A 144,179-nucleotide genomic window follows, 5' to 3' on the forward strand; every position below is an offset into this window, starting at 1 on the left:
CTGTCAGGGGATAGTCATTCCCCCCAGGGTAAGGATTAGTCCTGGGTATTGGACCTATTGACTGACTAGCTGACGTTTTGGTCTGGAGACCTTGTAGCCTTGTTTGGCTGGGAAATTTAAGGTCTGCGTAACATGTAGTTATGCTAGTTCTTGGGTGGGGGAGCAAATGAGTAATCACCTACATACTGGATAAGCGGATAGTCAGTATGCCACTTAAGAGATAGTCAGGCTAGGTCCCTAGCCAAAGCCTGACCAAAGAGGTGTGAGCTGTCCCCAAACCCTTGTGGGAGGACAGTCCAAGTAAGCTGCTGATGATGCCCAACACTGTCCTACTCAAAGGCAAATAAAAATTGAGAGGAAGGATAGAAGGGTATGCAAAAGATGACACCTTTTAAATCTAAGACTGAAAACCATTCTATCTCTGGGGGTATTTCCCCAAGAATTGTATACAGGGTGGAGGGGAATTTCTGTCTCATTAATGATCCTTAGATCTTGGACTAATCTATATTCCCTGGAACTTTTCTTTAAGGGAGGATTGGGGTATTGCAGGGAGATGAGCCTGGTTTTAACACACCATACTTGAGAACTTAGTTAATAAGTGGCCAAAGGCCCTCTTTGGCTTCAGGTTTCCGTGGATATTGTCACTGGTGGGGGTAATGGGAGGGACCTTTGAGTTGAATTTTAACTGGGGTGGAATATTTGGCTCATCCTGGGATTTCTGTTGCCCAAACTTCTGGATTTACTAAGTCTAACCAATTGGGTTTCTCCGAGATAGAGGTCTCTTTGTCAGAGAGCAATATAATTATATTAGGGACAGGATTTCCAAATATTAGATGTGCCCCTACTTTTTGGAGAATAATCCTGCCCAGAAGGGGGCTGGAGCATTCTAGCATAATGATCAATGAGTGAGAGTCTCTCCCCACGAACAGCATAGAGAAGGGGTAAACCTCCAGGTTATGGGCTGCCCCTTGATTAAAGTGACCAGGCATCTTAAGATGCTTAACCATAGAGCTGGCAGGACCATGGGTGGAGCTGGGCCCCTTGTTAATTCTCTGGTCTTGATTTCCTGTTGAACTTTGTGGTAACTTCAAAGGGAGGAGTGCGAATAAAGGGGGAAGTCATATTGGTCTAGGGGCTTTTTTCCATGTGGGCAGCCAGTTGGGACTGGCTGTCAAATGTGCGTATACACACGCCTTGATGGCTTTGTTCCTTTTTCTTTTCCTGAATAAACCACTTTCGGTGGATTTTTTGGACAGTTTTTTTTTTTTTTTTCCAGCCGACACCCGCTACCCCAACTATTTGGCAGGAGTTCAGAGTGAGCACCGAGAGTACCAGAGAAAGAGTTTAGCACAGAATAAACAGCTCCCATATCAAGTAGAAAATTTATGGTCCTAACAGCCATGTCCAAGGTTGCCCTGGGCTCTATCCCCTTGATGACAATTCCAGGAGTCAGAGGGAGCTTCGGGCCCCTTCAGCTCAAGGTCATAAAGGGTTGGGGGTCCAATGGGGAGGGGACCTTTGGCCCTCTGGGAAGTCTTTTCCCCAGTGGCCAAACTTCTTTTTTGGGGCATGGCTTTCTCTCTTCTGAGCATTTGCGTTGCCAGTGTCCAGTCTTCCCAGTTGTAGCACTTTCTTGGACTGTCCTGTGCAACCTGGAGTTGGCTGCCGGACTTGTAAATCAGCCAATAGTTGAGCCTGTCTCTTATTCCTTTGCTTTTGCTATTCCTATTCTTTCTCCAGGTCCTTTCCTTCTCCTCTTGGTCCTGACTGTAAAAGACCAAGTCAGCCATCTTAAGGAGCTCCCCCAGGTGAGTGCTGGGCCCCAGTGCTAGTTTCTGTAACTTCCTCCTGATATCTGGGGCAGACTGAGTAATGAACCGGTCTTTGAGCATTAACTCCCCTTCAGGAGAATCAGGATCTATATTTGTATATTTGGTGACAGCCTCTCTCAGTTGCTCCAGAAAACCCGTAGGGTTCTCAGAGGAACTCTGGTCAATAATAGCCAGCTTGTAGTAATTAGTTGGCCTAATCTCACGTTGTCTCATGCCTTTGGTTAAACAAAGGGATAAATGATTTCACAGCCAAGTGCCTTCTGGGGAGTTACAGTCCCAACTGAGGTCAGTGCTGGGTACAACCGTGGCCCTTATTGGATAATTAGGGTTAGTCACATAGAGACCATCTGCATGGTGAATGGTAGCCTCCATAATTGTCTACCTTTCTGTTTTAGAGAAAGTTTGTCCCATGAAGACATGAACATCCAGGAGAGTTCAGAAGTAAGAGCAAGCCTCTGAAACCCGCTGATGTATTTCTCAGGGTCATCTGAGCAGTTCCCTAAGTCTCTCTTTATTTGGAGATGGTCCTGCATAGGGAAAGGGACCTGCATTCTCCCAGAGCTACCTGTTAAGCCTCAGCTTATGTCCTGGAGGGGGCAGCACTTTGGGGCACAAGGGGGCCTTGGGTATAGAAATGAAGACCCTTGTGAGTTTGAGGAGGGGCAGCTAGGAGGGGTGACTCCGCTGGTCCCTTAGGGAGAGGGGCTTAGAGGATGTCTGCTGGGCTGTCCTTGAGATCAGGACCCCTGGGTGGATGACTTCATAGATCTAAAACTGAAGCGTCTATCTTATAGGAGTGACAGAGGTCTGAGTCTTCTCTGCGAGCCATAAAGACCTGGACATATGGTACTTCTATCCATTTTTCTAGCCTGTGACAGAGAAGTCTAACTGTAGGATGGTATTACAGTTTAAACTGCCATTTTTTAGGCCAGCTTTTTCCATTTCCTAATTTATATTGAGGCCAAGTTGTGTTGCAGGGAAGATGAGCTTCTTCTTTAGCATTTCAGAGTCAAACGTGTTTCCAATTTAGTAGAATACAGCTGAATGGCAATTCCCGAAGGATGGAGTTCTAGTTACCCATCTATAAGAAAAGACAAAGTGGGAGAAGGGGGAGTGGGGCATCCCCTCTCCATCCCCTGTCTCCAAAATACCTTCCAAGGCAGAGCAGCCCTTGCCTCAGACTTTGCAACAGCCTTGTACCTCTCCCTGAAGCTTGTCACGTCCCCCAAGCTTTGAATTCAATGTGCCTTAAGGTGCACCTTACTGCGTGCTTGCTGGGAGAGACCCCTCTGTCTTCCCCCTCACCTTTGTAGTCTGGAGAGACGTGTCTTTGTCCTTTTCTCTTTAAGTGTTCCCTGCCTGCTACCTGACACATCCAGCTTCCAAAGCTGCTGTTACTCTGAACTCGGGGATAAATCCTATATCTTCTGGCTAGTTTGTAGCTATCCCACCATTGGCAATCTGTCCAGATTTCTGAGAAGATCCTATCCATAATGACCCTAAGAGCCCATCCCTGAAAGGACTTTTCGAATTGATTAGTCTGATCTATTAGGAGGAAATAGAGATTTCTCCTTGTCATTTATCTCCATCACAATTATATTCCTAGGCCACATTACTCTGGCTTCTGAGGAGTTAAACCGAGCCTGGGGAGACAGACAAGATAGGCAGTGGCACAGGAAGCAGAAACCCATACCCATACCGAGTGGGCTATAGCCTGGGCTGAGGTGCTTCTGCCAAAGCCAGTTAAAGGGAGCCAGCTCCAGTCAGTGGGGGCTTGTGCAAACACAACAGGAGAACCTGCCCGAGTGGCAAAAAGAGCGGCTAGTTGTAGACATAAATCTAACTTCCTCAGCCCCCAGAGGTGCTGGAGAAGATCCCGGAAATAAAGAACGCTGTTTTGTGAGGACAGAAGAAGGAAAGTTTGGCCTAAGGGGCTGAGAATGAGATCAAGGAAGGCTAATCGATCACAAAGTTCCTTAAAGCTGTCCCTGTCTGTCACTATGGGCCATAATGTGGCAGAGTATGAGGGCAAGAGAAAAAGAAAGTAACAGAGAGACAGAGAGAGTGAGCAAGCCTGCAGCAGGCCAGAGGCCTTGGCTGGGAGGGGTGGAGGCGGTATCTAAGCAAGCTAGAGGCAGCCCCCACTCAAGCGAGTGGGTGGTGCTCAGCATAGGTAGCTGAGAGAGAGAGAAAGAGATCTTTACATATTCTCACAAAGGCAAGGCAGCAAAAGGGCACCCATCATGGGGCTGAAATAAAAAAGTGCCAACTCCCAGGAGGCTGTACTATTCCTATTGTGGGGGAATCGCTGTGGGGATTGGACAGTGTATGTTTGCATAACAGTGTGCCTGCACATTGCTGGGATTTTTTCTTCCCATCGGCAGGATACTTATTGCCTCTTTCCTGATCTATGGCCCAATTCATCCTATCATGGGAGTCTTCAAGTCGTGGGTGCTCTAACAGCGTTTAAGAGCCCGACCCATGCCCACAATGCGGTTAGGCCTTCCCGGGGTGGTGGAGGGAACAGGTGAAAAGAGCAGTCTCCGAAAGAAAGCAGACTGCGAAGTCAGCTTACGGCTTTCCTAAGGGAAAAGGGAAAGCCAAGAGCCAAGTGAGAGAGAAAAAGAGAGCTGAGCTACCTAGTGATTATCTACTTAGGGTCCCTGTGGGGAGTGGACTTAAATGCTTGTGGCCAGAATCTTACACGTTGCATGGGTCTTTTCCTCTGCCCAGTGGGACTTAAGCCTACTGTGCCAACCTGCATCTGGGTCATCCTATCACAGAAACCTTCTTAAAGGTAGTGGATGCCCTAAAGGCTTTTAAAGGTAGTCCCATGCCCATCAAATTGTGTGGCAGAGGGTAACTTGGCCATAGAAAAGAGTTACGGAAAATGAGAGAGAGAGAGAGAGAGAGAGAGAGAGAGAGAGAGAGAGAGAGAGAGAGAGAGAAAGAGAGACAGAGAGACAGAGACAGAGAGACAGACAGAGAGACAGAGAGAGAATATATACGTGAGTCCTGTGAATCCAAGTCATGGTACCAGAAGGATGTTATGGGGAAAGTGAAGTTGAACCTTGGCTCTTGTCTTTTTGAAGGAAAGACTTCAATCAAGAGACAGAAATTTTGTGCAGCATGAACAGCAGAAGTTTATTAGTAAAAGAGAGGACACTCTGAAACATAGAGCGGGCTGACCTAAGAGAGGGAAACAGCCTAGAACAGCAAGTTTATTAGAAAATGTGAGTATATTCCAAGATGTGGAGCTAGACTTGGAGCGGGCTGACCCCACGGAGAGAAAAAGCCTCACCTTACATTGCATGAATGCTTTTATTTCTATGGATAGAAATGCCTCCCCCTCTCCCTTCTCTTATCTCTCTTTCTTCCCCTGAGGTGCCTAGTCCTCTGGCATTTAGCAATGCATTACTTTGATTTAGGGGCATGTGTAAACACATCCCCTTGGGTTTGGAGGATGTGTTTACACATTGTGTTATGTGAAAACCTGGAGTCCTGTTGGGCTATTAAGGTATTAGTGACAAACAGGATGGGCTCCCCCCTTCTCTGACTTTTAACAACACATCTCTTTGATTTTGAGGTATGTGTAAGCCTGGAGTCCTGCTGGGCAAATGCCAGGCATCTTGACCCAAGTAAGAGATGCAGCAAGGGGCTTTCTCACCGGGGCTAACTTTCCCCTTCTCCTGCTCATTTCTGTCTACCTCCCTCCATATCATCCTGTCCATCAGGGATCCACTGAGACAAGGCTGGAAAGACCTTGTTCCTTCGCTTCCCAAGAACATCAGGAGCTATACCAGCTTTCTTCTTGAAATGAGGCATAAGATGAACTTGAAACTACTTTGGAAAAAAACTTCCTAATGTAAATGTAGATGTAATTTAGATCCTGTTGACCAGCAAAAAATAACTCTCCATAAAATCCACCAAAAGAACGGTTTATTCAGGAAAAGAAAAAAGAAACAAAGCCATCAAGGAGTGGTATACACATACTCGCCAGCCGGTCCCAACCAGCTGCCCACGTGGGAAAAAGTCCCCAGACCAACATGGCTTCTTCCCCTTTTATTCGCACCCCCCCCCGGAAGTCACCATAAAGTTCAACAGGAAGTCAAGACTAGAGAGTTAACAAGGAGCCATGCTCCACCCATAGTCCTCCCAGCTCTATGGTTAAGTATCTTAGGGTGCCAGTTTACTTTTATCAATCCTGACATGAAGACATCTCCTCTCCTAGCTGAGTCACCCTTGGTTAGAGCCAAGGCCCACTCCCTGCCTGCACTCTGCCACCATCTTGCAATGGCTTTATAATTACTGTTTCATTGTCATCTCCCAGTTCAGAAAGGAAGGTGACCCAGGTAATCACTGATTAGCATGAAGTGTATAAGATGACCTTATTCCCAGAACATTGTCTTTTAACAGGATCAAGTGGGAGCATAAAGGATAAAGTTTTCAACCTGAATCTCCTTCTTTAGGCTGAAGATGACCTATTTCACTTTCTAAGGATGGTGGCATATGTGTGAGTGAGCATGTGTATGTGTGTTTGCATGAAGTCCTGTGCATGTGGGCTTAGCCAAGGCAACTTGATCCCTCCCATCCCACCACAGGTGTCCCACTACCCACCCCCAAACACCCCTCCAACCAACCCCAATCCGAAGCACACAAAGCTGGCAACATTTCTATTGCATTTTTACTTTTCAGAATTTCAGATCTTGGGCCTTTTATAGGGCAAGGAAAAGAATAGGTCAATAAAGGGAACTAAACATAACATCAACAGACAGGCTGCTACCATGTTTCCCTGAAAATAAGACCTAGTCAGACAATCAGTTCTAATGCATCTTTTGGAGCAAAAGTTAATATAAGACCTGGTCTTATTTTGCCATAACATAAGACCTGGTTTTTAATAATATATAATATAATGTAATGTAATGTAATGTAATGTAATAAAATAAAATAAATACCAGGTCTTACATTAATTTTTGCTCCAAAAGATGCATTAGAGCTGATTGTCCAGCTAGGTCTTATTTTCAGGGAAACAGGGTAGTATTCAGTACAGTTGTGAACTTCAGTACAGCATAGGGATGCAGCAGCGCCACCCACCACGAGGAAAACGCGGCCAGCACATTAGAGACCACAAGGGTTATATTCTGATGCCCACCACCTTCTCAACCAGGAGCAATTCTGTGAAACCTATCTGTGTGGTCAGACCAGGGAGCAGTTTCAAAATGAAGGTCTAGTGGGAGTTGTGTTTGTGGGCGCCCCTCAAAGTTCACTGTCCCACAGACTACAACAAGGACCATCTTCTAGCCATCCATTTATGGGTGCTTCATGGGCTGGCAGTGGACTGTGCTGACATGGAATCAGTTGGAAAGCAGTGAGCTGAAAAACTTAACCAGGGCCTTCTGCCTGGAGACAGGGCTTCCATCCCACATCAATGTGGCCTCGGCCATCTCCGGCAGGGCCAACTGGTCCCTCTGCTCATCCACGCTGGTGCAGTAAACATTGACAATCTCGGTCGTGGCCTTGCACACTGGCTTGTGGCATTTCTTGAAATACAATGAAGAGATCACAATCTTGGGTGCTGGACAAGGAAACCTCAGAAAAGTTTCTCTCTTGAGAAAGGTTTCCTTCTTGGGTATCAGAAGCTGCAAGCCTGGAAGGAGCACAAGATTGCAATCTGCAAAGTCCAACCCCTATTTCCAGATGCACTCTAGAGACCTTCTAGCGCAATGTTACCCTGGACCATCACTTGGGCACTTGGATTCTTGTGCTCCACCACTGATCAGACAAGCTGTCCATGATGGTTCTGATGCTCACCACTGATTTAGTGGAATATCCCTCCTTTTCTCTCACTGGGAAACTATGATCTGTTGGAGAAATGTGAAGGTTAAAAAATGGTCACTCCAGAGACATGAACTGGGCTCAAACTTCAGCTGCTGCTTAGCATCTGCGAGCCTCAGTTTCCTCATCTGCACAATGGGATAGTATTTATACTTGGCATAAGCGCATGCAGTGTTCTTAGGACAGAGCCTGCTACATGGATCATGGTCAACAAATATAAGCAGGATGGGTGTGCGTGTACCTCCTGAGCTTGCAACAGACCACGTTCAGAAGCTTCTTGATTTCCTGGCATTTCCTGAATATCTAACCTGAATTAAAATGGTCCACCAGAGCCCTGTCAGCTTTGCTCACTGTCATTTCACTCCCCATCCCCCATTTCACTTCTACCAGAATGCTCCAAGTCACTCTCTCTTTCACCTCCTCCCAGCTCCTGTCCCTCCCATCTTTGCCCTGTTAGAGCCTCACCACTCCTCTTTCAGACCACTCACCACTTCTTTCTGCTCCCTCTGCCCACCCCTCTGCTCTGCCACTGTGGCCTTCATCAAACCAAAACCAAAGCTACAGAAAGAAACCAATAGACCTTGCTCTGTCACAGCCTCCCAGCTGCAGTGTCACTCCAGAGCTGACCTGCCTCTGGGACATGGAAGTAGCCATAAGCAGGAGACAGTGAAACACAGAGAAAGTGTAATCCTTCCCCTTCCTCCCTTCTCCTCCTCTCCCCATAAGGCTTGTGGATTTAGGCCAGAATAAAAAAGAACCTACACAGGGATTAACAGCACTCCTCAGCACAATTAATTTTTTAAACTTTAGTATTAGAATAATTTTAAATTTACAAAAAGTTGCAAAAATAAGAAAAATAATAACCTCTCCACTTAGATTTGCCTTACAATTAATTTTCTAAACCAGATTTATAAATTCATGTTCCCTTTCATCTGTTTTTATAAGGGTGACACTGTATCTTCTATTTTGAAATTTAAACCTCTAGTGTAATTCAATTCAACAGTGCAGTTTAGCTTAGGACTTTTTGAAAGTTTTTTCCTTTTCTTCTCTCTCCTCCCCTCCTGCCAAATCTTAATGACTCTGTCTGTACTATGCATTTACTATATATACCAGTTTCAATGATTCTGTTTACTCTAGACAGTTTCAATGATTCTGTTTACTCCAGGCCAACCAAGACCACCTCCCCTCTCCCCTTTTTCCCTCTGTTCTGCCTCTTCTTACATGCCTATAAAACCTTTGGAGGTGAGGATGGGGATGGCCATTGGACAGGAGTCCACCATCCTCCCAGAATGACGGCATTTTAAATAAACCTGCTTTTCTTTCCACCAACCTCATCTCTCAAATTTTGGCTTTTGTGTGGCAAGCAGGCAGACCTTTAGCATGGTAACATTTTCACAGCCTGCAAATATAAATGTTTTGGACAGCATTTGTTTCCAAGTTCTATTGCTGGGATGAAGACAACAGTCCCAAGTCAGAGTTGCAGCAAAGGGCTTTCTGGCCAGGACTAAATTTTTCCTTCTCCTGCTCATTTCTATCTACCTACCTACCTTATCAGTCCGAAGTGGGCGATCAGCATATAAATACAGAGGGAAGAGGACTGCACAGGCGTCTGCAGTGTTCTGTGTGAGTTAACTATGGCTTCAATAATGCTGGGTAACAAACATTCCTTAAACCTCAGCAACATACAGAAAATGCTTTTATTTAGTTTATGCAACATAAGGCTGAGGCTTGGCTGATCTCATTGGAGTTTACAAGTTGTTCAAGGAATCTTCTAGCCTGAGCTGAGCTGGTTCACCTTGGCTGGTAAATCTCTGCTCCACGTGCTGTCATCTTCTTCCTGGGAGCAGTGGCTTTCCTGGAGATGGTCTCATGGTGATGGTGAGGTGCAAGAGAGCAAGCAGCAGTGGGACTCATCTGGTAAGGCCAACTCTTGAAACTGGCACGCTGTCACTTCTGCACATTACATTGAGCCAGTCAAGTCACATGGCTGAGTTTAGGGTTAATAAACATGGAAATAGATGCTGTCTGTTACAGGAGCTGAAACAGATGGGAAAGAGGATGGATACATGTGGGGTGAGAAATGGAGATCATCAATCAATACAATCTACCCAACCCCTAAAACATCCAGTGCAAGATGGGATAGGCTTTCTTTAGGAGTCTGACCCTGCAGCTGAGACCTAATAGGACAACAGGACTAGAGAATCCTTAACTCCCCCAAATCACTTGAAGATGAGTTTACTCTCAGATTAAGAAGAAGAGACTGGTAGAGGATGTTTTTAGAGCATATAGCCCTGGGGTCTTTGGGAAAGATCAGAGATTAGACGTTGCTTGATTGACCTTAAACATCAGCCCTGCCTCCCCCACAACCTTGCTTAACTGAGACAATCTCTCCTTTGTAAAGAGCAAACTGAAAACTACAGAATGTTGCTTTGTCCTTTAGACACAGGGCATTGGCTGTGTGAGACCACGGGATGACAAATGTGCAAAATTTAAGGAGGTGCTCCTTTCAGGGCTGTACCACTGCAAGGCCAGCACTTGACCAAGTCTGAGGGCAAGCACTTCCTTTCATTGTGTGCCTTAGGCACCCACTTGCCTCACCCTAGTCTCAGCCCAGTTTAGACAACCAACAGAAACAATCTCTTGGCCAGCTTTTCTACTGCTATTTCCAAATGATGGGCCAGGGGTCAGGTTGGGGGTGGGAGTGGTAGTTGAGGGGAGCTTGTGAAGAGATGTTCATAGCATCTTGAAGGATGCCAGTAAATTGGGGAAAATAGTTATTACACAAGACAAAGATAATTTACTATATAGTTTCTATAAATCAGTAAGGCTTAGCAAGGTAGAAAATTTGGAAAAGGACTCATGCATGCAAATCACAGAAATACAGATGGCTTCTTGATATCCAACAAGGTGCTCATCCAATTTCAATTTTTAAATGCACATTCTAAATGAGGACTATAGTGACTGTTGTGGCAATTTCCACTTTGTAACAAATTTTCAGGGGACTGAACCCCTGCTCCTCTCTGAATAGACATCCTAATGAGTCTCAGGCAGAGCAATCCTACTGTCCTTACAAGTATGACAGGTTCAGGAACCTGGGCCCAGCAAAGAACTGAAGAGTAGAAGGGAAAAGGAAATTAGGTTCTTGGTAGCTTTGATCCACTATGGGACTAATCCAACCCCAAAGCCCATGTACTCTACTTTCATACCTTTTGGGAGTCAGTAAATCCCTTTTAACATGTTAAGACAGTTTGATGAGCCTTTCTGCAATTTGCAGTCAAAGCTGTTGTCCGACCAATGCAAATCATCACTTTTCATTTATTATAGGGATAATGGACCAAAACATTTTGCTGTACCCTATGATGGCCAGGCACCAGGAAAAGGAGCACTCCTGCTCAGTTGTTGGGGGTGTTAATTGGTGCAAGCTCTTCTGAGGGCAAGTGATATTTAAAACTCACCCTCCCATCCCTGTAGTTCCATTCCTATGTATATGTATTTTGCAAATGCAATTGTCCAACTTTGTATACTTAATCGTAGTAGTCTTTGTGGTAATAGTGAAAGTGCCCTGAATGTCCACCAATAAGAAATTAAATCGGTTATAATGTTTCTACAGAATGGATTGTTGTATAGCCTTGAAAAGATATGAATGATATGAAACAATCTTTAAGATTTGTTACAATATGAAACAATCTTTAATATTAGTCCTCACAAAAGCAAAGTTTAATCTCTTTAGAATATTAACAGCCTAGTAAGAACATCCTAAGAACTGTTCCAGGTATTCTACACTATTTTCAACTATGCTTTACAGACGAGGGAATTGATTTATGTTTTAGAAAGGGGAAGGGATGAGATTGCTTATGGCATAGGCTTGCTCTGTATCCATGGACTTTCTGGAAAAATTGGCCAAAACTTAATGATGTCTGTCCTTAGGGATTGGACTCTAGGGTTTTAATGTGGGGACAAGGCATTTGCTGCTGTTCTGTCCTCTTAGACTCTTCATCTTTTATACAGTGTGCACGTCTTGCTTTTTAAGTTAAAATATCATTTAAGAATTAGGAATGTGTTTTCACAGCCAGAAGTAAATGAAATTCAAGTTGTGGGTATATATGCGAGGAGTGGCCTCACTTTTCCCCACAGAACAGCCCAACCTGAGCCTGACCTGAGCAATTAAGTCTCCAAAGATGTTTCACTGAAACATATTGGGGGCGAAGGGGGGGGGGGGTGTCTCTCAAAAATATATATACTAAATATTTAAAAATCACCAACTAACCTTGTGAGACATAACTTAAAGTTCTGATAATCTGCCCAAATTTAACGCAAGTTAAGACGTGCTAAAACTCAAATAAGATCTTGATTGACCCCCAAACTTCCGTGAATATGCTTAATTTCGTCTACTGGAAAGTAACCTTATTTGTATCACCCACTAGGCGGCGACGTCTTTCCTCCACTAGAGCCCACACTGCGCCTGGGCTCCAGATCTCCACGGCCCTGGCCTCGAGCAGGGCTACTTGCCCCTCGCGGATGCGCATTAGCTACCCACAACCCGGACGCCGCGCCTGTAGTGGCCCTCTGACCCAAAGAGCCGCGACGACGGCCCCCAGCATCTCCACCTAGAGGACTGAGGGAGGGTAGGGCTGCCTGGCGAACAGGGAAAATCGGAGCACTGAGGGTAGCTCTGCAGGGGAGAACGCTGGACTAGAACCCCTGGCCATAATTCCAAGGTTGGGACACAAGTTTTTCAGCCCACACCCAGCTACTTAGCAAGGATGACAGCTTACGTCATCATCCTGAGAGTCCCCGTGCCCGACCTCTTGGAAAATTACCTGACAGCCAACGGGCAGCGTGTGCCGCCGAGCCAGAGCCGCCGGCCCCGCCCCTCCGCTCTTGCGAGCCCACGAGGGGCGTGTACCGGCCTGCCGGCCCAATGGTGGCGCAGTAAGAGTGGTGGGGCGGAGCCGCGGTGGGCGGAGCGGGCTCAGGTAGGCGGGGCGTTGAAGCTGCGTTTTAAGTTTTTTCGGCACTGGCCTCACTGCAGTTTAGAATTTGATAGTTCTTTCCGGTCTAGTTCTATAGGTTTTTAAATTTGATCATTCCCTATGTAAAATAGTGTAGCCTTTACTCATTATATGATGAGCATTTTCCCAAATCAGTAAAATTTTTTCCAGCTTTATTGAAGTATAATTGACAAGTTAATGGTGTATCTTTAAATATCAACGGGATGATTTGATAAACATTATGAAATGATTAGTGCAAGTTCCACTGAACATTTTCTAAACGTTGTTTTAGTGAACGCATAATAAATCAGAGCATGGATGTATCTTAGTCAGTGGTCTCCTTGTGGGTGAATATGTTGTTTCCAAATTTTCACTAGCATTAAGTGCACGGCCTTACATGAAAATTGTTCACGATGGCTTAAGGGAAGGGATAATTACTACACACAAACACACACACACACACACACACACACACACGAATTTTCCCCCCAAATTGACCAAGCTTGCATTTCCCATGAAAACTTCTGCTGCATCAAATCTGTTTAACTTTGGGTCAATCTGTCACATTCACTGGTTTATCTTATCAGGTAAGGCATACCTCGTCTTACTGCGCTTCACTTTATTGTGCTCCACAAATGTGTGTGTGTTGTTGTTTTTTTACAAATTGAAGGCAAAGACACTCCAATGGCAAAAAGATTATGATTTGCTTTACTGCAATACTTGATTTATTTCAGTAGTCTAGAACACTAACAAACCCACAGTATCTCTGATGTATGTCTGTATTCTACTCCTAATGTCTCTGCCATATGTACTTATGTGAATTGTCTATTTGTGTTCTTTGCTAGTTTTGTATAGGGCTTTTGGTGTTTTATCCTTATTGATTTCTAAAGGGTTTTTGAATAAGCTTGATGTAATTCCCACCTTGGTACCTGATCATGTAACATTTCTAATGGAAACTGGATATAAAATTTATAATAATCATATCTGGTTTCTTCACTTGGCAAGGCACTAAAGCTGTTATGACACCCAACTAAAGAAGTCCTTTCAGCACTGAATACTAACTTGGTCAGAACACATTATCCTAGCTGCTGTTCTCCATGTATCTTACTTTTATGTCTACTTAGACTTATAACACATTCTAAATACTTTATGTGCTCTTTTAAACACTTAGATAGGATCCTTGATGATGACAAAGACTGCAGTAATGTTGCAACAAGGTTTTATTTGAAATTGTTCTATAAAATCTGGTGCATCACCTGTTTTGACATGCTGTGTTGAAGCAAAGTTGATTTAAAAGCATTTGTACCTGGATTAAATTTATTCAATTGTGATGCTCATGATGAGAGGATATATATATTTTTAAGTTTTAATGGAATCTGTACTCTTTCCAAAATAAGGTGTCATTTGTGTTTTCCATCTTTTATAATGAATTGTCTTATAGGCTTTTCTTGAAGACATTTATTTGAGCTCAATTGCTGAAGGCTGAGGACTATTTTTTTTAAACTACTGAAAGTTTTGATAAACATAATATCAATCTGAAGACAGTATGTATATGTAAAAATCCCTTGCTTAAAAATTGTTCAGTCCATTGGCGAGGATGTGGAGAAAGTGGAACCCTTGTGCAGTGAGAATGTAAAATGGTGCAGCCGCTGTGGAAAATAGTTTGGAGGTTCCTCAAAATCTTAAGCATAGAATTAGCATACGATCCAACAATTCTACTTCTAGATATATGCCCAAAAGAAGTAAGAGAAGGGACTCAGATACTTGTACACAGTATTCATAGCAGCATTAATAGCAAAAAGATGGAAACAACCCAAATGTTCACCAACAGATAAGTGGATAAAAAAGATGTGGTATACAAGGTGTGATCAAAAAATACGGTGAATGTCTAAATTTAAAAAAAAAAAAAAAATTTATTACAGTAAAAAGCACATTGCCATTAATCCCCTTCAAAATACTCCCCCTCACTTCAAACACACTTATCCCATCATTCTTGCCATTATCTGAAGCAGTTCTAGAAGTTCTCTTTCATGGGTGTCTTTAGCTACACTGTTGTGGCTGCATCAATGTCCTGAATCGATTCAACACATTTTCCTTTCATGGTCATTTTGATCTTAGGCAAGAGCCAGAAGTCTCACAGTGCCAGATCCAGTGAATAAGATGGATGAGAACACACCATATTTTTATTTGACAGAAATGGCCACAGTACCAGAAGCGATGTCTGACAGAGTATTGTCAGGATGGAATAGGAAGTAAAGACACTCAAGAAAGAGGACTTTCAGAACTGCTTCAGAAAGTGGCAAGAATGATGGGATACATGTGTTCGAAGTGAAGGGGAGTATTTCGATGGGGATTAATGGCAATGTGTCTTTTACTGTAATACATTTTTTTAAACATTCACCGTATCTTTTGATCACACTTACAAGATAATGAAATTCTGATACTTGCTACAACATGGATGAACCTTGAAAACATTATGCTAAGTAAGTTAGAAACAAAAGGCTACAGTGTGGGGACAGAACCCCAAAAAGCAGTTTCCAGGCTCTCGGCCTCACATAGAAAGGTGTTGGCTCAGGTAGTAAATGGCCATCAACTGTGATTGGATGGCCATCAGCTGTGGCTAGTTGGCCGTCAGCTGTAACCAGTGAGCCATTAGCCACTAATATAACTGATGTGGCTGGCAAGCAGAGATTGCTAGAAAAATGGGGGCTAGCAAGAAGATGGTGGCTGGCAAGAGCGGATTGCAGAGAGGCGGATTCCGCCAGTGAGAGTATAGTGGTTTGACTCCCCTACCTATGGCTCCATGGGCGTTCCTTTTTGGCCTCACCATGTTCTGCATTCTTGTGTGGGGAGTGGGAGCAGAGACCCCGCAGGTCGCCTGCAGACAAATGGCGCAGCGAGCAGGGTCTCCCGCACGGCACATGGCGTAGTCGGCAGGATATGGTGCTGGCCAAAGCTCTCCAAAGGACGGTGGGGCAGTTTGTGTGTATGAACACTCAGTCTCAGGAAGACCAGGAGGAGCAGCTGCCGGAGAGCTGGACCCCCGTGGAGAGGTGGAAAGATGTGAACGGTTCCCCAACCAGCACAGGCCGGAGAAAGGAAAGGTCGTTGCGGTTCTGTGGGCCGGGAAGTTTCTGCTCAGGCAGCCCGGATGCGGGACTTGTCCCAGGAGGATAGGTTTGCTGAGTCCTCCATGGGAGATGAGGGTGAGGTCCAGGTCGTCCCTCACCCCCAGGACAGCCCTGGTGAATGACTATGGACTATGGGGAATTGCCTTCCGTCCCTAATTTAATGGACAGCTTGACTGTTTGTTTGGGAACATACCACCATGTAGTGGAACTGGGGGATGTTTGCTTTTGTGTCTTGGCTGGCCACCATTGAGAATATGTAAGCACCTTGACTGTGAGTCGCTGTTGTTCCAGCAGGCTACCCTGAGAGGCCCAAAGAGAAAGAGAGTGGCAGTGCCCTGAGAGCCCTGGCTGAGTCCAGGAAGTCTGGCTGTGCCCAGAGAGAGTGGCAGTGCCCTGAGAGACCTGGCTGAGTCCAGGAAGTCTGGCTGAGCCCTGAGATGCCCTGGCTGTGCCCAGGAAGTCGGGCTGTTCCCAGAGAGAGTGGCAGTGCCCTGAGAACCCTGGCTGAGTCCAGGAAGTCTGGCTGTGTCCACAGAGAGTGGCAGTGCCCTGAGAGGCCCTGGCTGTGTCCAGGAAGTCGGGCTGTTCCCAGAGAGAGTGGCAGTGACCTGAGAAACCCTGGCTGTGTCCGGGGAAACTAGTGGTACCCTAAGAAACCCAGGAAGTCTGGCTGTGCCCAGAAGTACTGGTGGTGCCCTGAGAAACCCTGGCTGTGTCCGGGGAGACTGGTGGTACCCTAAGAAGCCCAGGAAGTCTGGCTGTGCCCAGAAGCACTGGTGGTGCCCTGAGAAACCCTGGCTGTGTCCGGGGAGACTGGTGGTACCCTAAGAAGCCCAGGAAGTCTGGCTGTGCCCAGAAGCACTGGTGGTGCCCTGAGAAACCCTGGCTGTGTCCGGGGAGACTGGTGGTACCCTAAGAAGCCCAGGAAGTCTGGCTGTGCCCAGAAGCACTGGTGGTGCCCTGAGAAACCCTACCTATGTCCGGGAAAACTAGTTGTACGCTAAGAAGCCCAGGAAGTCTGGCTGTGCCCAGAAGCACTGGTGGTGCCCTGAAAAACCCTGGCTGCGCCCAGAGAGCCTGGCTGTGTCTAGGATATTGCATTCACCGCCAGGCTCCTCGCACAGGGCCCTTCGCGGAAGATGCTTGTCACGTAGATTGTGAGGCGAGAGCCTGTAGGGGTGGAGTGTGGGGACAGAACCCCAAAAAGCAGTTTCCAGGCTCTCGGCCTCACATAGAAAGGTGTTGGCTCAGGTAGTAAATGGCCATCAACTGTGATTGCATGGCCATCAGCTGTGGCTAGTTGGCCGTCAGCTGTAACCAGTGAACCATTAGCCACTAATATAACTGTTGTGGCTGGCAAGCAGAGATTGCTAGAAAAATGGGGGCTAGCAAGAAGATGGTGGCTGGCAAGAGCGGATTGCAGAGGCAGATTCCGCCAGTGAGAGTATAGTGGTATGACTCCCCTACCTATGGCTCCATGGGTGTTCCTTTTTGGCCTCACCATGTTCTGCGTTCTTGTGTGGGGAACGGGAGCAGAGACCCCGCAGGTCACCTGCACGACAAATGGCACAGCGAGCAGGGTCTCCTGCATGACACACAGTTTGTGTAATTCCACTTAAGTGATGTAACTAGAGTAGTCAAATTCATAGAAACAGAAAGTGTAATGGTGGTTGCCAGGGGCTAGGGGTAGGAGGGAATAGGATGTTATTGTTTAACGGGGCAGTTTCTATTTGGGATGATGAAGAAGTTCTGGAGATGCATAGTTGTGAAGGTTGTAGAACATGTGAATGTACTTAATGACACTGAATTATATAATTAAAAGTGGCTAAATTAGTATACTTTATGTTATTTTTATTTTATCACAATGAAAAACATATAATCTAGAACTATTGTCAGATAATTTAGGAAAATCATTAAGAACAGTGTCTGCAGTTTTAAAACACTTTTTGAAAGGCAAATGATTGTGGGGACAGAGCCAGGAGTGCAGTTTCCAGGCTGTCGGCCTCACGTGGAAAGGTGCTCACTCGGGTAGTAAATGGCCATCAACTGTGATTGGATGGCCATCAGCTGTGGCTAGTTGGCCATTAGCTGTAACCAGTGAGCCATTGTCCAATAATATAACTGCTGTGGCTATGCTAGCAGAAAATGGGAGCTAGCAAGATGGTGGCTGAGCTAGCAAGAGCGGATTGCAGAGAGGCGGATGCCGCCAGTGAGAATATAATGATATGACTCCCCTATCTATGGCTCCGTGGGTGTTCCTGTTTGGCCTCACCATGTCCTGTGTTCTTATGTGGGGAGCCGGAGCTGAGACCCCGCAGGCCGCCCCCCCTGACAAATGGCGCAGCGAGCAGGCCAAAAGGTGCCGGCCAAAGTTCTCCGAAAGGCGGTGGAGCAGTTTGTAAATAAATATGAACACTCAGTCTCAGGAAGACCAGGAGGAGCAGCTGCTAGAGAGCTGGACCCCCGTGGAGGGGTGGGAAGACATGGATGGTTCTCCAATCAGCAAAGGCCAGAGAAAGTGAAGGTTGTTGCTGCCTGGTGGGCTGGGAAGTGCTTGCTGAGGCGCCCAGATGCGGGACTTGTAGTCCCAGTAGGAAACGCTTGCTGAGTCCTCCATGGGAGATGCAAATGAGGTCAAGGTCGTCCCTCACCCCCAGGACAGCCCTTGTGAATGACTGTGGACTATGGGGAATTGCCTTCCATCCCTAATTTAATGGACCTTTTGACTGTTTGCTTGGGAACGTAACACCATGTAGTGGAACTGGCGGATGTTTGCTTTTGTGTCTCTACCAGCCACCATGGAGAATATGTGAGTGTGGGGACAGAGCCCCAGAGAGTAGTTTACAGGCTCTCGGCCTCATGTAGAAAGGTGCTGGCTCAGGTAGTAAATGGCCATCAACTGTGATTGGATGGCCATCAGCTGTGGCTAGTTGGCCGTCAGCTGTAACCAGTGAGCCATTGGCCACTAATATAACTGCCGTGGCTATGCTAGCAGAAAATGGGGCTAGCAAGAAGATGGTGGCTGAGCTAGCAAGAGCGGATTGCAGAGAGGCGGATGCCACCAGCGAGAATATAATGGTATGTCTCCCCTATCTATGGCTCCGTGGGTGTTCCTGTTTGGCCTCACCATGTCCTGTGTTCTGTTTGGCCTCACCATGTCCTCACCATGTGGGGAGTGGGAGCTGAGACCCCACAGGCTGCCTCGCATGACAATGATCTTTTCTCAAGTCCTTCATCTTTAGTGATTGGACAGAACTTCTGTCACCAACTTCCTAAATGCCTCTAGTTACCTGGAAGTCTTGCAGCTATTGAGGGGAAAACTGAGCTTATGCTATGGGACTCTGTCCTGGTCAGGGATCTGGGGTTGACTTTTTTGGGGGGAGATGATTGAATGGAGACCGAGGTGATGCATAGGAATTAACTGGGGGAAGATGGACTATTAGAACAGGATATACAAATGGCCCGTGCTGAGGGGCTTGTGGCCACTGCCAGATCTGCATCCAGGACCATGTGACCAGGAGAGTGTAGTGGTCAGGGATGGAGGTGACGCAGTTAAGCTGATAAAGGCCGAATCCTTGAGCTTTTACAAGAAACTGTCATTGTTCCCCACCCTCCTCCCAATATCTTACAAACCACATTTCCCAATGTTCACTTTTGGATTCATGCAAACCAGGAATGTTATTTAATCACACAGGTGAGATTTTATATCTGATCTGAGAAGAGACAGCTTCTTTGTTCTGCTGTATGCGGGGAGATGGTGTGGTCTGGGTAGAGCTCACGCTGTGGAGGTTCAAATCCTGGCTCGGTGTTTGCTCTCTGCATGATCTAGAGTAAATTGGTCAATCTTGCTTTGCCTGTTTTCTCATCTGTAAAATGGGGATAATACTACCTCTTCACAGAGTTTTGTGAGAAGTGACTAATACCAGTAACATGCTTAGCATAGTGGTTCACTCGTAAACATTAAACAGGTTTTTTTCTTATTTTCATTATAATTAATCCAAGACTTGGTACCAGTTTGGGGGAAACTGCAGAGAAGAGATGTGTAATTGGGATGACCATCTAGGTTAGCTATTTGGCTTTATCCAGAGGAAAAGCAAACTTTTCATATCTTTACGACAGGAGTTAGTTTTGCAATTTCAAGCAAGGCGCCCACTGAAGTTGGGCTCCTAGCCTCTCAAGGAAAGGGCTCTATTTCCCTGTATGCTTACATTTTGAAGAGATGGCTCCCAACCATAAAGCTGATGCAAAGCCTAGGTAGTCTTCAAAAGGATTTATGTATATTTCAAAGAGAGGATAAACTAGTCATAGGTCATTTAATGACCACCCCAGGATACAGTCTGAAAAATGCTAGTTAGGCAACTTCTGTCATTTTTTCGTGGTTCTTCTAACATCATAGAGTGAACTTTAACAAACCTAGATGGTAGAGCCTGCTACACATCTAGGTTATCCAGTATATCACTGTCCTTTATGTGGTCCATCTAATGGTCGTTATTCGGCGCATGACTGTATTTACAATGACCATTTTTCTCAAGCGCATACTCAAAGAAAAAGGGGAGGAAATATGCCTGTGGGGACAGAGAGCAGTTTCCAGGCTCTCGGCCTTGCGTGGGGAGGTGCTGGCTCTGGTAGTGAATGATCATCAACTGTGATTGGTTGGCCATCAGCTGTAAATGGTTACCCAATTGGCTACTGATGTAACTGCCTGGACTGTGTTGATTGGTTGGTTGCTTGGCAGGCAGGCAGGCAGGCAGAAAAAAGTGAATGGCAGACTGCGAATCATGTGGATTCTACTGTGGTATATTGCCCGGCTGCCAACGAGAATATACTGGTATGACTCCCCTATCTATGGCTCCGTGGGTGTTCTTTTTTGGCCTCACTATATCCTGCATGCTTATGTAGGGAATGGGACCAGAGACCCCACATGACAAACGGCGCAGTGAGCAGGGTTTGGTTCCGGGCAAAGCTTTCCAAAGTATGGTGGAACAGTTTGTGCATGTGAAAGCTCAGATTTGGGAGACCTGTGAGGAGCTGCGTCAGGAACGGGAGGTGTGGTGTGCCTAGTAGACTCAAGCCTCCAGATGGTACACCACTCTCTTGGCCGTAGAAGGCATCACCTTCCTTTTGGTAATCTGCTGCTGCCGTAGGCACCGAGGGTTGCGGACATTTTATAATGAGGCCGCCACCCAATCAGACACCTGGCACAGCGAGCAGGATTCCGGCCAGGTAGGAATGGAGTCTGACTCTGCGCAGGAGGACATGTGGCCCCCACACAGTGTGTGGTAGCCGGTAGCCACTGTTCTCAGAAACTGGTGCCCCGAGGAGGGATGGGAGGATATGGAAGGCTCTCCAGCCAGCGTGAAGAGGGCCCTGCAGGTTCTGGCTGAGCAGTTGCCAGAGGAGGTGAAGGGTACAGCTTGCCATGTGGGCTGGATGTTCCTCACTGCGTTGCATCATAACATGGAGAGCGCGTTAATGAAATAGCTCATGGGCAGGACCAGCAGCCCCGAGGGCAAGCGCTGGAAGCTCGGGACTGCTGGTTGGAGGAGGTTCTCACCGGATTGCATCATAACTCGGAGGAAGCACTTGCTGGAATAGCCCAGGTGCGGGACCAGGTGTCCCAAGGGCAGGTGTTGGAAGCTCGGGTCTACTTGTTAGAGGAGGAGCCCCACAGTGGAGACTCTGAGGCAGAGGCAGAGGAAGCCAGTGGAGACAGTGTAGCTCCCAACCCCTTCTCCCGGCCAATCTTGAAGCAAAAGGTAAAGCATGAGCAACCTTTGGGCCCCGGGGGTGTTGCTGCCAGTAACCCAGCTGTGACTGAGTTCACAACCTACACCCCTTACACTCCCACTGAGTTGCAGGAGCTTGGAAGGCGGTACCGACAGTGCCCTGGAGAGCCAGTCTCGGCTTGGCTACTACGTTTATGGGATGAGGGAGCAGACAGCATTCTCTGCAATCCAGGCAAAATGGAAAAGCTAGCCTCTGTGACGGGGCATCAGTCCCTGCAACAGAGGTTACAGAATTGCCATAGGTTGGCCCAAGACCAGGGCAACCATTCTCTAATGGAGTGGCTCACTGCTGCGGTACGCACAGTATGGGGACAGGCTGGCTAGCTGCCAGACAATGTGAGTCAATGGCAATCGCATATTGAATTTACTCAAATCATCCATGAAATGGGTATCAGACATGCTACGTTCAACCCTAATATGTGGGGGCTGGATGACGAGCATTTTACAATGAGCATGAGAGATCTGGTTTTGGATACTGCCCCTACAAGTGCTTTTGGATCCTTGGTTGCCATTCTTATGCCCTATGTGGGGCGGTGGATCCATGAAGTTACAATTGCCATGTCCACCCTAGGGGATGTTGAAAGCCAGAGGTAAAGGAAGTCAAGACAGGAGGTCCAAGAAGTTAAGACCTGGAAGCCCAAGTCAAAAGTAAGGGGGCGAGATCGTGGGCCTCAGAGAGTAACACGCATGCAGATGTGGCGTGATCTCTTGGCAGCAGGGGTTGATTAGGAAAAAAACAGACCGACAACCCAATGCACTCTTGTTGCAACTTTGGAAACAGTTGGAAACCACAATTCCAGAAAAGTTGGAAACAGCAATTCCAGCGAAGCCTAAAGGAGGAGTCTGGGAAAGTGCGACCTGTGCCCCTTCAGGACTTCACGAGCTACTTGAGGCTGACTTCTTTCAGCTTGATTAGGGGTGGGGCCAAGGTACTCGGTCAGAGGGGATGAGCAGGGACCAGAGGCCCCACGTGGGACTGTCCATACATTGGTCTCCTTCTAATGTGCAGAGGGTTTTAGCCCTAGTTGACACTGGCGCAGAGTGCAGTCTTGTTTATGGGAACCCAGAACTATTCCCCGGACCAGCAATCTGCATTGATGGATGCGGAGGAAAAACTGTGACTGTAAAAGCTGTTTCCTTACCACGGGGTATAGGAAGGCTTCCCTCTCGTACCTACATGGTGTATGTCTCCCCCATTAAGGAGTGTATTCTAGGGTGGGACGTGCTACATGACCTCAACTTACAGACTTCAGTAGGAGAGTTCCGGGTGGTGAAAGCAGTGACATGCAGGCATGCTCACCACCCTCCTCAAGTGTTGCCACAGCCCTGGCGCATGATTACAGTGCGACCGTACCGTCTGCCAGGAGGGCAGGAGGAGATTGGTTGTACAATATTGGAATTGGAGAAGGCACATATTGTGAGGCCAACGCACAGTCCCTTTAACTCCCCAGTATGGCCTGTCAAGAAGCCAGATGGGACCTGGCGAATGACTGTGGACTATAGGGAGTTAAATAAGGTGACGCCACCTTTGCACGTTGCAGTGCCTTCAATACATGATTTGATGCATCGTCTGACTGTTCGCCTGGGGACGTATCACTAGTGGACTTGGCCAATGCTTTTTTTCTCCATTGACATTGCACCCTAGTGTCAAGAGCATTTTGCTTTTACTTGAGACAGGCGGCAGTGGACTTTTCAAGTCCTTCCGCATGGATATTTGCACAGCCCTACTGTCCACCATGGGCTCGTAGCCCAGGATTTGGCACAGTGGGATCACCCATCCTCTGTGGCCTTGTTTCATTATGTTGATGATATTTTACTGACATCTGATTCTCTTTCAGATTTAGAGCAAGCAGCTCCCTCTCTTCTCTGCCACCTGAAGTCACATGGGCTGCATGGTGAACAAGGAAAAGGTCCAAGGCCCTGGCTTATCCGTCAAGATTTTGGGTGTTTTGTGGTCGGGTAAGACAAAGATCATACCTGAGGTGATTACTGACAAAATACAAGCCTTTCCTAGGCCGACCAAGGTGTCCCAACTGCAGGCATACTTGGGTCTCCTGAGGTATTGACGGGCATTGGTACCCCATTTAGTACAAATGGCAAGTCCCTTGTATAACATGATAAAAAAGGGGGCCTCATGGGATTGGACAGAGGCTATAGAGCAAGGCTTTGTTGCCACAAAACAGGCAGTGCAGCAGGCACAGGCTCTGCAAGTAGTAGACCCTGGCCACCCATTTGAACTTGATGTTCACATAACCCAAGAGGCGTACGGTTAGGGCCTCTGGCAACGGCAGGAGCTTCTCCGGTTGCCAGTGGGATTTTGGTCCCAATTGTGGAAAGGAGTGGAAGTCTGCTACTCTCTAATAGAGAAACAGCTGGCTGCTGTGTATGCAGCCCTAGTGGCCACAGAAGCATCACAGGAATGGCACGGGTGTTGGTTAGAACAACCTATCCCATCCAGGGGTGGGTCCATACATGGACCCAGGGACCCAAAACGGAGGTTGGCACAGACCACCCCCCTCGCTAAGTGGGGTGCCTACTTGGAGCAACATAGCACCCTTAGTTCAAGCCCTTTGAGCACAGAGCTACAACAGATCCTGGGGCCTGTGGAGCTTGTAGCCCAGGCTGAACCAAGCACTCTGCCTAAGGGCGAGGACTTGGAGCCCTCGCCCTACAAAGAAGGACAGCCCCCAGTACCTGAGGATGCCTGGTTTACCGACGGTTCTAGCCAAGGAGCTGCAGCTGTTTGGACAGCTGTTGGTGTGCAGTCCAAAACAGACACCATTTGTTTTGATACTGGGATGGGCCAGAGTAGCCAGTGGGCTGAGCTACGGGCTGTGTGGATGGTAATCAGCCACGAGCTCGGGCCCCTAGTTATTTGTACTGACAGCTGGGCTGTGTTCCAGGGCCTAACGTTGTGGCTCCCTGCGTGGAAACACCAAAACTGGTCGGTGGGACACCGTCCACTGTTGGGTCAAACCATGTGGCAGGACCTCTGGTGTAGTCACACAACAGCCTAGCCAACTGTCCCCCCGTGTCTTTCCTTAAGGAAAGAAGAGTCTGTAAGACTGTGCCTTTCTGGGTCTTTGTTCCATCCTTATGTTTACACCTTATGTCTCTCTGTCTGGTTCCCAAAAGATGGTTTGCAGCCAAAGACGGGTAAGATATCTCATGGGACATACAACCTAAGCCAGGCGGAACCGAGTGGGGACCCCAATGAGCTGCCTTAGAAAAATATGGGAAGGGGCTTTGCCTCCCCTTCCCCCTGCCTGGGAAAAGCTGTTGCCGGCTCTGCCTTTTCCCTGGCACCTGTTTGTGAGAGAAGTTACAAAAACAATAAAGATCAGTTCTCTCCACTTAGCTCCACGGAACTGTTACAAAATAAGAGACTTGACCCTTCTGACCCTGAGAAGGTACATACCTTAATTAGGACATTGTGGGACCTTGTGCTTCTGCTGTTAATTGACAAAAGGTGATTGAGATAAATATTTTTCTGTTATGATGTGTGAGTTTCAGAGACCGTGTAAGAAACAATGTTGCTTTCTCTTGTTTTTGCATACCTATTCAATAAAAACCCCCAGTCGGCCATATTTTGGGCTCCAGTCCTCTGAGACTGAGAGACCCTTGGCCTTCAGAGAGATTTAACTGCATTAAGTCTCTGTTTGTTTCTTTCTAAAAAACTTAACCCAAACTGCCCCTTCTCGCACCCTCACTGCCCGTGTGCGACACTCTGGGACCTAGGCCAGAGAAAAGAGGTGACCCTAATGAATGTCACAGGTCACTCCCCTTTAGTGTCCCCAGGTAATGATTAAGCAGATGCCCTAGCATGGGTCTGATGGTTAGAACAGGCTCCTGCCACTGATGTGGCCCATTGGCTGCAGAGGAAATTGCAGCACGCTGGAAGCAGAACCATGTGGCAGGTGAGCAGATGCTGGGGTCTGCCTTTGACAAGGCAAGAGACAGCAGATGCCTGCTATGACTGTCGTCTGTGCCCAGGACAGCCCCCAAAGGCGGAGGCTCCCCTGGGAGATACAGCAGATTATGCGAGGGAGAGCGCCCCTCACTCGCTGGCAAGTGGATTACGTTGGACCTCTACCTAAAACCCGCAATGCAATGTATGCGTTCACAGCAGTGGACACTGCTACGGGGTTGATGTTTGCTTGGCTGTGTCTGGCTGCGGATCAGTGACATACATTGGTTGGTCTTACACAGCTGTGCGCCCTCTATGGGCACCCCCAAGTCATTGAAAGTGACAGAGGTACCCATTTTACGGGGCAAGAAGTGCAGCGCTGGGCTGCCAGGATGGACGTGCAATGGCTGTTTCATACCCTGTACAATGCACAAGCAGCTGGCATGACTGAACACTACAATGGCCTTTTGAAGCAAGGCCTCTGGGTGTGAAAACACCCTCCCATGATGCGTGACTGGGCCTGCTGTTTATGGGACATCCTGAGAGTCCTGAATGAGAGACCACAGAAGGGAAGGCTGACACCAGTAGAAGCTCTGCTACATCGAATGGCCGCTCCCATTCAATTACAGGTTACCACAGGTGAAACTGTGTTAAAGCCAGGCTATGGCAGAAATGGAAATATTTTGCTGACAGCACCTACATGGTTGAAAGCAGGGGAATGGCAGCAATGGACTTGGCCCTGGCAGGTCAAAAGCTCCCATTGTCGGTGGTTGGTCCTGAAAGCCCCATGGTGGGCCGGTTTGACTCATGATTTGCAAGTGACGCCAGGCCTGGTGGCTGAGTGGCCACCGCAAATCACTGTGGTATATGGACGTCCTGATACCAGGATGATTTTGCGGGGAACCTATGTGCTCTCGCTATGGCCTACTTTGGGGTCTCCTGTTATGTGACACGTTGAAACTACGCAAGGGACCCCAAGCACTGCCATAAAGGTCTGGTACCACAAACTGGGAAAGAAGCCAGTGGCAGGGACCCTCTTTTCCCAGGACAAAAAGCTACCATGTATCCTCCCAAATGGAAGGGATTTGCCATTGTTGGTTCCTAAGACTGCTATTTCTTTCTGCATGTAGGCATATGGCACAGGGCCCCTCTCGGAAGATGCTTGTTGTGTAGATTTGAGGTGAGTCCCTGGAAGGGTGGAGTGTGGGGGGAGTCCCAGAGAGCAGTTTCCAGGCTTTCTGCCTTGTGTGGGGAGGTGCTGACTCAGGTAGTGAATGACCATCAACTGTTATTGGTTGGCCATCAGCTGTAACCGGTTAGCCAATTGGCTACTGATGTAACTGCCAGGATATGTTGATTGGCTGGTTGGTAGGCAGGCAGAAAAAAGTGAATAGCAGGTTATGGACAGTGTGGCTCTTGCTTCCTGTGTCTCCAACCCAGCTGCCAGCAAGAATATAGTGATATGACTCCCCTATCTATGGCTCTGTGGGTATTCCATTTTGGCCTCACCATATCCTGTGTTTTTACATGGGGAGGGAGCCAGAGACCCTGCAGGCAGAGACCTTGCATGACAATGCCTTCCCCTATTTTTAACAGGGAGCATTAAGCCTCTTAGTTTTGTTTGCCTTACACTCCCAAACCTTACCAACACAACCTGTAGATAAGACAAAGCTGAATGTAATGCTGGCAGCAGTAGGGAGAATAAGACCTAGCAAAACTATAGCAGTGGCCAGAAGCCAGACGCCCAGGTCAGAATTAACAGAACTGTAAGTCTAATTCCAGCCAAGTCTTGCAAAGCAGGGTTTTGATTAAAATTGCATTAAGGATGGGTGGTAGCAGCAGAATTTTGAACAGAAGAATTTAGACTCTTAGGGCTTAAGTTGTTTACCAGTGAGGCGCTGATGAGTCTTTGGGGGAAATTCAGTAATGACCCATCAAGCCATGTGCGTGGCTGGGGACTCTCGGAACAATCACCATGCAATGGAGAGTAGGAGAATGCCCGCTGCCAGGCAGGCGCCTGCCAGAACACCCGACCTAGCCCGGCCACGCTCTGCAGTAAGTGGATGCGCTTTATTCCCCGCCTGCCAGCCGGAGGACGCCAGCAGAGCATCTGCCCTTTGCCAATGCCATGCCTGGGAGCCTGGACCGCCTCGGAGACCCGCTTCACCTCTGAGTGGCAGACCGCGACATGGGCTACACAAGGCACGAAAGCTGCCAGCGCCCCGGGAGAGCGGCTGGGATTGACTCAACGTGACCACGCCGCTCACGTGACCTGGAGTTGCCCGCGCCTCCCGCGGGGCGGGCGCCTCGCAACGGACAGCTGCGGCGCCGCCATCCCTGCCTTGTGCGCAGGCGCAGACCTTGGCTCGCGGCCAGTGACGCAATCTTGTACGGCCCGTCTGACGCGTGTCCCCCGGGTACGTCGGTTCGCGTAACTCTGCCCTAACGGCCTCCGCAGTTGGACGTGCGGGCGTAGGCCCTTCCGTAGCCCCGCGAGGGGGAAGGGCCGACCGGGGGCGGAGCTGGGCCGGTGGCAGCCAATCGGCGGTGCCCGCACCGGTGCCGCGCCCCGCCCAGCTGGCCGGCCCACACCGCGGGCCTGGTCCAGCGGACGCGCGACGGCAGTGGCGGCGGCTGCGGCTGGGTGGGTGAGTACTCGGCCAGCTGGACCGCCTGGCCCCTTTACCCAAGCGCTGCCTCCTGGCTGTCCGCGCGGGCTCGTCCCGGAGGAGCGACGGGCCTTAGGGATGCAGGAGCCGGGGGCCGCGCTGCCGGGCCGAAGGGCCAGGCCTGATCACGCGGGCGCCGTACATGCCCGCGGCGGAGCAGGCACTCGGGTCAGCCTGCAGCGGGGGCCGTGTGTCCTTGGTAATTGTGTGGGTCGGAGGGGCAGAGGGGCGGTCGCAGGCGGGTGGCGAGTTTGCGGTGGGGGGCCGAAGGCGGGCCTCGTCAGGTGCTATGCCCACTCAGGCTCAGGCCCGGCTCTAGCGCTGCAGCCTCCCCAGTGTAGACGCACCACGCAGAGAAACCGAAGGTAGGACGATGCTCGGGGACAGAGGTGCTGCCAGGGTGCCAACCAATTACAGTGGCAGATGCCCAGACCCGAATATTCCTGTTGCCTTTCTCCTTCCTTTCCCGTGCTCTGGCAAAATGGGAAATCGTGCTCAGAAACCACTTTATTGACTCCAAAGTTACTGTTCGGCTGCCCTGACCATCTGCTCAAGGGCTCTGGGACTGCAGAGATTTGGGCAAGTGGAGGGCTGCTGGCAACTTTGGGCGTCAGGCTAAGAGAGCCATCCTCAGCCATTTCTCCCAAGTCTGGGGCTGGAATCAATGAAAGGCTATGGGCAAGTGTTCTGCGTCCCTTCCCCTCCCCCCCATAGCTTTGACTTAGGTTTGGTCAGTATTTTCTGTCTACTGTGGAGTCTCCTTCAGGTGAAGCTGCTCAGGCCTTGTAGATGTCGTTTATACAGTTACCTCTGAGGCAGCCTTTTTTCATGTTTATAGGACTGCTGGTTGTGGGGAGCCTGTTGTAGCTTCATGTATCACAGATGGTACTAGAGAAGTGATAGTTGAGAACTTTCTTCAGGGAAGGAGAACTTTTTTCAGGGACGATGAAGAAAGTTCTGTTCTAAATGTGTTGAGTCTGAGATGACATCTAAAATCTGGCTGAAGGAAGCTACAAGAAAGATGGGCACTTTGGATGGGTGGGTGGAGATTTAGAAACCAAAGCAAACTTGGAAGAAGGAGATTCAGGAGTAGAAGGATTGGGGGTGAACCCTGAGGAGACGAACATATTCAGGGAGTCTTGAGGTGTGAGGAGAGCCAGCAAAGCAGAAGAAATGACCCAAGATGGTGTGGCGTACTATGGAAAGCAAGGAGAGCAACCTCAGGATGGGGTGCAGGTGCAGTGCCCATGGCTATGGACAGATACAGGGAATAAAAGCAACTCTGCTGAAGTCAGGGGTGTGAGCAGTTTCAGGATGAGTCCAGAATGCCACCAGGCCCAGGCTCAAGTCCCAGCCAAATCACTTACTGTTATCTTGTTAGTTCTTTCCTCCTCTGTGAAATGGGATAAAAACAGCACCTGTGCCTGGTGCGTGGGAAGCCATTAACAACTAGTGAACAAGTCTCAGGCGCCCCTGAAAGCACTTGACATGTTTGCACTCACTGAAGCCTCACAACAACCTGCCAGCCTTTTACCGTGTTTCCCCCAAAATAAGACCTAGCCAGACAATCAGCTCTAATACATCTTTTAGAGCACAAATTAATACTATTAAAATTACTATTAATACTATACAAATTACTATTAATTTTTGCTCCAAAAGATGCATTAGATCTGATTGTCTGGCTAGGTCTTATTTTCGGGGAAACATGGTACAGATAAGCAAACTAGGATTCAGAGAAGTTACTTGCCCAAGTTAATACAGCTTATAAATGCTGTGGGACTTGCATTACTTCAATCGTGTAACGGTAATTCAAATTATGAGGTATTTAGAGGTGTTGGAAATGGCCATGGATTGTGAACTGCTTTTCCATGAAGTTTTCTTTCCTCCATTAAAAGTATTTATCTATTTATTATTTGGTTGTTTTCAAAGGCAGACATGATTTTCTAAGGTTTGCTCCCAGATAGTAGCAGCCATGTGTTTTAATTGTTTGGTTTCCTGATTAAAGAACCAGACATTGTTGCCATAAATTCTGTTACCGTTTTGGGGTCTGTGTCTATAAGCAAATTAGAAAATGACCTAGTGTCGTGCGGGGGACCCTGCTCGCTGCGCCATTTGTCGTGCGGGGGACCCTGCTCGCTGCGCCATTTGTCGTGCGGGGGACCCTGCTCGCTGCGCCATTTGTCGTGCGGGGCGGCCTGCGGGGTCTCTGCTCCCGCTCCCCATACAAGAACGCAGGATATGGTGAGGCCAAAAAGGAACACCCACGGAGCCATAGGTGGGGGAGTCATACCACTATATTCTCTCTGGCGGCTCTATACTCTCACTGGAGGCTGGATCCACACTGTCCGCAAACCGCCATCCGCGCTTGCCAGCCCAGCCGCCATCTTCTTGCTAGCCCCATTCTTCTCTCCTCTCCTCCGTAGCCGCAGCAGTTATATTAGCGGCCAATGGCTCACTGGTTACAGCTGACGGCCAACTAGCCACAGCTGATGGCCATGCAATCACAGTTGATGGCCATTTACTACCTGAGCCAGCACCTGTCTATGTGAGGCCGAGAGCCTGGAAACTACTTTTTGGGGTTTGGCCCCACACTCCACCCCTACAGGCTCTCGCCTCACAATCTACGCGACAAGCGTCTTCCGCGAGGGGACCTGTGCGAGGAGCCTGGGGGTGAATGCAATATCCTGGACACAGCCAGGCTCTCTGGGCACAACCAGGGTTTCTCAGGGCACCACCAGTACTTCTGGGCACGGCCAGACTTCCTGGACTTCTTAGGGTGCCACCTGTCTTCCCGGACACAGCCAGGGTTTCTCAGGGCACCACCAGTGCTTCTGGGCACGGCCAGACTTCCTGGACTTCTTAGGGTACCACTAGTTTCCCCGGGCACAGCTAGGATTTCTCAGGGCACTGCCACTCTCTCTGGGAACAGCCCGACTTCCTGGACACAGCCAGGGCTCTCAGGGCACTGCCACTCTCTGTGGGCACAGCCACACTTCCTGGACTCAGCCAGGGCTTTCAGGGCACTGCCACTCTCTCTGGGAACAGCCCGACTTCCTGGGCACAGCCAGGGTATCTTCAGGGCTCAGCCAGACTTCCTGGACTCAGCCAGGTCTCTCAGGGCACTGCCACTCTCTCTGGGCACAGCCAGACTTCCTGGACTCAGCCAGGGCTCTCAGGGCACTGCCACTCTTGTGGGCACAGCCACACTTCCTGGATACAGCCAGGGCTCTCAGGGCACCGCCACTCTCTCTGTGCCTCTCAGGGTACCCTGCTGGAACAACAGCAACTCACAATCAAGGTGCTTACATATTCTCAATGGCGGCCAGTCAAGAGACCAAAGCAAATATCCCCCAGTTCCACTAACAACAGTTCCCAAACAAACAGTCAAGCGGTCCATTAAATTAGGGATGGAAGGCAATTCCCCATAGTCCATAGTCATTCACCAGGGCTGTCCTGGGGGTGAGGGATGACCTTGACGTCACCCTCATCTCCCACGGAGGACTCAGCAGCGTTACCTCCTGGGACTATAAGTCCTGCATCCGGGCTGCCTGAGCAGGAACTTCCCGGCCCACAGGGCTGCAACGACCTTCGCTTTCTCCGGCCTGTGCTGGTTGGGGAACCGTCCACATCTTTCCACCTCTCCACGGGGCTCCATCTCTCTGGCAGCTGCATGGCTTTTCCTGTGCTGGTGGGAGAACCGTCCACGTCCTCCCACCCCTCCACGGGGGTCCAGCTCTCCGGCAGCTGCTCCTCCTGGTCTTCCTCAGACTGGGTGTTCATACACACAAACTGCTCCACCACCCTTCGGGGAGCTTTGGTCGGCACCATACCCTGCTCGCTGCGCCATTTGTCGTGCGGGGCACCCTGCTTGCTGCGCCATTTGTCGTGCGGGGGACCCTGCTCGCTGCGCCATTTGTCGTGCAGGGGACCCTGCTCGCTGCGCCATTTGTCGTGCGGGGCGGCCTGCGGGGTCTCTGCTCCCGCTCCCCATACAAGAACGCAGGATATGGTGAGGCCAAAAAGGAACACCCACGGAGCCATAGGTGGGGGAGTCATACCACTATATTCTCTCTGGCGGCTCTATACTCTCACTGGAGGCTGGATCCACACTGTCCGCAAACCGCCATCCGCGCTTGCCAGCCCAGCCGCCATCTTCTTGCTAGCCCCCACTTTTTTTTTCTCTCTCTCCTCTCTCCTAGCGTAGCCACAGCAGTTATATTAGTGGCCAATGGCTCACTGGTTACAGCTGACGGCCAACTAGCCACAGCTGATGGCCATGCAATCACAGTTGATGGCCATTTACTACCTGAGCCAGCACCTGTCTATGTGAGGCCGAGAGCCTGGAAACTACTTTTTGGGGTTTGGCCCCACACCTAGATAAGCAAATTACTGTTTTAATGTATTTCATTAATTATAACTTTAATCATTTATGTTTATCCTTGGGGGAAATCTTAGTAATATGCTATTTTTTCATGCATATATTGTGTTATGAAGGTGCACCAGGACTTCACTTCAGAAAACTAAGTGAAGTGTGATTTGAATCTTTACATGAGAAAAGTTAGGTTTAGGTTGTTAAATCAGTTTATATCCTCTAAAGAACTGAAAGAATCCTCATAATTTTAATCCTTTTATTTTGGTGGTTGCTCATGCATGAAATAATTTTTGTTTTTGTCTTCAAAGCTGTTTTTCTTTTAGAAACATGGAAAGTGGTGCAGTTCTGCTTGAATCGAAATCCTCACCGATTAACCTCCTGCATGAAATGCATCAACTACGCCTTCTGGGTCACCTGTGTGATGTGACTGTCAGTGTGGAGTACCAGGGTGTCCGTGAAGAATTCATGGCCCATAAGGCGGTGCTGGCAGCCACCAGTAAGTTTTTTAAGGAAATGTTCCTTAATGAGAAGACTGTGGATGGTACTAGGACTAACGTCTACTTAAATGAAGTGCAAGTAGTTGATTTTGCTTCATTTCTTGAGTTTGTCTATACTGCAAAGGTACAGGTGGAAGAAGATCGGGTGCAGCGAATGCTGGAAATGGCTGAAAAGCTAAAATGTTTGGACTTATCAGAAACTTGTTTTCAATTAAAGAAACAGATGTTAGAGTCGGTACTTTTGGAGTTGCAGAATTTCTCTGAGTGTCAGGAGGCGGAAGGGAGCAGTGGCTCCCAAGGCAGTGTTGCTCCTGAGGCCAGGGCAGGTGTGGCTCTGGACAGTCCTCTCCCCAATGGCCTCGTGGACTCCTCAGATCCCCCAGTGCAGAGAATCAATAATGGTGTATTGTCAGATATGCCCCCAAGGAAGTCCAAGGAGAAACCAGACAAGAAGAAAGATGTCGTTAAGCCTTCCTACCCTAAAATCAGAAGAGCTAGTGGAAGGCTGGCTGGCAGAAAGGTATTTGTGGAAATTCCTAAAAAGAAATACACAAGGAGACTCCGGGAGCAGCAGAAAAATGCCGAGGATGACACGGGGGACTACAGGTGTCTCCAAGACTCTAGCCCAGACACTGGGGGAACAGAGATGGAGCCAAGGACCAAGAATGAGGACTGTAGTACTGAGGTGGAGGAGGTGCTACAGAAGGCAGGGTGGGGGGACGAGGAGGACGGCAAGGGTGAGGAGGGGGAGAAGAGGAAGAGCAACTTTAAGTGCACTGTCTGTGAAAAGGCTTTTCTGTATGAGAAGAGCTTCCTAAAGCACATCAGGCATCACCACGGAATGGCCACTGAGGTGGTTCACCGCTGTGATACCTGTGGCCAGACCTTCGCCAACCGCTGCAACCTGAAGAGCCACCAGCGCCACGTGCACAGCAGCGAGCGCCACTTCCCATGTGAGCTCTGTGGGAAGAAATTCAAGAGGAAGAAGGATGTCAAGCGGCATGTGGTGCAGGTCCATGAGGGGGGTGGGGAGCGGCACCAGTGCCAGCAGTGTGGCAAGGGCCTGAGCTCCAAGACAGCCCTGCGGCTCCATGAGCGGACACACACAGGCCTCAAGCCCTATGGCTGCACCGAGTGTGAGGCCAAGTTCTCGCAGCCCTCGGCACTGAAGACCCACATGAGGTACGTGCACCTGGCTCCAGCTTACTGGTGTGGGAAATCGCAGAGACCCTCTGAAAATATTTTTTCCAGAATGTGGCTTAACTTGATTTTTTTGAAATACATGTCAGAAATTGCGGTAGTTTGAGGATTTTGACTAGTGTGGCTACATCTCTGGATATTTCACTTCATAACTCGTACCCTCTAAAAGTTGGGAAGCTATTTTGAAGCATCTTTGAATTCTTTCTGGGTAGAGATGCTATGAGATGGTTTTGTCCTACTAGTGTACAGAAATTCTAGTGTTCCTATGGGCCTCGGGCCAATGAGGACTTCCTGGCTCCTGTCCATGGCCACAGCACAGAAGCCTGGGCACAGAACCAGGACAGCAGAGGACTGCTGAACACACAGGCCCTGCAGGTCTTACCTGGCATATACTGCAGGCCAGGGCTCTCCACTCCCAGAGGAGCCTCTGATGTGTACACTTCGCACCACACCTGAGGCTAATTATCTTCATTTTTCCTTTCCTGACTTCATTTAGAACTTGGGCCTGTGACCATCTGGGTCGCACAGTCCCATTCAAGACTTCAGTGAGATGACATTTAGGGTTTTAGGACACTTCTCTGGTCATCTGTTCATTCTCCAGGCTTGGAAGCTATGCCATTGGTTGGTCTATATATACTCCAGTTAGGACGGACAGTATTTTGTTAGGTGGGTGACATTGTTTTTAAATGTTTCCTTACGGTGCTCAGTATTTATGCTTCAAATCCAGACAAGCAGTTTTCTGCCCTATTCTAGATCTGCCCTCACACTGGGGCCAGTCTCTGGGGTGTTAGCATAGTGTTCATCTTTTTACTCTTTGTAACAAGTTAAAAAACTTGGCTTAGGCAGTACTCAGTGAATTGTGGTTGATAGCTACTTCATACTAGTTGTGAAATTAAAATGCTTACACATTTTCAGAAACCAGGTTTCTTTGGCATTTTGAACAGTTCTTTCTAGACTGGTTATGTCATACATAGTCTTAGGAAATGATAGTAAAATTTTTGGTCATGTGGTACTTCGTCAGCTATAGTTCCTAAGGTGTTTGTGGTTGATTATTCTGAATAAGGAAACTACAAATATGACACAGTGCTGTTTAGTGTTTTAAAAAATATGTAAAAGCATGGTGTCTGCCTGCACAGGCCATACAGCATAAACCCTACAACAGGTATGGGTGGACCTGGAGTGTTAGTGGGGACGTGTATCAGTCTTTTGGCCTTGTGCAGGCACAGACTTGGGGATGGAGATTATGGGCCTCTCACCTTTTACTCCAGTCATTCTCATTAGGTCTCATGGAATAAACTATCTTTGCAGGCTAGAGTGAAAATTATATTGCAAAGTGAGATTTGAAATACATCCTAAGTTACCATATGAATGTTGTACTTTCAGAATTCATACAGGGGAAAAACCTTTTGTCTGTGATGAATGTGGTGCAAGATTCACTCAGAACCACATGCTGATTTATCATAAAAGGTGTCACACAGGTAAATACTCCTGCTGTTGTGATTAATGTCTTTCCTAGCTGTAGAAAAAAACTGCAATTTATTAATTTAGAAGTTGGCATCTACCAAAGTGGTGCAGGTCTTGATCTACCTTTCTCATTTAGAAAGTCAGCAAAAATGAATAAAATATGCCCACTGCTTCTAGCACTGGTGTGTTTGTGGTGATGGCCTTTTGCACACTAGGCAATAGAAACTGGCAAGTGGATCTTATGTATTAAAAGATATGAAACAGTTCCTACTACTTTAGTCCCAAATTACATTTTCAGGAATCTGGCCTAAATAAATTGTTCAGAATATGGGAAAACCTATATGCTATTTTTTCCTCTCGCTTTTTCTAGAAAATCATTAGAAAGAATATGATTGTCCAAACACAGAGGTTCACTAAATTGGAAAAATCTACCCTCTCCTGGCTCACACCCTGGCCATTTGGGGTGAGGGCTCTAAACGTTCTGAAAAACACCTGTGCTTGGGTGTTGACTTGAAAAGTGCACAATTAAGCATAGTTAATCCCAACTATATGATGTATTATGGTGGTGAATTATCTCATTTCTATTTTCCAAAAGTTTTGTGATATTTTATTATGTGAGTGAGAAAATTTAAGTTGGCTTTATTCTGATTTAGCATAGTAACCCTGAAGTTCAGAAAACCCTGTTTATGACAGAACTGTACAGACTCTGTTGTATACATGCTAACCCAGTTCCTTCTTTCTTGCTTGTATTTAAAAATTTTTTTACTTCTAAGCACTGTTATGATCCTCAAGTTCAAATGCAGGTGAAACAGAGATGAAGCATTTAATGATGTGAATTACTAGACTGTAAAACAAGCAGCAGAATTGGTGTCTAATACTTAGGAGTAGAGGTGAAGTCAGATCATACTGAAAGATTAAGTTAAAATCAGTCATTTGATGAAAATATTAATATATTCAGATTTTATTAAAGCCAGTGTTTTTATTTTGATGTTTGTGAAATCAGGGGTATACCTAATAATCAGATGAGTCTTATCTATGGAATTAAAGGATTCAAACTAAACGTGAAGTGGTATTTAAACATTTTTTTCTTTTCTGTAATCCAGTCCAAATTTCTTGGGAGTTGCTACTCTTAAAATAGGTGTGAACATAGCCAACGTGAACATCCTCTCCTTTCAAGAGGGACTTTTATTCTGATGAATGTCCATAGAATTGCTTCTTTGAAAAAAAAAATCTGAATTTCTCCAAACAAGTTGTATAATTTCTTTGTTTGGAATGACTGAATTTCCAAAATGTGAGCTGTCTGAATGATTTCTTTAATTCTAGTCTAGTAGAATCTTTCTTGGGATTTCCAAGGATATTTTACACCAACTTCAGCAAGTAGCAAGCATCTTACATAAACAGATATTTTATAGATATTTTATAACAGTTTTAACTAGAAAATGTAACACGCTGCCTGCCAAGCTGCTTTTGAGAGAAGTTCGTATGGGTTTTAGAGTGTGGAGTCACTCTTCCTGTGTGTTCTAGTGCCTGTATCCTTTGTAACTCCTTGTTTCATTTTTTTCATGTAGGTGAAAGACCTTTTATGTGTGAAACGTGTGGCAAGAGTTTTGCTTCTAAGGAGTATTTAAAACATCACAATAGAATCCATACTGGATCCAAACCCTTTAAATGTGAAATTTGTTTCAGGACTTTTGCCCAGCGGAATTCACTTTATCAGCATATTAAAGTCCACACAGGTATGGCTGGAATGTCACCAGAGAAGGGAGTTCAGTGTGGCAAGAAAAATCTCCCAAAGGTTTTGACTTAGAAAATTTGAACTTAGCTTTAGGAAAAGACTTTAGCCAAACTTTGTACGTCATGATAGCATTTAAAAATTTTTGAGTTTCTAGTTTCTTGTTCTGAGAAACTGGAAAGGTATGGATGTGTCAACATTTTAACATTTCAGATTAGAATTAGGGATAATCTATACATATTAGTGTATATATATATACATGCATGCAAATTCAATTGTGGGACTTGGAATTTTATATTCCATTACTATGGACAATAGGTAAAATTTCTATAGATGTAATACCAGCTGCAGGTATGGATTTTGGCCCTCCTTTGGCATAGGCCTTAAACTCTGGTATTACCTGTATTTTTATTTTCCAAAAGTTCACATTAGGCTACTTCAGTTTTACAAAAGACCTACATTAGTACCCATTCTCACTAACTGAAAAAAGAGTAACGTGAATTTTCAGAAAGTGGAGGATACTCTTCGTTTTATACCATTTTGGCTTATTAAAGTTTTCATGAGAACACCCTACTTTTGGATCAGGGAAACCAGTATAGCGGTAGTAAATTTGTACCTGTAGTAAATTTGTACCTGTAAGTTGAACCTTGAATCATTCCCAGCATAATCTTCCTTATATGGGAATGCTGACACTTTCCAGTGGTTTACAAATAGTATTATTCCAGACTGTATTCAGAATTAAATACAGCAGGCTAAAGAGATCAACCAATATTCTTCTCTTCATGTCTCAGGGGAACGTCCCTATTGTTGTGACCAGTGTGGTAAGCAGTTCACCCAACTCAATGCTCTTCAGCGCCACCATCGGATCCACACAGGAGAGAAGCCGTTCATGTGTAATGCGTGTGGACGGACATTTACAGACAAGTCCACTCTCCGGCGACATACCTCAGTAAGCAATAGTATGGCTTAAGAATGACATATTGCTGGTCCATAGGTATGCATATCCCTGGATAGTCAGAAATGCCTGTCATTCCATAAGGTGGTTATAGAAGACAACAGGTATTTTCTTCCTCAGGTCTTCCTCAGTGACCACATTCACAGTGTGAAGTAAAGAACAAGTCTTGAGGCCCAGGAAGGCACAGCCCAGGAAAGCACAATACATGATAAACTTTCTAACAGCAATACAGCAATAGTGATGGTAAAAAGATAATAGACAATTAGTGAAAGTCTGCTGCTATAGAAACTTAAGTTGAAGAGACTATTGTTTTAAAGGTGTACTTGTTACTAAGTAGCTGTGAATTGGAAGATTTATAGATATTTGTTCAGATACATTCATTGATTTTTGTTTTGTGTTTGATTTGTAGATACATGATAAGAATACTCCATGGAAGTCTTTCCTTGTTATTGTAGATGGCTCACCGAAGAATGGTGAAGGACACAAGACTGAACAGCCCGATGAAGAATATGCATCATCCAAACTTTCAGATAAATTGCTGTCTTTTGCAGAAAATGGCCATTTTCACAACCTGGCCACAGTCCAAGACAGCGTACCTACTGTGCATGAGAACAGTTCTGCACACATAGCCTGCAAGTCAGATGATTCTGTGGTGTCCCAGGACGCTCTGTTGGCTACCACCATCAGTGAGCTTAGCGAGCTGACTCCACAGACAGACTCGATGCCCACACAACTTCACTCTTTGACCAGCATGGAATAGGAGCTTGAAGTTATCTGCCAAGCAGGTCCCATCCTGTGTCTTGGGTGTGTAATAGCTATATGCAAGATGATATCAGGGGCTAAGCAAAAGAACTGCCTGCAGGCAAAGTAGTGGGCAAGACTGGCTGCCGCAGATTTTCCTCAATTTCTGATAACCTGCACGTCTTTATCAAAGCATTTTTAAAGCTGTCCCTTAAAATTCTGACCTGCATGACCTCAGCTACAGTTTATCAACAATCTAAATTAACATAACCTCACTTAATTCTGGTGTAGGCTGCTATATGCATTAATCATTCTAATGCTTGATTATCTTGATGTTTATGAAGTTTGGACAACTGTTTACCTTAATAGTAGACTATATAGCATTGATCCAGCTCATGAACTTTATGTTAATGGTCTCCTTGGTCTCTCAGCTTGCCTTATATTTCCATGTGGGTTTATTTCTCTGGTACCTTTAAGGTATTTTTCTGCCCGCTGAAATAAAACTGAGGCCATGTAATTTCAACTGTTTCTTCTGTGTCAAATTGAAGCAAATCAGATTTGCTCTAGGGACCCTTGAATGGGACTGAAGAAATGAATTACTGCATTAATTCCCCTCCCCCCAACTAAAAAAGGAATGACAAACACAAAAAAAACTTAGTATAATCTCGACTCACAGCAAGTACATATGCAGCTAGGAAATTTGTCAGAAAATAGCTTTAAAAATGAAATGTGGCTGTTCAGTTTCATTCCTAAAAATCCAATAATGTAAAAGCTGTCCTACCAAAGATTTTAGCAGCAAACAGTGTAGTATTTTTTGCAAAGAGGTGAAAAATTAAACAAGAGGCTTGAGAACATTGTGTAGTCATTTTATTTACAAGTAGCAATGAGGTGATTGTTAGAGCACAGTGTTAGTATTTTTGCTTGGTTTTTCTGACTTAATTTCTGTAACTCTTGACCAACCCAAACTTCCTCATTTCTACATCAAGAGCTAGCAACAGGCAAGTAATTGCCACACTTGTTTCCTTGGGAGCATGTGAGAATATAGAAGGGATCAAAAGCCTTGGCACACTCATTGACTATGCCTTAAGAGTATGTTGTGAAGAACCAGTAACTTTTGTCCTAAATGCACCTTTGGCTGTCTTATGCTGGACTTAATTATTGCTTAGAATGAATTTGTAACGAATGAGAAGATGATTCTGCTGTATTTGCTAAGCCTGATTCATGGTTCCAGTGGCTTTTGTTTGTTGTGTGCTTATGAAATGCTTTAACTCACATGTAACCCTAAACATTAATTTAAAAGAGAACCTTGAAGAATTATTTTGTTCACCAGTTGTTTTTCTCCATTTTAAGTTATTAAACTTGCTGTGAAAACACTTTCATTTGCTGAGAGAAAGTCACTTTATCCGTAAATTCCAGGATGAAGACAGCTGCATTATGCCAGAAACTGAGGGAAGACTTTCTTCCTAAGTGCTTATTTTATTCTAGTTTGTAACATGTTACATACTAAAGCCACTATAAGGTGTTTTAGGTGCTGATAACATGTTTCACACCTGCTCTTGAAGATAGCAGTATTGAACTACTTCAAATTCAATTATGACAACATATCCTAGTTGTGTTTACAAAACAAAAAAAAGTGACTGTCACACAACCATTTTATTCTTGGTAAGAGAATGAACCTGCCCAACCGATGTACTGTTTCATGGAGTAAAGTCATCTTAATGAGAAGAAATTTAAATAATAGATTATTTTGTTACCTACTGGAAGAATTTTTGTCTTGAATTTGTTTCTTTAGAAATTCTACAAAAAACCATTTAATGTGTTAATAAATGTTTGCTTTGTAAAATGTGCTTTGCAAGTCTTAAGTTTATTTCCATTATTAAAATTTAGTCTCTGTAGATTGAAACAAGTATAATTTCCTTAATTTCGTGAATAATGAAGTTTAAAATCAAGGTCCGTAGTCCTAGGATTAATTAATTTTAACTGTGTGGATTGCACTTCTATTTTTTTAGAAGTGAAAGGCCTGGTGATAAGTAACACTGACCTCTGCTTCATAAAACTAATCTGCATGCTGCTGCTGTGGAGTGCGTAAGTGGACTGGTTTCTTCAATGCCATGTTCAAGTTTGCATCACAGAGACTTCTCTAGTATATCTGTTTCTCTCTCTGCTTCCTGGGAAGTAAGTCTGCCCCTGAGAACAGAAATCTAAAAAACCTATAAGAAAGAATCTGGGGGATATTTCCCCCTATTTCTCTTAAGCCAAGTATAGCCTCCCTGAGTGAAAGTAAGGCTACCCTCTCATATACCAGTCCCAAGTCCCTGATTGGGAAAGTGCCCTTAGTGCTGGCACTGCTGCTAGTGCATCAGGACAGGTGATTGAGGAGGTGATTTAGTGCCTTCCAACCATTTCATGGGAAATATTCTCAACCCAAATCACAAAAGATCACCCAGGCCAAGCCCCAGAAACCACCCACTGTGTACAGGGACTCAGCAAGGCTAGCAAAACCAGATTTTTAAACCACCATGGTGGCTTCTGTTAGGAAATGATGATTCTGAAATAAGATAACCTTAAATGATCAATAACTTCTCAGAATTCCTAGGTTGGGAAGGCCTGTTCTGTTCAGTTTTCAAATTTCTTTGAATTATCTTTTAAGTTGTGAATAATGCTCACAGACCTAAACATTACTGCTCTCTGACAGGATTTGCTGGCCCGCACTACCCCTTACGACAACCTTTTCCTCCACAGAACTTGGGATCTGAGTGGCCAGTGGGCTTCATCTTCCCCAGGGGCACGTGCTAAACCTGTATAGATATCTGCAAAGTTAAAGAAATGCCCACACTGGCAACAGAGTTGAGTCACTGCAGGATTTCTTATCTCCCCCCCCCCCCCCCACACACACACACATACCTAAGGGTCTTCTAGGAACACAATCCTCCCTCACTATGCAACTGACTGTAGCCTAAAGGATGCAAGCAACATTCCTTAACAGAGCAGCGGGAAGTGAGGCTTACAGTCATCCTGCAAACTTAGTGGACTGCAACAATAGAGTAATCAGGGCTGCTTTCATAAACCCTCAGCTTGCAAAACCATTACAGTGCCCTGAATTTCCACCAAGTAACAGAGATTTTAACAGCAAAACTCGTATTTGGATGGATTCAAAGAGCCTAGACAATATTAATGCCCATTGCCTTAAACTTAATAGGAATAACGTCGAACGGAAGCTACTATTGATCTGTGTAAATTTACCTAGAAAGACCTGTCAAAATATTACTCATAATTTCCACTTTATTTACTGTACAGGTTCACATAAAACATACATACTCTTTTCTGCAATGTTAGAATTATTGTCACATGGTTAATTTTCATAATACAATCCTCCACCGGAGAGAATGAGGGAGAACCCCACAGTGACTGACTACTCAGTAACTTCACAGGCAGGAACCTGCATGCACACCACAGGGGGTGGGTCACATGCTGTGCTGCCAAACCCCAAATGCCACAAAGGTTTGCATTTGGACTTTTTAAATGCACAGTATCAGAGGAAACAATAAATGCACACATTTTGGTTACAGTGACACCATTACACACAGTCACGACAGTGCAAAAATAATGTTTTAAAATAAATAAAAAAACTCACACAAGCTATAAAAATGTTGTCACAAAAAGCAAAGCTTTTCTATAAGAAATTTTAACTGACTTTGACTATGAACTAACCCCAGATTTGTTAAAATATAAGAACTATAACATAAACAGTCATTATATTTTTTTCATAAATAACATTCTATACATCCTGAAAACCTAGCTTGGGCCTCTGAGTTCTACCCTATATTCACTGATGGAACCTTTCAAGGAAGGAAGTTTGGATACTGCTAATGCGACATTTTCCCTCTCATTTTCCTTTTATCTTCTAACAGGTCTGTCCAGTCATTATAGTTATTTATACTCTTTCGTGTGAAATATTAAAAAAAATTCTCAACTCAGGCACTGATCCCAGTGTTTATTTCAACACAAATAAGCAAGTCTCTGATTGACAGAAAATGTTGCCAAAACTATTTTTAAAAACCATAACCCTTTTTCAGACAGAGGTTTGTCAGGGCATCATGAGGAAAGCTAAATGGAATTGCCTTAAAAGAAATCATTTGGTTTTTACTTTAAGTGGCCAGACCAGAAGATTCTTTTAACAAGTGGAAATAAACTTTCTAGACTAGAGATGAAAGAAGCATGCTGGATGGCTAGGGTTTAAATGCTCTCCAGATGGGACAGATTTATGGCCAGAGGACACCAGCTACAAAAGCACTTCCCATGCCTCACTTGCACAAAAGTGCATTTGGAAAAAACTTTTCACAAAAGTGCATTTGGCTGGTTGTGGAATAGATTAGATAAAGCAACAAAAACCCACTTTTCTCTCTATAATATTTTCATAAGAGATTCCAACAGGAAATAAGAATTGAACTCTGTTCCAAATTGTACTGTAAGTAATAGCCAGATTTTTTTTTTAAGAATCCCTGACCTCTGAAGGAAGAAAGAAATCCTCATCAGATTCCAGGGCCTAACGCCAGTGTCCATGTCTTCTGGTCCATTCCCTCCACTTCAACTGACACTGTGACACCACTAACCTTTCCTTTCATCAGTCCACCTCACGCATGTCACCCCACAACTATGGCCAGTAAATCCTCACAACCACCTGAGAAAGAGCCTCCACAATCGGGCCTCGGCTGGCCCTTTTCAACTTCCGTTCCTGCTACTTTCTCCTTCATCCCAGACTGACGTATTCACCATCCCCAAACCTTCCTCCTCACTGAGCCCATGGTCTGGGCACACCCACTCTACTTCTGCCCAACAAAAGCCTACTACTAATCCCAGTTGAGGGCCATCCAAAAAAGAAACACCATTTAAATACCAGTTACTACCTAACATAACATGGGAAGTTTCACTACCTGTCATTAATGACAGTAGCACAATTTAGAAAGAAACATAGGTTATTTCTGGCAACCAATGCACAACAAACATAAATCATTTAAGCCTAAAAATATGTATAGAAGAGGAGATTCAAAAAACAAGGCCATATCTAAAGTACAGTGTCAGCATATAACATAACGGGTAGAGATCAAGTTCATAAATCAATAGAGCACATATTGTGTAAACCAAAATAAAAGGACCGAGTTCAAACACACAAGCTGAAACAATTCCATCAGCTAAGAGAAAAAGTCCCCTCAGAAGCTAGTTGGAGTTCTGTGCTAGTTGGAGGCAGACAGTAAAGCTCTGTACCATATTTACCCTACCTAACCCATCACATTCAATAAAACCATAAAATTAATGAAACACTTTTTCAAGCTTTGACTTAAATACTCTCCCAGCCCTGATGAGGATGTACATGACCGGGGCATAGAGCGTACCTACCATCTCAATGTGGGAAAGTATATAAACATGGAGATAAAGAAAAAGGATGTACCCTTTTTCTTTATGTGAATTAACCATTATGTGAATATAAAGAAAGGGATTTTCACCCCAACTAAAAGTAGATACTATGCCCAGGAAAACGAAAAATTTTATTTCCCGTGTGTGTGTGTGTGTGTGTGTGTGTGTGTGTATATACAAAGCAGTTAAACCTATGCTGACATTTGTCCATACACGTAGGCAAGTATTGCCAGGAAGCTCCCTTTTCTCACAATGTAAGTGATACTGGCAGACCCTGGCTGTTTTGAATTTTCGCATGCACATTAGCATGTGGAACAATATCAAAAGCAAAGAAATTGGTCACTAGAACCATCAAAAGAATTACGAGAGAACAAAAATTTCTAATGAGAAAAGTCATAAACTCATTCCTAACAACCACCCTAAACTAAATACATACTTTTAGAGAATACATCCAGATGCAAATTTACAGAGTATGCAAAATATTGGTTAGAACAACTGGGTTGGGTACTCAAGTCCAAGAAAAAGGACATAAAAAAATATGGTAAAATTAAACATGAGCTCTGCAAATATCAAATTAACAGTAACAAAATTCTGAAGTAGTTCTCAGAAAACTGGGGACTTTGACAAGCATGAAATAGCCCATCACATCCACAATAGGCACAGGAGCTTCTCATTCATTGCCTAACAGTGACACAAACGTGGCAAGCTTAAACAACACTGTGCAACAAAATTAAGCCATTAAATGGACATCCCATAAAGAACACTTGGCCCTAAGATGAAACTAAAGAGGAAAGCCCTAAGATGGAACTTAGCTGCATGCCACAAAGACTTATAAATGTCTCACTTTAGGTCTCCGTCTCCCTCTCCATCCCCTTGGATGGACTTTTTGATACGAAGCAACATGGTAGTAAGCCACTGATCCAAGCGAGATATTGAGTCAAATTCCTTCACCTAGTTTAAGAAAAGAGAAATAGGAATTAGTCCACGGAAATACAATTGAAACACAAAACAACAGTGTCCCAAGCTGTTTAAATATATACAGTGATAATCCACCACTTTCTTTATTTAAAATTATACATTCCAGTTCATAACTTTCTTCATTAAAAATCGTTTATTTTTTCATTATCCTGTTTTGATGGAGCTATTGACAAATTCCTCTTTTATATTGCTCTGTATGTTAGTTAATATGTGATGGCAAAAATTCCTAAGAGCCTTTATAATTGGAAGAAGACCACATTTACTGTGACAAAGGAAATTAGACATTGTATAAGAATGAGAAGGGGAGAAGAAAATTGATACTGCTCCAATATTCACTGAACATGAAAAACGTACTTGCAGAGAAAGGATGTGTGGAAGCAGAATTCCTTTAACTCCTTCCAACACATTACCAAAGAATGACATTTCAATAGGATGAAAACGGTTTTGCAGCAATAGTTAAACGTGAAAACATTTCTTTCCACTATTGTTTCAAAGCCATGATGAATATATTAACGGAGGATACTGAGAAATTTGCCTTATTCTACACATAAGATGGGAAAAGACAAGAAAACAGAAGAATGCTGAATATAAAGAAAAAGTCTTCCACTTATTGTATGCCAGGAATATAGCAAAATTTCACTGTTTTTATATTTTAAATTGTGTTTAACTGATTTTATTTTACACTTGTATACAGAACAGATTACTTTGAAAAGAAAACACTCAAACAGCAAATTGTAACAGTAAGTGATATTCTCTCTTGAATTTGCCTCACAGCTAAATTCACCATGGCTAATAGAACTTTCTAATTGTATTGGGGATGGATGTATAAAACACAACCTTTGGAAAATACAACTTACCGTGTTTCCCCGAAAATAAGACCTAGCTGTACAAGCAGCTCTAATGAATCTTTTGGAGCAAAAATTAATATAAGACCTGGTCTTATAGTGTATTATGTTACACAAGACCCGGTCTTATATTATAGTAAAATAAGACCAGGTCTTATATTAATTTTTGCTCCAAAAGATGCAATAGAGCTCACTGTACGGCTAGGGCTTATTTCGAGGAAACATGGTAGGTATACTGGAAGAATGTTCAAATAATCGATCAGCATTTACACAATAAAAAAAAGAGAAGTTTCTGTAACTTAAACCTTTAAAGAATGTACTATATCACAAGGACATAACTTACTGCTTCAGTGTAAGCTTCACTGTTCTGTTCTTCATGAGCTTCTAGAAGTTTCTAGTAACAAAATATGGAAAAAACTAGTTTGGTGGGCTAAGAAGTTCCACTTTGTTTTCTGTGAAAAGGAAGAACTAGAAAATCGCTTTAAATCTTGAAAATACAAGGAATGTTTTAAAATATAAAACAAAGCCACGTTAAACTGTTTATACTGATGTGCTATAAAAGCACCAAAAATAAACTTTACTGTAGAGTTACAAGTACATTTATATATATGTATATGTTGCTCCATCACTTGTGTAGTTAAATTGTATTTCAAGACAGTGAAGAAAAATTGACCTGTTCGTTATTGTTTATATTAAGTCTTGTTTTAAATATGTATTATGTGTATATATTGTTTGCATAATACATATGCCTTAGAAGGATTGTAGCATTTTATTTTAGTCTGAAGGTAATTATAGCTATATAGTTTGAACAGTAATTACCCTCTACCAACACTGTGGCATCTCCTTGATCTTGGTAGTGCCTGCCTTTGAAACAGGGTATAGGGAATATTAGTTTTCCATTTTTCTATTTTGTTATATAATTTTAAGCCACCAGGGCCTAAATTAAAGTATAATCATTTATATCCATGTAGAATAAAATTGTGACAATTTCCTACACACACAGTATTTTTTTTGTAGAAACATTTTCCTTCCATTTGCCTTGCCTCAGAAATAAATTTAAAAGACATTTGCAAAAACAAAACAAAACAAAAAAAACAACAACAAAACAACAAAAAAAAACCACTTCATGGCATACGCAATCCCACCTGACAGCAAAGACTTTTTTCTTCAAGGTTCTAATATTACTTACTTTCAACAATTTACATTCTCTTGAATCAGTAAATGCTGGAAACATTTCCTCATATTTCTCAAGAGCAAGCTGAGAGAGAAAAACCACTTGTTAATATCCAACTCACTAAACCAGGAAACAAAACTTTGAACATTTTATTAACTTCAGTAAGATTTATCTACATCCCATTTAAATGTATAAGAAGTATGCTGTCAAACTCAACATCAAAATCAATATAGAAATCCTATCTATTTTGATTTTCAATTTTAGTTAAGAATAAATTTCTAAACAAATTTTTCTGAATTAGGTTGCTGTAAAGAAGATGTCAAAGGAGATGTCATGAGTCAAATCTAATTCCTAAAAACTCACAGACCAGGTGTCTGTTTTCATCCATTAAATGGAGAAGTTTTTCCTTAACACTGTCCAGATTCCCAAGAAATCAGTTAGACCACTGCTCAAGGCTTGAGGGAAGAATGCTTTTCCTCTTAATGGCTTTAATTCTGCTCTTCCAACTCCAGACACAGACAAGTTACCCAAGTCTCTGACTCTTGTCTCTCAGCTTTCACTTTCTCCCTAATCCTCATTCCAATTCCACTTCTGAGTTTAAAAATAAAAAGACAGTTATTCTACTTTTATTGTCTCCCCCTTAGCCTCCTAATTTCTTCAAGGCAAAACTACTAAATAAAACGTGGCTACCAGGGAAGTTCAAGAGAACACCTTTGGTAGTTATTACAAGATTACAGTTGGGACACATATCATAGTACTATTATTATATATTTTTTAATGTACTCAGTTTAGTCTTGTTACTAATAAATACTGCCCAAACAAAGGGATAGCAAGAACAACCGAGTGCCTGAGTGAGGCCTGCTTTCATGGGTAATGTGTATAAGAAAACTAGCGCTGAAGGACTCTTTACCTTGGCATTCAACTCATCGACTATGAAGTGACAGAGGGCTGCTTTAAAGAAGTAATCCTTTGCACTGTACTTCAATAGAGGATTATCCATGGTGTTTGCCCCAACCTAGGCACAGAAAGCAGAGTCAGATTTAAAAGGTTTGCCTTCTTTTATTAGGCAAACTGATTCTCACCTATTGCGCTTTAGAAAATACTTCTGTATCTTATGTTAGTTTAGCCATGAAATATATTCTTTTAACCTAATAATTTTACTAGAAGAAACAATATTTAATGCATAAGGTGCTAACCTGTTAAAATGACTCAGAAGACTTCCACTTGCAGGAAGATGAAATAGATACACTTTCTTCTAGCCCTCCTGCTCAGTACAACTAAGGCCCCAGTCATTTTATATAAAACAAACATTAGAAGACTAAAAGGCAGAGAGAAGAGTCTGATAGGGACCTTGAGACACATGAGAAAACACAGCAGTGAGTTCTCTGGGTTTTCTTTTTCTTTAATATATCCCTGACTTGGCAGAGAAAAAGCAAGCAACGTATAAAAACCAGTAGATGGAGAGAGAGAGAGAGAGAGAGAGAGAGAGAGAGAAGACAAAAGTCTGCTGTCTCCAGCCAGAGGACTAGGAAAGGGGCAGTTAGACAAAAAATGTTCAGATAATAACTGCTCTACTCCAGCCAAACACCATAGGAAAGTATGGCCCTACCCCCACTCACACCATCAAAGGCCAAAGAGGAAACCAAGACAATCATCCTTTCAAGACTGCAAGGGGAAGCCCAACATTACTGCAAAGGTGGCCTCAGATAAGAGCAAGTAGGAAGCCAAGCCTTCATCCCTGCCTCTGAGGCAGTGGAGACTACACAGGGAGCCTGGATTCCACCTCTGTTCAGCAGGAATCAGGAGTTTTCATCTCCCAACAGGCATGGTTTCAGAAGAGGCCTACTGGAGGGTTAAGACTTTCATCATCACTTGGCGGTAACAAGGGCAACCCCAGCATAGTGTTGATAGAGAACAAGCAAGAACTGGAATGGAACAGCTGTCTCCCCGCAGACATTAATGTGAGGAGCCTGAACTTCTACCTCCATTTGGCAGTAATGAGGCGACACACCCCTTCCCCAGCCAGGGCAGTGTCACAGAAAACCAGCTGACAGAGAAAGTTTAAGTAAAATCCGATATCATAACATAATGTGAAAATGTGTAGTTTTCAATTGAAACTCACTTGCCATACCAAAAAAGGGGAAGATCTCAAGCTGAATTAAAAAACAACAATAGATGACAGCTTTGAGAGAGCAGAAATTTGAGAATTATCTAACAAAGATTTTGAAGGAGCCCTCATAAAAATGCTTCAATGAGCAATACAGAAATACTTGAAAGTAAAGAAAAAAACAGAAAGCATCAACAACAACAACAACAAAAAGAAATTCACAGCAAAGAATCCCAGAAGACATAAAAAAGACCAAATGGAAATTTCAGGCCTGAAAAAAACACAAAAACCCACACAAAAAGTAGATGGGCTCAACAGCAGAGTGTAGGGGACAGAAGAATCAACAAACTAATTAACAGAACATAGTACATTAGAAATTACTCAGTCTGAACAACAGAGAGAAGAAAAAAACAAACAAACAAAAAACAACAAAAACAAAACACAAACAAACAAAATACCCCCAAAGAATCAGGGGCCTATGAAATTATGTAATAAGGTCTAACATTGGGGGCCCCTGCGTTCTGGAAGGAGAGGAGAAAAGAGAGGGACTAAAAACGTACTTGAAGAAACAATGGCTAAAAATTCCCAATATGGCAAGAAGCATAAACCTATAGATTCATGAAGTTTAGTGAAACCCAAACAGGATCAAAGCAAAGATCTCCATTCCGATCTACATAAACTACTGTAAACTGAAGACGAAATATATAAAAAACACTGAAAGCAGCCAGAGAAAAGCAACTCCTTACTTACAGGGGAAAATCAACTTGAATGACAGCTGACTTCTCATCAAAAAACATGGAGGCCGTTAGTGGCTCATTTTTCAAGTACTAAAAACAAAAAAACAAAAAAAATGAAACAAAACAAAAAAACTTGTCAACCAAGAATTATATACCTACAGAAAATATGTTTCAGGAATGAAAAGGAAATCAAAACATCCTCAGATGAAGGAAAACAAAGAAAATATGTTGTCAGTAGATCTACTTTGAAAGAATGGCAAAAGAATATTCTCTAAATAGAAAGCAAACAATAAAAGAAGGAATCTCAGAATATGAGGAAGAAAGAACACAGCAAACAAAATATGGGTTAACGAGTTTTTCTCTTGAGTTTTCCAAATTACATTTGATGGTTAGAGCAAAAATTATAACATTGACTGATAAGGTCCTAAAAGTATGTAAAGAAAATTATACCATGTTTCCCTGAAAATAAGACCTAGCCGGACAATCAGCTCTAATGCATCTTTTGGAGCAAAAATTAATATAAGATCTGGTCTTATTTCACTATAATATAAGACCGGGTATAATATAATACTGGGTCTTATATTAATTTTTGCTCCAAAAGACACATTAGAACTGATTGTCCGGCTAGGTCTTATTTTCAGGGGAACACGGTATATTGAACGGGGAGGATAAAGAGAGAAAGTATGATAAGACTTCTATAGTCAACTGGAACTGATAAAATGATGACATTATTAGCCTACGATAAGTTATATAAATGTAATTCCTAGAGCATTCACTAAAAAAAACCATTCAGAGAGATATACTCAAAAACACTAGAGATAAGTTACCCACTGGAAAGCAGAACCCCCTCCCCCGCAAAGAAACAGTAAAATGAAAAATAGCATAAACTGAAACAAAAAATAAAATCACAAACATAAGCCCTAATGTATCAATAATTATTATAAGGGTGGTCTAAATATGTCAATGAAAAGACAGATTGGCAAAATGAATTAAAAAGCATGACCTAACTATATGCTGTCCATAAGAAACTTCAATTATAACGGTACAGGTAGATTGGAAGAAAAACGATGCACAACAATATATCATATAAACATTGATAAAAAAAAAAAAAAAAAAAAGCAGGAGAGGCTACATTTATATCAAATAAAGTAGACTTCAGAGCAAAGAAAATTACCAGAGTGACATTATATAATAATGATAAAAGGATTAATCCACCAAGAAGGCATAGCAATCCTAAATATGTATGAATCAAACAACAGAGCTGCAAAAGATGTGAAACAGACTAACAGAAGTAAAAGGAGAGACAGACAAATCCACAATTATAATTAGAGATTTCCCAACTCACTCTATGAGGCTGGTATTACCTTGCTACCAAAACCAAAGACATCACAAGAAAGGAAAATTAAAAATCAATATCCCTTATAATAGATGCAAAACCCTCAACAAAATACTAGCAAACTAATTCCGATAACTTACAAACAGGATTATGATAGGACAAGTAAAGAGTTAACAGGAGTGGGCTTGTGAGCTGGCAGCATGGGACAGGCAAAGAGTTAACAGGAGCGAGCTTGGAGCTAACAGGAACAAGCTAGTCATGAATCCCCTGGCTAGCACTGCACCTGCAGGCTGACAAGCACCTTACATTCATCATAGGTGAGACCAGAACAGTTCCCAGTCACAACAGCAACCCCCTGCAAACTAACAAACACCCATCAGAGGTGGGAACAGAACAGTTCCCAGAAGAAGATAATTGTAATGGCAGCCCCCCTGCAAGCTGACAAGCACCCTACGACCTGCATGGAAAAATAAAAATAAAATCCCAGTGCTTCTTCTCATCAGTGCAGCTGTCCCCCATAGGACTCTGTGCTGGCTAAACTCCAGCCAGTATCTCTCTCTTACCCCTCTGTCTCCACAGCTCTGTCTCAGACTGCCCTGGCTAAACTTCTGCCAATTCCGAACAGAACTCTCCCTCAACTTTCAATAAATCTTTGTTTACTCTTGTAGAGTCTTGTAAATTCTTCTACATTCTGCGAACGACCAGAGGTTAATTTTACATTCTGTGAATGACCAGGGGTTAATTCTACACGAAGACAGACTACACACCATGACTATACAGTAAAGGATTAATTGAGTACACAGATATTCCTAAGGAATCCACCAAACAAGTACAGCAAGGTTGCAGTATATAAAACTAGCAACTAACAATCTGAAAAGGAAATTAATAAAACAATTCCATTTGCAATAGCATCAAAAAGAATAAAATACTCAGGAGTATATTTAACCAAAAAAGTGAAAGACTTGTACACTGAAAACGATAAAATATTGTTGAACAAAATTAAAGATCTAAATAAATGGAAAGACACCCTGTGTTCACAGGCTATAAGACTTAATGTTGTTAAGATGAAAATGCTTTCTAAATTGGTCTACAGATTCAATGCAACTCGTCAAAATCCCAGCTGGTTTCTTAGTAAAGACTGACTAGTTGATCCTAAAATTCATATAGAAATGTAAAGGAACTGCAAATAGCCAAAACAATCTTGAAAAAGAACAAAGTTGGAGGACTCACAATTTCCAATTTCAAAACTTACTGCAAGGTAACAGTAATCAAACCGTGTTATACTGGCATAAAGACAGACATACACGAGAGATCCAAGATGGCAGAGTAGATACGCAGAGTAGTTTGCTTGCCTCAAACTGTGAATACATCAAAATTACAACTAAATTACAGAACGATGAACCAATGTGAAGTCTAGCTGAACAAAAATTTTACAATTAAGGATATAAAGAAGAAGCCATGTCGAGACTGGTAGAAGGGGCAGAGATTCAAAATGAGCCAGCCCCAAACCTCCACGTGGAGGATGAAAACGGAAAGGGATATGTTGGCCACAAAGGTTCCCAATGGAGAAGTAAGAGACTCCATCCCCACACCAGCCTCCCCAGACCAGAGTACTAGTGCTGAGAAGATAAGCGTCTACAACATTTGGCTGTGAAAAACAGTGGGGATTCCAACTGTCTGGGTGGGGTAGAAGGCTGTGGGAAACCTAGATGTCCTCTTAAAGAGCCTGCATAGATCCACTTTCAGACATTCAGTGTGAGCTCCAGCAGAGAGACAGTGACTCGGGGCCTCAGAGACATACGGGGGGCAGATTGAGGCTGTGGGATGTGGGCTGGAAGATAGTCGCCACTTTCCCTGTGTGGGGTCCTTCTCCTATACAGCCAGCAGGCTGGAGCCATATTTCCTGTGTTAAGTTCTCCCCCATGCCCATGGCCAAATCTGAATCTGAATTGGTTTGGTGAGCTCCACTCGCTCCACCTTGATGACTCACTGAGACCCCGCCACACAATTCCACACAGCACAAGGCTTTATCAGCAGCTGAACCTTACGGGAGCCAGCAATCAGCAGCAGGCCTCCGTGTGTCCTGGGTTTTTGCGAAGCTACCTCAGACCTGGTACTGGTAGAAGCTATCCTCGGTTCACAGCGTGCCCTCCCCTACGTGCCTCCAGGTCCAGCACAGGCAGCAACCAACTGTGGATTGCTTTGTAGCTCCTACCAGGTACTCCCTGACTGGTCACAGGCATGGCTGACATGGGCCTACACTACAGCCCCTCCCAAGAGCTCCAGAAAAAACATACTTGAAGGTTGGCTTCAGACCACAGCAGAGTGCCACCCAGTTAGACCCCAAAGTGGCATACCCAAGGGAGGTCTCAGTAGGCACCAGAGCCCGCTGAGGGGAATCCCACTCTGTGTGGCAAGCTTCCTACACAGCAACCCGTAAGCTGTGGATGTGGCCAAACTCCATCATGTGGTCAGCTTGAGGGTCAACCCCACCTACTGACATGCTATTAGCAATCAAGGCTCACATATAATAGGAGGGCACACACAAGGGACACTCCTGGAATACCCAGTGCAGGTGACCAAAGAGACTGTGCTACTGGGCCACATAGGATCCCTACTATATAAGACCACTCAGTAAGACTGGGAAACGTAGCAGCCATACCTAATACCGAGAAACAAACAGAGAGAGGCAGCCAAAGTGAGAAAACAAAGAAATACATCCCAAATGAAAGAACAAGAGAAGACTCCAGAAAAAGAACTAAACAAAATGGAGGCAAGCAAATATAGAGTTCAAAACAATGGTTATAAGGATACTCAAGGAACTTAGTGAAATTTCAACAAGAAGATAGCAAATATAAAAAAAGACAGAAACCATAAAAAAGAACCAGTCAGAAGTGACGACTACAATAACTGAAATGAAGATGGACTAGAAGGAGTCACCAGCAAACTAGATGAAGCAGAGGATTGAATCAGCAATTTGGAAGACAAGGTAGCAGAAAATACCCAATCAGAACAGCGAAAGAAAAAAAAAAAGAATCCAGAAAAAATGAGGACAGTTTAATAGACCTCTGGGACAACATCAAGTGTAACAATATTTACATCATAGGAGTACCAGAAGGAGAAGAAAGAAAACAAGGATCGAGAAACTATTTGAAGAAATGACTGAAAAATTTCCTCACCTATCCAAAGAAATAGACATACAAGCTCAGGAAGCACAGAGATCCCCAAACAAGATGAACCCAATAAGGCCCACAGCAAGACACATTATAATTAAAATGGCAAATGTTAAAGACAAAGAGAGAATCCTAAAAGCAGCAACAGAAAGGCAACTAGTAACTTATAAGGGAGCTCCCATAAGATTGTGAGCTGATTTCTCAACAGAAACTTTGCAAGCCAGAAGGGATTGGCAGGAAATATTCAAAGTGATGAAAAGCAAAGATCTATCATGTTTCCCCAAAACTAAGACCTAGCCGGACAATCAGCTCTAATGCATCTTTTGGAGCAAAAATTAATATAAGACCCGGTCCTATTTTACTATAATATAGGACCAAGTCATTATAATATAATATAATATAATATAATATAATATAATATAATATAATATAATACAATACAATACAGGGTCTTAAAATAATTTTTGCTCCAAAAGACACATTAGAACTGATTGTGATTATTTATCCATAACCACTTCTGATTATTTACCTAAAGAAACCCAAAACACTACTCCAAGGGGACAATTGCATCCATACGTTCATATGTTCATTGCAGCATTATTTACAATAGCCAAGATTGAAGGGAGCCTGGGTGGCCACTGATGGATGAATGGATAAAGAGGTGGTACATCAATACAATGGAATATTGCTCAGCCATGGAAGGGAATGGGTTCTTGTCATTTGAGGCTGCATGAAAGGACCTGAAGGGTATTGTGCTGAGTGGAGTATGTCAGACAACGGAAGACAGATGGCAATGTGATTTCACTTATATGTGGAATCTACAGAATAAAATAAACAAACAAACAAAACAGAAACACACTCATAGATACAGAGAACATTTTGATAGTTGCCAGATGGGAGGGGGGTTGACGGGGTGGGGGAAAAACAGGAAGGGATTAAGAAGTACAAATTGGTTGTTACAAAGTAGTTATAGGGATGTAGGATATAGCACAGGAATATAGTCAATAATATTGTAATAGCTATGTATGATGTCAGATGGGTACTAGGTTTATTGGGGTGATAGATGGGAGGGGAGTTGGGTGATTGGGCGAAAAGGATTAAGGGAATAAGAAGTACATATTGGTAGTTACAAAATAATCTTGGGGATCTAAAGTAAAGCATAGGGAATATAGTCAATAATATGGTAATAGTGATGTATAGTGCCAGGTGAGTAATAGACACGTCAGGGGGATCACTTCTTAAGTTATACAGATATCTAACCATTATGCTGTACACCTGAAATTAATATAAAATAATACTGAATGCTAACTGTAATTGAAAAATTTAAAAAGCCAGTGGGGGAGGTGAGGTGAAGGGGAATAAGACATTCCAATTTCCAGATATAAAACAAGTAAGTCATGGGGATGTAACGTATAGGATGGATGGAATATAGTAATAATATTGTGATAGAATAGTACAGGGTCAGATGTTTGCTGGCCTTATGGTGATCACTTCCTTAGGTATACAAATGCTGAAGAACTATGGTGTATACCTGAAACTGATATAATGTATGTTGGTTATATATTTTTAATAAAAACCTAAAAATAAAAAATACATACAGACCAAGGGAATAGAATATAGCCCAGAAACAAACCTTTGCATATTGGTCACATAATTTTCAGCATGGTGCCAAGACCATTCAATGGCTAAAGGACAGTGTACTCAACAAATAGTGGTGGGAACACTGGAAATCCACAGGCAAAAGAACACAGTTGAACCCTTCACTGACGCAAAAATTAACTCAAAATGAATTAAAGACCTAAACCTAAGAGCTTAAACTATAAAACTCTTAGAACAAAACAGGGCAACAATATCATAACCTGGAGTTTAGCATTTTCTTGGATATGACATGGAAAACATAGGCAAAAAAAAGAAAGAAGAAAAACTGGACTCAATCAAAATTTAAAACTTTATGCATCAAAGGATACTAGTAACAGAGTAAAAAGGCAACCCACAGAATGGGAGACAATATTTGCAAATCACTTATCTGATAAGGGATTAATATTCAGAAAACAGAAAGAACTTCTAAAACTCAGTATCAAAAACCAAACAACCTAATTCAAAAATGGGCAAAGAAATTGAATAGACATTTCTCCAAGAAGACATATGAATGGCCAATAAGCACATGAAAAGATACTCAATATCACTAATCATTAGGGAAATAAAAATAAAAGACACAACAAGATACTACTTCACACTCATTAGGGTGGTTATTATTAAAAAATAATAATAAAAGAAAGAAAGAAAGAAAACAACAAGTATTGGTGAGGATGTAGAAAAACTGGAACTCATACATTGCTGGTGGGATGGCATAATAGGTGGCCATTGTGGAACAATTTGGCAGTTCCTCAAAAAGTTAAAAATGGACATGCACATGACCTTGCAGTCCAAACCCTAGGTATATAACCAAGAGAACTGCAAACATACCCCCACAAAAACTTGAACACAAATGTTAATAGCAGTATTATTCATAACAGTCCCAAAGTATTAATAAAAAGAACCTAAACACCCATCAATTGAAAAACAGATAATCAAACTGTGGAATATTAATTTGTTATGGAAATGAATGAAGTATTAATGCATGCTACAACATAAATGAACCTTGAAAAAATTACGAGTATGCTAAGTGAAAGAAGCCAGTCACAAAAGGCCACATATTGCATGATTCCACATATAGTAAAGGCCTCGAATAAATAAGCAAATCCATTCAGACAGACAACAGATGGTGGTTTCCAGGGACTTGGAGGAAGGCAGAATGGGGTTTCTTTTGGGGATGATAAAAATGTTTTGGAGGGCCGGCCCGGTGGCTCAGGTGGCTGGAACTCCGTGCTGCTAACGCCGAAGGCTGCCAGTTTGATTCCCACATGGGCCAGTGGGCTCTCAACCACAAGGCTGACGGTTCGACTACCGCAAGGGATGGTGGGCTGTGCCCCCTGCAACTAAGATTGAACACGGCACCTTGAGCTGAGCTGCAGCTGAATTCCTGGATAGCTCAGTTGGTTGGAGTGCGTCCTCTCAACCACAAGGTTGCCAGTTCGACTCCAGCAAGGGATGGTGGGCTGTGCCCTCTGCAACTAACAACGGCAACTGGACCTGGAGCTGAGCTGTGCCTTCCACAACTAAGACTGAAAGGACAACAACTTGACTTGGAAAAATTCCTGGAAGTACACACTGTTCCCCAATAAAGTCCTGTTCCCCTTCCCCAATAAAATCTTTAAAAAAATAAATAAATAATAAGATTCAGAGTAACTTCTACTAGAAGTTGAACATAGCAGTAGTCTTACCTGCTCATAGATCTCGATGGCTTTCTGGTACTGTTCAAGCTGGGCGGCATATGCTGCCACCTTCAGCAGACACTTGTTAGCTGAACTGAAATCAAGAAGCAGAGGAGAGCAAGTAACAAATTGATAGAAAACTAAAAAGATATCCCAGTACACCTTCATTTAGTACAGTCAAATACACTCATAGAGTATAGTGAATATTTGTCTTTTATCACACTTAAAATCCATTTAATTATATTAAGAAAAATAATACATGCCTGTTAGATTCTTCTCCTTTGTAATAATCAGCCGATTGTTCATAATGTGCAATAGCCTGAAAACACACACATATTTTATTAAAAATACTTGTTTGAAGGATTGCATTTAAAAACATTTGCATAGGTATTTTTCTTCTAAAGAAATCTACTCCAACAGCAAACTTTTCACAACTTGGCCTACTTGACTTAGGGAACACAAAATTGCATACACTTCTAGAAACCTCATGGCAGAATGCTTGCTTTACATTATGCTTCCCCCATGGCAAATAACCAGCTACACCATTTTCCTAGCCTGCACTGCAGTTGGGGTAGCCATGAAACCTATTCTTTCCAATGGAATGTAAACAGACATGCTGTGAACTACTTCCAGACTTAGTCCATACGTGTGACTTTGCATCCTTCTCTAGGCCTTTTCCCTTTCTCATGAGCTAGAATGGCAATGTCCAAGTCTAAAGTAACACTGGAAGCCACAAGGTGAAGATGGCAGAACTTTTGCCAACCTGGTTCCTAAATAATTACGGTTAGGGTAGAATGTATACCCCAACTCCCATGTCCCCACCACTGTTTAACCCAGAACAGTACCTTGGAGTGTTATTCCAGAGACATATGAAGCCCTATTACATTTTAGATTTATGGCTTGTTACAGCAGTACAGGCTACCCTCACTAATACCATAAGTTTCATCTTTAATAAGGGTGTTGTTTTTAATCTAAAATGTATGGTGCTGAATTAACAGTCAAGTGGAAAGGAAACAGAGGTTGCAGGCTGGAAAGCTAAAAGCCCTTGTCCTGCTGTTGCATAAGATTTAGTGAAATCAAGCATGTGATAACTCAGAAGGCCAACACATGCCTACTGGAGTTGGAAACTATGGGAAGAAGGTCCATGGAAAGAGCCAGATGATAGTGTGTACTGTGTTTTCAGCAAAGTTTTATAAGAAAAAAGAACTCTGGAAAGAATTAGCTGGTTTGTAGGCAATTATGAAAGGAAACAAAGGCCAGAGGCAGGGCCTTGTAGAATAGGAAAGGCCAATGGTTTCTATACCCCTAATGGCAAGAGGTAAGTCTGAACATTTTAAATTACAGGTCTGGCAAATTTTCTGTAACAGGCCAGATAAATATTTTAGGCTTTGTGATGATAAAAATCAATCTGTTGTCATTACATAGCTCTCCTATGATAGCACAAAAGCAGCCATAGATGATGCATACATGAATGAGCATGGCTATATGCAAAATAAACTTTATATGGACAATGAAATTTCAATTTCATGTAATTTTTATGTGTCATGAATGCTTTTCCCTCCCAACGATTAAAGAATGTGAAAAACATTCTTGGCTTGCAGGCATACCTAAATATTTGGTGGGTTTGTAGACCTTTGCCTCAAATTTCAAGGTTTTTCGAGTATGCCTAAAAGAGGAGCTAGTATTATGCGAAGATCAGATTACAGGTGACGTCCGTCAGTTCAACTGGTTCAAGGCAGCCCTCACAATGAGTTAAGAGAAAAACACAACAAATAATATATAACAGGCTAGGGAGCTGTGTTAGGAAACCATTTTAGTGTGGTTATAGGCACAGGGAGCTGACTGGGAACAAACATTCTGGCCCATAAAGCCTTTGTTCCCCCTTCTTGCAGATGGTAAGGGTGATGTCCAAGAATGCAGAGCCCCCTCTGACGCCACAGGCTGAAAGAGGGCAGAGCCAACACTAGCCTTGTATAGACTGCAGTTTTGTGACAAAACTGGACAGTTTTGTGAAAAATAGATACTTCTATGCTTGCATGATTGTGTTTTGGGTCTATTTATTTCAGCTACCTAGCCTACCCAAACTAATATGCCCCTCCTTCAACAACTTTTCTCAGCATTATTTATAATAGGAAAAAAACTGGAAACAATTTAAGTGGTTAAATATAAAGGGCCACTGTCCCCATATATTAATTAAAAGTAACGGATAGAAAGTTCAATATGGAAAGTCCTTCATACAATAGTAAGGCCATAAAAGAACAGGTACACTATAGTCCTCTTTTTACAACTATATAGACATATCCAGAAAACGTCTGGTGGAATGTGTTCCTTTGGAGCACGTGTCAGAGCTGTCACATACACACACATGCAGGATTATTGGATGAATGCACATCTTCCACTAAAACGTAAGCTCTGTGAAGGCAGCTCTCATGATGGTTTTGCTCACCATATGTCCCTGAGCCTAGCATAATGTCTATCATACTGTGTTTCCCCAAAAATAAGACCTAGCTGAACCATCAGCTCTAATGCGTCTTTTGGAGCAAAAATTAATATAAGACCCGGTATTACATTATACCTGGTATCATATCATATCATATCATATTATATTATATAAGGCCAAGTCTTGTATTATAGTAAAATAAGACTGGGTCTTATATTAATTTTTGCTCCAAAAGACACATTAAACCGGCTAGGTCTTATTTTCGGGGAAACATAGTACAGCAGGTACTCAATAAATAAATGCTAAGAGAATTAATGCAAATTGTATTTCAAATGAAGGTCCCCTATTAAACTACTGCCAATATCTTGAACTCAGTAAATAGGGTTGGGTTGAACCACATGTAACTGCTGTTTTGAAGGTTTTTTTTAAAAAAACAAAACAAAACGAATATCATCAATTTGGTTTAACCTAATACTTACAGACCCTTACACACGAGAAATCGGCCTGCTGTATCTTACAGTTCCAAGGACAATAATAAAAATGAAAAGTAGAACATAGCCAGCAATAACAACAACACACATAATAATAAACCCTGACATGAAAAATCATGATAGGGCTTATTTTCTAGTTAGGTCTTATTTTCGGGGAAACATGGTAGGAATCTGAAGCTCAGAGAGAGGTCTGGGCTGCAGACAGATTTGCAAGTATCATCTGGGATACAGATGATACTTAAAGTTGTGATGCTGAGTGAGTGCAGAGAGGTACCAAGAAAGCAAGTGCGGATTGAGAGAAGACAAGGACCCAACTCTGGGGCACCCCACACTAGAGGGTGAGGAGAAGAGAAGGAACCAATTAAGCAGTCAGAAAGCGAGTGCTCAGTGAACCAGATGGGTGCCATATTCCAAAAGCCAAGGAAAGAAATAAAACAAAGGAGAGGGAGAATGACAAGTGTCCAATGTCGCAGCAGGTACAGGGAGTACCATGACCATTCAAATAGGCTGCAACTGTAATCTCTCAGAGCACGCTTAGTGTTCATTAGTCTGACTAATTAGCGATGATCTCCTCCACTATCATTTCTCTTTCTGACTCACACCTGTTGTGTTCCACAGTACTAAGGAGGACAGTTTTACATAACATTTGTCTTCAGTCTCAGTTGAGTCAGCCTCTGAAGTCTGGCAAATATGTTTTCCTCTCACCAAGGTACACTCCAGCCCTGCTGGCAATCCCCTGACTGAGAAGACAATAGGAGACAGGACAAAGCTCAGTGCGAGAGCCAGCTTTGCATCAGCTCCACTGGTTCCAACCTGAGTGATCCTAGGCAGTGTAACTGTCTTGAGTCTTAATTTCCACACTCATAAAGGGGCCTTGGTATTATAAAGCTGAAATGTGGTAAAATTCACAGCACGCCACCAAAGACAAAGCATGGAAAACAGTAGAGGCTTAAGTGTTTCCTCCTCCCTGTTTTTTCTTCTACCACTAGAGGCATGCATCATTTTATTGTGTTTGGTTGATACTGCATTTTCATCAACATCAAAGCAACACCCACACCAGCAAAAAGATTACATCTCACTGAAGGCTCAGATGACGTGAGCATATTTTAGCAATAAAGTGCTTCTTTAAGTAAGGTATGTATAATACATTGTTTTTATAGATATAATGCTGTTGCACACTCAATAGACTACAGTTAGCCCTCACTTAACACTGTCAATAGGTACTGCCACATTGAGTGAAACGACATAACAAAACCAATTTTACCATAGGCCAATTGATATACACAAGAGTTAAGTTCCTATAATATCTCATCAACGTACAACAAAACAATGTTGAACAAATGATATTATTCTAGGATGTGTTGTGTAGTATAAATATAGCTTTTATGTCCACTGGGAAAGCAAAAAATTTGTGACTAACTTTATTGCAATATTCACCTTATTGCAGTGGTCTAGAACCAAAACCACAATATTTCCTAGGTATTCCTATATAAACCACAGTTTAGAAAGCCAGACTTGAGTGATGCACATATGTGGCCAAGTTGGTATTCACCTACCTTCTTCCCCAGGGTCAAGGCCTGAAGATAAAGGTGTGCAAATGCCCATAGTACTTAAGCTTCCTTCACAGGGCCACAGAGGCCTCAGCGAAAGAGATGAAGATTCTCCTGACATGAATCACACAGAACAGAAATAGCGAGTAAATCTTAACTAGCTTTCGTCTCAGTCACTCACTCCAGGAAAACAGCCCATCTACTCCTTAGCTGCCAGGCCGCTAAAACCTCCATATAAAGCCATGTATGATCACTATACTCCCTCAAATCCGCTGGAAGAGTAGAGGGTTCCTGGAGTCAACCAGCTGCTTCACACCAAGTTTATGACGTAAGTGAATCCATTGCTTACCTTTTCAATGTCTACAAGTTCAGTTTCATAAATCTCAGCAATGGTAATGTGGTGCTTGGCTGCGATTGCAAACCTTCCCTGGGAGAAAAAAAACAAAAAAACACACAAAACAGTCACATTCATGTTCTACCTATTTTAACGCCAATCAGTTTGGGAAGAAGAATACAAAAAACAAAACAACAAAAAAAACACACCTCTAAGTCATCTCAAGGAGTCCACCCCACAGCCACTCGAGCAAGGCAATGTCTTACCATGTCTGTGTAAATGTCGATGGCTGCATTTAAGCAGTTGATAGCCTCTGAAGCGTAGGCATTTAAGAAAAACAATGAAAAATCCATTCAGTCAAAGAGGGTTCAGGTGAGTCTATCTTCCTGGCTGGTACTAGAATGTTAAGGTGGTCCCATTTGGGGTAGAGGGTGGGCAAATTAGTTAGTGAGAAGCAAACACAAATCACACCAAGTCAAGACTCCCCAGCATGCTCTGCCCACAGCAGCTACAGTGCAACTTAGGGAACTGGAGCTGGAGTGGTTGGTATTGGCTCAGTTACCCTTAACCTGACAGTGAGGACTCCATCCAGGGGAAAGAAGACAAATGGGGGTTGTCATCAGTATTGATCAACTATATCTGCTAAAACACAAATGTAAATGTAGTTTTCAGTGATATCATGCATATATATATTAATTTTGGAAGACCACTTCACATGAAGGATGACTTCAATAGACTCATGTAGCCAAAATCAAAAGCACTGAAACCTCTGTTCGGAAACTCTTAAGCAAAGTCAACATTTTGTACAATGTTAAAGATGCTAACTTTTGGTGCACTAACATATACATAAAAGGAAAAAATATCTAATAAATGACAGTGCTAAAAAAAAGTGTATTAATTTCCTAAAACAGTGAGCCAGCACATATCCTGTCACAAAATGGTAGTGTTCATAATTCTGGCATGTGTTTGACAGTTCCACGTTTAGCACTTTAGGTTTAAAAGAGGGAGCAGAGTAAAAAGGCCTGGCTTAAGAATTAGAAAGTAGATAAACAAAAATTATATAGAAGCAATTTCCTCCTATACTATATAAGAAATGTTAAAACTTTAAAAATACAGAAAAATAAAAAGAGAAAAATAAGCTACCTATAATCACACTCAGACCCACTCTTTAGTATCTGATATGTTTTACTTCCAGTGTTTTCTAGATGCATTCCTCTGTGTATCTGTTTTATGAATTTGAGATCTCAATTTTCATGTGGTTCTTTAGTTACCATGTGAACATTTACCAGGTCACTGAAAATTCTCTAAAACCAGGGAATGTAATGCCTGTATCATATTCTAAAATGTTGATGCATTATAACTTTACCATTCTCATCTTACTGCTCATTTACGCTGTGTTCAGTTTTCCACTTTTGGAAATAAACTGATTAATCTCTATACAAAAGCCCTTAAAGATATCTTATTTTTGTATGATATAATCATAAAATTTGGATTTCTATGTTAAAATGAACTGCTAAAAGAAAAAAGGAGACTCCATCACTACCAGTTGCATGTGTGGGAGGGAAGAAATTAATGTTTTTAATTGCTAAGTGTGCACTCTTAACTCAAAAAGAAATAACATTCGTAAAATTTTACCACTTCAAATACCCAAGTTTGTTCTTTCCTCATAACAAGAACTTTGACAAATACTTTAAAAAGTCAGATGAATACTGTGTGAATAAGTTGCTTTTAACCATTGGATATCATAATCTCCATTAACTGGATCTTAAAATACACTAGGTATTTAGGAATGAAAGAACGCTGGAGTTTCCGTTAATAAGCAATACCAGGGGTGCCAAAAAATATATACACATGACTTGTATTCATCTTTTGTTATCGGTATACATTGAGTTCTACGATTTTAATAGTTTTTTTTTTTCCTTTCTTAGAAGTGTATACATTTTTTTGGCACCCTCTGTATACATATTCGTAAAATTAGGATATAAGAAGTCTTAGGTAAAATTAAAGCTAATTTCCAAAAAATTCTCCAAAACGCAATATAAATGGAGTTTAAGAAAATACTCTTGACTAATTAAACAGCCAGGATAAACGTAACATATTTTCTCCTCATTAAAGCTCCAAATGATTAAAGAAAAATTCCTAATTATCAAAATATCTATTATTCTAAAGTACAAAAATTTATTTTTACCAGGACTCAAAAGGTCCAGTAGTGTAACCTGTGAAAAATGTCACCAACATCAGTCCTGCTGTCCCAGACAGAGACGTGTCTTACCTTGAGGGTCTGCCTTTTTGTAAGCATTCCCAGCATCCACAAAGCTGGTAGCAGAATCGTGTTTGCTCTGAAGCTGCATATGGAGCTTGGCTGCCTGACAAAACGCATTTCCTGCAGCTGAGGAAGATAAATTACCACAATTAACCACAGAGGAACAAGTATCCCCACAGAACAGCCTAAGCCCTTAGTGCTGGACTTACACCTAGAAAGTTCCATTCCACTGAAAAGAAGCATTCCAGTCAGAAGCGCATGTAAATATGATCAAGTGAATCTTATGTGTATATAAAAATAACCAGAATCAAGTCAAACAGCAAAAAAAGGTTCTCTCAGCCACAGGTGACCTCCCAAGTGGCCTCTGGGCAATAAGCCTCCATTCAAAAGCAACAGCCTAGTCCCAGGTCATTAAATTCCATTCCCCAGTGTATGCTAAACATTGATTGGCTGATTCAAGCTACTAATGTTGAAAGAAAGGTAAACATGATGAAGCAGAAGAAGAGTTAATAAAAGTGAGCCCAAGGGGGGCCTGCCCAGGCCTGCATCCCCTCCCCAGGAACCGCCCAGGCTCATCCCCTAGAGATAAATTAAGCTGTCCAAATACCCTTAGGAAGAAGAGATAAGACCCTAACCAGATTGATCAAGTTTGAACGGCTGGCCTGCATAAACTGCTGAAACCTGCCTGTTGTTTGAACTCCAGCCTCATTATAACACAATTAAAATAAAATGAATATTATGGCTTGGCTCCCCCTATGGATTTTTCTGTATGCATTCTGGGTGAGAACATGCAGAGAAAGAAACTAGTTACATAACAAACATATGTCAATCAAATGACCTCAGTTTATATGTCAACGTCCTATATAAGAAAAAGCCAACCTGAAGTTAGGGGCAGTTGTCTACCCAAGACTCTGCTCCCAGCTTCTCTACCACAGCCTTTCTTCTTGAATAAACCTCTAACTTCCATTCCTTTTGAGTCTTGCGAATTCTTTTACATTCTGCAAACAACCAGGGGTATCCAAAGACAAAACATTTGGTTTTGTCAAACCCAGGAGTTCAACTCTACCTCCTCCTCTCCACAAGTTCGACTCTATTTCCTCCCCTCTCCCTCAGGAGCCTCTCACTGAAGAGTGTTAGACCCTCCCACTCCTCTAGTTCGCTGTCTCCTTTACTTTCACTTTTCACAAGGCACCTCCAGTGGTCTAGCCAGGGTGTCAGTCAGTAAGTGGATACACCTGGGGACACCTGTGGGGCACTGGGAATTCCATGGGCTAGGTCCGTGACCCCCGACTTTAGTAGTGCTGGGGACACTCTCACAGCTAACAGTAAGTCTCACACTCTCTGAAGTACACCGTAAGAAGTGCACTATTCTGTAACTCCAGAGTTAGAGACTCTGGCGGAGAATCAGGGGGACACCCCTCAATCTCCTGGCCCAGCTATCACAAACCACTACCCTGGCAGCCACAGGAGGTGCCCCTTTATTCCTCAAGCTGTGAACTTGTCAAACCAGCAAGTGCACCGGAGCTCCCTTGTCTCTGCCACTGGAGCCTCTTAGGCTAATCACTGGCGCCAGCTCTGGCTCATACGCTGTCTGGGGTGTCCAAAGACAAAAGAGAACACTGAGGTCAAGGATATTTATTTGCTCAGCTTTCTATCTTACACTGTCCATGGACTTAGCTGTGATTGTTGAAAAAAATTGCTAATGAAGGCTTTGTGGACAAAATAAGTTTCTCAGAGAGTGAAAATCAGGCCTACAATTTCAAAATTCAAAATTTTTTCTTAAGTTTATGACAAAATCTGACTGAAATTTGTATGAGGTTTAATCTGTCTATATCCCACTAACTCGTACACTTCTCTACGGAATCACAGGATGCTGCCGAGGTCTCCACTGGGACACAGCAACATGAAAGGTTTATGCAGTGAATTTTTTCAGAAAACGTTTTGGATCAAGGACCATGGATTCTGGAATGGCAAAAAAAGAATCTCTAGCAGAGGAGTCACACAAACAAGGAACAATGCTTGAAGGCAAGAAGGGGCTGGAACTAGGCCAATGACAAGCCCATGCTGCCTGCAGGAGGAGGAATGAAAGGCAGTGGAAATCAAGACTGAAGATGCCATCAGGCCAGCTCAGGGAAGGCTTTAAATGTTAACATGGAGAATCCGGACAAGGATGAATCTACTTCATCATGAGGTTTACAGTGAAAGAGAAAGCACCATGGCAGTGCCTCAAAACAATAAGCACCATAGACGGGAATACAAAGACCTCTGGAGACACAGCTCAGTAAGGTCTGGAATAGGGAAGTCAGTGCTGACAGGAATGGAGGGGAAAGAATTTGTTTCACTAAAAAAAGCACAATTAAGAATATCATAAAACTTTTTGGTATTAAAAAAATTTGTTTCACTAAAAAAAGAATTTGTTTCACTAGAAAAACACAATTAAGAATATCATAAAACTTTTTGGTATTAAAATTTTTTTTCCAAAAACATTCAGAACGGTACAGAAAATCGTGTCAGACACCTAAGTACTCACTACTGGTATTAGATATTTACTTTAAATTTCTTTTTAAGAGATAAAACATTCAATTCCATTAAAGTTTTGCCTGCTGTTCCTAGTCATGACCCCTCTTCTTGAGGTAACTACATAACTCCCACTCAAGTTTCTGGACTTTCATTTGAGGGAAAAGAGGCAGTACAAACTCCCAAGCCAGCCTGCCCAGGTTCAATTCTTGCTCTATGCAAGATAAAAAGAGGGTCCTGGCAAGTTTTAAAATTTTTAACCATCGACATGGAACAGAGAACCCCTGCTCACCAGGCTTCAACCCTTTTGTTGGTGAGTCATGAGGTTGGGGGTCCCAGAGGAGGGGCCAAAGCTGCTGCAAGGGTAGGTGCACAGGCACCTGGAGTACTTGGGGCAGCAGCTAACTTCTAAGTGGCACTTCAGGAATGTACCAGCTAAATGGCAGCTTTGATGGGCTCTGCATTAGAAGAGTGTAATAATAACTTGGATCTCCCAAGTTGAAGTGCTCAGAACAGCCTGGCTCCAGTTACACATGTGTTGGCCATTATCATTATTATAGGCAAATCTACCATACCACCAAAGCAGTAGTTTGGGATGTCTAAACGTCATCATTTTCTTTACAACCTACATTTGTCCTCTTCTACCAGTAATTTCATTTTTGATAGCTAACCTACATTGACTGTCCCAGAACCAGTCATGGTACATCCTTTCCTCACTGAGTGCAAAACCGTAACATCCAGGCTTTCTCAGGCTACCTCCATTTCCCCAGATAATATTAAGTGCTTTTATTTTGCAATTTCATGCTCCCAAATTCCAAAACTAGCTGCTGGCTGACTTTTTCGCTCTGAGCACTTATTCCAATCACTGCTAATAAATGCTAGCTCGATTTCTTCAAACTTAAAAGTGTTTTTAAAGGAGCATATATTAAACTAGTCACACAACTTCACTAGCTAAATTTCCTTACCTGTAAAATTGGTCTAGTACCTGCCAGGATGATCTCTCAAAAGCTGAGCATCAAATAAATTAATTTAATCTTTATAAAAGAACTTTTAAAACTATAAAGTGATGCAGTGATGTTATGATCACCACCATTGCAACATAGAAATAATCTCACAGAATGTAATATTTATTCATATACTACACGAATGTCCTGACCATCTACTGTGTTACAAGCACCAGTCTGGGCCCTGCAGATATAGCAGCGATCAAACAGAGAAAAATCCTGGCCTTCTATGGTTTACATTCTAGTAAAGGGATAGCACGTAATAGAAACACATAAACAATGTAAGTTAGTAAACATATTTCACTTATTTTTGCTGGATGGTAACAAGGGCATTTGAGAAAAGGGAAGGGGATTTCCAGGAAAAAGAAGATTGCTATCTTTAAAAGGGGTGCTCACTAAGAAGACAACATTTGAAGGACCCAAAGGGAAGAGAATCAGCCACACTCTATTTTGGGGAAGAGATCGCCAGAAAGGCTCTGAGCAGGGAGCCAGGCAAATGAGGGGAGTGGGTAGGAGATGAGGTCAGGGACAGGAAGAGAACAGGGTCAAAGATTAGGTAGGTCCTCAAAGATCACTGTTAAGGACTTTAGCTCTTATTTGAAATGACATAAGCTGACTTATGTTTTAACAGGATTACTTTGGAGGTTCATTAAAACAGAGTAGGAAAAATGCAGAAGCTAGAACAGGCAAGAAATGACTGGGGTGGTGGGCTATATGCACAGCCTCATTAGTTATATTGATATTAATGGCCTTTCTGAAATGGAATTTCCTTAAGGTTAGAACATCTGGTCACCAGATAAAATAAATTTAAGTTGTCTTTTAAGATAAGATCACTTTCCATCTATGATTATAGGACATGAGCAAAACAAAAGATGTGAATGCTGAGGTAATACTCTTTTCTCCTCCATTTTTTTTTGTAGTATATTATAATTTAGACACAAGTACATTTTGAAAACATAACATATCCTTTTCACCTAAAACTAAACCTATAAAAAAATTTTAGAGCCAGAAAGGACCTTTCAGATTCATCTAGTTCAATAGCATTTCCATCATTGAAATTATTTTAAAGAGCTGGTCTTAAACAAGCAAATAGGTAAATCAACACCTTAATTATACACCTTAAACTTATACAATGTTTTGTGTCAATTATATCTCAATAAAGCTGGGGCGGGGGGAGCAAAAGCAAATGAGCAAACAGCCTTGTAGAGGGCAAGGAACCTGTTGTAGGTCACGCAGTAGGTGAGAGCCAGGGCCAGAGACCATGTCCCTGCTCTGGTTGAAGGCCATCTCCATTTGAAATACTCTACCACTGAGCCATGATAAGCGCTTTTTCTAGAGGAGGGGATGAATTTGTTTCTCAAATCAGTATTAGAAAGAGACATCCCCTCTCGGACCAATGAAAATAATAATTCTGTTGATCTTGTTATGTGTAATTTCACTGGGTAGAAGCATTACTTTAAAAAATGACAATGTTGGGTTTATACAAATAACATCCCCACTGTCACATTTCTTAATGGAACCACAATCAGTTATTACAGAGCTGTTCTCAGAGTAAAGAATGGTGAGAAGTTCTCAACCAATTTTAGGTAACGAAAAGCAGGCATTTCTATTTATCCTACTTGTTTTCATTGAGTTTTACAACTTTCATTCTTTATGGCAATGGAGTTATTTGAGCACATTAGTAAGAAGCAAAAATTACTCTTCTTAATTGCAAGTAATTTTAACTCTTTTTAATAACTTTGTGCCTATTATATAAAGTGGTTTATAGAAACTAAAACAGACCTGTTCCTTATGTTTAAAGTTTGTGTCAGGATTTCAAATTTGTTCACTAAATCAAGGTCCCTTAATCCCAGTGCACAGTGGCCACACCACTTATTCAGCGCTGACACCTGTCTCTGGGCCAAGAGTCTTATTCTCTATGGGGACAGTAGACAGTCATTTCCTCCTTCAAAATGATTTTAAAGTTATCTGCTGGAAAAGCAAATAAAAACTGTGTACATACCACTCCAATTTTTAGCCATCTTGAACATATTTGCAGCTCTGTTATACATTTCACAAGCCTCTTCTATTCTTGTGTTTCCTCTAAGAAAAATGTAAAAATGATATTAAGTTTTACTATAACAACCATCCATGTCCCTAATAATCCCTCCCTCAAATAATAAATATTTAATGAGCATGTATTATGTGCCAGACAAGCAGTATAGAATCTTAACAGCTGTTCAAAGAGGACACTCTTATTCCTGTTTTCAATGCGAGGAAACTAAGGCATACAACAATAAAGTAATTAACTCAAGGTCACACAGCAAGGATGCCACAAAACTGAGATTCAAATACAGATCTGGTTAACCCCAGAGGCTTCACCCTTAACCAGAGTCCTTTCTATGCATGAAAACTAAAGTTTATATCAGTCTGAGAAATTAGAAGTACATTTTTTTTTTTTTTAAAGTTTATTGGAGTGACAATTATTAGTAAAGTTACATAGATTTCAGGTGTACAATTCTGTAATACATCACCTATATGACTCTGGGTGGTGAACACACAACGTGATATATAGGAGAAGTACATTTTTCAAAGATTAAAATTGGAAGGATCTGTATTATCTGTCAGCTCTGGCAAGGAACAATCCCTTCCCCAGAGTGGAAGGAGCCTTATATGGTCCAGCTGCTCACCCAGTGTAGAAATACATTTTACAACATCCTGAAAAGAGAGAACTCCACTGCTGCTTCCAGAACATACAGTTCTGGAAAGTTCTTTACCTGATTCCATTGATGGGACAGCTTTAGCTACTCATGTTGCGGAAAAACAGTGAGGACTGAGAGACAAAAACGGCACCCAGAGGGCAAGGAGAACTCAGCTTTATTACACTAGCGGGCCCAGTGGGATATTTCCCAAAGAACTGAGCACTGACAGGGGTCAGGGGCTTTACTTTTATATGCTTAGGCCTCCAGGTTGGGGGGTGGGGGCGGAATCTGGCCGGGGTGCTAGGGAGATCCATCCCTAGCAGCTGTGATCCCTCAACTTTGTTTTGACAGGGAGGCCTCTAACTATGGTGCCTGCAGGAGTCATCTCTGATAAGGTATGGGAGGAGGAGGGGGCAGAGCTCTTAGGGGGAGCTTGCCGGAGCCAGCTCCAATAAGGGGGAGATTGAGCTCTTAGGGGGGCCTGCAGGAAAAACCGTCCCAACATATTCCCCCTGTTGATGATCGGAAGGGGAACCCCGAAAGATCATCATCTAAACAGAGAGCGACAGCCCCGCAGGGCAAGGGCGTGGGCAGTGGTTAGACGGGACACGGCACCTTCTATGACGCGGACAAGGGCAGCAAAGATGTATGGGCCGATGGCAGCAAGGAGGAAAATGGAGAGTAAGGGGGAGTCAGGAAGTCCAGGACTGAAAGCTAAACCCCCAGGAGGCAAGCTCCTCGCAGCAGTTCTATACGCGATCCCCGGAGCTCATGGACCCTGGTGGTGGGGATCCTAGGCTGGCCTATGTAGCAGCAACGTTCTTCTTGGAGGAAGAGACAGGTCCCGCACTTTTCGGCCGTGAGCAGATCCAGGGCTCCCTGTAAAGATGCCAGCACCTATGAGGAAAGGGGTGAAAGCCTCCCAACGGGTGCGAAGGGAAGGAAAGACCCGAGACTGGAATTCAGCGTCAGCAAAACGGGGCAGAAGGAGAATGAAAATGAGGACGTAGCCACCTCTACCATGATGCACTCCAACACCTGTATGGGTAGTTTCCGTTACAGAAGAGAGTGCAGAAGGGCAAAGGTGCAGAAAAGCTCTGGCCGCGGGTGCCGGGAGCCTGGGCAAGGCCAGGGGGCTGGTAACAGGCTAAGTTCGAGGCAGGAGCCAGGGGGGCACCGACCGTGTCGGAGACGATGGAGGCTCTGAGCCGTGGGGTAGGGTCCTGGGCATCCGGGAGTTTGGGCCTGCGGAGGGAAGAGATTGCAGGGGAACTGGGAGGTCTGAGGCTCTTGTTCCGGACCCCCGGAAGCAGGGACAATTTGAGGAGACCTAAGGGGGAAAAGGCAAAGGAGGCCTAAGAGCCAGAGGGCCTCAGGCAGGCGAATACGAGTAGAGGAGAAACCCATAGCAGAAATCCGGACAGGAGGAGACCCCGCTGGGTGGGGGTCCAATCAGGCGGTCTTCTCAAGCGTGGTCTTGAGAAGGGCTCGTCGGGCACTGGACCAGAAGTCCAGGCAGGCTGGTCCGACCCTGCTCGCTTGACTCAGGAGTGGTGAATCCACAGCGTGTTTCTGGAGACCTTAAGTGCAGTGAGGGTGACAAGGATTACTGCTCATGGGCCTGTTCATTTGGGTGGAGGGGCTCACGTCTCTAATCTTGACTTAGACCCTGTCACCTAGAAGGTGGGGATGGACGGTGGTCCCTAATGCATCAGGAGTTCTCTCCAGTAGATGTAAGTGCAGGCTCGCAAGGATCCTTCCCAGGGCGACAAGCCGACCTGGGAGTTACCCACTACTCTGAGGCTACCTGGAATGGATGACACCAACTGGGGAGGCCGGCCAGAGAGAATTTTAGAGGGGAAAAACCATCCTTTTTAGGACTACACCGGGAGCGGAGGGCACCTAAGGGGAATAGAGTCATCCATCCCAGGGAGGTTTTTTTTTTGTTTTTTGGTTTTTTTTTGGCATAGCTTAGACAATGTTTCTTTGAGGGCACGGTTCATGCATTTTACTTTCCCTGAACTCTGAGGCTGGTAGGCCATGCAAAGCTTCCAGGAGACACTGAGGCCAGAGTCTGTAGTACATCTGAGATAAGACTGGTCCATTGTCCTGTGAATGGTGAGGGGTTATGAATGATTATAGCTGGAGTCCTTGAAATTCTAGCTCTTGTTGCCTAAGGCCGTATGTTGTATAAGCAGCTTCGAAGTTTGGGTGGAAAACTGCTGTCAGTGCAGCTGCAGTCAGTGACTCTGGGAACAAGATTACCCCTGGATTGTCTCATCAGACAGCAGAACTGTGGCTGGTGCATCCAGCACTGATATCGGCACTTTGATTTTCCCTAGTGTCTTCCTCTTGTTCCTTTTCAAACTCAGCAAAATTACAGGTCAACTTTTCTTTTCCTTCCTGCTGATGGAAGTAGGTGAGCCTCCCTTTTACAGGTGGGTTCTCCATCTGGTAGTAAAGTAACATTAGAGTCAATGCAATCTTTGTTTGGGAGCTTGAGGAGAAGTCATACGTGCATCGCACTTTTATAAGAAATGAGAAGGAAATAATAAGCAATAAATCTGTAGCTGCTGTTTAGACAAACCAAGTAACAAAGAAGCGTGTCCCAATACTGTCAGACAGAAGCCAATCAGCACAGGGGCACCAAGCTCGTTAAAAGACAGGAGATTCACAAAATCAGCCTTTTCCCAAGCAGCTCTCAGTAAATTTCTCAGGTGTGCATTCAGAGACACTGAGTACGTCGTTTGCCTGCTTCTCAGTTTTGTGGCAGTAGTTTCTTTTGGTACTATATACGATAGCCTTTAAATAGTCCTCATCTAAAAAACCCAGAGACCTTTTACATATCGCTTATTATGCTGCACCCAGAACATCAAAACTGTCGCGGAGTTTGTAAGCAGAAAATGCCTCATACAAAAATTAAAAGTTAACTTGTATGCAAAGTTTAAATGTGGTCTTTAAATTCCCCTTCGCGGGAGTGAAAAGGCGACCATTTCCCTGGCTTGGAATTGAACCTCGGTCGCCTGCTTGGCAAGCAAAAATTCTACCGCTGCACCACTGGGGGGGGGGGGGGGCACCAATTGCAGCACCCTCAAACAAAGGGAAATCCAGAGGTAGGAAGCTGGGCGGGGCCTTCCTTTGACGGTCCTTGTTCTTTCTTTTTCTCTCGCATTACTCAAGCAAAATTGGTTTTACTGTAGTTTGGGGGCTGGGCAAGGCCCAGGCTGGGGTCGCAGACCGCGGGGGCAGCGGGGGTGGCCGCCAGGGTGTTCCCAGGTTCCCAAGCCGAGCTGGGAGGGCTCCGCCAGAGGCTGCAGTCAGGCCACGGTTTTGTTTAGGTTCGACAAGGGAGCGCAAGCGGGGCGTGGCGGGGGGAGGGAAGCCCCCAGGCTTTTTCAGTGGCAACCGAGCAGGGAGCAGGGACCCAAGAGCTGCCGCTCAAAGCTTCAGGACCGGGGAGAGGGGGCGGGGGTGCCGGGTGCTGACCGCCGTTGGCATTTGGCCCTCTCCCTGGAGAGGCTGATGCGTGGAAGCTCGAAAGGGGCTGTCTTTCCTTCTCCCCTGGGCCCCCCGCTACGAGCTGCGTCCTCTCTCCGCAAGGCTCCCTGGGTCCAGGGCCAGAGGGTGTAGCACCACCCGGTGCCCGGGTCCACTCTTGCTGAAATTGCTGCTTCCCAGGACTGGGGTAGTGAGGGGGAGCCCAGACAGGAGCCTCTCTCCTCCATTATCTCGCTGTTCTGCTGGAGGCAGCTGGGTTTGCAAGCCCGGAGGGAGCCACCATGGCTGTTGCTTCCAGGACACACGAGAGCAGAGAAAAGCCGCACGCAGGCTCTGATGGCTTTTATGTTGGCTGCAGGGCGCTCACGCAGCGCCTAGGCCTGGGTCGCTTCTCCTCCCACTTGCACTCGCCTGAAATGTGGGGTTGTGATTGTTACTCTATGTTCCAGAAGTGCGTCTCGGTGCTCCCTCTGGCGCTGCAACTTGCACTGTCTCCAAACGCAGAGGATCAAGGCTCCCCGAAATGTTTTTCTGGCACTCAGACGTCTGTCCTCAAACATTCAGTGGAGTTTTCTTGTGTCCTCTTGGTGAAGGGGGTTTGTCGGAGGGGTGTTAGGAGTTTCTTTTGGAGTCTGGGTTACGAGAATCCTGCACTGTCCCTTTTTACTAGAGCAGAACTGTACCCCAAAGTGGAAGGATCCTGGCAATTTCCAACCAGGAGTTAATGTATGGAAACTGACCGGGTGACCAGGATTGCCGGTCACTACAATATAAACACACCGGATGACGGCCAGGTCTAGGGTTCCCTCTGACTGCCAGCCTACATTAAAAGTGGGCTATTCTAATTCACAGAGGGTTCTTAATTTTTCCTGGGGTCATGCAGTCTCCATAATTTCCGCAAAAATCCTTTCTAAAATTCTTTAACATACAGTCTAAGACTGCAGGCTTACTTTGCTTCCCTCCCATAGCGTAGACGGGAGGAGGGGGAGTTACTCAGGTACTGCCCTGCTGGCATCCCTCGCGGGAACTTAGGAGCGTTTTTGGCTACAGTGTATTGTGAATAACTTCACAGACCAGGCCATTCCATGGAGTGAATAACCGTTATGCCAAATGACGCTCTTTGAGAATCAGGGAGAAGCATATCCAGGTTGCCATAGCCAAAACAATGGAATCAAACAATCAGACACACGATCACTCACACACCAGATTGACACCCTTCCATGGGTGTCCCTGACTGGGTAGGTTATAAGAACCTACAAGGAGGTGATCAGGCTCCTCTACTGTCACATGGGACAGGACTGGCTCCGGACAATGGCCTCGAGGCTTACCTGGTCCAACGGGTGGATCCGGCTGGTTGTCCTCAGTCCCTCTCTGCAGGTCCAGCTGGGGAGGCGCAGGCCGCGGCTGCCCGAAGAAGCCCGGTCCGGGGTCCGCCAAAATCGGCGGGGCGCGCCTACACCCTTCTCGGGCCTCCCGTTGCCCCACGGCCCGCCTCTCACCCCACACTGGTGGTGCAAAGGGCCATCACGGTTGGATTTCCCGGTCAGGGAACCAAAATGTTGCAGGAAAACGGTGAGGACCGAGACACTAACCGCACCCAGAGGGCAAGGAGAACTCAGCTTTATTAAACTAGCGGGCCCAGTGGGATATTTCCCAAAGAACTGAGCACTGACTGGGGTCAAGGGCTTTATTTTATATGCTTAGGCCTCCAGGTTGGGGGGGCGGAATCTGGCCAGGGTGCCAGGGAAATTTGTCCCTAGCAGCTGTGATCCCTCAACTTTGTTTTGACAGGGAGGCCTCTAACTATGGTGCCTGCAGGAGTCATCTCTGATAAGGTATGGGAGGAGGAGGGGGCAGAGCTCTTAGGGGGAGCTTGCCGGAAACAGCTCCAATAAGGGGGAGATTGAGCTCTTGGGGGGGGGGGGGCTGCAGATAAAACCGTCTCAACACTCAGAAATGTCTTTTTACATAAAAGCCAAAATAATCCTCTATAACTTCCACCAGTTTTCAAATTCAACCTTGTTTTCACTAAGCGAAGGCCCCATTATTAAAGGTGTCTCTCTATCTTGTCTATGTACATTATAAACACAGAGGAAACCACGACACAGCTGACTCTAACTGTATAGTACACATCATGAGTGAGAATGAAGTATGAGCATAAGGACTACGACACAGGAGAGGGCAAAGCTGATGAGTGGGCATGATCTGAACGTGAGTGAGGGCGTACACATGTGCCAGGAACTCAGACACAGGAGAGGTCAAGGCTGATGAGTGGGCATGATCTGAACACGAGTGAGGGCATACACATGTGCCAGGAACTCAGACAGGCCTCAAATGCCAGCTTGGAGGCATGCAGCTCGGTGTCAATAGTCCCAGAGTAGTGGGGCTGGTAGGCCCAGGTGTGGCTTACAATTTACACATCGAGATCAGTGTGTGCCAGAAAACACTAAGGAAAGAAAGTTCCTGCCCACAGAAGATCAGAATGCTGAGGGGAAAAAATTAAACTTTCACGTCTGGAAAAAAATCTGAGAGTGTCCACCCTCACCCCTCATTTTCCACTGAGGAATCTTTGGTCAGTCCCACCAGATGCCAGTGTAGCGGAGCTGTGTCTTGCGACCAGCATGAAAGTCTCCTTCTCTTTACTATCCCATCCTACTTATTCCCATTTAGATGTCTGTGGGCAAAATCAGCTCAGAAAGATTATAGCCCATTATTTCAAAGAGCTCAGATGACATCTACATGCAGACAAGTCATTTATCTTCTAAAAACCAATTAATCCTTGAATAATCTAAAGTCTTGGTTTTTCCTTGTGAAAATAAAGAAAACCTCATTTAAAATGGACTTGGTAAGCCCTGAGGAACATCTCACCCACCTACCATTTGTTACAGCCTGAATAAACAGCAGGAAAAAGGAAGAATTATTTTGATAAGGGAGGACATTAATCACATGGGAATTGAGTTTTCTGCTTTTAAGAAAAAGGTGGAAGATCCCTCCCTGCCCCAGGAACACACTAACCATGGCTTGCAGCCAATGAGAAACCACCAAAACCTCAAACTCTTGTTCCTCTCTTGTGAATTTTTGTTCAAAACAACCCTCCCCAATTTCCTTCTAAAACCTAATAAAAGCAAGCTCCTCTCCTTTTGTTCTCCAGATTGGCCTATGGTTGCCATAGCTTGCTTGTCCCGAATTGAAATTCTCTATTCCCAAATTAACCAATTTTGCTGGTAAAATATCTGGTTGTTTTATTTTTAAGATCAATATTATCACCCAACTTAAAGAACATTTTGGAGCACTGTGAAACACTGGCCACTATAGAACACGCTATTTTAAAACAGTGGGTGGGAAGATGGAGACATTAAAGTAGAATCCTCGGAGACTGATGGCACACACATCATGAAATGCACCGAAAAGAAAAGGTGACAACTGAGGTAGCAATAAAACTGCTTCTAAAATCACAAAATACTAGATTTGAAATACTACTAAAAGACAATGACAATGCTGTGATGATGTGAAAGCAAAACTAAAACAAAATTCAGCTCTACCTTCAGAAATACCCTGAAGGGATATCACACTATGTCAAAGGACTGAAAACAGGATCGTTTTTAGTGGTGCCCAGGACCCCTCTGAGAAAAACCCCACCAACTAGGACAGTTCCTTCACATTATTTATGAGCAACATCACTTTAGCCACTGGACCGATTCTCTGGGGAAAGTGACCAGCACAGGGCCTGGCACACAGGCCTCAATAATAATGTTGATTCCTCTGTGTCTTGATGAAAGAAACTATCTACATGACTTTTTTAAAAAAAGCTTCTCCATGTACCCCTCAAAACAACAAGCAAATATAGAAAGCCTCCAGAAAAGGAGTGAAAAATTCAAACTCTGCTTAAAATATCTCTACCATTAAAAGAAACACTGTTTCTCTATTCACAACACTTCTGTTACCAAATGTGTGGTGGGTTTTCCACACCAAACAGTTCTCCAATTTTCTGTGGCCACCAGTTGGGTGTCCTACAATTTAAAATTCTGACACTACCCAGAGTTAGTACAGACCCCACAGATTAAAGGCTCAGTCCCAAAAGACTGCCCCCGCCCCCACTTCAGACACCAATTGCAAGTACTATGTCCCCAGGGCACTAGCATCTCTGTCTAACTTGAGTATAAATCAGGGGTTCCCGTAACTCTTAAATTCAATTACTTGCTAGAATGGCTCACAGAACTCAGGGGAACACTTTACTTACTATCACCAGTTTATTACATAGGACATAACTAAAGAATAGATAAATGGAAGCAATAATACACACTGGCAAGGTATGGCGGAAGACCGTTCACAGAGCTTGTACTTCGTCTCTGGGTGTGCCACCTCCCAGCACCTCCATGTGTTCACCAACCTGTAAACTCTCTGTACCCTGCCGTTTAGTTTTTATGGAGGTTCATTACACAAACATGATTTATTAAATCATTGGATATAGGTGATTAATTCAATCCCCAGCCTGTCTCCCCTCCCTGGAGGTTGGAAGTGGGACTGAAAGTTCTAACTCTCCTATCACGTGGTTGGTTCCTCTAACAACCTGCCACACTCTGTAGCCATTTAGGGACCTACCAAGAGTCACCTTATTAACATATAGTCAGGTATGCTTGAAAGGGGCATATATAACAGAAGATGCATTTCTCTCACCCTCATCACTTAGGATCTTACAAGGGTTTTCTGAGTTGTGTGCCAGAAACCCAGGATGAAGAACAAATATATATTTCTTACTATACCATAACAACCCAATCATATAGAACTATTTATTCTCTGATATATTTTACCCTCCATAAGCAATTTATTTTCATCTGATATTTCATTTCTGTAATCATAGCTTCTAGAAATTTGGTGTTTGCCTAGATAACCCTTTTCAAACTTATTTTATTTCTGGGTTTAATGTATTTATAAAAACAAACTTTTTTCACATGGTGCAAGAAGTAGAGATATCTACAGCAGGGGAGACACAGAAACCCCAGGGAGATACTTTCAGAATGCTAATTTGAATATTTACACCAAATACCAGAAACCACTAGATTGAGATCCTCTGTTTCTTCACACACCATTAACAGGATGTGTAACCTGCAAGGATGCAGGTTCTGGAGTCAAACTACCTACAAATAAATGCTGTCATTTATTAGCTGCATGCTTCCAGGATGGAACAGACCATTCCTCCCAAGCCTCAGAGAAATCCCACCAGAGCAGCAGACAGACACTAAGCAGGGGAACATGCCTCTACTGACAAATATAGTCTCAGTATTCTGCCTTGGACTTGGGACTCAATTTTCTGAGAAATTTTCACTTTATTTAAGAAAACGGCGTCAAATATATAGTGATGGAAGGAGAACTGACTCTGGGTGGTGAACACACAATGTGATATATAGATGATATATTACAGAATTGAACAGTTGAAACCTGTGTAATTTTACTAACCACTGTCACCCCAATAAATTTTAATTAAAAAAACACAAAACAAACAAACAATCAACCAACCAAAAAAAGAAAAAAAATCATCATAGATTCTCAGACACACGAAACAATCTGAGACATTTAAGGGCTGTATGACAAAGGTATCTACATTTAAGCATAATTTCCTGAAATGAAGTTTAACAGAACATGTACAAGGTCTGACAATTAAGTTCGCAAACTCACCCTAGAAAAAGTGCTACATACTTCATTACTGAATATCATTATGGTCACCTTCGAAGTACTCCCCTTGGGAAGCTATGCACTGATGCCAGCTCCTAGTCCATCCTTCAAAGCAATTTTGAAACTCTTTTTCTGGAATGGCCATCAGAGCTGTCATCATATTACCCTTGATGTCCTGAATGTCATCAAAATGCCTTCCTTTCATATTTCCTTTATCTTCGGGTAAAGAAAGAAGTCATTGGGGGCCAGATCAAGTCAGTAGGGAGGGTGTTCCAATACAGTTATTTGTTTACTGGCTAAAAACTCCCTCACAGACAGTGCTGTGTGAGCTGGTGCATTTTCATGATGCAAGAGCCATGAATTGTTGGAGAAAAGTTCAGGTCATCTAACTTATTCACACAGCCTTTTCAGCACTTCCAAATAGTAAACTTGGTTAACTGTTTGTCCAATTGGTACAAATTCATAATGAATAATCCCTCTGATATCAGAAAAGGTAGCAACATGGTTGCAACAAGTTTGCGAACTTAATTGTCAGACTTCCTACAAGTTACTCAACATTTATATACCTAAAGAAGTGATCACCATAAGTCCAGCAACCATCTGACACTGTACCACGATATCACAATATTATTGACTGTATTCCCTGTGCTGTACATTACATCCCCATGACTTATTTGTTTTAAACCTGGAAATTTGGACCACCCACCTATTGCCCTTCACCGTTTCCTCCCATTTTAATTTTTCAGTTACAGTTGACATTCAACATTATTTTATATTAATTTCAGGTGTACAGCATATGGTTATACATTTATATCATTTAAGAAATGAATCCCCTAACTAGTTTAGTACCCACCTGGCACTATACATAGTTATTAGCATATTATTGACTATATTTCCTATGCTCCACTTTACGTCCCCCTGATTGTTTTGTAACTACCAGTTTCTACCTCTTAATCCCTTCACCTTTTTCATCCTGGCCCACAACCTCCCTCCCATCTATCACCCTGATGAATCTAGTAACCATCTCACAACACAGGTAGTTATCACAATATTATTGACTATATTCCTTATGCTATACTCTACATCCCCATGACTACTGTGTAACAACCAATTTGTACTTCTTAATCCCTTCCCTCTTTTCACCCACCATCCCAACACCGCTCACATCTGGCAACCATCACAATGTTCCCTATCTATGAGTCTGTTTCTGTTTTGTTAGTTTATCTTGTTCTGTAGATTCCACATATAAGCAAAATACATTGCATCTGTCTTTCATTGTCTGACATCACTCAGCACAATACCCTCTAGGTCCATCCATGCTGCCACAGATGGAAAGAACCCATTCCCTTCATGGAATATGGCTGAGCAATATTCCACTGTATTGATGTACCACCTCCTCTTTATCCATTCATCCATCGATGGAAACCCAGGCTGCGTCCATCTTGGCTACTGTAAACAATGTTGCAATGAACATATGGATACACATGTCCCCTTGAAGTAGTGTTTTGGGTTTCTTCCGATAAATACCAGGAAGTGGTATTACTGGGTCCTTCTGTGTCTCTTGTTATAGCCTTTTTTTAAAGTCTACTTTGTCTGACTTTTTTTTTTTTCATTTCCATTTTCATGAAATAACTTTTTCCACCCCTTTACTTTCAGTCTGAGTGTCTTTTAATCTGAAGTGAGTCTCTTGTAGGCAGCATGTTAGGGTTTTGTTTTATCCATTCAACCACCCCATGTTTTTGATTGGAGCATTTAATCCACTTACATTGAAAGCAATGGTTGATAGATATGTAGTTATTGACATCTTATTATTCATATTTTTTTATCCCCTCGGCCCCCCATCTTAAAGAAGTCCCTCTAATATTCCTTGTAATACTAGTTTGGTATTGATGAACTCCTTTAGATTTTTCTTGTTTGAGAAGATCTTTATCTGTTCTTCAGTTTTAAATGATAGCCTTGCTGGGTAGAGTACTCTTGGTTGTATGTCCTTGTTTTTCATCACTTTGATTATTGCATGCTAATCCCTTCTGTCCTGCCAAGTTTCTGTTGAGAAATCAGCTGATAATCTTATCTTTGCCTTCCTTTTCTTTTTTTTTCTTTTTTTTTTAATTGGGGAACAGTGTGTTCTTCCAGATGTCAAGTCATTGTTTTTTCAATCTAGTTTTTTTTTTTTCCCTTTGGGGGGCGGGGCGAAGTTCAGCTCCAAGTCAGGTCATTGTTTTCAATCTAGTTGTGGAGGACACAGCTCACTGGCCCATGTGGGACTTGAACTGGCGGTGTTGGTGTTATGAGCACTGTGCTCCAACCACTGAGCCAACCAGCTGCCCAACCTTTACCATTTTAATTATAATGTGTCTTGTGTGGGCCAATTTGAGTTTTTTTGGGGGGGACTCCCTGCACTTTCTGGCCTTGTATATCTATCTCCTTTGCCAGATTAGAAAAGTTTTCAGTTATTATTTCTTCAAATAGATTCTCAATTCCTTGCTTTTATCTTTTCCTTCTGGCACTCCTATGATGTGAATGCTGTTACATTTGATGTTGTCCCAGAGGTCTCTTAAACTATCCTCATATTTTTTGGCTTCTTTTTTATTACTGTTGTGATTGGGTGTTTTATGCTACCTTGTCTTTCAAATTGCTAATTCAATCCTCTGATTCATCCAGTCTGCTGGTGATTCCTTCTATTGTATACTCATTTCAGTTATTGTATTCTTCACTTCTGACCGGTTCTTTTTATGGTTTCTATGTCCTTTTTTTTTTAATGTTTGCTACCTCTCTAAGTTCTTTGAACACGCTTGTAACCATTGTTTTGAACTCTATACCTAGAATGTTACTTGCCTGCATTTTGTTTAGTTGTTTTTCTGGCGTTTTCTCCTGTTCTTTCATTTGGGACATATTTCTTTGGTTCCTCGTTTGACTGCCTCTCTGTGTTTGTTTTTATGTATTAGGTAGGGCTGCTATGTCTCCCAGTCTTGCCAGATAGTAGGGGTCCTATGGGACCCAGTGGCACAGTCTCCCTGGTCACCTGAGTCAAGTGCTCCAAGAGTGTCCCTTGTATGGATTGTGTGTGACCTCCTGTTACAGTTGAGCCTTTATTGCTGTTGGCATGTCAGTGGATAGTACTGACCCTCAGGCCAACTGGCTGTGGGGTTTGGCCACTTCCACAGCTTGTGGGTTGCTGTGCAGGGGCTTACCCCAGGGAGCAGGATTCACCCAAGTGGGCTCTGGTGCCTATTGAGACCACCCTTTGAGTGTGCCACTTGTGTGGCTAACTGGGTGGTGCTCTGCTATAGTCTAAAGACAAACCGCAAGTATGTTGGTTCTGGGGGCTCTTGGGAAGGGCTCGGTGCAGGGCCAGGTCAGCCACTGCCTGTGACCAGCCGGGGACTACCTGATAGGAGCTACAAAGTGATCCACAGTTGGTCACTGCCTGTGCTGTATCTGGAGGTGCGTGGGAGAGGCCATGCTACAAACCAAGGACAGCTGCCACCAGTAGCAGGTCTGGGGTGGCTCCACAAAAAGCCAGGACACTCTGAGGACCTGCTGCCACCTGCCAGCTCCCATAAGGTTCAGCTGCTGCTAAAGTCTCCTGTGGTACGCGGTTGGGTAAAGCAGGGTCTCAATCAGTCAGCACGGCTGAGCAGCAGAGCTCACCAGGCCAGTCAGATGCATATTTGGCCTATGGGGGCAGGCTCAACACAGGAAAAATGGCACCCGCCTGCTGGCTGCACGGGAGATAGGCCCCACAGAGAAAATGGGAACAATCCCGTCAGTCCTCGTCATGAAGTTACACAACTCAGTCTCTCACCATATGTCTCTGATGCACCAGAGCCTTCATTCCTCCACCAAAGCCCAGGGTGTGTGCCTGCACGGGCCCTTTAAGAGGATGTTTGGGTTTCCCGCAACCTTCCGTCCCACCTAGGCAGTCAGAATTCCCACTGTTTTCCATATCCAGAAGTTGTGGGGGCTCCTCTTCCCGGCACCAGCACTCCAGGCTAGGGAACCTGGTATGGGGGGCTGGGGTCCCTCGCTCCTTTGTGGGGAACCTCTGTGGCCAAGATATCTCTCCCAATTTTCAATCACCACATGTGAGTGTGGGACCAACCCGTTTCACGTCTCTGCCCCTCCTACCAGTCCCAACATGGCTTCTTCTTTATATCCTTAATTATAAAACTTCTGTTCAGTTAGACTTCAGATGGTGCTCCAGGTTGATTGTTCTATAATATAGTTGTAATTTTGATATGTTCACAGGATGAGGCAAGCACAGCATTTATCTAGTCTGCCATCTTGGATCTCCTTCTGAACTAATAGGTTTTAATCTGCAGTTTAAGAGTAAGTCTATGATGTGAAATCTCTGCAAAATACTGAGCAAATTTTAATGGCTACCACATTCTCAAAACAGCATCACCTGTCCCCTTTAAAGCACTAATTGGTCAGCTCTTAAATATATGGTCTCAGATGACATTCCTATCAGTATGTGTGTTTTGTTAATTCAGAAGTTTGACATGGAGATGGACTACACTGTGGTTTAAATAAAGAATAACAAGTACATGGGAAAATTCTATAGATGAGGAAGGGGAAGCAGGATGGAGTAACATGTATTCCACCCTAGAAAGAGGGATATCATGTTTCCCCAAAAATAAGACCTAGCCAGACAATCAGGTCTAATGCGTCTTTTGAAGCAAAAATTAATATAAGACTTGGTCTTATTTTACTAGACCGGGTCTATAATATAATATAATATAATATAATATAATATAATATAATATAATATAATATAATATAATATAATATAATACTGGGTCTTAGATTCATTTTTGCTCCAAAAGACTTATTAGAGCCAATTGTCTGGCTAGGTCTTATTTTCGGGGAAACACGGTAGGTGCAAGTAACGCCAGATATAATGTAAGATTCTAAACATCCAAAATTGATACAAAATCTGTCTTTCCATTGTAACTGAGAAAGAAACTAGGCCGTTTTTTTTACTTCAAATAATTATACAATTAAAACTCACAGAACTCTGAGTACTCTTCTTCCCCAACCTTTCCTGCAGCCAAGTATCACTGATCTAATAACACAGTCCTTCATAACATAAATAACATTTATATGGTACATTTATAAATAACATTTGTATGGCTCTTTCAAATATTTTATTTTATTAAAAGACCACAGTGATCCAGTCCACAGGGTCTTTGGCTCTGAAATCTTGGCAAAGTCATTTAATCTGCCTGGCTTTCTGCTTCCTTGACAAATAAATGGGACTGACAATTTTGATGAATATGCTAATTATTTCCAGCTGTTCTAAACATTTTACAAACATAAACTCATTGAACCTTCACTATTAGATATACTATTCTTAACCTCTTTTTATAGCAGAGGAAACTGAGGCACAGAGAGGCTAAGTCACTTGCCCCAGGTCTGAAAGCTAGGACAATAAACTGATCTGCTGTATCCAGGTCAGGGCTAGGATGGTATAAATTGAGTGTGAATGGTGAAGATGAAAGTCTTCCTATATGGTCTGTCAATGAAATAGGTGATCAACAGTCAAGAAGAAAAAAAGATGTTTAAAAACAAAAAAGTTTGCTTCAAAATCCTTTTAGGATTATTGACTCAATATTTGGTCTAGTTTCATAAAAAACAGTAATGCAACACCTCTTCACAAAAAGCAGTGTGTTCCCCTGAAACAAGCATCAAGTGCTAAAATGCTTTGTTCTTCTGCCAATTACAAATTCTCTTCCCAGAAAGGATATCTTGACTTGAAATACGCTGTGACATGGCATGAGGTGCTATGACATTAAATTTTATCTGAATAAATTTTAAACATTTTCTGAATCAGAAAAAGGAACGATTGTTTAGTGTTCACATCAAGTGTTAGGCAGTACTCCTTATGTACTGTGGTAACTTTTAAAGGGGAACAAACTTACAATTTATTGCTATACGTATTTAACTACACATACATGAGAAACTTAGAACCCTGCTGGGATAAATGCCCTCTGAGAAGTTCTTGAGGACAGGAACCCTTACTTTACCTTTATGCATCGCATGAAACCTGCATTTAAGCATTTCCTGGAGATGTGTCAACAAGGGTAAAACATTATAACCAAAAGAATAGACCTGGCAAAACAAGCAAATTCCAAACTGAAATTGTACAGAAATAAAACTGCCACTTTGTCCTCAGAATGTGCTCCTGGTGTCTACAGAGGATCTTTCACGTTCAAAAACAAAAATCACCATGAAATTTCTGCCTCTTATCCTAAACAGCTGAATCATTCATATTCAACCACCCATAATTCTTCCAAAACCATCAGTGCTTTTTGGGAAGTCCGAATGTAAAACTTTCCCTAGAAGAACATGGAAGAATTATAGGAAATTAAAGGATTCCCAAAAGATGCGGTGGTGAAGGAAAAATATTACGCTGAGAAAACGTATTCGTTCATACAACGAATACTTACTAAATCTCTACTTGGCGCAAGGCAAATGGGCATATGAACACTGGAAGGGGGTCGCTGCGGCCGTCTGCTCTTCCGCGGGGCCCACTGCCCAGCGGGACAATCCCCCACCCCCAGATGCACGGGCCAGGAGTCCCAGGACCCGTCCCTCCGGCTCCTCCCGCTGACCTGGCACAGGTCTCCGGAGCTATGCGGTGAAATGAACAAATCCGTCTCGCCACTGCGGTGAAGGCCCACGCACACCCTGGGCTGCAATGGACCTGTGAGGCCGTGGGAACCCCCGCACCAATGCAAGAATAGCGCCGTGCTCCGAGGGTCACGGAAAGGGCAGGGGGTCAGTGGGGGGTGGGGGGGGCTCTGGGGGCCCCAGAGGATCTCTGGAGGGTGCGTAGGGGATGCCTGGGGCGATCTGAGGGGGTTAGAGATCGCGTTATGGCGAGGCCTGGGGGCCCTAGGGAATCTCTGGAGGAATCTAGGAGGCTCCAAGGGAAGCTTGGAGGGCAGCCAGCCGGGGAAGGAGCTTGGGACAGAAACTCCCTCAGGGCACGCGCGGTCTGACGCTTACCCAAACAGCCCTCTGAGGAAGGAGTGGGAGGCCTTGACTCGCTTCTCGGCCTCCGCCATCAGCTGGACTGCCTCACGCTCCTTCCCCGCGTTGTCCATGTCGCCAGCCGCAGCCACCACAGCCTCCTCAGCCGGCAGGGGAGCGTCTTCCCCGCCCGACCCTCGCAGGGGCGGGGAGCGCAGGCGCGGCGCGCTCTGCCTCCCGGGATTTGTAGTCCCGGGTCTACCCTGGCGGCCAGGCTGCGCAACGCATCAACTACAGTTCCCAGCAGGGCTCAGAGTGGGTGGGGTGGGATCCCCGCTCGCAGACCGCCGACACCGGTGGTTTCCGAACGGTGATCCCAAGCCTTGGTGAGCTTTAATCGTTGAAATATGCGGGGAATTGGGAAATTACCCGTGGCTTTCCGTAAGGATCGCCTCAACCCTCAGCATCACAGTTGGTTCAGGAATTCCTTCTCAGCAGGACTGACACTTGGCAATGGAATGGATAAGGAAACAGGATGATAACAGAATGGAGTGCTCCACCTGCAGGCCAGTCGAGTTCCACAAAAGGGAATCTAATGCAGTGTGGTTGAAAAAGGGACCACATACTGAACCTGACAAACTCAGAGGAGGCTAGCATGGTAGGTCCTACAAACTCAGAGACTGAAATTAATCATAGAGGATGGCCTAAACAAACAAACAAAAAACTACTAATTAAAAGGGGTCATGGTGAGTAGTCACATCCTTGGCCAGTACTTTCCTTGACAAACAAAGGCCAATCTTTATCTTAAGTGAGCCTATTGTCGTTGTGTATCTAAGATATATCCTTGGAATGTCAGAGCAATCCTTTTTTCCAGACCCATCAGGACACAGTCCATCGCACCAGACAGAACCCTCATTGTTCTCTTGTTCCCAGAATACCATTTCTATGTGCTGTAAAATGTTAATTATTAACTATCCTGTACCCACCAATGTAAAAGAAGTATATATCTCTTCCTTTTAACCAATCCCAGAGATTTCCCCACTTTCCTTTCTCCCACCCCCTTAATCTACCACCAATGGATTTCATGTAACCCTCCTTACATCTCCTCCTTTGATTCTAATATATAAAATAAGCTGAAAAACTGCCATTCTCTGGAGTTTTATTAACCAATTGAGATTTTGCTTCCTAGCAATTGTCGTCAGTTTGGCTCAAAAAACTCTAAACTTCTCTACAGGTATGGATGTTTCTTACATTGACAGCAGCCACGGAAAACAACTTCATTAAATGTGTAGTGTCCACCCACCCACAAGCAACAGCTGGCAGAAAGAGCCATTTTTATTTCCAGAGCAAGCCATTTAAGAATGTATCATTTCCCCCAATATAAATTCAGAGCTATTTTTCTGGCTTCTCATATTGCAACCTTCTGTTGGGCCTCTCTTCCTTGGTTATAAATAAGTTGCATATACGCAATATACACATAATCCACTCTTTTTATTGATTGAATTATTTTTGGTGGATGTTTGCCATTGAGCTGTCTTATCCTTTACATAATGCTGGCCATAGGGTGTGGGTCTCCTGGGACACAATTCCTGCATGCCAGGAAGAATTCTAATCTCTCAAGAGAAGTATCCATAGATAGATGCTAATCATGTGCCAAACATTTCCAGAACTGTCCCAGAAGGAGTTATTTTTTTAATACAAAGTCTAGACCATTACATTTGGCAATGCTAAAGCAGAGGTGGTGAAGCAAATATAAAAATCACTGCCAAATGAGAACTTGTGATAATTTCGAACTATTAATAAGTACACTGTGGGCACTGGCACACAAAATATATCTAAGAAAATGTAGTTTGCCTTTAGAGAGCAAGGAAAGAAGGGCCAAACTCCTGGAGAGAAAGATAACTAAAGCAAATGTCACAGTTTATGCATTGCAGGACACTTTAGAGATAGAAGGAAATCTCCAATCTTAAGGCAGAGTTTATTTACTAATATTACATGCATTATTCTAACTTTTGGAGCAGTATGGGGGAAGAAAAGGGAAGGAAATTGGAGGTGGCAGTAAATGCAGGAGTGAAGAAGAAAACTGAAAAAGTGGACATAAGAATTTGAAAAGCAGAGCAGTCCATGGGGACTTAATAGAGTGGGGCCAACTCAAAAGCTCTGAAGTGCAGCATCAGTTTGTTGATTAAAGCAGTTCCCAGACTTAGCTCAATGCGGAAACTCCAAGAAATACTGATTCCTAAGCCACTAGCTTTTTGTATCAGTATTTCCTAGAGTTGGGGTCCAGGAAGTATACATTTTAAAAAGACCTCTCCATGACTATTCTAAAGCTTACAATTCTAGATTCTCAAATCTGTAGTCAACTAAAACGGAGGTAGAATTAACTGCCTCCTCTAAACTAGAACTTACAGTTAAGGGTTGCAAAAGTACATGTTTCCTGGTATTTCTCCCATTTTCTTCTTTCTCACAGGAAACCTGCAGGCACTCCCACCCTTCCCCCAGCCCACACCCCACGCTATCAGATTTAGTGAAAAACTTCAAACCTTAATTGTTGTGTAGAGCAAGTGTTTTCTTATCCCAGAGGCTATGGTAGGTGAGTGGAGATGACAGAGCAGAGACAAACCTCACAGAATAAGGACTAGAGAAATAGATGAGGAATCCTTGCAGGAGGAGGCAAAAGGAGACCTGTTCTGGTGTGGAATAGAGAGGGAATGAGACCCTCAAGTAGAAGCTGGTCCCAGAGTAGATCCAAAGGATCCATGGATCTACACCTGTGCTGATTAGGATGGTAGCCACTCACCACAGGTGGCCATTTAAGTTTAAATCAAATAATATGAAATGAAATATAAAATTTCATTCCTCAGTCACACTAGCCACATTTCAACTACTCAATAACCACATGTAACTAGTGGCTACCATATTGGACTACACAAATATAGAACATTTTTGTCATTGCACAAGGTTCTAATGGACAATGCTGATCTGTACACCTATGCCTTTCAGCAGCCCTGGACACTGAGACAAAGAAAAAGGGAAAAGTCTTCAGACAGTTTCTGAGAAGACGGAGCAGGAAAGAAAGACCCTGTACCCAGAACGAGGCAAAACCAAACAGAATCTCTGGCTTTTCCCTATGAGCAGATCAGGGTGGACACAGACACTCAGACTGAGTGAACACACAGAAGAAGCTAGATTGGAATGTCAAGTGTTCAACTACCCATCCTGAGAGGTGGTCTGCAAAGGCAAGGCTGAAGCCACTTGAGAACATGCAGCTCTAAGAGGGGCAGGGTCAGACCTACATGGAAAACAAGGTGTGGCCATCCATCTGCATGTGCTCATAGAAGGAGTGTGGTGCAGAGAGAGTCCTGTGTGGAGTCTGGCACCGATGAAGAGTGCAGTGGGTACAAATGCAGTGCACCTCCAGGATTGCATGGGCTGGTGTCCTCACTGTCCAGCGCAGGTACCCAGTGCACTGGGCGAGTGCCTGCAATGTAGCTGAGTGCAGCTGACTCTCACTACTCAACGGTCCAACAGCAGCTACCAGTTACTAAGTTCACTTAGTGTCACCCTCCTCCTCTCCTTCTGATTCCAAAATCAGTAGGAAACTTCTGACCATGACTAGCACTTAATATTCCCATGCCTCCTGGTCCCAACTGCCAGCACTTGCAATTCTCCTGAGAATTCTCTTTGGACTTCCAGTCTTCTCTGCTTGAATGCTAGAGGAGTAAGTGGAAGGGGTGGTAAATTAACTTCATTAATATGGGAATTAATGGTTCTCTGCCTCTTGGGAGCAGCCCTCAATCAATGACTGTTGAGAAGTTGGAAGATAAATACCCATCTGCTGGGACAATTCTGAACAATATTCTACAGTCTCCCAGAGGTACCAGTGGGAATGAGTTCTAGTTGCTGACAGTAGAAACTGGCTTGTTCTGTACCCTTTTTTGGCCTCCTTCTCTTCTGTGACTCCATACACTTACTGGTGATGCCCGGTGTCACCTCCAATAAATTGCTTTCGCTAGAATCCTTGTCTCAAGGTCTACTTCTGGGAGGACACAAACTAAGACAGGGAGAGTATGCACTGAGGACCAATAGGTGTGTTCTGGTCACCATGGACATCATGGTGTTCATTACAAATTTATAAATTGGCATTCTTATCTATGGATAACTTTACTTAGGGTTCCAGTTCCCACTCCAACTTAGTGGTGTAAAACAACAATCATTTATCGTTATTGTCACCTGTGCTTTTAGGGGTTGACTGGGTTCAGCTGGGTGGTTCTTATATATGGGAGTAGCCAAGGCTCTTTGCATCTCTCTCTGGTCTCATGTGGTGTCTAGGGCTCCAAAGATGCTAGGGGGGTGGGGGGGGGGCGGAGCTAGGTAACTGCTGGATCATCTTTATAACCTAATCCTCAAAGTTCCAAGGTATCACTTCTGCTTCCCTGAAGCAAATCATGCAAGCTCACCTGTATTAAAGAGGAGAGTCTCAAAGGATTTGCAGATGTTCTAAAACCACCACAATTAGGTTCAAGGGAGTCAGTGTCCACCTTGGTCCACTCTGGTTGTATTGACAAAGCTGTGAAGTTGAAGCCTCTGAACTGGCCGAGGGGCTCTTATCCATCTTCAGCTGGCTCCTTCAATGACATTTCAGGCTCACTTCTGTCTGCAACATAAAAGTTGCTCAGAGACATCCAGACAAGGCCAAGGCTCGTTCAGTGTACTCCCGTTAGAAGGCAGGGAAGAAACGAAGCCATTCTAGAAGGCTCTTCATCCAAAAATGTTAAAGTAATGAATTTATGAAAATGAATATTCTCCATTCATGTTGATGAGGTTGGGCTTCTGTACTTTGTGTAACTTTAAGTATAGATTTAATTATTCTGTTTATAGTAGTTCTTTTCACTTTCCTCATGGACTTGCAAAACCCAGGGGTATTTGAATGGGGAAGTTCAGAGGAATAATTAGGTATGAGTTTTTTATTACAAATACTTTTTTTTAACTTTTCTAAACGGCATTAGTTTGTATATGTGTGTGTGTTTGAGACATTTCATACCATGTCAAAATTGCCAGAAATATTTCTAAAGGTAACTTTGTTAATATTATTTAACATTTCCTTAAGAAATTATTCTATAAAATTTAGACCAAAGAGCTGCAAAAGGTAAAATTAAATATACACAAATACCTGTTAGACAATGGTAAATTAAGTTAAAATAAATACCTATGAAAAATAATATTAATGTCAATTAATGTTATTCTTTTCGTTAGTTGATATGAAATTCCACAAACATTTTGAAACTTGTTGGTTTTAAATATAGCAGAGGGCATAAAAGCAAAGATGACGCAACTTTTATTTATATGATATATTCTAAGACCTTCTCTATTCTTGAAGTTATGATTCTAAAATGCACAATGGCTCAAAGGGAAAAACCGTTTATTTTCTAGACTGTCTTTTGATTTCCTTTCATATTATTATTTAATGTTACATTAAAAGAAATTTTAGGAAAAAAATTTCACCCATATTTCTAACTACCAAGACTGTTTTCATTTTTTATGCATATGTACTCCTATCAAATCTTTATCCATCAAATCTGCAATGACAGAATCAACTGTACTTTGAAAGGGTGTCTGGATAAGGAAAATTAAATGAAGTAAGATCAAAGAATCTCCCTTTCCCAATCTTAAAATAAACGGACAAAAAAGTAAAAAATTAGCAACTCTTCCAGAGAATTAAGACAAAGGGAAATCTCCCTATGCTGGATCATTCATTTGCCCCTCAGTCCCACTCATACCCTTCTCTGTGCTGCCCCAGAACACTGGCCTGTGTGCACTCCATCAGTGGGGCATCTGCACCCTCTGACTGTTGCATTTGGCCAAACAGGGTGCCTAGAGTGAGGTAGAGGGCAAAAGGTGACTGTGGTCATGGTATTTCTTCCCTGGTTCTTCCATAAGCGGGCTGGCTGAGGCTTCCTGACTCCTAGGTGGCTGCCCTCATCCTTCAGGCTCAAGAGTGCTAGCATGGGGGCCTCTAGCTACATATGATGGCCCTGTGCCCTGGGTCCCCTTACACCTGCAACATTGTAAATCCCCCTGTAAATAAATCCTCCTATTGCAAGTGTGCCTCTGTTTACTAGGGAACCCTGACTGAAATGCTCCCCAATTTGTTGTATGAGGCTAACATAACCTTGAAACCCAAACCAGAAAAGGCCAGTATGAGAAAGGGCAATCTTGGGCTTGTCTCACTCATGAACATGGATACAAAAATTCTAAACAAAACATTAGTAAACACACCATGCACAAAAATCTAGATGGTTATGGACATAAATGTGAAATGCTAAACTTTAAAAATTTTAGAAGTTTTAAATGAAAATACAGGGAAATAGCTTTATGACCATGATTTCCTAAATCAGACATCAAAACTGCAAATTATAAGGAAAAAAATGATACATTCACTCCATTAAGATTAAAGATTTCTTTTCACCAACATAGCATAACACAAATGAAAAGATAAAACCATAGTTCAGAAAAAGATATTTGCAGCACATATGAGTATACCCCATAATAGTTATGATTAAGGATAAAGAAATCCTACAATTCAGTGGAATACAAACAACCAAATAGAAAAATGAGCAAAGGACTTGAAGACTTGAAAGTCACAACGAAGTCTCAGCTGTTTATTGCTTCCAGAGCGTGTCTGCTCACAGAAAAATAGAAAGATAGGGAAACTAGAAGCAGGAGAGCAGCACTGCAGAACTTCTGTGCTTTTTATTTGCTTTCAAAATGGGATCTGATGGCTATTTAAAGGGAGTAGCCTGTTTAGGAACTGGCAAACGAAATCAAGTATCTCTTTTCCAAAGTTTGCATTATAGCCACTTTGCTTTGATGAAAGTCCTACATTAGTACCTGTTTTCACTAACAGAAAGCAATCCAAAGAGGATTTTCACTTATGCAAAAAAGGCAAAAAGCTTCAGCATTTGTTTTTCAGGAGCCATTATATAGGCAGAGTGCACCCTGAGCAGCAAGAGTGGCCTTACCAAGCTCCTTCCCCACGAACTACACTCAGCATTTCAGCATCAAGTCTTTGAACTGTCTGAGCATCCGTGCTTTATCTCAATTTATTTTGTGCGTCGGTTAGCAAAATGTGTCCTAAGGTATTAGAAAAGTCTAAGAGAACTCTTACGAGTGTTACCTTTAGTGTAAAACTAGACATCATTAAACATTTCAATCGTGGTGAATGAAATAAAGATACTGTGCATTGAACTTGCCTGCGTCCCCTATTCATACTATTTACGTTCAGAGAGAAAGCATCTTGAAAGCTGCTGAGGTTACAATTGGCTCTACTAGGGCAAAGTGGTTTCTTTTTGGTAGAATCCAGTAATGGGTAAAGTGGAAAGTCTATTGGTTGAATGATTGATGGGTGTAAAAAGCATGTGTATTTATTATAGCCTTCCTACTTTTACTACATGTTAGTGTCATTTTAGGTTTTATGTGTTATTTGGTGTGGTTTGGTAGGTTATTTTGTGGTCTGGAAATGCTTCCAAATTTTTCCATATAAATTAATAGCAATTGCTTCTTCACTTTATGCCATTTCAGCTTATGAAAGGTTTTATGGTAATGCTCTACTTTCTTAGAGTGGGGAAAACCTGTATTGTGTTATGAAAAATATCTGCAGAAAGGAGACCAAAGGCTGCATGAGGACGATGGCCTGCTAATAAACCCCTCCATCCTCGGTGTCCTTATTTACCTCTGATCCCCAGGTGAGAGTCCTGCATAGAGAGAATGTCCGGTCTCCTGTGACATCTCTGACTTTCTGAGCCTCATGATTTCTCAGGTTTCTTAGTCTAGAAAGAGAAAATGTACACTGGGCCTTTTGGGGTTGTGCCAGTATAAGGCATCTGTAGTACCACCTCGTAACTATTAACATTCTGTGCCTGCAGCTGGCCTGCTCCCTGGAACTAGCAGACATTTCCAGCGAAGGTCAGTCACGTCTTTCTTCTGCAGCCCCAGGGAAGGGGGCTCGGGGCTGCAGTGGGGGCTGCTGCTGGCAGCCTTGGCAATGCTCCCCAGCACCTCTCTTGGGAGAGTACTCTGGCAGGTTCCCAGATTGCAGTTTGCTCCTTGATGGACTGGTTGTGAAAGGTTTCTGGAAGTAGAGTGGATCTCAGACAAATTTGCTTCCTGCCTGGGTTATATCCTGGTCAGTAGTTCAGAGCAGCACTATTTAGGGGACAAAGAAGAGCTTATCAAACAGTGCTACAAAAGAAAAACAATAGAGAGTGGAGAAAAGAATTCAACTGAGGTCACTCCCCTTGTTTGCAAGGGCTTATTTGTTCTCTGAGAGTGAGGAGAAATGCACAATAGCAGATGTAGGCTCATGAAGAGAGGGGTCACACCCTGACCCTTATTTCAGCCCCTATGGTATGCTGTCAATGGCAATGGGGATGGAAAGAGAGCGGGGGTGGGGGGTGTTCACAGGAAATAGCCTGAAACCCCAGGGCAGTTGCACCTGCTTCACCTCCATGGCTGCTAGGGGAGGGTCCCCTTCTTGTTGAAATAACTGACACCATTGAGCCCTGTGTGCCAGGCACTGTACTTGGCACTTTTGTACCTTTTATAATTTAATCCTCACAATCTTCGGAAGTCTTTACTATTACACCAATTTTGCAGATGAGGAAACTGAGACTTAGAAAGTGAAGCAACTGCTAAACAACAGTGGAAAGGCTGTCCCATATCTGGCCGTTATCTAGCTCTCCCACCCTCACAACCGACCCAGGTCCCACAGCAAGACCAGGACTGACCAGCCTGGATGTCAGGGCTGTTATCTGGGCAGGGGATGCTCTATCCAGTTACCTGTACCAAAACTTGCCCGGCATCCTAGGGCATGGATTCCTACCTGCTAGATGACCTCTAGGTGCCTTCCTACTTTGGTGAGCAAGGGCACCCCACTGCAACTTTCCAAGTATAACATGATGACCAATGGTTTTAACCAGGCTGATGGATGATCTGTGCAGGCCAGAGAGTGCTGGGGTCCAGGAGGAGCCTGAGAAGTTCATCTCGAGTGGGGGAGGGGAATCAAGGACAAGGTAGGAGGAAGCAGTGAACTGAAAGCCACGGCGAGGACACTGGTCTTCAGACCTCTCAGCCCATAGAGGCACAACCTTCCTGCCTGCAGTAATAAGACACACTCTCCCTTTGTTTCCTGCTTGTTTTCCCCTGGGAGCAGCCTGACTGGGTGACAACAGGCAGAACCAGGAAAGTGTGTAGCTCACAGAAGGGCTCCTTTGGGCCCCAGCACCTCACTCGCACACCACATAGCCACGGGTTGACCGGAGATAAATCCTACCCACTTGCCACCATGACTTGTCCAGCAGTATCCCTGCTACCAGGTTGAGCCTGTGAGTCAGGCCAGGTTTGTGGGGCTCTTGGGAAAGGTGCTTCTTCTTTCTTAAGAAACAAACTACCAGCAGGGCTAACCATCTTCCTCTGGGTAGAATGGCTGCAGTTGAGCAGGTAGCCTGGGCACAGGAAGGTGGGAGGGCTGCAGTGCAGGCCTTGCTCTTCTCAGACTTGTCCCTGTGGAGCTCTGGCCAACAGTAGACTTTTCTCACTCAGTGCCCCAGGTACTAGTCATGAAAAGGGGAACAGTGGCAGCAGGAAGGGGACACCAGGCCAAGGGTTTATTCCATAGGAAGCATTGTGCTTATTCCTGCACACCCTTCATTTGTCTATCTGTCTACCTCTCTATCCATCCACCTGTCCATCCATCCATCCATCCATCCATCCATCCATCCATCCATCCATCCATCCATCCAAACTGCTTTCTTGAGGTACAACTGACATACCATAAACTGCACACATTTAAAGTGCACAATTTGATGAGTTTTGACAAATGTGTCACCATGAAATCATCACTACGATCCATATTGTACGAACGAAATTCAGGGAATCAATAACGCACTTAGACTTAGCTAATTTGCAGTTTAACTCACCACATAGCTCGCTATCTAGCCACCTGTAATTAGATTTAATTTGTTTGCAGTTTGATCCATTCTGATATTCATCTGTTTTCTCTTTGTTTCTCCCCTCACTCACTGATTAATTGAAGAACTCTGTTTGTTCCTTTTCTGAAGTAAACCCATACCTCATTAATTAACAACATCCTAACCTGGAAAGAGCAATTTCTTAATCCTCAGGTGCCCAGACACTGGAATCCAATTTACAACTTTTTGAAGTTTTTACTGGTGATGCATTAAAGTCCCAGGCCAAGTCCAGAGTCCAGACATAACATTGTCTTCAAATAGAGCAGACCCCAGGAAGGATGTCAGCCCTCAGAACTGCCTGACCAGCCCCCAGACCTGCCTAACTCACTCCCCCTTTCCTACACAAGAAAAAGCTAACCTGAAGTTAGGTGCAGCTGCCTGTCAGGCTCTGCCCTGGCAAAGGAGTCTGCCAGTATTTCTCTCTTGCACCTCTGTCTCAGCAGCTGTCCACTCTCAGAGTCTGTCTGGACTCTGCCCTGGTGACCCCCACCCCCACTCCTGCCGGTGTTTCTCTCCTTACTAACTGAGGCAGCCATCATCCATGGACACTGCCATGGGCATTCTCTCTCTGCCCCAACTTTAATAAAAAACTTCCTTTGTAGAGTCTGTGAATGCTTTCATCTTTTGTGAATGACCAGGAGTTAATTCCATGCCACGAAACATACAATGAACGCATGTATCACCCAAAGTTTCCTCTACCCTTTTGCACTTCCTCCTTCCTGCCACTCCTTGTTCCATGGACGTATGCAGGCCCTATTTTTCCTGCAATTCATGCTATAACCCGGGCCTCTATTCCCCCCTTCTTTTATTGAAAGGAGTAGGGCTCTTATTTTTCACTTTTCCTATGAACATAACCAGCCTTCCTAATTTACCCTTATTGCATGGAAATAACTAGGCTCCCTATTTTCCTTTTAGTCCATGGCTGTAACCAGGCAACAAATTTTACTATCATTTCACGGAAATAAATAGGTCCTCTATTTTCCCCAGGCCATAGACAGAGCCAGGGCATCTAGTTCACTGTTATTTCTTGGACATAACCATGTGCCTGATTTTCCCCTTTTCCATGAAAATGTCCAGAAACCCTACTTTCCCCTAATTCCATGGGCACGACCAGGTTCCCTGTTTTTCCTATTAAGTGGATGTAATTAGTTCCCCTGTTTCTTCCTTATTTCATGGATTTAACCATATGTTTTCCCTGGGCACATTCATATCTCCAAGTTTCTTCTTATTCTTGGACATGTAGGGCTTCCTATTTTGCCTTTATTCCATAGACACAATCAGACCTCATACTTTTCCTTGGACGTTATTAGCTGAATATTTTCCACTTCATGCATGGACAAGCCAGTCCTTATTTACCCTCTTTCATGTACACAATCATGGCTTTTCTTATGTTCCATGGTCATGGCCAGTGTCCCTATTTCCCCCTATTGCATGAACATAGTCACAGTCTCTATTTTTCTCCTCTTTTATACATAATGAGGTCTTGTATTTTCTTTTTATTCTGTGGACATGATCAGGACACTCTGCTGTTTCCCTTATTCTGTGGACTTAATCAGGTCTCCTACTTTCCCCTTGTTACCTGGACACTGGCACCCTATTTTCTACTCATTGCATGGAAATAATCTGGCCTAATATTTTTCCTTTCCATGGATTTTATCAGGTTCCATATTTTTCTCTTAATTCATAGACATAGATAGGCCCCTTATTTTTACCATATTCCATGGACATGATGGGCCCCCTGGTTTCCCTCATTTTATAGACATTAAATTGCTGGCTTTCCTCACAGTTTATTCTATGGGTATAATCGAGCCAGTTATTTTCTCTTTATTCCATGATCTTAACCAAGCTTCCTGTTCCCCCTTATACAATGAACATTACTAGAATCCTATTTTCTCCTCATTCCATAGACATGACCAGCCCCCTATTTTCCCCTTATTATACAGATATGACCAAAACCGCTATTTTCCCCCTAGTCTATAGAAATAATCTGTCCTCCTATATTTTTCCTTTAATTTATGGATATTACACAGCTGCATATTTTTCAGTTAAGCCATGGCTCCCTATTTTTCAGTTAACCAGGCTCGGCATTTCCCCTTATTCCATGGACATGACCAGGACTCCTATTTTGCCCTAAGTCCATGAACATGCCCCATTTTATCCTTATCCATAGACATAACCAGAGCCCTACTTTTTTCCTTATTCCATGAACATGACCTGGACACCTATTTTCTCCATAAGCATAAAATTGATGGGGCCTCCTATTTCCCCCCATTTCCTGGGATGTGTCCATTTCCCTTTTTCCAGAGATGTGATCAGGACCCGTGCTCTCCCCTTATTCCATGGAAATAATCGGCTCTCCTATTTCCCTCTAATCCACGATGTGATAGACTGAATAATGGCCCTCCAAAAGATATACACACTTTAACCCCTGAACCCCTGGAACTTGTGAACATTACCGTACATGGCAAAAAAGGACTTTGAAGATATGATGAAGTTCAAGATCTTGAGATGGACAGATCATCCTGGAATTTCCAGGTTGGCACTAAATGTCATCCATATAACCTTATAAGAGGGAGCCAGAGGAAAATTTGACGCAGACAAAAGAGTAAGAGGTGACATGATCACAGAAACAGAGATTGGGATGATGTGACCACAAACCAAGGAATGCCAGCAGCCAGTGGAAGCTAGAAGAGGCAAAGAACAGATTCTCCCCTAGAGCTTATGGAGGGATGGTCCAGTGGAAATGACTTTGAGTGTCTGGCTTCCATAACTGTGAGAAAATAAATTTCTGTTATTTTGAGCCACTGGGTTTGTGCTAATTTGTTGTAGTAACCATAGGAAACTACCGTATTTTGCCATGTATAATGGGCACTTTTTTGCCTAATTTTTTTGAGGGCAAAATAAGGATGCACATTATACATTGGTAGTAGTAATTCCATATCTATGTAAATGTTTTTAAGGTTTTCATTTATGTTTATGAGTTAAAAGTGTAACTCTAGACATCAATAACGATATCCGCATGCAAAATAATACCCTGCAATATGATAATCAGTTTTGTTGAACTTACTACAAACTTGCAACAATGAAGAGCTCTTGGCTTTCTATGATGCCTAATATCATAAATTTGTTACCGGTACATAAAATTTCTTGTACCTTGTATCTGTCATTGTGTCTTGTAATTATTTGTTGCATAAAATTTCTTGTACCATAATATGTTAATAAATAAATGCTAAAATTCCTTTATAATACAAAAAGCAAGTACCTAAATAAAAAAATAAAAATTTGAATTAAAAAATTAAAATGAAAGATTCTTTTCCCCCAGAAAGTTTGGGCCAAAAACGAGGGTGCACATTATGCACAGCAAAATACCGTAAGACACACAGATACACCGTGCTTCCTATTTTCTTCTTATTCCAGGGACATTTAGTGGTTGAAGTGTTTCCCAAAAATATATGCCCAAGTTCTAACCACTTGTACTTGTGAATGTGACCTTTTTTGGATGTAGCTGTTTTTACAGATCTAATTAAGTTAAGAATCTTAGGATGAGATCATATTGGATTTAAGGTAGGTCCCAAATCCAATCACTCATGTTCCTAAAAGAGAAAGGATAGATATGGGGGTGTGGAGAAAAGGCCATGTGAAAACAGAAACAGAGATTGGAGTTAATGCTGCCCAAGCCAGGAGTGACAAGATAAGGCTCCATTTTTTGTTTTATTGTAAGGACATAGCCAGGGTCTATATATGTTCTTATTCCATAGAAATTACCAGGGATCCGTTTTTATCTTACTTTATGGACATATAGCCAAAGTTCAGATTTCCTAAACAGATTTATTTTTATGTATTTTTATGTATGTTTATGGGTTTTCTTTTTTAATAATTATTTTGTTTTTCAATTACAGTTGGCATACAATATTATATTAGTTTCAGGTGTACCACATAGTGATTAAACATTTATATAACTTACTAAGGGATCACCTCAATAAATGTAGTACCCACCTGACACCATACATAGTCATTACAATATTATTGACTATATTCCTTAAGCTATAGTTTACATCCCCATGACTATTTTGTAACTACCAGTTTGTACTTCTTAATCCTTCCCCCTTATTCACCCACTCCCAGCCCCCTCCCATCTGGCAACCAACAAAATGTTCTCTGTATGTATGAGTTTGTTTCTCTCTTGTTTGTTTATTTTATTCTTTAGCTTCTACACATAAATGAAATCACATTGCATCTGTCATTCTCTACCTGACTTACTACACTCAACACAATACCATCCATGCTGCCACACATGGAAAGAACCCATTCCCTTTCATGGCCAAGCAATATTCCATTATGCTCTTTATCTATTCATCCATAAATGAACACCCAGGCTGCCTCCATATCTTGTCCATTGTAAATAATGCTGCAATGAACATATGGATGAACATGTCCCCTCAGAGTAGCATTTTGAATTTCTCCAGATAAATACCCAGAAGTGGGACTACTGAGTCCTTCTTTGTCTCTTGGTATAGCCTTTTTTTTTTAAGTTAAGACCTTTATGGTAGAAGAATTGCAAATATATATACCTACGGTATTATAGAAGCAGGACCTGACTATTTTACTGTAGAAGGTGGCTATCTGTAAGCCAGTGACTGTTATTAGTATCCAATAGTCCTTGAATATGGTGAGGGGCATAAACAGTTAAGTCTTGCCCCATTGTAAGCTTGGTTGCCTTGCGGACCAGAAGAGCAGCTGCTGCTACTGCCTGGAGGCAAGCTACCCAGCTGACACCAAGAGATTCAGTTCCTTACTTAAATAGCCCACCGGTTGTTGTGAGTGTCCCGTGGGCTGTGTTTGGACTCCAAAAGCCATTCCTTTTCTCTCTGTTACATATAAATGAAAGGATTTTCCTGTGGACAGGCTTAAAGATGGGGCGCTTAAAAGAGCCTGTTTTAAAAGGCTGAAAGCCTGTTCTGCCTCAGCTCCAAAGTAGCAGCTGGGTATTTGCAGTCTGAGTATCTTTAGTCAATTGATAGAGAGGACAGGCCATTTCTCTGTATCCTGGGATCCATAGGCAGCAGTAGCCGGTGATGCCTAGGAAGGCCCTTAGTTGTTTAAGGGTCTTAGGTAGGGGATACGTGGAGATGGGACAGAGCCTGTCCTCTCCTAGGCCCTAGTCTCTTTAGAGGTAATTAGCCTAAGATATTTGACAGAAGTCTGACACATCTGGGCGTTGACCTTGGAAATCTTGTAGCCCTTAGAGGCTAAAAAATTTAGAAGAGCAATGGTGCCCCGACTGATGAGGTTTTCAGATGGAGCACGTAATAAGAGATCATCGACATATTGTAAGAGTGTGCAACAGTCATAAGAAAATTCTAACAGGTCCTTAGAGAGGGCCTGTCCAAAGAGGTGGGGACTATCTCTAAATCCTTGGGGGAGGACTGTCCAGGTGAGCTGTGAAGTCTGGCTTTCGGGGTCCTTAAAAGCAAAGATATATCATGACTCAGAGTGCACAGATATGCAGAAGAAGGCATCTTTTAAATCTAACACCATGAACCATCTGTCAGTCTCAGATATTTGGGCTAGGAGCGTTTAAGAATTTGGAACTACAGGGTGTATAGGAATGACTGCCTCGTTGATGGCTCAGAGGTCTTGAACTAATTTCCATTCCCCATTTGGTTTTGGAATTCCTAAGATGGGGGTATTGCAAGGACTACTACATTCTTTAAGAAGACCTTGTCGTTTGAGATTGTTAATGATAGGTTATTAGTCCTTTCTGCGCCTCAGGTTTTAGAGGGTATTGTCTTTGGCAAAGAAATAGAGTGGGGTCCTTAAGATGGATGTGTACTGGGGTGACTGTTAAGGCACAGACAACTACCCTCTGTGTGGCCCAAACATCAGGGTTGATGTCGGTTCTATTACCAAGAGGCAGCTAGGAGGACTTCCAGGGGCCAGGAGAACAATAGTTCCCATCTCAGTCATAATATCTCTTTCAAACAGTGAGGTTTTCTGGCATGATTAAGAAAGAATGGGAGAACATTAGGTCACCCCATATGCATCCTAAGAGCTGAGACAAATATTTAGTAATTGGCTTTCCCGTTATTCCATGGACAGTAACATGTCGATTGGAGAGGGTCCCTCAGTTGGAGAGGAGGACAAAGAAAGTGACTTCTGTGTCTAGAAGGAAATCAATAGATTTTCCTTTTACTTCTAGGGTTACCTGGGGCTCAAGAGTCCCAATAGCCAAATGTGATGAGGGAGCCATTGATAGAAGCCCCGGGCCCCATCAGTCTCGAGTGGGGGTCCAGCTGGGCGAGGCTGGTCCCAGGGGTGGAGGCCTCCAGGGACAGTCTGATTTCCAGTGATCTCCTTTAGAAATGGGACAGGGCTGCGGAGTTCTCCGAGTGGGCTCCAGTCACTGTTGACCTTCCCTTCACCTGTGGCCAGACTGTCCACAATGGTGGCAGTCAGACTTTCCTCAGGTACCCTGTGGAGCTGTGGTCTATAAGGCAACCACTAATACCTCCACCTTTCTTCTTATGCTCCTCTCCTTGTCCTGAGCTTCCTCCTGGTCCCAACGATAAAAGACGATGTTGGCTACCCTGAGTAACTGATCCAAGGTGCGTTTGGGACCTTTGGGACCAATGGCCAATTTCTGTAATTTCCTGCGGATATCTGGGGCAGCCTGAGTTATAAATTTATCCTTTAAAAGGATTTCTGCTTCAAGGGAGTCTGGCCCAATAGGAGTGAACTTGATTAGGGCTTCCCTGAGTCTTTCTAAAATGGCTGAGGGATTTTCTTCTGAATTCTGGCTAACGGTAGATAGTTTTGAATAATTGATGGGCTTAGTTCTAGTTCTCAGACACTCTAAAATGCATGCCAGAAAGTGTTTTTCTCTGCCAATTTCCCATAGCTGTATCAGGGTCCCACTGTGGATCTGTAGCAGGTACTGCTTGCTTGCTTTCCTGTAGAGAAGGGCTCCAGAGTGGGGTCTCATTCTATTTGTTCATCATGATATACTAGGAACATGATATGCATATGATCATGTCCAAATTTTTTGATTTCTTGTAGAGCTGCCTGTTTTTCAGAGTTAGTGAGAGTCTTATTTAAAAGTAACACCTTTCCAAGAAAGGTCAAAGACCTAAGTTAGGTTCTGGAAGGCTTCTATATATTTGTCAGGGTCATTTGAAAACTTCCCTAGGTCCCCTTTATTTGTCTGAGATCCTGTAGGGAGAAAGGGACTTGAACGCTGACAGGCCCAAATTCTTCTGGCATCTCCTGTAAGGGAAGGAGATTTGTTCTTAGTTGGGAGCGCCTTTGTACAGGAGGTCCTGGATATGGAGGGCAATAAGACGGAGCTGGGGTAGGTGTCAGCTCAGGAGGAAGAGTAGGGTATAGAGCTTTGGGATATTCCTCTGGCTGAGGATCTTATGGGGGAGCCTCCTTTAAGGAGGAAGATCCCATTGGGGATTCCTTTGAGGTAATCGCCTTTGGAGGAGGGGGACAAGAGACTACAGCCACAAGGGCTGGATCTATCTTACACTTTTGGCAAAGATCTGGGTTATCTCTTAGAGCAAAGAAGGCCTGTACATAAGGAACTTCTGATCATTTGCCTTCCCTCCTGCAAAATAGATCTAATTGCATGATAGTATTATAGTTAGTACTTCCCACAAAAGGCCAAGTTTCCCCATCTTCCAACTTGTATTGAGGCCAAATCTCAGAGCAAAAGAAAACCAGGTGCTGCTTCTTCAAGGTCTGAGGGTCAAATTTGTCCCAATGTTTCAAGATGCAATTCAGAGGGGTGAAGATGCGTGAGGGCTGATTGCCCATCTGGAAGGGAGGAAGAACAGAAAGGCGTACCTCTGCAATTCATCTCCCACCACCTTGTCTAGGGCGTCCCCTAGAGGTCTGGACCATGGAGACCGCACAATCGGTTCCGAAGCGTGTGGGAGACACGGAGTGCCAGGGTTGACAATGCTTGACTGGGCTGCCTGACCCTGTCCCAGGTGGGTGCCTACCCAAGTCCATAGATATCCCTGCCTAGTTCTTTGGTGCTGGCCTACAAGCCAGTAAAGGCTACTGCCAATGATGTGATATATTAGAGTAGAGGGGTGTATGCCCTGACTTTGGGCATCACAAAAATTGGTGGCAAGATCAATATAATAATGGCCTTCTAAATAAAGGTATTTAAGGAGGGAGAATATATTTAGAGCTTGTAAGGAAAGCATTCGGTCTAAATAAAGAGGTGTAGGGGGAAGTTTTGATTCCCAATAAGTAAGTGGGGGCGGGAGGTAAAAAGAGGAAATAAAAAACACCAAAAGCCTTCAGATAAGGCTTCTTCCTTGAGAAAAAGCTAATCAGGAATATGTCCTTTAAAGACAGAGATCCATGTTCTTACCTTAAGATTTTCTTGATGCTGGTGAAGAGTGTTGAGGAGGTCTCTGGACCAGTGTTTCAAGAGCTGAGGAGAGACGGTGACAGGATGAAAAGAGCACTATAGGTGGAGGAGTCATCCCACTGGCACCCTTACAGGTGGTTGGGCTGGGAAGGGACCAGAGAGACCTTTGGAACCCACCGCAGAACAGCCGTCTGAAAAGGCCCACAATCCCGGCCACGTGCCAGTATTCAGCTTCCTCACAGAAAGGAAAAAAGCAGTGGAGGAATAGGAGAAAGAAGCAGAGACGGGGAGGGGAGAGCCTCCGGATGGCACCCTTTCGGGCAGTCGGGCTGGGGGAAGACTCAGGGAGGCTTTGGGACCCATTGCAGAGTAACTGCGACCAGAGCCTCTCAATTGCTGCCAAGAGCCATTCACCCTGACCTTGCACCATTTTCGGACCCCTCGCCTTACAAAAGAGAAGGCAAAAGGAAAGGCAGTTGAACTGTGGCCAACATTCCTCCTGCTCAGTGCCAGAGAGGATTGGCCAGAGCCCTTCTGCAAAGCCTGCTCTCCTTATATTAAGGTTGGCAGCCATGCCATTCGCTTTTAACTGGCTGATGGAGACCCAATATTTGTGTGACAGGAGAAAGAAACAAAAATAATGAAAGCCCATGAGTGGGCAAGTAGACAAGCACAGATAATATTTATCTCTCCCAAATCCCGTCAAATGAGCCCCCAAATGATGTAGGATGCTCCTTAATGTATGCCAGCTTTGTAGTGTCGTGGAACCAAAGAATGGATACGCGGACCAGGGAGAGGCACAGAGTTGCACAGGAAGATAGTTTATAATAGCAAGCAAAGAGTTACACCTCCAGAGTGGGAGGGGGTACCCAAAACTTGGATGCCTACTAGATGAGACAAAAAGCTTGTTTATATACCTTTATTTCTACCTGGGAGGGAGATGTTAGGATGTTGGTGTCTACGGATACAATGTTTCCCAGACTTGCTCTACTGCTCAGCTTGGGGAAGACCTTTGAAACAACTTAGTTGCCCCACAGCATGATTGATGATATTTTTGCCCTGGTACGATGGTCCTGGTATGGTTACCTTGGTCCTGGTATGGTTACCTTATCCTGGTATGTGTACCTTACCGTGGTATGGGTAAGTTCTGTTTTTGCTCAGTCTACCAAGGAATTTCTAACTGCCTGATTTTATACTAACTAACCTGCCTCAAAGCTACTACCCCTCTTACATCTTATATAGCTGTTACGATACCATTGACTATCTTCCCTGTGCTGTACTTTACATTCCGTGACTAGATATACCTATATATTTAGTTATAGTTGACATTCAATATTATTCTACTTCAGCTCTTCAGTTGTATAGCACATTGTTCAGGCATATAGCCTTTTTAAAAAGCCTATTTGGTCTTGTGTAAGTATTGCTACCTCACCTTTTTTTAATGTTTCTTTGTTTCGATTTTCACAAAATATCTTTTTCCACCCCTTTACTTTCCATTTGTGTGTGTCTTTTGATCTGAAGTGAGTCTCTTGTAGGCAGCATATGTAAGGGTTATCCATTCAGCCACAACTATCTTTTGATTGGAGCATTTAATCCATTTACATTTAAAGTAATTGTTGAGGAGACTCAAGATGGTGGAATATATAGACACTGTGCCTGCTTCCTTCCGTGAACACATTAAAATTACAACTAAATTATAGAACAATCAACCTGGAGAACCATCTGAAGTCTAGCTGAACAGAAGTTTTATATATACTAAGGATATAAAGAAGAAGCCATGTTGAGAGTGGTAGGAAGGGTGAAATGGACTGGCCTCAAACCTCCGGGTAGTGGTTGAGAATCAGGAGAGACATCTCAGCTGTGGAAGTTTCCCCCAGAGGAGCATAGGACCCCAGACCCACACCAGGGTCTCCAGCCTTGAATACTGATGCTGGGAAGAGGAACCCCTACAACATCTGGCTGTGAAAAACAGTGGGGATTCTGACCATCTTGGTGGGACAGAAGGAGGCAGGAAACTCAGATATACTATTAAAGGGGCCATGCACAGACTCACTCCCTTGCAGGCACTCATCCTGAGCTCCGGTGAGGGATGGTGACTCAGGGGGCATCAGAGGCATACAAAGGCAGACTGAGGTATGTGGCTTCTGGGCAAGGGCTGGAAGACAGTCAACATTTTTCCTATGTGGTGTCCTTCTCCTGTGCAGCCAGCACAGGTGGGTGCCATCTTTCCTGTGTTGAGCCCTTCCTTACACAGCCAAATCTGAATCTATTTGGTCTGGTGAGCTCCACTGCTCCACCCTGCTGACTCACTGGGACCCTGCCCTATCCAACTCCCCCAATGCCAGAGGCCCTTCCTCTGTAATTAGCCAGCCCTGTCTGCATTGCACTCTTTCTTGGAAAACTATGAGAGTCTGTGTACTCTGGAAACTGGACTTGGTGTACTCTGAGACTTTTGCTGAGTAGCTCCAGGCTCAGCACTGCACTAGAATCTACACAAACCAGAATCTACACTAACCTGTGAACACAACTCTTCCCACACTTGTGACTCCCTGAAACACTGCCCACCCAACTTGCATACCGCTGAAGAATTTATCAATGGCTGAATCTTAAGGGAGCCAGCAGGTGGCCACAGGCCTCGGGGTGTCCTGGCTTTTTGCAGAGCTATTCCAGGCCCAGTACTGGTGCAGCCATCCTCTGTTTACAGCTTGGCCTCTCCCGCATGCCTTCAGGTTTAGCACAGGTAGCAAAAAACCATAGAGCACTTTGTAGTTCCTACCAGGTAGTCCTCAACTGGTCACAGGCAGTGAGCAACATGGATCTTCACCAGAGTCCCTCCCAAGAGGTCTAAAAACCAACATACTTGGCAGTTGGCTTCAGAGCATAGCAGAGCACCACCCAATCAACTTCACAAGTGGCACACTAAAGGGCAGTCTCAACAGGCACCAGAACCCACTGGGGTGAATCTCACTCAGTGAGGAAAGCCCAACACACAGTAGCCTGTATGATGTGGACCAAATCCCACAGCCAATCAGTTCAAGGGACAATCCTACCCACTGGAGTGCCAATAACAATTAAGGCTCAACTATAACAGGAGGACACACAACCCACAAAAGAGACACTACTGGAGGACCCAGAGCTTGTGATCAGAGACACTGTGCTAAGGCTCCACAGGGCACATACTACATAAGGCCACCTTGCCAAGACTGGGAGACATAGCAGATCTACCTACTACATAGAAACAAACACACAGAGGCAGCCAAAATGAAGACATAATAATGAAAAGAAGTCCCAAATGAAAGAACAGGAGAAAGCTCCAGAAAAAGAACTGAACAAAAGGAAGACAAGCAACCTACCCGAGACAGAGTTCAAAACAATGGTTATAAGAATGCTCAGGAACTTAGTGAGAACTTCAACTGAGAGATAGAAAACATAACAAAAGGACATAGAAACCATAAAAAAAAGAACCAGTCAAAAGAAAAGAATACAATAACTGAAATGAAGAATTTAATAGAAGGAATCACCAGCAGACTAGATGAAGCAGAGGATCGAATCAGTGATTTGGAACAGAATATTGCAGAAAACACCCAATTGGAGCAACAAAAACAAAAACAAATCCAAAAAATGAGGATAGTTTAAGAGACTTCTGGGATAACATCAAGTGTAACAGCATTCACATCATTGGGGTACCAGAAGGAGAAGAGAGAAAGAAAGGGATTGAGAATCTGTTTGAAAAAATAATGACTAAAAACTTTCCTAACTTGGAGAAGGAAACAGACATGAAATTCAGAGATGAACCCAAACAGGCCCACACGAAGACACAGTATAATTAAAATTGTAAAGGTTAAAGACAAAGAGAGAATCTTAAAAAGAGCAAGAGAAAAGCATTTAGTTATCTACAAGGGAGCTCTCAAAAGACATAGGAGGGCTGAATGGATAAGAAAACAAAACCCTTACATATGCTGCCTACAAAGAGACTTACTTCAGATTGAAAGACACACATAGACTGAAATTAAAGGGTTTGAAAAAGATATTTCATGAAAATGGAAACAAACAAAAAAAAACAAAAAAAGCTGGGGCAACAATGCTTATACCAAATGAAATAGACTTTAAAACAAAGACTATAACAAGAGACAAAAAGGGACCCAATAATCCCATTTCTGGATATTTATCTGAAGAAACACAAAACACTTCTTTGAGGGAGCATATGCAACCATACATTCATTGCAGCATTGTTTACAGTGACCAAGATGTGGAGGCAGCCTGGGTGTCCACTGGTACATGAATGAATAAAGAGGAGGTAGTACATATATACAATAGAATATTTTTTGGCCATGGAAGGGAATGGATTCTTTCCATCTGTGGCAGCATGGATGGACCTGGAGGGTATTGTGCTGAGTGGAGTAAGTCAGACAGAGAAAGACAGATGTAATGTGATTTCACTTATATGCAGAATCTAAAGAACAAAATAAACAAACAAGCAAGACAGAAACAAAATCATAGATACAGAGAACATTTTGATGGTTGCCAGACGGGAGGTGGTGGGAGTGGGTGAATTGGGGGAAGGGATTAAGAAGTGCAAATTGGTAGTTACAAAATAGCCATGGTGATGTAAAATAAATCATAGGGAAATAGTCAATAATGTATAGTCAACTATGTATAGTGCCAGGTGGGTACTAGACTAGTCAGGGGGAACCACTTCTTAAATTATATAAATGCATAACCATTAGGCAAATACACCTGAAATTAATATAAAATAATATTGAATGTCAACTGTAACTGAAAAATTAAAAAAGGGAAGAGGTGAAGGGGAATAAGAGGTCTAATTTTCCAGGTATAAAACAATAAGTCATGGTAATGTAATATACAGCATAAGGAATATAGTCGATAATATTGTGATACCATAGTACAGTGCCCGATGGTTGCTGGACTTATCATGTTGATCACTTTTTTAGGTATATAAATGTTGAATAACTATGGTGTACCCCTGAAACTGATATTATATGTAACTATATTTTTAAGAAAAGTCTTTAAAAAGAATTTTAAAAATAATTTTTGATATATATATAGTTATTTCCATTTTTTATTCATATATTTTTTATTTTTTTTCTTAAAGAAGTCCCTCTAACGTTTCTTTTTTGTTTGTTTTTCTTTTTTTAATTATGTTTTTCTTTTCTTTTTTTTCTACCATTTCTTGTAATACTGGTTTTGTGTTAATGAACTTCTTTAGTTTTTTTTCTTGCCAGGAAGCTCTTTTTTGTCCTTCAATTCCAAATGATAGCTTTGCTGGGTAGAGTAATCTTGATTGTAGGTCCTTACTTATTTCCTGCCAATCCCTTTTGGTCTGCAAAATTTCTGTTGAGATTTCAGCTGACAATCTTATGGGAGCTCCCTTATAAGTTACTAGTTGCCTTTCTGTTGCTGCTTTTAGGATTCTCTCTTTGTATTTAGCTTTTGTCATTTTAATTATAATGTATCTTGGTATAGGCCTCATTGGGTTCATCTTGTTTGGGACTCTGCTTCCTCGGCTTGTATGTCTATTTTCTTCACTAAGTTGGAGAAGTTTTCTGTTATTATTTTATCAAACAAGTTTTCAATTCCTTGCTCTCTCTCTTCTCCTTCTGGTACCCCAATGATGTGAAAGTTGCTATGCTCGATATTGCCCCAGAGGCTCCATGAACTATCTTTATTTTTTTGGATGCTTCTTTCATTTTCCTATTCTGATTGAATGTTTTCTGCTACCTTAACTTTTAAATTACCAACTTCATTTAATCTCTACTTCATTTAATCTACTGTTAATTTCCTCTAATATGTTTATTTCAGTTATTGTGTTTTTCAAATTTCTGACTGTTTCTGTTTCATGTTTTCTATCTCCATTTTTATGATTCCTATCTTTTTGCTAAAGTTCTCACTGAGTTCATCTACTCTTCCCCTAAATTCACTGAGCATCCTTATAACCAGTGTTTAGAACTCTACATCTGGTAGATTGCTTGTCTCCATTTTGTTTAGTTCTTTTCCTGGATCTTTGTTCTGTTCTTTTATTTGGGACATGTTTCTTTGTCTTCCCATTTTGCCTCCATGTGTCTGTTTCTATGTATTAGATAGGGCTGCTTTGTCTCCCACTCTTAGTAGAATGCCCTTATGTAGTAGGTTTCTGTGGGGCCAAGTGGAGCTATCTCCCTGATCACCTGTGCCAGGTGCTGCAGGTGTGTCCCTTGTGTGGATTGTATGTGGCCTTCTGTTGTAGTTAAGGCTTGGTTGCTGTTTTCATGTCAGTGGTAGGGTCTGACCCTCGGGCTCATTGGTTTTGAGGATTGGCTATGACTACTATGGAAGAGCTGTTGTGCAGGGGCTGATCCTATGGAGCAAGATTTGCTTTAGCAGGGCTCTGGTGCCTGTAAAGTCTGCTTGCTGAGTGTTCATGGAAGCAGCCATGTGGTGCTCCAGCTTGGTCCTAAGCCAGAAACAGGGTGTGCTGGTCCCAGGGCCTCCTTTGAGGGGTCCCACCACTGGCCAAATTCAACTTTTGTCTGTTCCCTGCCTGGGGCCATCTGGCAGGAGCCACAAAGCAATTCACAGATGGCAGTCACCTGTGCTGGGCTAGGAGGTGCCTAGGAGAGGCCAAGCTGTGAACAGAGGCTGGCTGCCACTAGTGCTGGGATTGAGGCTGTTCATCAAGAAGTGTGGGACATGCAGGTGATGTCATAGGAATGGCAGCCGCGAGGTTTTCTTCTTGAGTTCTCCTCTGGGGCTTACCACAAATTAAACATCTATAACCCATCAAAGGACTCTCTGCTCATCACACAAAACAGCTAAGAGACTTGCACAAGGTTACTTAAAGGTGGGCAAACTGGGAGAGCAGGGGAAGAGGGAAGGGAGCGGTGTGGAGATGCGGCCTGCATCCATGGCTGCGGAAATGCAGGGGGCCCAGGACACAGACCAGAGATCACAAGAGCCAGGAGGTGGGCTCTTTCTCTGCGTCCCACAGCTGATCTTTCCTGCCGAGAGGTCAGTGTGTCCAGTGTTTGAGGCAGTAACCTCAGGTGAGATCTCCAGCTGGGCCCTAGGTCAGACAAAAAGCAAAAGCCATATCTGGGTCCCTCCCCCCACATTCCCACAGCTTTCCCACCCCCAATGCTTCCAGGGTCTCAAGCAGGCCCCTGACCTAAGGAGTAGTGTCAGATTACAGAGTATCTGCAGCACTCAGGATCTAAAAAGCCGGTTTGCAGCTCTGACCAAGGGAAGAAGCCGGGCCAGGAGACAGAAGGCACCTCCCTTATCAGCTCGCACCTTTCCTGGGCTGCTTGTGGCAGGGCAATTATGGTTGCGGAGACACACACAGGGGTCAGAAGCAGGTGGCAGAGGCAGCTCTGGGCTTTCAGCAGCTCAGAAATCTCGTGCCCTCCACACCCGCCAAAGGAAGAAATGCCCTAAGATTCAGGAGACCTGAGCACAGGAAATAAGCCCACCTCCCAGTGGCTGGCTGTGGTACTGTAAGCGTGTGGTTGTGCAGGAGAGAGCAGAAACTGCACTGACTTTGTAAAAACTACCAACCATCCCCCATAGCCCCACTCATCTAGAACTGCTTTGCTAGGGTCACTCTGGGTGCCAGGTGACCGGCTCTGCCTCCACAAGATGCAAAGGAGACTTTATACAGCAGAGGACAACCTGGAGATAGCTTGATGGGCTTAAGTCAAGAATGGTGCTGCTTTTTTATTTTTTTCTTTCTTAGCATTACTGTCGTTTTTAGCGCATATATATATTTTTATTTTTTTTTCTCCTTTCTCTCGCTCTTCTTTTCTTTTTTCCTTTCCTTGCCTCTTTCTATTGCCTACTTTTTCTCCCTCTTTCCACTTTTCTGTATTGATTTTTTTTGGTGTTGCTTTTTTTTGTTCTATTTCTTTATTTTATTTTTTATATTTTTGCCTGTGTTGAGTGTTGGTTATCGGTTGTTTTTACAAGGGAGCATATTTGTTTTTTTCTTTGTTGTTGTTGTTGTGCTTGTTGATTTGTTTTGTTCTGAAATTGCCCTACACCAGGACCCAACCAAAGAGTCACAAGATTCAACACACCCAGAGACCTACTCCAGACCAAACCAGAGTATTACTGGATTTGACCTACAAGTGACACACCCAAAGGTAATTCTTTACAGTCACAAGAGCCCATAGCAGCCAAGCCTCATCTGAGGGGTGAACCGTCACACAGCAGTTCATCCACTGTGGGCATAGCCAAGTCTCACAAATAGTCAGCCAGGAGTCAATCCCACCTACTGACAAGCCAAAAGCAATTAAAGCTCAACTTTAACAGGAGGACACACACCACACAAAGGTCACCTCTGGAGCACATGCAAAGGTGAATAGGGAAGTGGTGCAAGTCAAATATAAAGGACACATACTACATACGACTACCCAGCAAAGACTGAGAACCCTAGGGGATCTACCTAATACATCAAGGCAAACATGGAGAGTCAGACAGAATGGGGAAACAAAGAAACATGTCCCAAATAAAAGAACAGAAGAAATCTCCAGAATTGGAACCAAATGAAATAGAGGTAACTAACCTATCAGAGACAGAGTTCAGAACACTGATGATAAGAATGTTTAAGGAGCTTAGTGACAACATAAAGGAGGATAGAGAAATCATAAAGAACAACCACTTAGAACTGAAGAATACAATAATTGAAATAAAGAACACACTTGAAGGAATTACCAGCAGATTAGAGGAGGCAGAGGATCGAAGCAACGATTTAGAAGACAAGTTAGCAGAGATCATCCAAGAAGAACAACAAAAAGAAAAATGAACAAAACAATGAAAATGGCTTAAGAGACTTGTGGGATAACATCAAGCACAACAACATGCGCATTATAGGAATACCAGAAGGAGAAGAGAGGGAGCAAGGGATGGAGAACATATTGGAAGTAATAATGACTGAAAACTTCCCTAACCTGGTGAAGGAAATCGACATACAAGCCCAGGAAGGGCAGAGAGTTTCAACCAGGATGAATCCAAACAGGTCCACACCAAGACACATTATAGTTAAAATAGCAAAGGTCAATGACAAAGAGAGTCCTAAAAGCAGCAAGAGAAAGACAGTGGGTTACACACAAGGGAACTCCTATAAGACTATCAAAGGACTTTTCTACAGAAACATTTCAGGCCAGAAGGAAGTGGCAGTAGGTATTCAAAGTGATGAAAAACAAAGGCCTATGACTTAGATTGCTTTATCCAGCAAGGTCATCATTTAAAATTGAAGGAGAGATAAAGAGTTTCCCAGAACATAAGTTAAAGGAATTCATCAACACCAAGCCAGCAATGCAGGAAATGTTAAAAGGGCTTCTGTAAACAGAAGAAAGATGAAAACAATCCAATGGGAAGACCAGAAATACAAATAGGAAAATGGCAATAACTATGTACCTGTCAATAATCATTTTAAACGTAAATGGATTAAATCCTCCAATCAAAAGACATAGGGTGGCTGAGTGGATAAGAAAACAAGATCCTCACATATGCTATATACAAGAGACTCACCTCAGATCAAAAGACACACACAGGCTGAAAGTGAAGGGTTGGAGTAAGATATTTTATGCAAATGGAAATGAGAAAATGCTGAAATAGCAATACTTCTATCTGACAGAATAAACTTTAAAATGAAGAATATATTAAAAGACAAAGATGGGCACTGCATAATAATAAAGGGATCGATCCGACAAGAGGACATAACCCTAGTAAACATCTATGCACCCAACATAGGAACACATAAATATATAAAACAGATATTGACTGACATAAAGTTAGAGATCAACAGTAACACTATCATAGTAGGGGACTTCAACATACCTCTGACAACAAGGGATAGATCCTCCAGACGGAAAATAAATATGGAAACAGAGGCCGTAAGTAACGCATTGAACCAGTTGGATCTAATCAATATTTTTAGAGCATTTCACCCCAAAGCCACAGAATACACATTCTTTGCAAGCACACATGGAACATTTTCCAAGATAGATCACGTGTAAGTCCACAAAACAAGTCTCAATAAATTTAAGAAAATTGAAGTTATATCAAATGTCTTCTCTGACCACAGTGCTATGAACTTAGAAATCAATTACAAGAAGAAAAAAAAACTGGAAGACACACAAATACATGGAGGCTGAATAACATGTTATTAAATAATGAATGGGTAAACAATGAGATCAAGGAAGAAATCAAAAGATATCTTGAGACAAACGAAAATGAAAACATAATGACCCCAAATGTGTGGGATGCAGCGAAAGCAGTCCTAAGAGGGAAATTCATAGCAATGCAAGTCTACCTAATGAAACAAGAAAAATCACAAATCAACAGTTTATCCTTACACTTAAGGGATCTGGAAAAAGAACAGCAAAATAAACCCAAAGGGAGTACAAGGAAGGAGATAACAAAGATCAGAGCAGAAATAAATGAAATAGAGACCAAACATATATATATATGTATGTATATGTATATGTATATGTATATGTATATGTATATGTATATGTATACTCAATAAAACCAGGAGCTGGTTTTTTGAGAAGATAAACAAAATCGACAAACCTTTAGCCAGACTCATAAAAAAAAAAAAAAAAGAGAGAGAGAGAGGACCCAAATTAATAAAATCAGAAATGAAAGAGAAGTGACAACAGACACCACAGAAATACAAGCAACAACAACAAAAAAAAATCAGAAATTACTATGAGCAACTATATGCCAACAAATTAGACAACTTGGAAGAAATGGATAATTTTCTAGAAGCATACAACCTTCCAAGGCTAACTCAAGAAGAAACGGAAAACCCTAATAGACTGATTACTACCAGGAAAATTGAATCAATAATCAACAAGTTCCCAATAAACAAAAGCCCTGGACCAGATGGCTTTACAGGTGAATTTTACAAAACATTCAAAAAAGAATTATCACCTATTCTCCTCAAACTATTCCAAAAAATCAGAAGGAAGGAAGGCTCCCAAACACTTTTTATGAGACCACTATCACCTTGATCCCAAAATCAGACAAAGACATTAGAAAAAAGAAAACTACAGGCTGATATTCCTCATGAACATAGATGCAAAATCCTCAACAAAATATTAGCAAACAGAATCTAGCAATATATTTAAAAGATCATATACCGTAATCAAGTGGAATTCATTCCTGGTATGCAAAGTTGGTTCAACATCCACAAATCAATTAATTTGATATACCACATTAACAAAATGAAAAATAAAAACCACGTGATCATATCAATAGATGCAGAAAACGCATTTGAAAAAATCCAGCAACGATTTATTAGAAAGTAAGAATAGAGGGCCCATATCTCAACATAATAAAGGCCATATATGATAAACCCACAGCTAACAGCTTACTCAATGGGAAAAAGCTAACATGTTCCTAAAGATCAGGAGCAAGACAAGGTTGCCCACTTTCTCCATTTCTATTCAACATAGTTCTGGAAGTTCTAGCCACAGCAATAAGACAAGAAAAAGAAATAAAAGGCATCCAAATTGGTAAAGAGAAAGTAAAATTGTCATTATATGCAGATGACATGATACTATATATAGAGAACCTTAAAGACCTCACCAAAAAACTATTAGAACTGATAAATGAATTTAGTAAAGTAGCTGGATACAAAATTAATATTCAGAAATCAGTTGCATTTGTATAGACCAATAATAAACCAGCAGAAGGAGAAATTAAAACAGTCTCATTTACATTTGCTTCAAAGACTATAAAATACTTAGGAATAAATTAAACCAAAGAAGCAAAAGACCTGTACTAAGAAAATTATAAGACATTGAAGAAAGAAATGAAAGAAGATACAAATAGATGGAAACACATACTATGCTCATGGATAGGAAAAATTAATGTAGTTAAAATGTCCATACTGCCTAAGGCAATATACAGATTCAACGCAATTCCTATCAAATTACCAAAGACAATTTTCAAAGAAATATAACATATAATCTTGAAATTAATATAGAACCATAAAAGACCCCGGATAGCCTCGGCAATCTTGAGAAATAAGAACAAAGTAGGAGGTATCATGATAGTTGACATCAAATTATACTACAAGGCTACAGTAATCAAAACAGCACGGTACTGGCATAACGACAGATACATAGACCAATGGAACAGAATAGAGAGCCCAGAAATAAGTCTATGCCTATATGGTTGTTTAATCTATGATAGTGGAAGCAAGAATTTACATTGGAGTAAACACAGTCTATTCAATAAATGGTGCTGGGAAACCTGGACAGACACATGCAAAAAAGTGAAGATGGACCACCTCCTTACACCATATACAAGAATAATTCAAAATGGATTAAAGACCTAAATGTAAGATCTGATCATAAAACTCCTAGAAGAAAATATAGGAAGAAAGTTTGCAGACATGAACCTTAATAATATTTTTATTGATATATCCCCTTGGGTAAGGGAAGTAAGAGAAAAAATAAACATGTGGGAATACATCAAACTAAAAAGTTTTCACAGCAAAGGAAACCATCAATAAAACAAAAAGGTGTCTACTGAATGGGAAAAGATATTTACCAATGACATATCTGATAAGGGGTTAATATCCAAAATTTATGAAAAAAAACACACCTCATTCAACTTAACACCAAAAAAAAAAAAAAAAAAAAAAAAAAAAGCAAACAACCCAATTGAAAAATGGGCAGAGGACATGAAGAGACATTTTTCTAAAGTGGACATACAGATGGTAAACAGACATATGAAAAAAATGCTCCACCTCACTAATCATTAGAAAAATGCAAATAAAAACCACAATGAGATACCACCTCACACCAATCAAAATGGCTATCATCAATTACTCAACAAACAACAAGTGCTGGTGAGGATGTGGAGAAAAAGGATCCCTTGTGCACTGCTGGTGGGGGGCTGCCACTATGGAAATCAGTACGGAGATATCTCAAAAACCTGGAAATGGAATTACCTTGTGACCCAGCAATTCCACTTTTAGGTATCTATCCAGAGAAATCCAAAACACTAATTTGAAAAAATTTATTCACCCCTATGTTTATTGCAGCACTATTCACAATAGCCAATACATGGAAACAACCAAAATGTCCATCGGTAGATGACTGGATCAAGAAACTGTGGTATATTTATACAATGCAGTATTACTCGGCCATAAAGAAAAATGAAATCTTACCATTTGCAATGATATACATGCACCTAGAGAACATTATGCTAAGTGAAATAAGTCAGACAGAGAAAGAAAAATACCTTATGATCTCACTTATACGTGGAATCTAAAGAATAGAATAAATGAACAAACTAATCAGAAACAGTCTCAAAGATATAGAGGAAAAACTGAGGGTTGCTAGGTGGGAGGGGGGTGGTGACAAGGGAGAAGGTGAGGGGATTAGAAAGCACAATTGGTAACCACAAGATTGCATGGGGATACGAAGGACAGTTTGGGGAATATAATCAATAATGTTGTAAAGATTTTGTAGGGTATCTGATGGACACTTATCCCATTAGGGAGACCACCTCAGGGATGATGTAGATGCCTGATCACTGCACTGTACACCTGACGCTGAAGCTGAAGCTGAACAACAATGAATGCCAACTACAATTATATGTATATATGTGTTCACAAGTAGTGGAGTACAGTATAAGGAATAGTGTGGCTGTGTGCGATGTCAAAGGGGTAGTAGATTGGAGGAGGGGGTGATCACTTTGTGAGGGGTATAAATATCTAACTCTTACATTGTTTTGTACACCTGAAACTAATAATTTAGAAAGAAGAAGAAGGAGGAGGAGGAAGAGGAGGAAGAGGAGGAGGAGGAGGAGGAGGAGGAGGAAGAGGAGGAGAAGGAGAAGAGGAAGGGGAAGGGGAAGGGGAAGGGGAAGGGGAAGGGGAAGGGAAAGGAGAAGGAGAAGGAGAAGGAGAAGGAGAAGGAGAAGGAGAAGGAGAAGGAGAAGGAGAAGGAGAAGGAGAAGGAGAAGGAGAAGGAGAAGGAGAAGGAGAAGGAGAAGGAGAAGGAGAAGGAGAAGGAGAAGGAGAAGAATTATGGGACATGCAGAGGCCAAATGTTGCTTTTTTGGGTTTTGTGAAACTTTGAGAGATTTTAGGAAAACACTCAGGATCAGCCCAAGACAGACTGCTTGTATGGAAAAGCTACTGGAAACATATTGAGTGGGTCGACAAGTTGGGATGGGCCAGGTTTCAGGGAATCACCAGGGCAATGTGAACAGTGTTAGACAGGTTGATGGAGACTCAGATATGTGGCCACCTGCGTCTGCAAGCCAGGAGGGTGGAGGGCTCAACAAAGAAATAATGACCTCTGCTAGCGCTTCTATCTGGGAGGAAGCTGCCCCTCCATCTGTAACCCTGAAGCCACACACTTCAGTTCTTCTATGTACCTGGTGCCTTTCGAGCTGCTGCCCCAGCACTGGAGCTCAGAGAATGACTCTCAGTGAATAAGTCCATGCCTGGGCCCTTTAACAGGAATGCCTGGGACTCCAGCAGCCCTCTGTCTCACTCAGCCACAATCTCCATTGGTTTGCACAGTCAGAAGTTGTGGGGACTACTCTTCCTGGCACTGGAACCCTGGGTTAGGTAGTCTGGTGTAGGGCTGGGATCTATTATTCCTCTGAGGAGACCTACACAACCAAGATGTCTCTCCCAATTTTTAACTGACACACATGGGTGTGAAACCAGCTTGTTCCACATCTCTGCCCCTCCTACTAGTCTCAAGGTGGTTTCTTCTGTATATCCTTAGTTGTAGGACTTCTATTCAGCTAGACTTCAGGGGATTTTCAATGATCGTTGTTCTGTAGTTTAGTTATAATTTTGATGTGGTCATGAACGAAGAAAACACAGCGTTTATCTACTCTGCCATCTTGATCGGAAATCCTGTTCATGGGTTTTGTAACATGGCCCAGTGAATGTTAACTTTTTTTTCCCCTCAGGTCCACAGTCTGACAGGCCATATCCTAGTTTTCCAGGGTGGGCTGAGCTTGTGCAAGTCTGAGCACTCTCACATATTACACAGAATCCTAATATATCCACTTTATAATGCTATTCCTGCAGCTCAGGCTCAGGGTATTCCAAAGCTGTCACCTCCATTGGCTGGGCAAGTCCTACAAGGCAGGCTCAGAGGATCAGAAAGGATATGACTGGTCCTAGCAGAATTTTCACATTGAGGGTGGTCTGGGGTCCAGAAAGGTTGGAGCCCAAAAGACCACAGGCTTCAGTGTGTGGGTTCAGATTTGTAAAAAAATCATGCAAAGGATGTTCTTGGTTGCTGACCTGACTGACTTGGGAACAGGTTCTTTGCCTATATTCATTTATTCTCCACTGCAATCCAGCATTAGTAGTTCTTTCCATTCTCATATGATAGGTGAAGAAACTGAGGTTCTCAGAGAGATTAAGTAATTCTCCCAGTCACCCAACAAAAGATTCGAAACTGGGATGGCAAGGCCCATGCTTTCCCCAGTGTATCATGCTGCTTTCCACATTCCAGTGTCTTATTTATTTATTTTTGAACACTTTTACCTTTATTTTGAAATAATTTCAGATTCACAAAAAGGTTATGAAAATAGCATAAATGTTCTGATATACCCTTCACCCCACATAATTACAGTGGTGAGAACTAGGAAGTTAACAATTTGTATAATACTATTAACTAACCTGCAGACTTTATTCACATTTCATCAATTGTCCCACTAACATTCTTTTTCTGGAGCAGGACCCCATTCAAGATCCTACTTTAATGAGTGCTTTAAAAATAGAGAGTTCTTGTGGGCTTCTGGGTATAGGTGATTGGGTTCAGGATAGCTATCCTAAAATAGTGTGCCTTGACCTATTGAATATCTTAAGCTAAAGAAGTTTGAGAAAATGGCAGAGGCAAGAAGGACACTCTGATCTCTCTACACCCTCCTCCCTTGAAAACAGGAGATAAACATATGTGAAATATGCCCTCCTTATAAGAGGAGGAAGGGAGACATTCTTATCACTAGAAATAGGGAATTTAGGGGAAGAAGGCAATATAAACAGACCTTGCTACTTCTTCAGCATTCACTACCTATACCCAAATCCCTTTGTCTTGTCAATGCTTTACAAATTTATTGTTTGTTTACAATAAAAAACTTCCTGCTCTGATCACTTCTTTGGGTGGCCATTCTCTTGTGAGTACGCCCATGTACGTGTAAAAATTCAATAAAACTTATGTGCTTTTCTCCTGCTCCTCTGCCTTAGGTCAGTTTAATCTTAGGCCAAGCCAGAGACCGAAAGAAGGTATAGGAGGATTTCCTTTCTTACACAGACAATACCCAACCTTCAGGGGTCTGCGTGATTAACTTCCTTTTTAAAAAAATAATTAAAAAATTTTTTCAATTACAGTTGACATACAATATAACATTAGTTTCAAAAGTACAGCATAGTTATTAAACATTTATATAAAGTGATCACCCCAATAAGTCTAGTACCCATGTGACACTATACATAGTTATTATATTATTGACTATATTCCCTATGCTGTACTTACATTCCTGTGACTGTTTTTATAACTGGCAATTTTTATAACTTCTTAATCTCTTCCCCCTTTTCAACCATTCCCCCCCTCCATCTGACAAGCATCAAAACCACATGCTTACCTTCTAAATAAGGCTCACAGTGTATTCTTCCCTCAAAGGGAAGCTGGGATTACCTCACAAAGCTCTGCTGGGGTCATACCAAGATAGCAAAGGCTGGTGTCAGAGCCTGCAGGCACAGTAGGATCCAGCAGGCAGAAATCTATGGTGAGCAGGTGGCAGGTGAGTAAAGAGATTCTACAGAGAAGCACAGATAATACCGGGGGTGCCAAAAAAAAATGTATACAAGTGGACACTTTGGTCAACGTTGCTCAAGCAGTAGTTCACCATAATCAGAAGTGTCTGGATGCTGATGGTAACCACTTTGAGCACCTCTTGTAATTGCAGAAGTCAAACATGACTTGTATTCATCTTTTGTTATCATTATATATTAAGTATTACAATTTTAATACAGTTTTCCTTTCTTAAAATGTGTATACATTTTTCTGTAGTTAATGGCTGAGTTAGATAGTTGGAACCCAAGGTAGGTAAGCAGAATATACCACACCCTGTTCCAGTCTCTGATTCCTTATAGCCCAGCTCAAATATTATGCTCTCCATAGCCTTTCTCCATTCTCACAAATGGCTCTCCTCTGTCCAATACACTAGCTCTTATTGCATAGCACTATAAATGTCTGTTCTGGAGGCTTTCTTCCTTGCTGGGTGTGAAGGCAGGAAGAGGGTCTTACTCATCTTGGCAGGTGTTTAGAAACTTTGCTTTCCTGAATCACCAAAGAACCAAATGGGTTAGAGAATGACCTGACCTGAGAATGGGTTGGGCAGCCACACAGGGAGATTTCCCTGGCTAGTCCTTCAGTCAAACTGTGGGCAGGGCCTCGGACAGAAGAGGTTCTTGTCTCGGTCTCTGTTTAAATACAGGTACTCATTTCCTGGGAAAGCCCGTTTTGGCAAAAGCCGTCGAGGGACAGTGAGCAATCCCGAGCCTGGCACCTCCCCACCCTGGAAGGTGCAGTGGATAGGAGGCTTCTGAGGCTGCAGAGATGGGAGGTGTATGCTGGAGAAATCTGCTGCTGCTACTGGCTGCTCTAGTCCTGGTGGCCAAATTGGGTCACTTTCAAAGGTGGGGAGGCTTCCAGGAGAAGTCCATGAGCAAGAAAAACATGAATTCAACACTCAAATTCTTCATTGAAAACTACAACAATGTGAGCAATGACACCTACTTATTTCGAGTAGACAAGCTACTTCAAAGCCATATGCAGGTTTGTGTCTCAGTTTATCCAGATGTGGGCAATGCCCCCATTCTTGCCCATTTGCACATACGCGGATATGGTGTGGCTCCCAGAGAGAACCAAGGGGTTGTTTCACCAAGTTGGGAGTGACTACACTTGGAAGGGGTGAACTTTAAAGTGGTTCAGACCCCAGAGTTGCCTTAGCCATGCTTCCAAAGTGCTAGTCTAAGGACTGCAGTGAATCCCTAACTCTGTTACTCTTAGTCTGAAGCAAAAATGTCCCCTGAGGTTCTCAACTGTTCTCCCTTGGGAAGAATTGTCTTTCATTCTGATATAAGGTCCTATCAAAGTGAAAGCAAATGAAAAGCTTTCTATAATGGTCTCATTTGGCAAAATATAAACATTCTCTATAGGTTCCCCTCAACAATAATATTGCAATGTCCAGGGTTATAAAATCTAAGTCTGGACTTTCTAGCTGTGTTCTACAGAATCCTGGAATTACACAGAGTGCTTTTTGGCAGGAGGAGAGCAGAGGGAGTAAGGGCTAGGCTTCAACCACATCATTTCTCCTTTTATTTGTTTTTCGTATAAAGTTTTCTGATGTCAATTGAAAGATGATAGAGGAAAGAAAAGTTGTTCTAAAATCACTTTTGTTGGTTTAACTTCCCCTTAAGATCAGATGTTGTCACGCAACAGCCTACCTGTCTGTCCCCTGGTACCTGCCCCTAAAGAAAGGAGAGTCTGTGAGACTAATCCTTTCAGGGACCTTGTTTCACCTTTGTGCTTACACTTTATGTCTCCCTGTCTGGTTAGCCAATGACGAGTAAGATTCCCCACGGGAGGGGAAAACTCAAGCCAGGCACAGTCCAGTGGGGACCAACAAGGGAACCCTCAGGGTTGATAGAGGTGGGCATAAACCCCCACCATCCCCTGGCTAAGGAGAGCTTCTGCCTTTGTGGCTGCATTCCTTCCCACAACCTGCTTGGGAAGAGATTCAATGGTGTAATTACATCAGTTCTCCATCTATCCATTTCAGTAAGTTTCAGCATAAAGGTTTTGTCTCTTGGAGAGGTACATCCTGAAACTGACGGTTCAGCTGTTTGCAGGCAAGGGTAATTAGTTCAAATCAGTTTCTTAGTGTAATGTGTGAAATTCACAGACCTTGGAGAAAACAATGTTGCTTTCTTGTGTGTGCATCAATAAAAGCGACCAGGTGACCCGATTCAGGGCTCTCAGTCCTTTGAGGCTGTGAAACCCTTGGGCCCTATTTCATAACTTTCTTGATTTCTGTTTCTTACTTTCTTAACCCTTCCCCGCCCCATCTCGTTCGCTCATTGCCTGTGTTGTGAGGGACATGACAATCAGATAGTAATGTTAAAAAAAAAATTTAACTTCCATAGCAGAAAGTCTTTAAGAAAGGTTTTACTGAGGCAAAACTGCTTACCAAAAAAAATAACTGTCTTGGGGCATGAAGTCCAACCACCAGCAGTTGAAAAGACATACATGTCTACTACTGTCTTGGAATTTGCAAGCATTTTTGTACGTCAGGTAGGGGGTAGGGGAAAGAAAGATGTCAGCCATCTGAAAGAATTTACATTAGCTATAGGTAAATGAGTGGGAGAAAATTAAGCAGGGCCAGCTCTGGGATAGGTGCAGTTGGCAAAAAGAAATGTCCATGTACACCTGAAACTAATAAGAAAGAAGGAAGGAAGGAAAGAAGGAGGGAGGGAAGGAGAGAGGGAGGAAAGGAAGGAAGGAAGGAAGGAAGGAAGGAAGGAAGGAAGGAAGGAAGGAAGGAAGGAAGGAAGGAAGGAAGGAAGGAAGGAAGGAAAAAAGGGAGGGAAAAGAAGGAAGGAAGGGAGGGAGGGTGGGAGGGAGGGAAGGAGGGAGGGAGGAAGGGAAGAAATGTCCACTCCTGTGGATCGGCTGGGGACAGGAGCTCTGAAAGCCCACATGCAAACAAGAAGCAGAGGCTCCTGGAGTCCAATGGTGCTTGGCTGAAATAATCTGTGGAAATAGCTACCTGGAAATTAATCTGAAATTCCAGCAGACATAGAAGGAGTATGAGCAGTCTTTTGTTAACTGGCCTGCAGCCTTTAACAGACTAACAGTTCTGTCTCTTTATCTCACTCTCTGGCTGCAGTAATTTAATTTAGAACATCTCAGAATTTTCTCCTTGTCAGTAAACCATGTAAATTAGGGCAGAGGCAATGCTACATATTAATTCAATTAACTGAATTAAAAGAAAATAACTGCGAGAAAAGGGCTCTGATCAGAGATGGGCAGCAGGAATAGGAGAAAGCAGCCAGAATGCGGGGGCAGAGAGGGTCAGGCAGTGTTAATGTGACAAATGGGCCTCATGTCACAGCATGAGACATCAGCTATTCCTGTCTCAGTAATGTACACTTGCTGCAAGATGGAGGCTCATCCGGGCCAAGAACATTGGGGTGACTTGGACACAAGGTGGCAGCCCTCAACTGAAGTTCTTTTGGAAGTTGGTTTGTTCTCCCCACCAGTCTTCCCAAGGATAAATCTGAGAATCTGAGGAGACCTGTCTTGTGGAATCCATTTGTTGTCATTAACAGTTAACTCTGAAAGAATTGTTTGTGAGCAAACTTTTGATGTCATTCAAATGGATGAATTGACAGAGTGACTGTATCTGGGTGATCTGGGACAAAAATCCCTGGGCATATCCATACCTGTTACCACATAATTGTGTTCATCCTAATACCTCAGAGAGGGCTACAAGAGGTGGGCATCTTCTGGGTTTGATGACCAGATCTTCCTAATTGTGGAATCTTGGTCAAGTGCCATCCATACCCTGCAGGCTTCAGTTTACCTCACCTGCAAAATGGGCTGAGTAAGAGTGAAACGCCACTTGTAAAAATATTTGTATTGAGTATTCCTACTGTTATTTAACAGTCAAGTCTAATAATGAATAAGAAAACACTTCGTACACTGGAATGTTAGTTAAATTTATGGCCAGTGTTTTAGTTTCTTCATAGATACAGACTATACTGAAGGTCAGTATGACAGTGCTTGTCACAAGCCCTGCAAAATACCAATGCCTGCATGGAACTATCCTTTGATGAAGAGCTCAGGAGCCCTGCATCCTGAGGTTCTTCCATTGGATGCAGGGACCAGGATGGTGGTACTGCCTTCAGGCCTCCTCCCCCTGCCACACTACGTACCTTGAGGTTTTTCTAGGGGTGCTTTCTTCCCAGGGCCAGTGTGAGCACTCTCACCTTCTATGGCGACTCCAGAGAGTGGAAGCCTTCTTTTTGGTTTGGTCACTTCGTTTGCATTTGGACAACAAAGCAGGAACTTCCAGGAGCTTCTCCCCTCATGAGGTAGAACTCTGTCGTCCACATAGTTATTGGTGAATCCAGCCCAGTTTCCAACACAAACCATTTATTAGTTTCACTTCTGGGTGTGGGGCTTACCTGCCACCAAGGCTTTCCCAGTCTTTTTGCCCTCACGTCTTTAAGCCTTACACCTTGCACTTGAATATGAGTGCAAGAAGATATATCACAAAACCAGGTAGTGGCCCTGGCATGCATTCTACATAGTTTATGTAGTCACCGTTCACATACACCAATATGAGGAAATTGGCACTGTTCTCCCCATTTTGTAGATGAGAAAACTGAGACTCACGGAGATGGAGGGACTTGGCCAGGGTAATAGAGTTGGAAGGGGCTAAAGCCAGAACTCAAGCACAATTCTTACATCTTCTCTTCTGACACTTTTCCAATTTCATTGCTGCTTCAGAGTAATGTTCCCAACACTTAGTAAAACATTTAATAATTCATAATTATTAAGTTACTGTAAAATCCATTTTATGCGTTCAGTGAAATGCATGCTTCTCTTTAGCCCACCTAACAACTCCTTGAGCAGGCATAGTTATTATTTGTACTCTGTGAGGAAACTGAGGTTGCTAGACAGTTGCTTAAGGTCAAAGTGCTAGTGGATGGACTTGCTCCAAATCAGTGTGATTCCTAAGTGTTTTCAACTGTATTGCTGGACTGCCTCCCATCAGGTTGGTTGGGAAGGAGAGTAGGGAGAGAAGACATGGCTGAAGGGACTGGAAGAACCCAGGAATAAGGTGTGGCAGGCTCTATGCATTCTAAGGACCATATGTGCAGATCTGGGGTGCTCTGGGGCTGCTGGGTGGCCAAACTTGATGTGTTATCTCCCTCATCCTGAGGATACAAAGAGGACAGGTGAGACCCATCTGTGGCTGCACCAGTGAAGCCAGTGCAGAGCAAGGGAATGGCTGCACACATGCTGGGTCAGGTGACCAGGGGCCACAGTGCCACTGTGCATCCTCCAGCTGGAGGGAAGGAGGGAAAAATGCTTTGGTGGAGGAGCCAGGCACAGGTGCTGTGGCTCATGGGGCTTCACTCTCCACTTAGTCTTTCTGGAAGGAGTCAGCAACTGGATGCTTTGAGTCAAAACTAACAGTGTCATTGTTTCTTGGAAGCTGACTACGGGAGTGGAGTATCTGGTCAGTGTGAAGATTAGCCGGACCAAGTGCAAGAGGAACAGCACAAAAAGTCGTTCGTGTGCCATTCAGAGCAATAAGAATTTGAAAAAGGTGTGTAGTGGCAGTTATTTGAGAAGTGACTCCTGACCAAGACTGAAAAAAGTAATATTTATAAATTAACATGAATTGAGCATTGACAGCTTTTCCAGCTGTGTGCGTTGGGGCAGAGCGAGACACAGTGGTATGGCTGCTGAGGCCATTGTAGTTGTGGGGGGTGGGAGAAAGGCTCTCTAGTTGAGTCAGCGCTGGCACAGTCCTGGTCCCAGCCCTCTATATCACCTGGCCCATTCCTGGCCCTCAGTGGAAGCAACATGTTCTTTCCTTCAGGACATTGTTTTGGTCTCGGCTTACACTCTCCAGGGCCCTGAGGATTATCCAATTGCCTCCTTGTCCTCCAGCTTCTGCCCACACTTTTCCTGGTCCCTCCTGGTGGCACCACCTACTGGCAGATCTGAGGGTCTCCCTATGCCTGGGTGCAGGTAGAGGATTGGAGTCAGGGTAGGGGAGGGCTCTCAAAGTATGTGTGCTCCAGGTCCCAAGTGTCTGGGCAGGGAGAGCCCCAGATGACATTCCTCTTCTGGGCCTGGCACCTCTTCTGCCCCCACTACATGACTGTGAGCAGACCCGTCTCACCCACGTGGTCAGTGTGCAGCCTCAGTGATGGGTACAGGCTCCCCAGTGAGGACCTAAGAGGACAGGAGATTTTTGTTTGCCTTAGAAACATGATTGTGAAATATGATTGTGTTCTTTCTCCTTCCACAGAGTTTCACTTGTGATTTTTTGATGTACACTGTGCCCTGGATGAACTATTACCAGCTTTGGAACAACTCCTGTGTGGAGGTCTAAATGTGTTTGTGCAAAAATCCTTGATGAAAACTTAAACGGTCACGCTGTGCACTTTCTATTAGAGACTTCTGGAAGGACCTCATCGCCCTCAGCAGGGTCCCGCTACACACCCACTTGTGCTCACACTCACACTCACTCACATTCACACTCACACTCACAGACATATTCACACACAAATACAACCCGTTTACATTTGCACACACTCACACATGTGCACTAACACACTCTTACACATTCACACATGTGCACTAACACACTCTTACACACTCACATAGCATAGACACATGCAATCACACAGTACACGTACGTGAACACTCACACATTCATATAAATGCAAACATGCATTCACATACACTCTCTCACACTCACACTCACTTATGTACATATTCAGTAGTTCTTGTGGGGCTGGTGCAATTTGAGCAGAAGATTGTTAACTCTTTGGGGGAATCTTATATTTTTTTCTATTTCAGCCCATATCTCTGAGGCTTTTCATTACTTAGGCACATCCTGACTTCTGGTCCGAGCTTGGGGGAGCTCTATTTTTTCCCCATGCACATACAACTCTGACTGACACATGTCTTTGTGTGTGTGTCTGAGGTCCCCAAGACCAAACACCCAGAGTCAGTGATGCCCTAGAAGGACTCCAAGGGCTCGGCACAGAGTTGTCCTCATGGATGTGATTCATTACAGTGCAAGCACACAGAGCAAAATCAGCAAAGAGAAAAGGCTCATGAGGAGAAGTTCCAGGAAACCAGGCACAGGCTTCTAGAGTCCTCTCCCAGTGTAGTTACATAGGACATGCTTTTGGTCGCACATGTGAAATGTTATCTACCAGGGAAGCTCGTTAGAAACTCAGTACCATGGATTTTCACTGGAGCTGTTTACGTAGTCAACCTCTGCCTAACATGACCCAAATTTCAAACTCCCACGGAGAAAGTAAATGTTCAGCATAATTCACATTGTACAAATGATATAGACACACTGAGGCCATTTTGTCATTTAGGAGAAGTTTTATATCAGTGTAGGGAAATTGCTTACCATCCAAATTCCCATACTCCAGCCAAGGCCAAATTTGCAAGCAGACTTTTCTAAGGACAGCAGCCTCAGGCAGGTGAGGGAATGTCTCTTCACAGAGAGTTCTTGAGCCTTTCGCATGCTCCTTGTTGGTGGGATGAGACTTATGGTGTCTTCCCTCATGTGACTTATTGTTGAGCAGAGAAGGTGCACCTGGACCAGATACAGGGAGTAGATGTGGTTTGAGAGCATACCACTGGACCAGTTGGTCTCCTCCTCAGGGAGAAATCCCACCAACACAGTCATAATGGAAACCTGAGAGAGGATTTCCAAATGGGAAGAATAAACATACAAGCAAGAACCTCAAATATGCCTGAGAGGCCTGAGGGAGAAGGGAGAATGGAGGTGAGGGTTAAAGGTAGTGAAATTGTTGTATAAAAAAGAGGGAAGACAGAAGCATCCAGTTTTGCAGATCTGACATCACTGAGGACTGAATGGATGACTGGCACTGGCCTGCTGCCCTATTTATCTCATTTGGTCATGACAACCCTATGAAACGGCAACTCTTACCTCCATGATACAGGTGAGGAGACCCGAAAGGTAACCTCTGTCCAGATCCTAACATCCTAGCTGAGTCTGGCCTGTTGGTTGGACTTTTAGAAATGGAATCGTGGTATATATTATTTTGTTTCTGCTTCTTTCACTCAATGTATTCCTGAATTCATCCATGTTGTGTGTACTTGTAGTTCACTTTTATTATTGTGTAGAATTCCATTGTGTGAATACACCACAATTTATCCATTCTACTGATAATGGACTTTTGAATAGTTTCTAGCTATTAAGAATAAACATGTATGGACACACTTAATGGTGGACATATGCACATGTTTCTCTTTTGGGTACATACCTAAGAGTGGAATTGATGGATAATAGGACGTGTGCATGTGCAGCCTTTAGCTAATTTACTCAAGATCTTCTAACATTTAAATTTTTTTACTTAATTTACCTAACGTTACTTAATTATTGATTTAAGCCTTAAACTCTAAGTTTTTACTTTTTTATATGTGGCCTAATTGTTTTATTTATATCTTTATTTTATGTAATTTCATATTGATACTCTAATCTTTTTATAATATTCTACCAAACTTTGGTTTTGCTTTGAATTTTTAAAAAGAACTCCCCCTGCCCAACCCACCCATCTTGCTTTTATAAACGGCAACTAGAAAGGGAAGGTGCAGGGCTTACATCTATAATAGGACTGAGGCATACAGGCCCTGACCTCTAAGAGACCCAAGAAAGGTCTCCTTATAAAAGAGAGGCAGAAAGAGATTTGGCAGAGACACATGCGGGATAAGATGTATGAGGATGAGGCAGAGATGGCAGTGATGTGACCACAGCACAGTAATGCCAGCAGCTACTAGCCATAAGCTGGAAGAAGTAAGGAACAGATTCTCTCCTAGAATCCCTGGAGGGAGCACAGTCCTGACAAAACCTTTGATCTCAGACTTCATGGCTCCGGAACTGTGTGAGAATAAATCTCCGCAGTTTAAACCACCAAGTGTGTTATAATTTGTTATAGCACCCTCAAGAAGCTGATACACTGGTTTTCTTTTAGCTTCTTATATCTCAGACTTGGGGCTGAGGAAACTGACAACCTGGAAGTACTAACATATACAGATAAAAATGCCTCAACAAAAGCTTCTTCTGTTTAGCCAAAGGGCTAAGACAGGGGCAGCTGCCCGGACAGAAAACATTTCGACAATGATTGCTCTGCTCTAGCTAAACACCAAGAAAGATGAGGCTCCACAACACTCAGCAAGAGCTGACGAGGGAGCCTAGACTTTCACTCTCTCGAGGTTATAATGAGGAGCTCAACACCCACATTGCAGTGGTGTCAGAGAAGACCAGGCACGGGGCTAGGCCTTCATTGCCATTGGGTAGCAATAACCCCCGACTCCCTGTAACGATAGTGAGGACCTGTGGAAAGCCTGGACTTCTATTTCTCCCAGGTAGTGTCAGAAGGGACATATGGGAAGCAGAGATGAGGCACTCCTGCCCTTCCCAATCAAAGTGGTATCAGCAGAGACCTAGTGGGGAGCTTGAACTCTCAAACCCCTGTCTAGCTATGATGAAGAGTCCTCCCCAACACCTTTGTCAACAGAGACTGAGTGGGGGAAACTGGGATTCCAGCCTCACCCTACAGTAATGAGGCAGTGCCCTGTTTCCCTATCAAAGCAATGCCAGAAGAGGCCTGCTAAAAGAGATATAAATATGATTAGAGTTCCAATATGAAAACATCCAGGTTTTATTAGAAAATCACTGTCCTACTAACAGCCCCAAAAAATTCAACTTAAATGAGAAAAAACAAAGAACAGATATTAACAGAAAGATGACGCGGATGTTAAAATAATTTAATAAGGATTTTAAAGTAGTCATTATAAAAATGTTGCAATGAGAGACTGTGAACATGCTTCAAATGAACAAATAGGAAGTTTCAACAAAGGTATAGAAAATCTCAGCGAAGAGAACACATAAAGGAGAAACAAATGGAAATTTTAGAATTGAAAAATATAGTAACTGAAATACAAAACTCAATGGATGGGCTCAACAGTGTAATGAGGGAACAGAGGAAGAATCAGTGAACTGGAAGAGAGAACAATAGAAACTACCCAATCTGAACAACAGAGAGAAAGCTGACTGAATAGAAATGAACAGAGCCTTACACAAGATCTAACACATTGGGGGTCCCAGAAGGAAAAGAGAGAGGGGCTGAAAACTAAAAAAACAATGGCTGAGAACTTCCCAAATTTGGAAAAATACCTAAATCTACAGATTTAAAAAACTGAAATAATCCTAAACAGGATAAACCCAAAGAAATCCACACTAAGACACACTGGAGTCAAACTTTTGAAAACTACCGGCAAAGAAAAAAATCTTTTTTTTTTTTTTTTTTAATTTGGGAACAGTGTGTGTTTTCAAGATGTCAAGTTGTTGTTTTTCAATCTACTTGTGGGGGGTGCATCTCAGCTCCAAGTCAAGTCATTGTTTTCAATCTAGTTGTGGAGCGACCTTGGTGTTATGAGCACCTCACTCTAACCACTGAGCCAACCAGCTGCCCACCGGTGGTTCAGCTCCAAACTCAAGCTGTTGTTTCTCAATGACCTATGTGAGAATAGCACGGGTGACCTTGGTGTTTTGAGCACTGTGCTCTAACCACAGAGCCAACTGATAGCCCATAAAGAAAACATCTTGAAAACAGTGAAAGAGAAAAGACTCTTTACCTATAGGGAGGGAAAGAACAATTTAGATGACAGCAGATTTCTCATCTTAAACCATGGAGGCCAGAAGTGGTGCAATGTTTTCAGGTGATGAAAAGAAAACAAACAAACAAAAACCGTTTCAACGCAGAATCTTATATCTACCAAAAATATCCCTCAGGAATGAAGGGGAAATTAAGCCATTCTCAGATGAAAGGAAACTAAGAGAATTTGCACCAGAAAAACTTAACCTAAAAGAATAGCTAAAAGAATTTCTCTAAATAGAAAGAAATTTATAAAAGAAGGAGTCTTGGAAGATCAGAAATGAAGAACACAAAAAGTGAAAATTTGGGTAAGTACAATATGCTTTTATTATCTTGAGTTTTCTAAATTATGTTTGATGGTTGAAGCAAAAATTATACCATTGTCTGATGTGGTTCTCAGTGTATATAGAAGAAATATTTAAGGCACTTGTAAATGAGGAATGATAAAGGGATGTAAAAGTAGGTACTTTCTACATTTTATTCAAAGTGGTAAAATATCAACACCAGTAGACTGACAAGTTATGTATCTATAATGTAATATCGAGAGCGCCACTAAAAAGACTATGAAAACAGATACACTCAAAAACAGTGTAGATACATAAAAATGGAATTCTTTAAAAATGTGCAAGTAACTCACAGGAAGAAAGAATAAAGAAAACAGAAACAACAACAACAACAACAAAAACACAACAGAACAAACAAGGCAAAGAGTAAAGTGACAGATTAAAGCCCATACATATCAATAATTATATTAAATAGCATGTTCAAACTACACATAAGTGGCTTAAATAAGGCAATTGAAAGACAGAGATTCATAGACTGAATTGAAAAAATAAAATGACTCCACTATATGCTGTATACAAGAAACTACTTCTAATATAATAATATGGGAAGGTTGAAAGTAAAAGGATGAAAAAGGTTATATTAGGCAAACAAAAAAGAGAAACGTTATCAAAATGGCGGTGTGAGGTGAGCCTCTGAAAAGCTCCCCTGGAATTTACAACGAATCAGACAACAAAAACTCCACAAAGGACTCCCTGCACAGCAGACAGGCAAGACGAAGAGGCCCACACCGAGGTCACCTAAAGGTGGGCGAATCGCGCGAGTGGGGGAGGAGGGAAGGGAGATGTGCAGAAACGGAGCCACGCAGGCAAAGGACGCAGACCTAGCTCAGTGCTCCGAGCTCGCTGCTTCCCGGAACTACCGCAACTGTGGGAGAGGGAAGACCTCGGACTGCTAGGGCTCCGCTTATGGCCCACAGGGCTGAAGGCACACCATATAACATGGCTGAACCCAATGCTCATGGCAGAGACCTCAGAGCAAAGACTGAGGGAAGAAGGCTGAAAATGGTGGTTTAAACCCTCACTGCTGAGCAGAGAACGGAAGCTTTAGGCACTGAGACTAGCCGCCCCCTCCCTCCCCTCCCAGAGCTCGCAACGCCCCCACCTGTCCAGTGCTAGAAACAGAACAGTAGCAGTGTCAGATCAAAAGAATAGAATATTTGCTGTTCTGAGAACTGTGGACTGCAGACACAGATTTGCAGCCCAACTAGTTCCGGCAAAGGGGAGGGAGCTGTGGAAGCAGGACCAGCTGTGGTGGTGGTCGCCACCATTGCTCTGGGCCACCTCTCACAACTCACCCCGCCCCTGGCCCCACCTATCTGGGCGGATCCCTGCAGGAGTAAACAGAACTGGTGAAACATACAGGCTCTGTATCTGGACCTGGAGGAGCTTTGGAACATCAAAAGCTCTCCGCATACCCACTGGGACACTGCGCCCTGTGACCTAGATGAACTATTAACAGAGGAGAAGCCCGTCTCACAGGGAATCCCCCCATTGTGTGAGAAGCTGGAATAGTGCCGAGAAAACAGCACTACCGTGTGAAAGAGAATAAAAGGCTGCAGTCAGAGAGAAAATAAAACATTCTACCAACAAGTACTGGAAAACAACAGAAAGACCTCTTCCTATCAACCTGTTTCAGAAGCCACTCCTGTAGATGTCTAGGAAGAGAAATAGTAAATCAGTAATTGCCATGAATAACCAAGGCAACAAGATAGCTCAGAAAGAAAGTGAAAAGTCTCCAGAAAAGTAACTTAAAGATACAGAAATATGTGACTTAAATGACAGAGAATTCAAGATTGCAATTCTGAAAAAACTCAACGAGATACAAGAAAACACAGATAGGCAGTTAAATGAACTCAGAAACACAATCAAAGAACAGCATGAACATTTTATGAAAGAGATTGAAATTTTAAAACAGAACCAAATAGAATTTCTGGAGATTAAGAACTCAATAGAAGAAATTAAGAACGAAATAACCAGCTTAGGTAATAGAGTTGACCAAATGGAGGAAAGAATCAGTGACATCGAAGATAGAAACCTGGAAATTACATAGAAGGAAGAAGAAAGAGACTTGAGACTTAAAAGAAATGAAAGAACATTCTGACTCCATCAGAAAGAGCAATATAAGAATAATGGGCATACCAGAAGGAGAGGAAAGAGAGAAGGAAACAGAGAATATATTCAAACAAATTGTTGATGAGAACTTCCCAAACTTGTGGACAGAACTGGACCCTCGAATCCAAGAAGCAAATAGAACACCTAATTACCTCAATCCCAACAGGCCTTCTCCAAGGCACATTGTATTAAAGCTTTCTAAAATCAATGACAAAAAAAGAATCCTCAAGGCAGCCAGGGAAAAGACGATGGTAACCTACAAAGGAAAGCCCATTAGATTTATCGTCAGATTTTTCAAAAGAAACTCTACAAGCCAGGAGGGAGTGTAACCAAATACTCAAACTATTGAAAGAGAGAAATTATGAGCCAAGAATAATGTATCCAGCGAAGATGTCCTTTAGATATGAAGGAGGAATAAAGACCTTTCCAGACATACAGAAGCTGAGGGAATTCTCTAATACAAAACCTGCACTACAAGAAATCCTAAAGGAGGCTATTCGACCACCATCAACAGGGACAATGTGTGGCAACCAAAATATAAAAATGGGGAGAGTAAAGGCCTGAACCGGAATATGGGAATGGAGAAGGTAAGCGTGCTGAAGATAATGGAATACTCTAAATATCAAACTTTCTTTTACATAAACTTAAGAGTAATCACTCAAAAAAAATCCAGAACTGAAATATATACTGTAATAAAAGAAGAAACAGAGGGAAAAATCATAGACTACCACCACACAGAAATAATAGACAACAACAAAAAGGAAAAGAAACAATGGAGACACAGCCTTACCAGAAAACTAAAGATAGAATGACAGGAAATCCTCACATATCAATAATCACCCTAAATGTAAATGGACTGAACTCACCAATAAAAAGGCACAGAGTAGCAGATTGGATCAAAAAACTAAACCCAACCATATGCTGTCTCCAAGAGACAAATCTCAGCTACAAGGCGAAGCATAGACTCAAAGTGAAAGGGTGGAAATTGACATTCCAAGCAAATGGTACCCAGAGAAAATCAGGTGTAGCCATAATGATATCAGATGAAACAGACTTCAAGGTGAAAAAGATAACAAGAGACAAAGATGGACGTTTCATAATGGTGAAGGGGACTACACAACAAGAAGACATAACAGTCATCAATATTTATGCCCCCAATCAGGGAGCACCGAAATATACCAAGCAACTACTAACAGAACAAAAGGGAGAGATTGACCAAAACATAATTATACTAGGGGATTTAAATACATCATTGACAGCTATGGATAGATCATCCAAACAGAAAATAAATAACGAGATAGCAGCCCTAAATGACACATTAGATGAAATGGACATAATTGACATATATAGAGCACTTCATCTTAAAACATCAGATTATATATTCTTTTCTAGTGTACATGGAACATTCTCAAGGATAGACTATATATTGTGACATAAAATCAGCCTCAGGAAATTTAAGAAGATTGAAATCATACCAAGCATATTCTCTGATCACAAGGCTTTGAAATTGGATATCAACTGCAGAAAGAAAGCAGGAAAAACCACAAATACATGGAGATTAAACAACATACTTTTAAAGAAGGACTGGGTCAAAGAAGAAATTAGAGGAGAGATCAAAAGATACATAGAAACAAATGACAATGAAAATACATCCTACCAAAATTTTTGGAATGCAGCAAAAGCAGTTTTAAGAGGGAAATTTATATCATTACAGGCTTCTCTGAAGAAACAAGAAAAATCCCAAATAAATAACCTCATGCTACACCTTACAGAACTAGAAAAAGAAGAACAAGTGAAACCCAAGGTCAGCAGAAGAAAGGAAATAACAAAAATCAGAGCAGAACTAAATGAAATAGAGAACAAAAAGACAATAAAAAAAATTAATGTGACAAAGAGCTGGTTCTTTGAATAGATTCACAAAATTGACAAACCCTTGGCTAGACTTACTAAGATAAAAGGAGAGAAGACACTAATTAACAAAATCAGAAAGGAAATCAGGGAAGTTATCACGGACACCACAGAAATTCAAAGGATCATCCAAGAATACTATGAAGGACTATATGCCACCAAATTCAATAACCTAGAAGAAATGGACAAGTTCTTAGAAACATATAGCCTTCCAAGGCTGAACCATGAAGAACTGGAAAATCTAAACAGACCGATCACCAGTAACGAAATTGAATCAGTCATCCAAAATCTTCCCAAAAGCAAAAGTCTGGGACCAGATGGCTTCACTGGTGAATTCTGCCAAGCCTTCAAAGAGGATCTAATACCAATTCTGCTCAAACTCTTCCAAAAAATTGAAGAAGAGACAGTACTCCCCAACTCATTTTATGAGGCCAATATTACCCTGATACCAAAACCTGGTAAACACAGCACAAAAAAAGAAAACTACAGACCAATATCTCTGATGAATACAGATGCAAAAATCCTAAATAAAATTCTAGCAAATCGAATACAACAATGCATTAAAAAGATTATTCATCATGACCAAGTGGGGTCATCCCTGGGGCACAAGGATGGTTCAACATACGCAAATCCATCAATGTGATACATCACATAAACAAAATAAAGGACAAAATCATATGATAATATCAATTGATGCAGAAAAAGCATTTGACAAGATTCAACATCCATTTATGATTAAAACACTTAATAAAATAGGCATAGAAGGAAAATACCTTAACATGATAAAGGCCATATATGACAAGCCCTCTGCCAATCTTATAATTAATGGTGAAAAACTAAAGTCCTTTGCTCTACGTTCAGGAACACGACAGGGCTCTCCCCTATCACCTCTGCTTTTCAACATAGTGTCGGAAGTCCTTGCCAGAGCAATCAGGCAAGAGAAAGAAATAAAAGGCATCCAAATTAAGACTGAAGAAGTTAAATTATCACTCTTTGCAGATGACATGATGCTATATATAGAAAACCCTAAAGACTCCACCAAAAAGCTATTAGAAAGAATCAATGAATACAGTAAAGTTGCTGGCTACAAAATCAACGCACAAAAGTCCATTGCTTTCCTATATACTAACAATGAAATCTCAGAAAAAGAAATACAGAAAACAATTCCTTATGCAGTTGCAGCAAAAAGAATAAAATACCTAGGAATAAACTTAACCAAGGATGTGAAAGACCTATATGCTGAAAAGTATGACATTTTTGAAAGAAATTGAAGAAGACACAAAGAAATGGAAAGACGTTCTGTGCTCATGGATTGGAAGAATCAACATAGTTAAAATGGTCATATTACCCAAAGGTATATGCAGATTTAATGCAATCCCCATCAAAATCCCAATGGCACTTTTTTAAAGAAATAGAACAAAAAATCATCAGATTTGTTTGGAACCACAAAAGACCCCGAATAGCCAAAGCAATCTTAAGAAAAAAGAACAATAATGGAGGTATCACACTTCCTGACTTTCGCTTGTACTACAGGGCTACAATAATCAAAACACCATGGTATTGGCAGAAAAACAAACACATAGACCAATGGAATAGAATTGAGAACCCAGAAATAAAACCACATAAATATGGACAGATAATTTTTGACAGAGAAGCTAAAAACATACAATGGAGGAAAGACAGCCTCTTCAATAAATCGTGCTGGGAGAATTGGATAACCACATGCAAAAGAAGGAAACTGGACTGCTATTTGTCACCATGTATCAAAATTAATTCAAAATGTATCAAAGACTTAAGCATAAGACCTGACACAATAAACTGCATAGAAGAAAACATAGGTACTAAACTTATGGACCTTGGGTTCAAAGAGCATTTTACGAATTTGACTCCAAAGGCAATTGAAGTAAAAGCTAAAATAAACGAATGGGACTATATGAAACTTAAAATCTTCTGCACAGCAAAAGAAACCATCGACAAAATAAAGACCCTACCAACTGAATGGGAGAAGATTTTTGCAAACAGTGCCTCCGATAATGGGCTAATATCCAAAATATACAAGGAACTCATGCAACTCAACAAAAAAAAAAAACAAACAACCCAATTGAAAAATGGGCAGAGGACCTGAAGAGACATTTTTCCAAAAAGGACATACAAATGGCAAATAGACATATGAAAAAATGCTCAACCTCACTAATCATCAGAGAAATGCAAATAAAATCCACAATGAGATCACCTCACCCAGTCAGAATGGCTATCATCAACAAGACAAATAATAACAAGTGTTGGAGAGGCTGTGAAGAAAAAGGAACCCTCATACACTGTTGGGAATGCAGACTGGTGCAGCCGTTATGGAAGGCAGTGTGGAGGTTCCCCAAAAAATTATGAATAAAATTACCATATGATCCAGCATTCCCTCTCCTGGGTATCTACCCAAAAAATCTGAAAACATTCATACATAAAGACACGTGTGCTCCAGTGTTCATTGCAGCTTTTTTTACAGTGGCCAAGACCTGGAAACAACCAAAATGTCCTTCGATAAATGAATGGATAAAGAAGTTGTGGTATATATACAGAATGGAATACTATTCGGCGGTAAGAAAAGATGATATAGGAACATTTGTGACAACATGGATGGATCTTGAGAGTGTAATGCTGAGCGAAATAAGTCAGACAGAAAAAGCAGAGAACCATGTGATTTCACTGATATGTGGCATATAAACCAAAAACAACAAAAGAACAAGACAAACAAATGAGAAACAGAAACTCATAGACACAGACAATAGTTTAGTGGTTACCAGAGGGTAAGGGGGGTAGGGGGTGGGAGATGAGGGTAAGGGGGATCAAATATATGGTGATGGAAGGAGAACTGACTCTGGGTGGTGAACACACAATGGGATTTATAGATGATGTAATACAGAATTGTACACCTGAAATCTATGTAATTTTACTAACAATTGTCATCCCAATAAATTTTAAACATAAATTAAGAAAAAAAAAGAGAAAGTAGTACAGGCCATATTAATATCAGATAAAGTAGACCTCAGAGCACAGAAAATTTCCAGGTATAGAGAGGAACATTACATAATGATACATCCACTCTGGAAAATAGTTTGGCAGTTTATATAAAAAAAAACACAACCTTTAAAATATGTTTTACCATATGATGCAGAAACTGCACTCCTGAACATTTAACCCAGAGAAATGGAAACTTATGTCCGCAAAAAAATCCCGTACACAATTGTTCATAGAAGCTTTATTTGTAATAGCCCCAAATTTGAAAACAACAAACATATCCTAAAAGAAGTAAATAGTTAAACTGTTGAATCATAGTATACCATAAAATAATACTCAACAATCAAAAGGAACAAACTATTCATACATGAAATAACAAGGGCTTTATGACCAATCTCAAAGGTTACATACTGTGTGTATGATTCCATTCATATAACATTCTAGATGTGGCACAATTATAGAGATGGAGAATAAATTAGTAGTTGTCAGGAGTTTGAGATGATGGGGAAAGGGAGATGTAACTATAAGGGTAGTACAGAGTATCTTTGTGATGATGGAATATTTCTGTATTTGGTGGTAGTGGTCACATAAATTTACACATGTGACAAAATGACACATGCACATTGTATTAATGTCAATTTCCTGGTTGTGATATTTTTCTATAATTATAAAAATTATGTAACCAGGGAAAGTAGATGAAGGGTAAAAGAGACCTCTCTGAAACTTCCTGTGACTCTACAATTATTTCAAAATAAAAAAATATTAAAAAACTCATTAAGTTGAGAAATCCAAAAGATCAATGGGCACAAATCTTTAATCTTCCCTTTAATCTTCCCTGAGGATAATAATCCTTGCCTTCCAACAAAGTAACAAAAATGCCAGAAGAGAGTTGAGTGGCTGATCAATATTAAATTGTACTGTTAATGCCAGTATTCTTACTAATTGTTAACATTTATTTTAATATCTGCTTTGTGTTAGATACTGTGTTAAGCAATTTACATGTATTATCATAATTAATCTTCATAACTACCTCCAAGAAATTGGTACTGTTATTGTCAGTTGAAGATGAGAAAATTGTAGGTTAGCATTTTCCCAGGTAGTTGGTGGAGGGGAATCCCACCTGGGGACCACCTGAAACAGGATCCTGAGCACTCCAGAACTCTGGTCGGGGAGTAAAAGGTGGGGAAAAAATGGTTCTTTCAAAGCTCCGGTCTGTGTCCAACTTGTGAAGACTTTGACCACTGTGCATCTCAATGCACAATTCACATGTATGAGGAGTTATCCTGTTGGTGCTGGACTTAAATCCTTTCATGTCTTATCCTCGGTGTATAATAGCCCGTGTTCCAAATGCCAGCACCTGGGTCCCTTTATCTCTGGCTGCTTACTCTGTCCTGGAGCGGCCCCAGGCCACAGGTTCCAGGGAGTTAATGTGTTCTTAGGAGCTGCCCTGCAGCCAATACCTGACTAGAGCTGTTGCATAAATATCCCAGCTTCCTCTCTCTTTAGGTAGATGAATGTCGTGTGTTTGAGTGTGTGTGTGTGTGTGTGTGTGTGTGTGTGTGTGTGTGTGTGTGTGTATGTGTTCCACAGTACATAGAGTTTGCCAATGATATTAAGCCCCCAGGCTTTTGCCTGAGCTCTTTGGAATGAGTTTTTCCTCTCTGCTCAGGAATGTAAATGAGCACAGATGTGACCCAGTGAGCTGCTGGCAGCCCTTTTGATACCACATGGAGGAAATGGAGTGGAGAGATGAGCCTGGTGACATTGTTTAAAATCCTGAACCATGCTATTGGGTGGGGAATGTTTATTCTCCATCCATGGAAGAAGAGCCCCTTAACGTAGTATTCCTGGTTTCTCTGTCCTCAACCATTCCTCTTCTAGAGAAATGAATCTGCTTGGTCTACTTGGGAAGAAAAAACTGGCCATTGTAGCCCAGGTCCTCCTCCTTCCCACTTGGGCCACATGTTTTCTTTGGAAACTCTGGGAGAGGAATCTCTCTATGAAGAGAACTGCTCTGGTCCAATGTTGCTGAGGCTGGGGGTGTAAGTCCATTTCTACACTGTAGTATTAGAAAGAGCACTTTCCTGTAAAAATGAAGCACATCTTCCACCTAGTCCTTATCAGTAACAAAGGCCCTTGTCTTTTTAGTTACTTGTGTTATTTCTTCTTCTTTTGTACTTTAGACAAGGAAGGGGATACTCTTCATTGGACCCTCAGAGATACCATATTGCCAATATCTCTTGGCTATTCAATTAAGTAGCTTTGAAGTTCTGTTGTCATGCAGGTTATATTGGCTATCAGGCGAGGAATTACTTATGTCACCTCATTTGGACTCCAACACTGCCCTGGCTCAGAAGACCTTCAGAATGTGTTATTATGAACAAAAGAATTTAGGGGAAAAGTGGAATTATGCATATTAAGAACATTAAGAGAATAGATGAACGAACATTTATTTTCTATATTGAGAATTACTGTTTATGGCAGGATACTTTCACGTGTAGTGATCACAGGGGTGTGCTCCAGGACACTTAGCCATTGGTGCAGTTTTTGTTCAAAATTTTGTACTTTTCAAACCAGGGAACAACAAACACTGAGTAGAAGCACTCAATTTGCTAAAAAACAAAAACAATATTTAAAAAAGATCAACATGCAAGGTGAAAATTTAGAACAGGAAAGAAGGGTATATAACACATGTGGATGGGGAAAACGGCACCACCTCACCACACCTCCAATCTAGATATAGTTTGACCTTTATTTTGATTTCAATCACCCGATAGTATTATGGCTGAGATCATCCCAGAAAATGTCCTTCTCTTTGTACTTAGACTTGGAGACTAGAAATAAAGTGTTCTCCTCGCACATATTCACTGATTCCTTTTTCGTCTTAAATTTACTCATGTGTTGTTTACTTCACAGTTTTCCTTAGTTGGCCTGTACTGGCTTCATCCAGCCAGCCAGCCACTCTCTCATCCATCTCCATCCATCCTTCCTTCTACACATCTATCCTTCCTTTCTTTCACCTTCTTTTCACCCAATCCATCCACCTTTCCTTTCTTCCTTCCCGTCCTTCATTTGTCCATCATGCACTCATTCATCACATTCTTTCTTTCTGTCCCTTGTCCCTATTCTCTCTCAAGATTTCCCTTTCCTTTTTCACTTCCTCTCCTCCCATAATGACAAATCAATAAACAAATTTTGCATGTTATTGTAATTTCTTAGTACAATTTTGTTTTACTGCTTTTCGTTGGAAAGCCTAGGGTAGGGAGTGTGTGT

The 144,179-nt window shown here is 42.8% G+C and overlaps 4 protein-coding genes and 1 long non-coding RNA gene across 7 annotated transcripts in view; 2 read left to right on the forward strand and 3 right to left on the reverse strand.

Annotated features, from left to right (window-relative positions):
• Positions 1–5,465: 5,465 nt before the first annotated feature.
• Positions 5,466–12,567, reverse strand: LOC109438662 (uncharacterized). Its single transcript, XR_002136426.3, has 3 exons — positions 12,488–12,567; positions 9,215–9,704; positions 5,466–7,693 (listed from the first exon to the last, which is right to left on the reverse strand). It is a non-coding gene; the product is annotated as an uncharacterized LOC109438662 (long non-coding RNA).
• A 15,353-nt stretch (positions 12,568–27,920) lies between these two features.
• GZF1 (GDNF inducible zinc finger protein 1) lies at positions 27,921–40,959 on the forward strand. 2 transcript variants are annotated; one of them, XM_019718667.3, is made up of 6 exons: positions 27,921–28,130; positions 32,832–34,202; positions 35,604–35,698; positions 37,253–37,420; positions 38,208–38,365; positions 38,781–40,959. In XM_019718667.3, the coding sequence occupies exons 2-6, from the start codon at positions 32,851–32,853 to the stop codon at positions 39,129–39,131; spliced, it is 2,124 nt and encodes a 707-aa protein (XP_019574226.2). In that variant the 5' UTR covers positions 27,921–28,130; positions 32,832–32,850; the 3' UTR covers positions 39,132–40,959. The 2 variants fall into 2 exon arrangements, with proteins under 2 accessions (XP_019574226.2, XP_019574225.2); XM_019718666.2 differs by having other exon boundaries at positions 28,073–28,350.
• A 1,417-nt stretch (positions 40,960–42,376) lies between these two features.
• Positions 42,377–87,832, reverse strand: NAPB (NSF attachment protein beta). 2 transcript variants are annotated; one of them, XM_019718670.3, is made up of 11 exons: positions 87,654–87,832; positions 70,793–70,872; positions 65,279–65,395; positions 63,273–63,319; positions 63,022–63,099; positions 58,455–58,510; positions 58,201–58,285; positions 48,435–48,539; positions 47,540–47,608; positions 46,694–46,744; positions 42,377–45,478 (listed from the first exon to the last, which is right to left on the reverse strand). In XM_019718670.3, exons 1-11 carry the CDS (start codon positions 87,749–87,751, stop codon positions 45,368–45,370), a joined length of 897 nt encoding a protein of 298 aa, XP_019574229.1. In that variant the 5' UTR covers positions 87,752–87,832; the 3' UTR covers positions 42,377–45,367. The 2 variants fall into 2 exon arrangements, with proteins under 2 accessions (XP_019574229.1, XP_074173831.1); XM_074317730.2 differs by lacking the exon at positions 46,694–46,744 and having other exon boundaries at positions 87,654–87,831.
• Positions 87,833–123,637: 35,805 nt separating this feature from the next.
• On the forward strand, positions 123,638–129,215 carry CSTL1 (cystatin like 1). The gene is made up of 3 exons (XM_019718665.2): positions 123,638–123,856; positions 128,307–128,420; positions 129,132–129,215. The coding sequence occupies exons 1-3, from the start codon at positions 123,638–123,640 to the stop codon at positions 129,213–129,215; spliced, it is 417 nt and encodes a 138-aa protein (XP_019574224.2).
• Positions 129,216–143,434: 14,219 nt separating this feature from the next.
• The window catches only part of CST11 (cystatin 11), a 2,836-nt gene continuing 2,091 nt past the window's right edge, over positions 143,435–144,179 (reverse strand). Inside the window, exon 3 of the mRNA XM_019718664.1 lies at positions 143,435–143,518. Within this exon, the coding sequence (XP_019574223.1) occupies positions 143,435–143,518 (84 nt within the window). The remainder of the gene's footprint in view (positions 143,519–144,179) is intronic.

The sequence above is a fragment of the Rhinolophus sinicus genome, chromosome 13, assembly GCF_057876585.1.
Source record: "Rhinolophus sinicus isolate RSI-liver-muscle chromosome 13, RSI-T2T, whole genome shotgun sequence".
Classification (NCBI taxonomy): domain Eukaryota; kingdom Metazoa; phylum Chordata; class Mammalia; order Chiroptera; family Rhinolophidae; genus Rhinolophus; species Rhinolophus sinicus.

Excerpts from the sequence above, each read along its gene's own strand:
- NAPB (XM_019718670.3), bottom strand. The coding sequence starts at position 87,751 with ATGGACAACGCGGGGAAGGAGCGTGAGGCAGTCCAGCTGATGGCGGAG. Across the intron at positions 63,320-65,278 it reads CAAAAAGGCAGACCCTCAAG|AGGCTATCAACTGCTTAAAT; the intron begins GTAAGACACGTC and ends CCTACGCTTCAG. Across the intron at positions 46,745-47,539 it reads GAGAATGTAAATTGTTGAAA|AAACTTCTAGAAGCTCATGA; the intron begins GTAAGTAATATT and ends TTTTGTTACTAG.
- CSTL1 (XM_019718665.2), top strand. The coding sequence starts at position 123,638 with ATGGGAGGTGTATGCTGGAGAAATCTGCTGCTGCTACTGGCTGCTCTA. Across the intron at positions 123,857-128,306 it reads TACTTCAAAGCCATATGCAG|CTGACTACGGGAGTGGAGTA; the intron begins GTTTGTGTCTCA and ends GTTTCTTGGAAG. Across the intron at positions 128,421-129,131 it reads GCAATAAGAATTTGAAAAAG|AGTTTCACTTGTGATTTTTT; the intron begins GTGTGTAGTGGC and ends CTCCTTCCACAG.
- GZF1 (XM_019718667.3), top strand. The coding sequence starts at position 32,851 with ATGGAAAGTGGTGCAGTTCTGCTTGAATCGAAATCCTCACCGATTAAC. Across the intron at positions 37,421-38,207 it reads GCATATTAAAGTCCACACAG|GGGAACGTCCCTATTGTTGT; the intron begins GTATGGCTGGAA and ends TTCATGTCTCAG. Across the intron at positions 38,366-38,780 it reads CTCTCCGGCGACATACCTCA|ATACATGATAAGAATACTCC; the intron begins GTAAGCAATAGT and ends TTTGATTTGTAG.